Source organism: Haliotis rubra, unplaced genomic scaffold (assembly GCF_003918875.1).
Source record: "Haliotis rubra isolate DU_JTF1 unplaced genomic scaffold, ASM391887v1 Scf480, whole genome shotgun sequence".
NCBI lineage: Eukaryota > Metazoa > Mollusca > Gastropoda > Lepetellida > Haliotidae > Haliotis > Haliotis rubra.
The window spans coordinates 628,390-772,568 of record NW_025767169.1 but is presented as its reverse complement, the minus strand read 5'-3'; the positions used below and the strand labels follow the sequence as shown (position 1 = coordinate 772,568).

General features: G+C 40.8%; 3 protein-coding genes and 1 long non-coding RNA gene across 5 annotated transcripts in view; 2 read left to right on the top strand and 2 right to left on the bottom strand.

Annotated features, from left to right (window-relative positions):
• LOC124291074 (sodium-dependent glucose transporter 1-like) overlaps positions 1 to 2,377 on the bottom strand; it is a 13,465-nt gene extending 11,088 nt beyond the window's left edge. Inside the window, exon 1 of the mRNA XM_046727981.1 lies at positions 2,365 to 2,377. The gene's annotated coding sequence lies outside the window, so the exon portion shown is untranslated. The remainder of the gene's footprint in view (positions 1 to 2,364) is intronic.
• A 32,151-nt stretch (positions 2,378 to 34,528) lies between these two features.
• Positions 34,529 to 37,541, top strand: LOC124291075 (sodium-dependent glucose transporter 1-like). Its single transcript, XM_046727983.1, has 3 exons — positions 34,529 to 34,809; positions 35,995 to 36,280; positions 36,845 to 37,541. The coding sequence occupies exons 1-3, from the start codon at positions 34,747 to 34,749 to the stop codon at positions 37,444 to 37,446; spliced, it is 951 nt and encodes a 316-aa protein (XP_046583939.1). The 5' UTR covers positions 34,529 to 34,746; the 3' UTR covers positions 37,447 to 37,541.
• Positions 37,542 to 50,596: 13,055 nt separating this feature from the next.
• Positions 50,597 to 129,366, bottom strand: LOC124291079. Of its 2 annotated transcripts, none has more exons than XR_006902134.1 (3): positions 128,946 to 129,366; positions 74,386 to 74,441; positions 50,597 to 50,786 (listed from the first exon to the last, which is right to left on the bottom strand). It is a non-coding gene; the product is annotated as an uncharacterized LOC124291079 (long non-coding RNA). The 2 variants fall into 2 exon arrangements; XR_006902135.1 differs by lacking the exon at positions 128,946 to 129,366 and adding an exon at positions 74,668 to 74,762.
• Positions 129,367 to 134,970: 5,604 nt separating this feature from the next.
• Positions 134,971 to 137,105, top strand: LOC124291067 (protein psiR-like). Its single transcript, XM_046727968.1, has 2 exons — positions 134,971 to 135,758; positions 136,046 to 137,105. The coding sequence occupies exons 1-2, from the start codon at positions 134,971 to 134,973 to the stop codon at positions 137,103 to 137,105; spliced, it is 1,848 nt and encodes a 615-aa protein (XP_046583924.1).
• The last annotated feature ends 7,074 nt before the right edge of the window (positions 137,106 to 144,179 follow it).

Here is a 144,179-nt window from a genome sequence, read left to right as displayed (position 1 = left end):
ACAAACTTCTCGAATCCCGACTACCTCTGGTTTTAAGTACACAATATGTAGAGTTATTGTAATTAAAAACGAATAGCATAAAATACCCATTGGCCCTCATTTTGCCACATCAGCAATGTACTGTATTCGCTCTTCAATGCACCAGCAGTTACTTTGTCATCATTCATTCATTCATTAATCATCCCTTGTTTAAATGACTGAGCTGAAAACATACATCATACATATTTGTTATGTATTGCTTTTAAATCATGAAAATAGCCTACAACAGTCACTTCTATATTTAATGTAAGATTAATTAATTGAAACGAGTTTTGAATGTGAATTTTGGAAATATTTAAATAGATATGGTTGTAAGTTGCTAGTTCTTCTTCTATATATATTCTGTGATTAACCTTGTGGTCTCGCGCGGCTTGAAACAGAGTGTGTAGTCTGTAATCTACATTTGTATTAACGTGTCCTATTTGTAGTATACAACTCATGACACTAAACTATATATCACGTTCTCTGTACTCCAGCAATCTCACGACGGTCCATCGCTCTAGGCTACCCTAGCATTATTGTGACGAACCTTCATCTATTTGGGAGTAATTACCCGGGGCTCGAACCAAAGACTTTTTGGTCTCCGGTGAGTGAGTGAGTTTGGGTTTACGCTGCTTTTAGCAATATTCCAGCAATATCACGGCGGGGACACCAGAAATGGGCTTCACACATTGTGTCCATGTGAGGAATCGAACCCGGGTCTTCGGCGTGGCGAGCGAACGCTATAACCACTAGGCTACCCCACCGCCCCTATATTTTCTCTGGGCTGACATTCTATTCACTAGACCAGGACGCTGTGGATTAGAGCGGGGTTGGACTGTCTCACTTCCTCACTGTTACCTTCCTGATTGTTTGGCGGCGTTGATAAAATAGAGACGCAACTCAGGGTTACATCCCTTAGTCGTGTCAGGATCTGTAGATCGCCGCTTACAAATCACCGGCCTTCTACCAAATGTGGCATCTATAGCGAGCTTTACCACGCCATGTGTCTATAGCCAGCATAAGTTTGCTATCGTTAGCCTAGTGGTTAAAGTGTTCATAGTTACTCAGAAAAGTAATTTCTGAACGCATATGTTGAGGACCAGGGTAATAAAAAATCATTCGCTCAATCATGCAACACGTCAAACTAATATTGGAGGCAATACGGTAAACCATTATAAAAGCCTTCTCACCTTCCGTGTACACCATGTGCACATCTCCCTGTAGCATTGATCAAGGTGTCAACATTGACCGTTTTATCATTGATCTAAAACTCGAAAGCCACAAGCCGTGACATCCTTTATCGACACCACATTCAGTCAAAGCGACAAACATTAAGCGTAGAACGCCAAGATCCGGTGTCTGGTTGCTGGAATGGTTAGTTAACGTACGTATTGCGGATTTTAAGTAACCACTTCCGGCTACTCTATGACGTCATTCATAGAATCTAGGCATCAAATATGGTTAATCAACATTGTTGTAATTAGTGTTGATCGCGTAATTTAAAACCTGCATGTTTATCTAGGAAAGCCTTACCCACCCACATAGACCCATCACACCACGTGACGCACAAGTTGCACGTGAAATGTCAACTCTGCGCACCTCGGTCTTTGGTGACTCGGGTTTTTAAACCACGGGTAACTATACAATTTCCCGGATCTGGTAACTTATCTACCTACATAAATATTACTTGTCCATGTTGAGGGGCCAGTAAGGACCAAACATAGCCCCGGTGAAGTGTGAGTGAACAGTATTTCACATGTTAGCTGAATGTGGGCGGAAAGTGCTGGACCTCTTCGTTCTAACCGAACTTGGCCCCTTGCCCGCAACAGGTTCACTTTATGCCATGTTTCTAATAAAACTACGCCGGTGTTCCTCGTAAACAAATAGCAAACATCTGCGACAGACTCACAACCTCAAGTGGACGATCATGTATCCCTATAATCCTTGGTCAAACACAGCACGGTCAATATCTAACACATATTGCCGTACTATGAATTACAGATAATATACATTTCTTTAGAATTTTCGATATGTGCAAACTTACATAACAGGACATATTTCACACTACAAATACCTTCAATTAATTAACAAGCAGCCGTACATTTCTGGTATTTCTAAGTGAAATAAGACATCGAGTTGACAGATTGCCGAGCACGGACTACAGAAAACCAGGAAGACAATAACAAACGTATCACCTCGCCCAAAACAACGATCCGTGTAACACAACTACCAGAGATATCAACGAATATAATTTTAAATTGACATAATATTTGGCAAAAGATAAATTTTATATATCCACAGGGACATAATTTTAAATATTCGTGAATAGTTTAACAAACTGACCCGCAGCTGTCCCTCCCTGTTACGTCAGTCTCCAGATTTACAATAGAGAGGCATGTGCCTATGAGTAATACAAGCCGTCAAGATAAGAGTGTATCCCCTCGTGATGCGTGATCAAGTTCGGGGACATTAAACATTGATAAGAAGTAAATGTGAACTTACTTAAATCAAATGAAATATTTTATCGAAAAATAAGAGCGGGGATGTGTGATAGGCTAGCGATTAAAACGTCACAGAAAAGTGAGCGAGTGGGTTGGGTTTTTTTGTAAACCACGGCGTGTTAGGTTAATGTGAGAGGTTGACCAGAAGTGAGTGAGTGAGTGACTTTAGTTTTTACGCCGCTTTTAGAAATATCCTAGCAATATCACGGCGGGGGACACCAAAAATCGGCCTCACTCATTGTACCCATGTGGGGAATCGAACCCGGATCTTCGGCGTGACGATCGAACGCTTTAACCACAAGGCTACCCCACCGCCCCTGACCCGAAGTGATGCAGGTCTCGGGCTTTTGAGTTTGGTGGACCCACGGGTCTGGTGCTGGTAAACGGGGTCATGCATGTAAATCCCTGGCACGTCTTGTGGGGCGGAACTCAGCACAGACCGGCGATGCCAGCATTACAGGCATGAGTGAATGAGTGAGTTAATATTTAACGTCACATCGGCAATAGTTCAACCATATCGTGACGAGAACATATTTGACGATGACATGGAATACGTGTAGAATATAAAACCTGTCGTCAAAGGACAGTAAAACAACTGGACTATCACTGTTAGAATTAAAACTAACATGTATAATAATAGCACTATTTGAACAATACAATATGAAAACAGGCTATGGATCGTCAACAACTGAAGGTAGATCACCATACTAGGGTATGGTACTGACTGTACTAGTACTTACAGTACTTGTGTTAATGAATGGGTACAATATGTGAAGCCCATTTCTGGTGTCCCCCGCCGTGTTATTGCTGGAATATTGCTAATAGCGGCGTAAAACTAAACTCACTCACTCACTTTTGTTAATGAATTGACAATAGTTAGCTCATCATGGAATGGGCTCACGCGAATCACTATTTACAACGTCAGTCCTTAAATATTCACAGACCTCACCCAGATGAACACAACCAAGTTGACTGTAGTCAACTACATTGTTCCAACAGACATTATGAAGCCACCAGCTGTGATCATCAGAGCGTGTTTTAAATGAAGAAAACCTTCTGATTGCCAAGATCTGTATATTTTTTCCTAGGAGATGTTCTTAGCAAAAAATGCGTTTCCCTCCTTTTAAGAACCACATTCGCTCTGTATTGCCTTGACCTTAGACATGCCAGTAGTCTGTATCATACTCCAAGCATTCCGTCAGACCCTTTCTGCGATGCAATAGTCAACAATGAAGCCTGTCCAGACTCCCACTGGTTCGGAATCTTCGAGCTGACTGGGGCTAATTCAGTATAAACGGAGTTATCTATTTCTATCAAAATTTCCTATAATCAGAGACTTACGCTTTGTATAACGTCCAGTAATTATGGATCCAAACATGCCCCGGATATGCTTATTGGTTTTTCAAGACCATACATATGTTTCTGAATTTCTCCCACATTAGACAACTTTTGGTACATTTGATAATAACACACTAGGTAGCCTTTTTATGTCAAATGTTTGGATTTTGTGCGTGTGTTTGTTTGTTTCTTGTTGCATTGGTATGGGCTGGGGGTTTTCAAGATGAAATCCATCTACGCAGGATAGTGGCGGTAGCCTAGTGGTTAAAGCGTTGGCTCGTCACGCCGAAGACCCGGGTTCGAATCCCCACATGGGTACAATGTGTGAGGCCCATTTCTGGTGTCCCCCGCCGTGATGTTGCTGGAATATTGCTAAAATCGGCGTAAAACCAAACTCAATCAGTCAGTCTACGCAGGATAAATTGATTTTTTCTCACTAACACTGAGTATCGAGTGAAGTGACCTATTTTATTGTTGTACCATAAGCTCCCAGGTTTTTCTGGTGACTTGCCTTTGCGTGTGTTTGTAACGGGTACTAAAGGTAGGGCAAAATGTGCTAACCTTTTCCGCAAACACACTTCAAATGAAGATGGGTGTCTTCTTGATATCTTCTTCTCCTTATTGGTGAAATGCCACACAACTACATCCTAATCACTATATTTGATCATGGTTTAATGTTTGCACTATAAACTGATCAACATGTATTTATGATACTGAATATCTGCTTGATTTTATGGAATATGGAAAGGCTAATCCATGTACATTGTATGTACGATGTGCTTGTGCGATCTTTTAATTAGCATGATTATATTCTCCAATTGTCTTTGGGGTAGTGGAAATAGATAACAAATGGGAGGTATCTGTTCAAAGCGTTAATGCGCTGATATATCTCCAGACCTCCAGATAACCTGCAGCGTTGCTTACAATACTAAATCAATACATTTGAAAACAAGCTTACCTCAAAGAACTTTGAAAAGTAGCTTTACGCAGGTTATCGATCACAAGTATTTTTGCAGACATTTTGTTATTGATTGAATGCAGGAATCATGAATCAAGAACTGCATTGTATAATGCACGGATGCTAAACATGTCGCAAATTGTAATGCTGTCGTCAGTTAACACCCAATAAACCAGAAGAGAGCTATAACATATTGCATAACCTAAACAAATATCAAACCCCAATGTGAATGACAACATTTAAGCCTGTAACATCTGTAACCCTTTTCTCCCACTCATCTTTGTCAAAAGAACTGACAATGGGTTGAAGCGAAGTGATTAAGTGACCTCATGGAAACCTGTCCGCTGGCATAACAGTGTTTCGCTTAACTTCTTTGAGTGGCATTTTAGAAGTTGGGAAGTACAATATAGAACAAACTTTATGGATAACAACTTCGTTTTATTCGTCAGTGCGACGTTTCGATACAGATTCTTGTACCGTTGTCAAGCATAAATGGAACATGAAGAAGGGGGAAGTATATATACTAGGCACATAAAGAAACTGTGCATACAAAATATAAAAACTAAATTTATCAAACCTGTGTAGACACATAAGGATTTAAACTCAGATATATTAGTGACATGTATCCAACATGCATGCACGTGCCACGTTCCGTGACGTCAGTGGGTTTGTCCTTGAGACGTGCAATACGTTGTTGCACGTGCATTCCGGGAAAGAGAAACAGAGCAAATGAATGCCACACAATACTGTCACTTTGGAAAGCTCAACGACAAGTGGCTGCACATTTCCACTGCCACCGGAACACCATTTCTGCACTGGTGAGACCCTACCAGAACACAAATGACGTCATTGATCGGCCACGTTCTGGACGTCTACGTGTAACAACGCCAAGACAGGACAGATGGATAAGGGTGACCCATCTTCGCCACACGTTTCAGACTGCAGTGATGACTGCCCGAACCATCCCAGGACTTCGCCGTATCCACCCCAACACAGTTCGACAACGTTTACGTCATCACGGGATCAGACCACGACGTCCCGCCATTATCCTGACACAACGTCATCGACAAGCTCGCCGAATGTGGTGCCGAAATCATGTCCGCAGACCCTTGTTTCGGTGGAGAAATGTTGTTTTTACAGATGAGTTTAACATTTCCCATAGTGATGGACGTCAACGTGCCTATAGACGCGTGGGAGAACGTTATACACAGGCCTGTGTCTTGGAGAGGAATCGCTTTGGTGGTGTTTCCGTGATGATTTGGGTGGAATAACAGCACGTCAAAGAACTCCTTTGGTGATTGTTCAGGGCAACTTAACTGGTGTGGGCTACAGGGATCAGATTCTTCGACCTGTGGCAATTCCTTTTCTGCAACGTCATGGCCCTGGGTTAACATTCCAACAGGACAATGCCCGCCCTCATACGGCAAGGGTTGCTATGGATTTCTTGCAACACCACAACGTTGACTTACTGCCTTGGCCTGCAAATTCACCGGATCTCTCCCCGATAGAGCATGTTTGGGACGAGATGGATCGACGTCTACGCCGTCTTCCTCATCCGCCAGATAACGTCCTTGACCTTGCAACAGAACTTGAGAGAATCTGGCATGACATCCCACAAGCCTTCCTTGCACGTTTGATAGGCTCTATGCGTCGTCGATGCACTGTTGTTCTCAATGCCGATGGTGGACATACCCGTTATTGAGCTGGTGACATGGTCGTTTGACCCCTGTCCCGCTTGTGGACTCGTGACGTCATTGTGATTGACTTTTCAATTGAAATTCTCCCGACTTGTTATGGTCTCATGATCCCTCCATTAAAGTTTATATGTACCTTTGATATTGTTATCGTACTTATCAACTGGGATAATAATTTGACAATGTACAGTTTCTTTATGTGGCTAGTATATATACTGAATGTAACAATGTAACAAAGAAAACAACATAAACAACATAATTAACATAATTGGCTAGGCAGTAAGCTGTATCGAAACGTCGCACTCACGAATAAAAAGAAGTTGTTATCCATAAAGTTTGTTCTATATTATAATGTTTCGCTTTGCTAGAAAACACAATTTTCATTTCCCGCGCAATAATCTCACACGTGGAATGTGACCAATGAGAGCCGTCTTCCAAGTCACTAAAATATCTACGGAAACTGTCGATGTTTACCGAAAAGAGGCCAGATATTTGTTCAAAGGAGAAGGTAGTGCTAATGCGAGGGTCAGTGGTCAAATATGAAATACAGTTAGACAAATTGAATACGATTAGCAGAAAGGTAAGATAATGACCTAAGAGCTCAACAAAATGTTTTTGTGAAAAACGAAAGGTTTAATTGAACCACACGTTAAAATAGTCGGGCTGTCCGGTTTTCAATCAGGTTTTTAGCATCGGGAGTGTCACCCTTGCGTATTTTATGTAATTGAGTGAAGCAGTAGAATTTTTTAAAATCTTTATTTCTTCACCGATTTCGTTGAACATGTGTTAATCATAACATAAAAAAAACAATATATGATTGCAAAAGTCTATTTTCAAAAATTCTTGTCCAAACAGTGATTCGATCCCCAGTGGCCTAAGATTACCTAATATTGTGCTGATCTAAATACAAAGTACCACCTTTTGTTTCCTTCACATTATGGTGTTTCATGCATACAGTGCTAACCAAACGTATATATGACATAGATGCATTAGAAATACACAATATTAGTACAATTACGTTTACTTTATAAAGTCTCATCAAATGCACTTTCTATTAAGATTGACCTTTGATCTTACCAAAATATATTTTGCGATAAGCAGATGTATAATAGCATTGTCCACAATTGTAAATCATGATAAGAGCGTTCCAAAACTACTATTTTACTGAAAATCGGTCAGTCCAAACCAAGTTAAATTAAACCATCCAGTTATCGGTTAAAAGATTACCATAACTTAAAGTGCCCCTGCACGGCAGTCACGCACAGTAGCTGATGACAACCGGCTTTAAATCAAAGCTAAATCATTCCTGATTGTGAAAAATCACATCCAATTAGGTTGCCAGAGTTGCACCACATTATTACTTGGGGGGTGGGGAGAAATCAACAATTGTAGACACGAAAAATGGGTTTCACACATTGTACCCATGGGGGGAATCGAAGAAGCGCCGTGACGAGTGTCTGTGAATCTCTATGCGACTATAGGAGAATTCCGTTCACTTTATCAATAATCACTTTTGCAAATCATTTAACATTATCAAGTCATTTACCTTAATCTTTCAATCTTGATTTGTATGTGTGCAGACTCTCTACCCGTTGTAAACAGCCAGATGTTTTAGCATCCTCCCTGAGACCCGGGTGCTGACGTTTTGAATCAAGGGCATTTCTTAGTCATACCTGCCCGTGTACTATCTTATAACGTCTCTTGTGTGCACAGACATTTGGCATATTTTATCAGCATTTTGTTATCTTATATAAGTATGCAAATGAAAGTTTTTGTGTTTTGTAAACTTCAGAGATATGATCTTTCCAAAACAAAAAAAACAAACAAATAGAGCAATGTTCATGTCGCTTTTCATGTTGAACCGTAATGAATAGGATAGCCACAATAGTCAAATATATAATCTTGTCTCTACTGTACGTCGAGGTCCAATAGTTCTTTATGTTACACGGTTTGTTGGACATGGAGGTCATTAAATACAATGTGCCTATCTATCATGTTCAGCAAATGACAAAGCGAAAACAAGCTTTCCTATGATAATATTATAAATACTAAATACCTGTACGGGTCGACCCTACCTCAGGAACCAACAACTATACAAACTGTGATGAAACAGGGTGCTCGAGAAAAAGCTTATTCACCGAGGCTCACCACCGGCGGAACGCTCAAAAAACTCATACAATGGCAAGCCAGTTGATTACGAAAGATGTTTACTGTGGCATTTAATTGGTGCAAGTCAAAAAGGAGAACTGCATAGGACATCATGTTTGTAATTGTGAATTGTTAATGTGGAAATGCATTCGCCATGCTCTAAGCGAAACCTTTTGAAATCTTCAACCAGATCCTGAATGATCACAACCCAACCCATCAATACCTGAGCAAGGGTCGCAACATCCTTGCCGAAATCATAAGTCATGATGATTACAAACATTTTACCCCAACCAAACCTTGTATGTATGGGCTATGCTATGTATTCAATACATATCCAACTTCACAGCTTAGTTTAGTTGTTGAAAGCGGCGGCGGCGGTGGGGTAGCATAGTGGTTAAAGCGTCCGTTCGTCACGCCGAAGACCTGGGTTCGATTCCCCACATGGGTACAATGTGTGAAGCCCATTTCTGGTGTTCTCCGACGTGATGTTGCTGGAATATTGCTAAAAGCGGCGTAAAACTAAACTCACTCACTCACACATAATGGATCAAGGATTATGCTATTATTTTTCTTCCCATAAGGTTAGTCTTGATCAAAAAGGTTCGGATAAGACAGCTGAGGAGAAAGTATCCACTCACGCATGCTCCGCCCACTCATGTTTACTTATGATTTCTGTGCACTTAAGACCATTGTGCGTTTAAGGGCACAACACACGCATGTTAACGTCACTTTCTTGAGCACTGTTGCAAAACTGAAAAAAAAAATGTGGTTGAAATATGTGTAGGTGAAATAAGATAACGTACGTTGTATCTTGGACAAAGCAACACGTTGTTGTTTTAGAGATACTCCACTGATTCCATATCTTAAACAACCGGAGCCGCCATTCCGATTAGGGGAGGTACCGCCAAGCCGACCATCGGGTTAATTTGCTCATTTTAGCCCTTTCTAGCATGTCGGCTTGGCGCAACATTTTACCCTTGCCAATTTAAACAGGATTAGCGAAACAATGGAAGTGGGGGATTAAACCCGGGGAACATGTCAAAAAAATAGTTTGGGAAAAGTTATTTACGCCTGGCAAGATGATTCGTTTATTTCCAGTCTATATATTCATTACTTCGTAACACAGACATGTACAATTTTATACATTTGTTCGTTCACTTACTCATACAATTTATTCACAAGCACCTTTCATACATTTCATTCACATGTCACACTTTTATATCAATGTCTACACGTTGATGGTTACGACCTGTTCCTTGCTTGGTCAAGATGTCGTTTACTGTTGATAGTCTTGCAGAACAGGTCTTGCAGAATTGCTCTTGAACATATATCCTTGATGAACTAATATTCTTCCTCCACGATGGGACGGAATGAATTTAAGATGTACCTGTGCGTGAGCCATGATTGCGAATGGTTTGGTAAATATATCATGATTCCTTTGTTTATACTCTCTGTGAAAAGTGTTCACAAATAAGCAGTCCTTTTGCAAAGTAAATTCAGTAAGTGGTGAACTCTTTATTTAACCATGAGCTAGAACTCACTCTTGCATAAGTGGTGAACTCGTCATGAGCTGACGCCCCCCCGTACTGTCAAATAATGATAATTGGCGTTAATTACATCAAAATACACCGGCAGGTCGGCCTGGCGGACCCAGCTGCATGTCCATTTGGTTCAAATGTCGGTCTGGAGGGACGCCACCCCACCCACCCCCCAATCGTTGAATGAACGTGTTATATTCATAAGCACAGGGGTTCGAATCACTGTTTGGACAATCATTTAAAAAAAATATAAATCTAGACATTTGCAATCGTTTATTGTTTTCATATGTTATTATTAACATATATTTGAAATTTGAGCGAAATCGGTGAAGAAATGAATATTTTAGAAAATTATACCGCTACACTCGTTACATAAAATACACAAGGGGTGACACTCGCGATGCAAAAAACCTGATCGAAAACCGGACATCCCGATATTTTAAAGTGCGGATCAATGTAAACCTAAAGTTTTTCACAAAAGATTGTGTTGAGCTTGTAGGTCATTATTTTAGACAGACAGTTTCCGTAGATTTTTTAGCGACTTGGAAGCAGAAAACGGCTCAGCCTGGTTCGTAACTACTCGTGTCATTCCGGCAAGCCGGATGCCGTCTCATATCCCTCTCGTGGCCATGTTTACGACTGGGCCCTGTCTAAACGCAAACGGGCATGAAGATGAAAATAGCCTAGTACTATAACCAAGGAAAGATACCTCTGAATATCCAAACATGGTTCCTAGAAGATCCTATATCCCGTTCAGCAAAACAGCAATACAGTCATTCCGTTTGTAAGTATGTTTCAGTGTTTTAAGTTGCTGATCCTTTAGCTCAAAGTTTATGTTTAAATTGTGCATTGCATAGTTTAGCAAAGTTTCAAAGTTCAACGGTGCCGCAATTTTCATGCTTGGAAATGAGTTTTACCACGCGCGATTTGATTGGTTTGCCACGATTCTTGGCAATAATGGCGTACGATAGGGGTACGAGTCTTCTTGTAGGCCACAGAAAGAGGCGAGTAGTTATGAAGAATGGATCTGAAACGACCTCACTGATTGAATAAAGTTCGCATCTTTATTTAAGCAAATTTGATGACGAAAATATCGCCGTTTATGTCCCGTATCTTTCATCGTTACAGGGTAGGTTTAGCGGATATTTACTCAGCAGCAAAAAACGTCAGTACGAATTCAAAATTAGAGAGGCACTGTAATCAAATCATTACAGAAATGGACATAATAAGCGGATCAAAACCATGTGTACACTATCTTGACACATCAATAAATTACTCAGCACAATTTCAAGACATTACGTGAACGTTGGCAGTCGATTCAGACTCTTAACTTCAGTATCTAGTGTGACCACCACGAGCAACAATAACTGCAACTCAGCGTCTATGCATGGAGTGCACCAATCGATTGATGAAGGCCACTGGCACCTGGAAGCACACTCTGAGAAAGGCCTGGCGCAATAAATCGGCTGTGTTCGGTCTTGGTATGACATTATTCAATTCCTCTAAATTTCATCCCAAAGATGTTCAATTGGGTTTAAATCAGAACTAAGGGCTGGCCACTGACACCGTTCTGCTGCTGTAGTCCCGTGTAGCTCTGGCAGTATGGGCCCGGGCCTTATCATGCTGGAAAATGTTGTTCCGGTGACGTGCGAAATGTGGTATGACGTGGGGTCTGAGAGCTTGGTCGATGTAGCGAACCGCTGTGATGCCGCCTCCGCTTCCTGGATCAAGGTTCTGGAACACCACAGGACCCACTCTCTGGTTCAGGCCTATTCCACACCATACCATATGCATGATGCTTGCACCCTCCCCATGAGTTTCTTTCCATAACACATTGGTCTGAGTAACGCTGGTCACGTCGTCGCCATATTCTTGTTCTGTCATCTGCAGTTGATACGCAGTACCGACTCTCATCTATGTACAGAACAGTTCTCCATTGCCTGTATCGCCAGTTTTGGTGTTGTAGGGCAAACTGTAAACGTTCATGCCGATGACGAGGGGTGAGGATAGGTCCACGGTAAGGTCTACGGCAATGGAGGCTTCCGCTGTTAAGACGTACTGTATCAGTACCGACTGGTCTTCCGTGTGTTCCCACTCTCTGGCGTGCTGTTTCAGATGCCTGCATGAAGGGATTCTGTACATGCTGTCGCACAACATGGCGGTTTTGTCGTCTTGTGGCCACCCTTGGTCTGCCAGTACAGGGTTGATCATTTGTGGTGTTGGTGGCCCGGAAACGTTGCTGAAGCCTGTAGATGGTCCGAACGTTGACCTGGAAGTGATCGGCAACGGCTTGTGCAGTGTGGTCAGCTTCAAGTTTTCCTAGGGCCTGGTTTCTCTGAGCTGTCGTGAGTCGTGGCATCCTACTGACGTTGTAATGTGAATGTTTCAACCAGGTTTTGGGGTGCATTTTATAGGGCCGGTCCTGGATTCAATTCTGAGTTTGGGAAGGAATGTCTTTGCTCGGGTAAAGTTTGAGATGTTGTCAAAAATATACAATCAAAACATTAATTGAGTTTACAGTTATACGTTTCTGCGAAGGAAAATTCCAAACTGAAGTTTCTTTTGCTGCTTAGTACATGTATATGTTTCGATCTCCTAGTGAAATAGCTAGGGAACGCGTTTAGATCCATATGAATGATGTTAATAATATTTGGCCTCTGTATTTTTGTTATTAATATGAAAAGCCATGTCTTATTTATTTTTTTCTAATGCATAATGATATAGTTTAATCCATTGTTTTTTTACTTTGGGTGTGCTTGTAAACATGTGAACTCTTAGTGACATAATACAGCAAAATATATTCCTAATCTTGAGTTACTTTTGCACATATCTTTGTAAAACAAATTAAACAGATCCAACCATGAACATACTTTTTTCACATAATGTTGTCACATTAAGTGTCTGAAACGGTTTGCAAAACAACCTGAAAACGTTATACCAATAGTATTCATAAAGGTTTGGGCAAAAAGGCTATTAGGACATTGTACAGGTATTAAAAGAAAGTTGGAAATATACCAGGTCAAGATTTATTTAAGATATTTGATGCTATGATTTTTCCTATAGTGTGTTATGGTGCAGAGGTATATGGGGCCTCATAGTGTATAATTATGGAAGATGTACAGCATAAAATGTGTAAATACGTTCTTCAAAATGTGTAAAACAAGAAACAATGCTATGGTTTGGGGAGAATGTGTCAGAGCCCCTCTCCAATTTGTCAACACCGCGAGGGCTTTTTAACTATTTGTGCAGGCTACTGTATTTGGATGAACACTGACTGCCAATGCTATCTACTGGACTACTCTGGCTGTACAACACGGGCTACTCATATATAAATATTCTGTTTAGACTTGGATTTGGATATGTGTGGTTTACACAAGATGTGGGAAATGTGAAGATATTTATTCACCTTTTTAAACCACGATTATCTGATACCCTACAACAATCATGGTGTAGTTCTGTCAACAGTTTATCTGATTCTTTCTATTGATATTTCATAACATGTCCGTCTTCCTATTACACAAAAAACTGTAGCTGTTTCTGGGGTTGGAGTGGGGTGGGGAATGGAGTACATTCAGTTTTATACAAACAAGTGATTTTTCATAACAGGTGTATGGGCGACAAGCTTGTTGCCAATACACCTGTTTTTAAAATTCACTGTCCTTTTTCACAATGGTGGTTTGTCGTTTTGTAATATCAGTGATTTCAACTTGTTATATAACGTTTCTTTTGTCATATGATTTTCCATATCCAGTAGCTAACACGCAGATGGTCCGATGTGTAATCAACTTCTCGGTAGCATCAGGCAGATGTTGCCATACCATGACTATTTTTATAGTTTTTCAGATGAATGCTTATATTGCATCGTGATCAACCCCATGCAAAATGGAAGAATAGATATGGATGTGAAAATGATATATGCCAAATAAATATAAATAATAAATATATTCATCTTATCATTATTACATTTTTAAAGCACATACATTATTAAAAGTCCATGGTTGAATTCATCAGTCATGGTTTCAAACAGAAACGGTGATTCGAACTCCTGTGTTCATAAGCGTAAATTTGATAGGGTATTGACAGGGATCAATATTACTTAAATGCTTTTAAGGACATGAATTACCACAAAAATTTTCTTTGGTGCTTTACAACCTGGTGTCTCATTAACTGAAAATCAATGTTTTCAAATACGCATATGCCTATATCTCTCAAACAAAACGGTTTCTCAGTTCTGGCTGTTCTATCAATAAACACAATTAAACCTCTCAGTGACAAACCTGTTTTATATTCGATAGTAATTGATAGTAAAAACAATTTTGAGAAGAGAAATCATTTAATCATTTATCATTTAATCACCACAATGTTTTATTTACAGACAATCAAACTTCTCTGTAACCTGTTTCAGACTCACCCTACTCTCCTCAATATACAGTGGACTGTTCCATTATACCCGTAGGTGTTACCCCAATTAACATTCTAGTTCAGTGTCTGTCAAGTGGGTGTCTGTCAAATGGGAGATAAACGGCTGCAAGGATGTACACAATGCTCTATCTATTTACTTGACTTGTGTAAATCATAACATAGCAGACGACACGACAGGGAGAGTAGGCCATGAAACAGACTCGAGAAACCGATTTATTAAACTTTACTTTTACAAAAGACCAAACTCTGTTAAATTCTGTCAATTGTTCCAATAAAAGTTATTTTATTATGTCAAATGGGAGATAACCGGTTGCAAGGATCCCAGGTCAGTTGATGACCAGATTTGCGTTACAACACACCATTAAAGAGTGAGAGAGAGAGTGAGTGAGTGAGTGTGCCAGGCTGAAATATGTCAGAGTATTCGTTGTGAAAACATAAAGAGTACACCTAATTAGAGAGATTTGTAACAGTGGACCCCGCTCCAAGAAATGAGTGAGTGACCATGTTTCATGCTGCTTCAAGTGAGTGAGTGAGTGAGTGAGTAAGTGAGTGGCTGAGTATGGTTTTACGCCGCTTTTAGCAATATTTGAAACCGGGTCTTCGGCGTGACGAGCGAGCGCTTTAACCACTAGGCTACCCACCGCCCCGTGTACCGTTAAAGAGGATTACACCATCAATTCATTAATAATCACCTGTCATATGAGATAAGTAACTTCCTGTTGAAACAGGTCTCCGAGCCTGAAGCTCCAATTTTGTAATTTTGCATTTTCTAAATCTAAAAATCTTCACAAAAGCGTCACCATGGTGATTATCTCTACTTCTTCACATGCAGAATAAAGTAACACGTAGGAGGCTCTAGCTGTTAATTCCCACAACTTACCTTTGAATTTCATCAGCCACGAATCAATGGGCGTCCAATGTCTAATATTTAAACATGACGGAGAAACTATTATGCTTGAAAGAAAGGGAAATCAAAGAAAACATCATGTGTTTCACCGGTATACGCAGTAGGAATATAATACCCCTTGGTAAATATATGTATTGATCTCTGGTGATATCATCCACGGCAACTGTAACCATATCCATACAACTTGACACATGTTCTACCCAAAATCTTTATCTGATAATAGATCCGAAACATATGCCAAGATCCAATTATAAACACTCACCAAATCAATTGCGAAAATACGTTATTTTCGGCCCCTGGTAAGATAAATGCAATTCAGGGTAAAGTTTTAAACGTCCATCCTAACGGTTGTAGGTTCTTTAGGCAACACCGAGCGGGAGAGTTCGAGAAAAGGCTTCAGACAGATCTCGAGCCTTTAAGCGTTTGTTCACATGTCATTATTCACAGTGTGCTTTTATAGCTTTTGGGGTGATATTCAATATATCATTGCTATGTTCTAGTCTAGTGGTTTTTAAACCGACGACTAATAGACTATAAGCGAGACGTTTTGCATCCGTGCATTATTCAGAGCAATAGAATACATGATTCCTGCATTAAGAACAAAAATATGAAACTATTTGTGTTCGGACGCTTAAAATCTACACCAGGTTTCCCTTTTCGGTTATGTAGTTTCTTCTTGCGTGTTTGTTCGGGAGTAACTCGAATTTAAATGAGAATATATTTACAAATGTAATTTATTATTTAAGCAAGTACTCAATTTGTCTGGGTGTCTGGACACGTATCAATACATTAGCATATTGGACAGATATCTCCCTTCCTTTCCCTTCAATTTGTTGATCAGTTTACAATGCAAACACTAAAACAATTAATAAAAAATAACCTTGATTAATGTAGTGATCATAATTTATGTGTGTGATAAAGAGAACAATTATCAAGGTATAACTTCATTTTTCTCACTAAGATATGGAACCATTATATCTAGAAAAAAACAGCCACATACATATTTAGGAGTCAAACAATACTCACTCAGTCACTCCTCCAAAATGCGTATGTTGAATTCAAACAATAGAAAATGAAACATGACCTATAATTCCATGAAATGGTTTTTGCAGTGTACCTTTGGTACAGCATATGCTTTATAGATCACGGTGCGTTATACACAACCATAAACATCTTCCATGATCATAAATAACCCCAGCTAACAGCATATTGTCTATTATGATTGCATATAAATTAATATGAAATAGACATGGTAACAGGTGTTTGCAAAAAGATGAGTCTAATTTCCTTGTAATATTCAAATAAATGAAAAGAAGCCAAGCTGAGACCGGGAAATATCTATAACACCAGGTAAATGCAATCATTCTGAGACACAATTACGAGCCAGATTTGAGTCATCCGGCCTTCCTTATGAAAAAGTGGATCTATTTTACCATTCTATAATATTTCTACAAAAGAACGTTACATCGATTGTCCTAAAGATAAATGTAATAGACGTCATATGCTTCAATGTTTGATTAGGGGTAACGATTTAATATAAATTCTATAACAGCTCAGTACTATTCATGTAATATTTTTACCATTCAAATATGTGTATATGTTCTCAGTGTGTGTGACAAGGATACATATATAGATAAAACAAATCTATTACGATCAGGCTTCACAAAGAGGAAGAAATATCAAGAAGCGCCGAAAATGCATTCATGTATATTTGTTAAGGATCCCCACGCCACATATTACCATATCATAATGTCAGTGGCATGGTTGCTGCACGCTAAAAATCCAATGCTGGCAATATAATGCAGTTATATACAGTATATAACCAAACCATTGCAATAAATGCTAATTTCTGCCAATATGGGAATGATCCATTTACCTATGAGTGAGCATCTAGGAGAGTGTCAAATATAGGATAAAACTAACTCCTGTCATACACAATTTCAAAGGTATATGAACTTGAGTCGTCAATGAACATTTACACTTATACAACTGCTTAGTGTATATACTCAACAACAAAAAAGTTAAGGATCACCCCATTTTCAATATTAAAGTATTTAATAGTTCATATTATGATCCATATAATATTTAATTGTTGAATATTGGGATGGTCCTTAACTTTTTTGGATAAGTAAATTTGAAAATGATGGTCACATGTACACGTCTTACATAAAATACACGTGTATTTTATGTGATGAGTGTAGCGGGAGAATTTTCTCAAAAATCCATTTCTTCACCGATTTCGTTCAAATTCGAAATATACGTTACTCATAACATATAAAAACAATATACGGTTGCAAAAATCTAGATTTATATTTTTTAAAATTATTGTCCAAACAGTTATTCGAACCCCTGTGGCAAATACTGTAACAACAGAACAGTTCCTTCGCGTCGTGATTGTTGCTTGACCACTGCCCCGCATTTTACTCGTATCGTCAATGTCGTGTACATTAAACATGCCGATCTGCCGTCTCCTTATGATCTCAATATCCAGCTATTAACGCTTACTTGAAACCTTTTCACTGTTGTTGTATTTTCAAATTTTGAAAGAATTTTACAAATGCGCAGTTTCTTTTTGTGGTCAGTATACAAACTACTATTGACTACTGTTCTGCTCAATGTTTATATAGTGTGTGGTGTCAATTTAATCTTGATTTCAAAATGACCACTGTTACGACGTAAATTGTAATAAACGGTAATTGTAATCATTTTCATTACAGGTTACGTTTTTATTACAATTTACGTCACGGGTTATTATAATTTGCTGCATATGTTACAATGGTTTTACTAATTTACGTCGTTACAACCACCTTACAAACATTTTGTGGTATTTTAATGCCCGAGGTAAGTTTGTTCTCTAATTTGGAACTTTGATGCTTAATTTTGCCTATTAGAAAATGTGCATTGAACATACTTGTGAAATTTGCTACAACGAGAAGTAGTAAGTTACCCGTCAAGGAAATATGTTCTGTACATATTAAACATCTATTAGATATAGATTGTAGGATTTACAATATAAGAGGAATTAACCTATTATATACCTTTACTGATCAGCAGACGAAATCTAGAAGACCTTTCGGTTTAAGTTTTTGTTCAAGGGCATGTTGCGGCTTGTGCTCCACACAATGCATGTAGTGTGAATGATCTGTCCGTCGTGGGTACAATCAGAACTACAAGTACTACTGCATGCACGGCCTGTACTATGTTACGGTACTTGAGAGGCATGTAGCAGTTGGTATTCAAGTATAAGTCCAAATATTATGGATGTCAACTTCTTTTTTATTGTATACACGACACCTGACGAAGGGGCAAGGAAACGCCTAGAAACGATTATGTATACAATAAAGAAGAAGTTGACACACATAATATTTTGTCTTATATATGTACTATGTTTAATACGTGTGACGTGCACAAACTGTACTCCTTGGACTGCATGCACTGTATTTACTTTTGTGTAATCATGTGTGTAACGTGGACAAACTGTACTCTTAATGGTGTAATCATGTGTGTAACGTACTCCTAATACGGCATGCAACATATGTACATGTACTGTGTTTATGTGCTGTGCAATATTAGCGGTAAACCGGTACAGTATACCGGTACAGTATCTCGCGATACGAATATCGCGATATGGTTCAGATTCAGCAATATATTGGGTCATCCAGAGTTACCTCCCATTGAATTATCTGCCCTTGATTTCCATAGCAACAAATTGTACTCTAAAAGGGCAAAGGGCCAAATATACTTTTCTGTTGGTTACAAGTGGAATTATCTTTATAAGAGGCTCCAAAAGTGCCAGACATGGGTTTGAATGGTCTCGTATGTGACATTTTGGAGGAATTAAGTAGCATCAAACGGACCGTTTTTTTATTGGACTCTGGCTCTGAGTGACCATTTCAAAATTCACCTTATTTTGTTATTTTTGTTTGTTTCATAATGGGACATATGTTATCGATTTATCACTAGGCCTAAATTTTGTAGGACTGTATAATGACATTCTATTCAAGAATCTTAGTTATTGGAAGTCACATGGGACCTCTTAAACTCAAGTAGTTCACCTAAATATGTATTTGTTTCATTTTGCAACAGTTCATGTTCAGTAACAATAATTACATACTGCATTGAAGTGCATTCTGTTGAAGCAAATAATACTGACCATGAAAAGCATGTTATACAATTACCTTTATCATTATGTTCGAAAAACTTTGTTGCAATACTTTATTTATCTGTAAACCATTGGCATACAGCCATACACAATGGGGACGGGGAGCCTGAAAGTATGGTGTAACAGCAACTTAGAAGATCGCACACAGCTATTGTCAACGCGTAGATATGGTCGACTGGGGAATTAGCTCATAATTCAGACGAACAATACGTTGACGAAGACGAAGGATGGGTTCAGTTTAAACTTCTTTAGTTGACTATACAGTACATGATGGTGAGGTGAAATTGGGTTTAACGTCGTACTTGAGAATATTTCGCTCATATGACGACGTGCATGCGCGTGTATGTGTATGTGCGGCTGCTTGTACTAGCCCAGACTTAAGCTGTTTTTTATAGTGCTAGCCCACTGAGATACCATGCCGCAGTGAAGCATGAATACCCCACTCAGAGACATTATACTGACTCCGAGCCGACCAGTCCTTGTTGTACCCATTAATGCCGAGCGCCAGACCGGGACCAACAAGTACCATATTTTTACGTCTTTTGGTATGACGCGGTCGGGGATCGAACCCGCGACCTTCCGCTCTCCGGGCGGACGCTCTAACCACTACACCACGGAGGCGGTTTACAGTACATGATAAACAAGCATACATGAATGAGGTGAGCGGAGTTCCAGCACAACCCCAGAGCGTTTCCTACGAGCGGCATTATCCTGATCGCGGTCGTCCCTGCACAGACAGTCGGAATACCGGACTGGTGACAATATAGATATGAACATATATTAATATAATCATAGACAACAATGGAGAGACGAAGAGTTAACAGTGGACAGGTAAAGATGATGTGATAGCAGGCACGGTCCACTGCGGTAGTGATAAAGATTAAGAAGGCAGGTTAGCGTCATATAAATGATACAATTAAGTCTCACTTGGCTTGGTTACAAATACAAGTCTTTGGTCTTTAGAAATATTTGGGCGATGCCTGACCTGAAGTAGTCGCTGTGACACTGTTATGAATTTTATAAGTTTACGCACTTGGACAGAAACTTTTCAGTCAATATATCACAATATGTATTGCAATATCTCTTAAATTATTGCAATATATGGCAACGTGAGAATCAGGGCTATATCCAGCCCTGGTTTTCAGTGTGTGTAATCCTGGCCTGTGTGTAACTATGTTTTATGTGTGTAAGGTACACAAACTGTACTAATGCTGCATACACTGTATGTACTGCGTTTACTGTTTGTAATCCTGTGTGTAACGTACACAAACTGTACTAATACTGCATGCACTGTATGTACTGCGTTTACTACGCTTAATCCTGTGATACGTACACAAACTGTACTAATACTGTATGTACTGCGTTTACTGTGTGTAACCTGTGTGTAACGTACACAAACTGTACTAATACTGCATGCACTGTATGTAATGCGTTTACTACGTGTAATCCTGTGTTACGTACACAAACTGTACTAATACTGTATGTACTGCGTTTACTGTGTGTAACCATGTGTAACGTACACAAACTGTACTAATACTGCATGGACTGTATGTACTGCGTTTACTGTGACACTATGTAATCCTGTGTTACGTACACAAACTGTACTAATACTGTATGTACTGCGTTTACTGTGAGTAACCATGTGTGTAACGTACACAAACTGTACTAATACTGCATGGACTGTATGTACTGCGTTTACTGTGACACTATGTAATCCTGCGTTACGTACACAAACTGTACTAATACTGCATGCACTATATGTTCTGCGTTTACTACGTGTAATCCTGTGTGTAACGTACAGACTGTACTATACTGCATGCACTGTATCTACTGCGTTTACTACGTGTAATCCTTTGTGTAACGTACAGAAACTGTACTAATACTGCATGCACTGTATGTACTGCGTTTACTACGTGTAATCCTGTGTAACGTACACAAACTGTCCTAATACCTGTACTGTTTACTGTAATGTAATCATGTGTGTAACGTACACAAACTGTACTAATACTGCATGCACTGTATGCACTGCGTTTACTGTGACACTGTGTAATCCTGCGTTACGTACACAAACTGTACTAATACTGCATGCACTATATGTTCTGCGTTTACTACGTGTAATCCTGTGTGTAACGTATAGACTGTACTAATACTGCATGCACTGTATGTACTGTGTTTACTACGTGTAATCCTGTGTGTAACGTACACAAACTGTACTAATACTGCATGCACTGTATGTACTGCGTTTACTACGTGTAATCCTGTGTTACGTACACAAACTGTTCTAATACTGTATGTACTGCGTTTACTGTGTGTAACCATGTGTATAACGTACACAAACTGTACTAATACTGCATGGACTGTATGTACTGCGGTTACTGTGACGCTATGTAATACTGTATTACGTACACAAACTGTACTAATACTGTATGCACTGCGTTTACTGTGACACTATGTAATCCTGTGTTACGTACACAAACTGTACTAATACTGTATGCACTGCGTTTACTGCGACACTGTGTAATCCTGCGTTACGTACACAAACTGTACTAATACTGCATGCACTATATGTTCTGCGTTTACTACGTGTAATCCAGTGTGTAACGTATAGACTGTACTAATACTGCATGCACTGTATGTACTGTGTTTACTACGTGTAATCCTGTGTGTAACGTACACAAACTGTACTAATACTGCATGCACTGTATGTACTGCGTTTACTACGCGTAATCCTGTGTTACGTACTCAAACTGTTCTCATACTGTATGTACTGCATTTACTGTGTGTAACTATGTGTGTAACGTACACAAACTGTACTAATACTGCATTGCCAGTATGTACTGCGGTTACTACGTGTAATCCTGTGTGTAACGTACACAAACTGTACTAATACTGCATGCACTGTTTATGCACTGTGTAATCGTTTACTGTACTAATACTGCACACTGTGTAACTCCCTGTGTGTAACGTACACAAACTGTACTAATACTGCATGCACTGTATGTACTGCGTTTACTACGTGTAATCCTGTGTGTAACGTACACAAACTGTACTAATACTGCATGCACTGTATGTACTGCGTTTACTACGTGTAATCCTGTGTTTAACGTACACAAACTGTACTAATACTGCATGGACTGTATGTACTGCGGTTACTACGTGTAATCCTGTGTGTAACGTACACAAACTGTACTAATACTACATGGACTGTATGTACTGCGTTTACTACGTGTAATCCTGTGTGTAACGTACACAAACTGTATTAATGCTGCATGCACTGTATGTACTGCGTTTACTACGTGTAATCCTGTGTGTAACGTACACAAACTGTACTAATACTGCATGTACTGTATGCACTGCGTGTACTGCTTTTGAACAGGTGAAGCATATAATCTGCTACTGTAAAACATGTCTGTTCAGTGTTTACTTGTTACAGGCACAGTGTTTGTTATCCATCAATATGCATGATTCATAATCACGGTCGTTGCATGCGTTTCGAGTCAGAATACTTGTAATCATTATCCGGAAACAAAGCCGCCCCACAGCTTTAACCAGTTTGTCACTAAGTACAAAGTTTCATGCTATTTTACTCTCGGGTGAGAACACGTTACTCAGATCTTCCGTATTTTTGCAGTTGTTTTCACTGCAGATAAATGTAAAGGAACGCGATGACAGGCTAGAATGTATGGCTGGCATAACACTTTCCAATCCCACAGTATCGTCAAACAACGCAAAACAAACAGGACATAATTAAATGTTGGGCCCCATTACTTAATACACATATGCGAAATATCGATACCTTTTGAGGGCCGTGTAATATTTATATTTCAGAAATAAAGTTCGGTATATCACCATGTGTAGAACAGTGAAATATTATTACCCTGCGCTTAAAGTATTCATTTATAGCTCGAGGGGGGAATCTATATTCCTTGTTACAAAACACACAAGGGTAGTCCAAACTTAGTGTTTTTAAGATGCCAAGGTAAATACTAACTTTGTGTTTTGTTAAGCGGGTTTTAATTAAAATATGTAATGCTCTATCATGTAATTTAAAAATCTCTGAACAGCGGTTACCGACGAGCTGTTCCACTCACTTGGCACATGACCGTGTTTGCAGCTACCCCGAACTCTCGCTCGTTATTGTATTAAAGTAGTTATACATTCATGTTTAAAATAATAATAATGAATAATGTTATAATTTGTATAGCGCCTGAATCCAAGGTTTGCTCTAAGGCGCTTGGTCGAATGCTCTAGTGATAAGAACTTTTTTTAGTTTTTTTGAATGGAATGATGTCTGACAAGTTTTTCAAGTTTTCAGGTGGTTGGTTCCATAACAGAGGACCTGCTTTGGCGAAAGCTCTATTGCCATAACTCGCTCTGCGGGTAGAGGGCACTACTGCTTGTTTTGCAGAGGCTGATCTCAGAGTTCGTGATGGCTGATACCATGACACTACTACACTAGTTCAGTCAGGTATTCTGGAGCTTGGTTGTGAAGGTCCTTGTGCACAAACACCAACACCTTGAAGACACTTCTTTGTCTGATCGGCAGCCAATGCAGTGTACGTAATGTTGGCTTGATGTGTTCATATTTGCGTGCACCAGTGATGAGTCTTGCTGCTGCATTTTGTACTCTGGTAAGTTTGTTGATACTTTGCTGCGATATGCCAAACATCAGAGAGTTGCAATAGTCCAATTGTGAGATAACCAGTGCTTGGACTAATGACTGGATAGCTGATCTGTCAATGAAATGCTTGATTTGGCTGATGTTTCTCAGATGAAAAAAAGGCGGATTTACAAACAGTGTCTGCATACCGATCCATACTCAGGGAAGAGTCAAAGATAACTCCGAGGTTTCGAGCTTGATCACTTGGTGATATTGTGCTGTCTCCTATCTTTAAGGTTGACAAATCCATTTTCCATGATAGAGACCTTGGCCTTCAGGATCAAAATCTGATAGGGATATGGCAGCAACTTATATAGACACCGTAGCTGGAGCGAAACGTCAGTGACATTTGTTGCTGGTGCGGTTTTACACAGAAACGTTATCTTGAAAGTCATGATAAAGAAACATTGTTTTTCGCCAATAATGATCGTTGACTCTCTGTTAAAGCCCTAGGGTAGGTTTCCCCTATGTGACGTTAAATATTATTGTCACAGTGTAAAACGGTGGATTATAAACAGCTACATTAGTGATTGAGTGTGTTCAGTTTAACGCCAGAATGGTGCACATTTATCCATCAAAACATAATTAGTGAGTTAGATTTAATAGCATTCCTATTGTATCAGAGCATGTTTTGGTAATGTTAAAGGAAAGCTCGATGTGATACAGCTTTGGCACGCTTACCATTTTGGTGAAACCTTCGAGCAAACCGTCAAACTTACAAACACAATCGAGCCGAGCCAAGCTAGTAGATTAAACTGACATGCGTAATCCATAATAAACACTGACTTAGTTAATGGAGCGTTGTTTGAGAGAGATTGGAATGAAACGAGAGAGGACTGCAAATCAGGGGAAGAGCCCCTTTAAATTTAATGTTCATGACCCGATACAGTATTTGCAGATACTGAACACACATCAAACAGACAACACTCTGAAAAACATATAGATGACATCTAGCTGGCAGATGTGAATGAAATCTCGCTCTATATACCCGGAAGCGAAGCATCTTAAAAACAACGCACTTACCTTGTTATGAAAACTCAAATCACACACGACTTTTAAAAGCCAAACGCAGAGCACAGCTGTGGGGCGAGACGCCCGTCACTTTAGTTTTAAACTTCCAAAGTCTGCCAATGTAGGCGTGATCTTCCGTTGAAGCATGCACGTGATGTGACGTCACACGCTATTACCATGGAAACGTTTCGTGTGCCGTTATAGCATTTCCATAGCAATCAAACACGGCTGTATGCGCAACAGCAGTTATGTCCCTTCGTCGAAGCTCTATTGCACCATTGCGCGGTCAGGCATATTCAGGCTGCTAGAAAATCAGGCTCGTGGGTATTACATTAATTCAAGAGCGCACCGCCTTCGTGGTGACTGAAAGAAGCTCTGATTGTTGAGGGAGAGGATTTGTATTTCGGAAATTTAGAAGAAAGTCAGTAATTGAATCTTGACTATATTTGACTGTGGTTATTGTTATGGACGCTTCTAACGATAATCGATTTTGTTTGATGGTATTATGCCGCTCCCTGATTGTCAGGACACCTGGTTCTCTGTGAGTGCAGCGTGTAGGGAACACACGCGCCATTTTGGCATTGATAGAGAATGGAAATGGAAATAACTACTCGTCTTTTAGAACCGAAACCTTCAAGGAAGCCGTGTCTAGGTTGTGGTGTGTGGTCGTGTGCATAAAACCGTGTTCGGCAGCTTGGCTCCGGAGAGTTTCTGAGACATCTGTCCTGCAGAACAACATAGCACACGTGACACATGTGGTCTCACCTTAGGCAAGTGGGTTTGTTCAAAATTGCCTCTGTTCACCCAGCAGAAAATGGGTACCTGGTGGGATAAGTCATATGACTGTTATGATTATAGCGCCACACAGGCAGCTTGGATTATCGGGGGTAATAATATCCTTCACGTTGTATGCGCTTAGAGTTCAGTGCTATATAAGTGGCCTGATTATTACGTGCGGATATACAACGTTTATTGTATTCGTGGAGTAAGTGAGTATGGTTTTACGCCTCTTATAGAAATATTCCAGCAATATCACGGTGGAGGACACCAGAAATGGGCTTCACACATTGTACCCATGTGGGGAATCGAACAAGCGCCGTGACGAGCGCTTTAACCACAAGACTACCCCACCGCCACGTATTCTTGGAGAAAATGCAGCATAACTGAATAAAATATGGCTGTGACAGAAGACCTATGGACCAATAGAAGGTTAACGTTAAAACGAACGTTGTGTGGTTAACTGTTATGAATGATTAAAGATTTAATGACCTGGGTGAATGAAACACAAGTATATCATCATGAAATATTATGCCAGACTTCGTTTTAACTCTTAGTTTCTGCACACGTCAGATATTTATATGTCCACGGATTACAAAGCTTGAATCGTTTGACGTGTTATAAAACAAGTAACAATCTGTCACAACCTGCATTATGCATGAAATAGTACTTGTGTATGCATCATATATTCTGGATAGGTTTATGAGTACATTCAAATTTTATTCAGTACAAATACGTCAAAATAGACCTGTAAGAAATGGTACATTTTGAGATTGTCATCACATTTAAAGAATTCTATTTAAAATATGTTAAGGTAAACCTAATGGTTAGGCAACAATCTGTTCTATTTTACAGATGTCTTCTTTCGTTTTGTATTGAAACTACACAACTTACATCACTCTATAATCTATTCTAAACCAAAGGTCACCTCTGATATTTGTGGCTGTTATGCAGGTTTGAGCACAGTTTCCTGCCTTTCCTGCTTGTATTATGGAGTTACGCATCGAACTTTAACTAAATGCATTCCGTTGTAACAACGTCAGAATTGGTTTTGGACACATGCGATTTAGTAAGAGGCTACCAGTTGAATCGGATTGTCAGCTTGTTGACTTCTGACTAGGTTGCTAACAGCGATGCTCATGATGTCAATCACTGGACGCCGATTATAGCTGGAGAGAAAATAAGAGGTAGTAGCTCACTGTAAACACACCAACAAATACGGTTTATTTGTCAAATATGTGGTATGAATGTTTTGTTTTCTGTATTTCATCAGAGGGGCGGTGGGATAGCCTAATGGTTAAAGCGTTCGCTCGTGGCACCGAAGACCCGGGTTCGATTCCTCACATGGGTACAATGTGTGAAGCCCATTTCTGGTGTTCCCCACCGTGATATTGCTGGAATATTGCTAAAGGCGGCGTAAAACAAAACTCACTCACTGTATTTCAACTGGGAATGTCTGTGCTTTCCACTCTTTGAAAACGAAACACGGATCCTATGAACCTCTCTTCTATTGTTTTTTAAGAATGGAGAGTACCTTTTCCATTCCCCCATGCACATATCATTATACATGCACGTTCGTGGACTGTAGGAGAGTACCTGTCAACTGAATGTTGGAAGCATCCTTAAAAGAAAGTGGATGCCATATACTAAACGAATACATACAAAGACCAAACGTAACGCTTGAGACATCTGTGAAATAACATGGAGGTCGTGTTTTCATACACCAGGGGCGGTGGGGAGCCTAGCTGTTAAGGCGTTTGCTTGTTACGCCGAAGACCTGGGTTCGATTTCTTACATGAGTATAATGTGTGAAGCCCATTTCTGGTGTCCCCCACCGTGATATTGCTGGGATATTGCTAAAAGCGGCGTAAAACTAAACTCAATCAATCAATCACACATGCATCATCTTATGATGACGCATGCAACTGCAAAATCGACTCATTTTAAGAAACAGTCCATTGACAGCAGGGCCGATCGTTTCAGCTGAGTTGCGGTTTACAGTGAAGAGGGCAGCAGCCATGATTAGAAGACAAGTTTGGTGTATATAAACCATTTTATAATCAACACAGTAATTAAAATCGTTTTCATTAATTATGATCTATATTTATATCATGTGATTGCTAAAAAGGTTAACATATAATTTGAAATCTAGTCATTAATTTGGTTGCAGAACTGTAGAGATGGTGAGGCTCCCGACGCGATCCCATCTCATTGCAACGCAAGGCTACACAGATGCAGTTGACAGTCGAATGTGCTCAGAAACAGTAACATTACGGTACAGATGTCGAAAACGCTTGGTTGTAACTTCACATTCCAAGTTCTTTCAATCCTATAATACGCGTTAACTCTGACACGAAACGTCCGCATGCTCTGAAAGGACGTATTACATAGTGTTATTGACCAGTCAGCGTTAAGACTTCTAGATTCTTGGCGAAAGTGAATTTAGACCAGCTAACTGATTTCTGATCTTAACGTATCGCATCGAACTAAAATATCTGCTTTAAATGAGGTAACGTCCACACAGTTTGGGAAGGAAACTGAGAAGTGTGATTTGGCTGTTTATTTTGGTCAATTTGTAAAGCCATATGTGGTCCATATGAATAAACCATTGGTATTTTCTGTTTGCAACAAACATTAATATCTCAGTCATGTTTACCTTTAAATGTTTCAACCCGGTAAGGGGCCGTAATTCAATGTGTTATGCTGTCACACAGACGTCCGAGAACCTATGAGTGTGGGTTCGAATCCCAGATGGACGGTAAGGTAGCCTAGTGGTTAAAGTGTTCGCTTGTCATGCCGAAGGAAGGAGTTCGATTCCCCACTTGGGTACAATGTGTGACGCCCATTTCTGGTGTCGCCCGCCGTGATATTGCTGGAATAATGCTAAAAGCTCACTCACTCACTCACTTATCTACTGAACATTCTACTGAAATAAACAGCAAGTAGCCAGGATCGACAACATTGTTCGTCATATCCCAGGTATTGTTCACTTAATCACCCACAACTTTATATGCAACTGACGCCAGAAGCGTGACGACCATTGAGCTGTAACTCCTAAACTATCGCAAGTCATACATGCTATACATGCATAAGTTGCTTTTTGTTTGATCTCCGTCTTTTTCTACATACATGCTAACACGTAAAATGAAGTCGCGACAGGTCACGGCTTGCATTTGTATTCTATTTCACCAGCCTAATTAGGTGATATAAATTTGAGGCGGTATATAACATTAATTTTTATTGTTGTTATGAGATGTGTACGGGCACGAACTTGGGAGTGTGGGGTTGCGTGGTGCTTGCCGTTCCCTGTATTATAGCTTAGTTCCCTCTCACACACGTTACTCCAAAGTGTCCTGTCGTAGTTTCAACCCCTTTGGCAGGCAAGGAAACAACAAGTACACATTTTAGCGTCTTTTGTATAACGACCCGAATAACGACCTTTGAGGTGTAAATTGTTCTAATTTCACTGTAATGATGTAAGGTTATTGGTTGGTTTGTTGTTTTACGCCGCACTAAGCAATATTCCAGCTTTATAGCGGCAGTCTGTAAGCGACCGTGTCTAGACCAGACAATCCAGTGATCAACATCATGAGCATCGATCTACGCAATTGTGACACGATAAGTGTCAACCAAGTCAGCGAGCCTGACCACCCGATCCCGTTAGTCGCCTTTGAAGACAAGCAGCGGTAACTAAAGATCAATGATGTAAGTAAACCACGCATTTAACCGACAGTGTTCGCCTTTGTGAGCCATAGTGCCAGAGTACAAATTCTAGTACTTTTGTTGGGTAGAGTCCCATCAGGAATTCGAACCAACACCCTCTGAGTCAGGCACCTAATCGCCAGCACACAAAGTCTGACGCCTACCTGCTCAGCCACCGCGGCTTCCACAAGTTTTGTGATTGTTGATTGATTGTTGTTAAAGTAGCAGCCAACAATATTCCAGCCATATGACGGTATAAAACAGAATTATATTTACTTTGATAAATACATTTCCCGTTTTTGTATGATTGTGTTTTTCAGAAGAGCGGGGATTGTGGATCGCCGATTCGTCTAAGACGCCCATATGCGCTGTGCAGAGTTACGCCCCTCAGACGTGCCAGAAACCTATGATCGAGGGTTCTAATCCCAGATTCGCCTGAATATGTTTCTACGTTTTTCAGCTCATGCAGTACGTGTGCACATGGTCAGATCTATTAGACATGCATCACGTTTCGCCTTCTTTCCAAGTCAGGCTGACACAACGTGATCCAACCGAAATACTGACAGTGTTTAAAGTGACGTGGGACAAACCCACTCTGTACCACATGTTTTCGCAAACGAATGGAGTATGCTTAAACTATTATAGAGCGGCTTGACCCCACAGCCAGACAGACGACTGTAAATGACAGGACATCATGACCTAGTCAAGAGTTCAGTAAGTATACACTGTCTTTCTATATATACACCAAATAGGTCGAGACACGTCATCACAGGCTCCTCGTCGTCTCTCATCACACAGGGGACCCGCCTCAATGTCACAGAGACCTGCCGATACTGGGGGACACTCGGGACCTTGAATGTGTTCTCACAAATGGGGCTTGTGTGCAAGTGCATCTTCATGTGCATCACGAATTCAGTTTTCTACATTTTGATTTATTACCTGATCCGATTTTTTAGCAAACATTATGTTTGTTTGTTTGTTTGTTGCTTATCGCCGCAATATTCCAGCTATATGTCGGCGGTCTGTACATAATCGAGTCTGGACCAGACAATACAGTGATCAAGGTCATGAGCATAGATCTATGCTATTGGGATATTAACCATGTAAGCGAGCCCGTTAGTTGCGTCTTACGACAAGTATGGGTTGCTGAAGACCAACTCTAACCCCGGTGTTCTCGGGTCACAAACAATATGAGTGACACATTCAGGAAGTGTATGTCCGTCATCGCCCTCGGCGAATTTGCTCGTGATATAACGAGGTAAAAGCGACAACATAAATTCATAAAAGTAGCCTTTCGGCCCACTATTTAAGTACTGAGCACACGAACCACCCTTGTAAACCTTATAGACCCGTGAAGGTCCGGGTTAGAATATTGCTCTTCAGTAACCAATGCTAGTCGTAAGTGGCGACTAACGGGATCGGGTAGTCAGGCTCGCTGACTTGGTAACACTTGGCATCGGTTCTCAATTGCGCAGATCGATGCTCATGGTGTTGATCACTGGATTGCCTGGTGCAAACTCATTTATTTACAGACTGCCGCCACATAGCTGGAATATTGCTGAGTGCGGCGTAAAACTCAACTCACTCACTCACAGTAAATCTTATATTTCAGCATGCCTCGGGTAACGGATTTGGCGCATTGTAATAATTATGTATATTATCATTTTGTAAATATTATCTGAAATGTTCATATGAATGAAAATTAACATTTGTTATACCGCTTAGGAAAAACGAACGTTCAGGGTTACGGCTAAAACGATTATGTGAAAAGATAAAGCATTAACTACATGTATATCTGAAAAAACTATTATCAGAAATCTAATTAAATGTAGATATTGACAGTACAAAAATATGGTTATCAATTCCACTAGAGTCGCATATATGCAATCACTATCACGTGTTTACTTCGAAGTTTAGTCTATTACGTACTGTAGCCTTTACTTCTGTTTGACTATGTCAAAAGTCCTCAACTTGCAAATGAGAGCTTACTTCCTAGTCATATAAACATGTTAATTTCATATTTCAAAATGACAATGCAGACATTTCTTAGTGGGTCGAAAGGTCATGTTCTCAGTCAATGAAAGCAAATAACGGCATTGACAATGTATACTGTATAAGTATGAATACTTACAGTGTGCGCCATCTGTAACAGGAAAGAGGACGTGGTTGAGGGGGTATAGGATGAAGGGCAACAGAGGGGAGGTACACAGTTGGCATGACGTGGCAGACATTTCACAGACAATGATTGACAAGTCGGCAGACAATGATTGTTCGATTTCCCCAACGGGTGCAGTGTGTGAAGCCCGTGATATTGCTGGAGGATCGCTAAAAGCGGCATAAACTAAACTCACTCACTCATTAATGTCTGAGAGTAAACCTAAAGAACAAGTCCAAGAGTACTATTCAGCATCTGCATAGGATCATTCCTCTGAGACCAGTAAAGATCCGAGTAAGAATTCAGCAACCCACGCTTGTTGTAAGAGGCGACTAACGGGATCGGGTGGTCAGGCTCGCTGACTTAGTTGACACATCGTATCCCAATTGCGTAGATCGATGCTCATGTTGTTGATCACTGGATTGTCTGGTCCAAACTCGATTATTTACAGACCGCCGTCATATGGCTGGAATATTGCTGAGTGCGGCGTAAAACAATCACCAAACCAAATCACTCCTTTGACCGAAGAAGACTACCTTGCAGTAGTATAGTATGTATATAACATGTATGATTGTATTTCAGTTCAGACGAACATTCACAGTGTAGTTTTGTGGCAGGTGCACCCTTCATTAACCAGGGAATTATATGGTTATTCTAGTATTATGGCCATCCTACCACAGAGGTAAAGTAAACAACAACAACAATATAGTATGAGATATAATGGTCACAGTGTGGGTGATGCAGGCAGGGGCAGTAAGCCGCGGTATTACCTCGGACCCCATACACATTACATACCCTGCTTCTTACATCCGATTTGAATGACCCAGCACTGAAAATAGCCGGTAAAGGATAACGTACAATATACACGGAATCAGTTTTCATATCGGGGATGTAACCTTTGCATTATTCCATAATTCTATTCAAATACTGAAACCTACCTCAGAAGAATCGTTTTGAAAACGTGGTCGCTGCTATGGTTACAGCCTGTCGAATATGCGCTGAAATTATTCCAAAAATTAAGCTGAAGCAAATATTTTTTTAAGTGGTTTAAACTTTTCAGCCAGATGATATCTGTTGCTGAGAGGTGAATGTTACCATCATTGTCTTTTTGCTTTAATCACTGCTGTTGTTGTATACTACCTCTCAGGGGCGGTGGGGTAGCCTAATGGTTAAAGCGTTGGCTCGTCACGCCGAAGACCCGGGTTCGAATCCCGACATGGGCACAATGTGTGAAGCCCATTTCTGGTGTCCCCCGCCGTGATGTTGCTGGAATATTGCTGAAAGCGGCGTAAAACCAAACTCAATCAGTCAGTCAGTACTGCCTCTCAATTAGCACTGCCACACTGCTACCATTGCATTGACTTGTGCACATAGTTCATTTTTGAATACAATTGTTAATGACAGCACATTTCTTTGTCGTTTGTAAGTTTCACATAATAGTTCTCTTACAGACTGATTCCTGGTTAAGTATTTAGCTTAGTTACACGTAACAGAAACTGAGGCTCGTCAGGAATCGAAATTTAATATATCACAAGAATAATTGTGAAATACACAATGCCATTTTTAGAATGTGGTCAAATGTAGCATATGTTATATTTGGGATTACACTTTCTCAGTAAAGTACACGCGGTGGCTGAGCGGTATAGGCGTCTGACTTTGTGTGCTGGCGATTAGGTGCCTGACTCTGAGGGTGTGGGTTCGAATCACGGATGGGACTCAACCCAAAAGAAAGTACTAGAATCTGTACTTTTACTAAGAAAGTGTAATCCCAAATATAACACATGTTACACAAGAATAATTGTCAAAGTTTTTCGATTAGAATGTTACTGTTGAACTGGTTGAATTGGCCAAATATTACAAACTTGACACCAGATCTGAAACTTTTTTTACAAGTCCGTTTTAGAGGACTTATACGGAAGCTCCTATGAAGATGATAGTAGGCCATGTTGAACAATTTGGAATAGATCGGAACTGCCAATGGATTGAGTGCACTTGCACAGTTACACTTTAGACGGCAGTATCCACACTAGGATGGCTAAGACGAAGACATAATATGGTCACATACAGGCCGAATTGTCTCCTCTGCATCTTCTGGGATAAAGGTAGTTGATTGTAAACCCTCATTCCTGTATAAAATCTACATGCAGGGTCAAGATGCCACAGGCTATAAAACCCTCACAATTTATATGAACTCATCTTGCTGTAACATGTTATACTATATCCCATTGTGTTGACATCAGCAACAACAAATGGCAGGTGTTTCATTTACGCAATATAGATACGCAGTTTCAAGCCTCACTGGACATTAATTGCGAACACAATCAGATGAATTACAACAACCATATCCCTGAGAGTCGGCAATCCTTGTACACAGTACCACAAAATCCTTGTACACAGTACCACAAATCATTGTACACAGTACCACAAAATCATTGTACACAGTACCACAAAATCCTTGTACACAGTACCACAAAATCCCTGTACACAGTACCACAAAATCCTTGTACACAGTACCACAAAATCCCTGTACAGTACCACAAAATCCTTGTACACAATCCTGCTGCAAAAGCAGCTTCACTTAGTGGGGCTCGGTGAAGTCTACAAGAAGTTGAATATTGTAATATTGACTGGTCGTAGCATATCAGTAAAATCAATATCCTGAATGAGAGCGGGAGTGTTACAGTGTTGATATTCATATGGTATGGTGTATCAGCAGATGCCGTTGTTTAGCGGTTTCTCTTAAAACATAGCGATGGAAGACAGGGCTACCCGGGTTGTTGAAACTGTATGGCTATTCTGGGCCTTCCATTTTGTAGTGAGTACATTTGCGATTTGTGAAAGTTTATGCAAGACTTAGTTAGATACGATTGTATGTTTCATGTTCATTTAGAATATTTTGATATATATCGTGAGTTTTGTTCCATTTACCTTTCAACCCTCTGCCCTATTGACTAGACTAAATCTCCTTTCAGCAAGTAATTTTGAAGCCAGGATGCATTAACCATGTGATTCAATTGATATATGACCAATGGAAAACTAAACTATATCCTCTCTACTTTAAATACAGTCAGGAAAATTCGAGTTATATATGTCTCGACGTTAGCTGGGTGTGTGGTATATTCTATAAATACTAGCCTTTCAAACGATAAGGAATATAGTTTACATTAAAGACATAAGTTGTAAAGCTGTATCAAGAAGTATTCATCTTGATATCGATTAACATCATAGCGCTTCGATCAAACGGTTATGATCCCGAGAAGGGTCGGCAGTCAGGTGACTTGAGAGCGGTTATGTTTAGCAGGACGTGCATCTCTAACCACGTCAATAACGCTTTAAAATACTACACCTGCAGGGAATTGTTTCTTTCAGTTCCTGCTCATTTAAATAAAAAAGGGAATTGCATGATACATAATTTTTTCACTGAAGCGTCCAATTTTGGAATTTTCTTTACATGTCTTCCATAAACAGCTGTTTCAAAGCGTAACTGAGGCTTTCAACGTTCAACAACAATGTTCAAGGAATCGTACAACACAATTTGAAATCTTCGCAGAAGGAACATGCTTGATTGTATCTCAAAAGTTGTGAAATGTGGTCACCAAGGGCTGGAGCTGCTTGGATATTAGTGAGAGTTAGCCTCTTGTCATACGGACATTTTAAAGGACAGGTGGAGAGCCCAGGGACGTGCTTGACGTTGGGATCGTTGTTCCCAATGCTAGTCAAATATTTCACTTTTAACTGGCCGCCGTAACACACCTGAAATTGTTGAATCTCGCATTAAACAATGCACAAACATCAGAATAAATCAGCTTAGTCTAGATCTTATGACATGTAACATATAATGTAGGTACGCGGAAGTCAAGAAACACAATCGTGATTGGACTTGTTTCTGATGTGAGAATCAGATTCATAAGTTATAGATTTACTTTAAGGCCATAATGCATTGAATCACAAATTGAATAACCTGTAATACTATGATTCTTCTTATCTTGTCATATTTCAGGGGTTTGTGAATGGCATCCTGGGACCGACCCTGCTAGATCTCAAGGAAATTGTCCGTTCGAGCATGGAGGAGATGAGTTACATCTTCTTTGTTCGTGGAGCAGGCTTTGTTGTGGGAGTAGTCCTATCCTATGTCCTTGAACAATGCATGAGTACGAGGCTCATTCTGACGTGTTCTCTCCTCATTGGCTGCACAGTACAGTTCGCACTTCCGTATGGAACCGTCTTTTACTGTCTGGCCGTGGCGTTCTTTATCATGGGTGTTACTGCGGGAATAATTAACAATGGTGAGTATTCTGGGGTTCGAAGATTGTATACATTCACTTAAAACATTCATTGATTTCTTCAGGACAGGACAAATCTGCCTTACATTGTTGAGGAAGATTTTTGCCAATGCTAAAACGAGTGTACAGTGTTTTCAAAGACATGATCGCAATGCACTTTGAACCTGACATAATTAGGACGTTATATTTTGATTGTTTAACACATTACTGAAAGACTTTATCGGAAATGTTTGATGGCTCACAATTTAAGTAGCGTAGTTGTCCAAAAAGAAATTAATTGCACAAGGTTAGAAAAAACCTTGTGACATAAAAAGAACAATGTTCACGAACCTATAATTACCAGACAGCCATTATTGTCCCAACTTTGAACAATCCATGAATACCTTCAATAATTAACCTGCGACTTGTAATGTCACTAGAATATTTCTGCTCTGAACATTTATTAACACATCTTCAAGAATGAAATATACTAGTATCTACAAAACTATATCGTCGCTCTACGCTTCTAATGGTTACTTTATACCAGGATAAGCATGACCCGGGCTTAAGTTATTTTCTTTATTTCAGTGACAATATCAATATGCAACAAGTTGTGGCCAGAGAAGAAAGGAGTCCCTTTTCAGTTCGTTGTAGTTGGCAGTGGAATTGGCTCCTTCCTTGCTCCCTTCTTGGCCACACCCTTCCTCGCCAACACCGACTCCTCGGACGACGACCTCTGGATAACGAATACCACCATCGCTGATCATCTCCGATCTTATGTTAATGGAACACAGTCACACACTCCCCTTGACCAGTCACGTGTTCAGTATGTGTACATGATCGCCGGTCTTATCTGCGTTCCACCCGTGTTTGCGTTTACGTACTATCACTGGAAAAGGAAATCTAATCCACTTATAAACTATGAAAATATTCAACAAACAGATAAACAATTATATTCTTTGAGAACAGTTATATTTATCGCTCTTCTTTGTTTTTATCACATAACAGTACGTGGCGTTGTGCTTGCTTACGGTGACCTATTGACCCCTTATGGTGTTGACGTTGGCCTTCACCTTTCCAAGTTTCGGATGGCAATGATGACGTCGATCTTTTGGGGATGTTTTCTCCTCGGGAAAATACTCAATCTCCTCTTGTCGGACTTTTTTCAAATTTCGTCCTCATTAGTTTAAATATCAGTTGTATGTTTATTGCATGTGTTATTCTCTCAGCGGCGGGACACAGTCATGAAGTGGTATTGTGGATGGGAACAGCTGTGATGGGAGTGTCCAGCTCCTCTTCCTTTCCAATGGTTCTGGCCTGGAGCGCTGAGTATGTACATCTCACAGCGGGGATAATTACTCTGACTATAATGGCAAACAGCATAGGATGTATTGTAATCCCTTTTTCAGCGGGACAGTTATTCACACGTTATGCTCCAAATATTCTCATGTACTTTATAACTGTGATTGTGACGTATAAGGTTCTTCTGTTCCTGTTCTTGGTGATATGTTCCAATGGCATGAGCACGAGTTATCATTGAATGGGTTGGAATGAAGGGCATTCAATACACTGGATCATATTTGGATGCATTAATTGAATAGGCCCCAGTAAATAAAACATGACAACCCATTCTATCAAAGAAAACGTTTATAGCATCCATGGACGATTCCATTTATAAGCATGTATCAAATAGTGACGTTACTAGGTTTGTGTCTTGCCCCGGTATCCGCCATAAACACATTCAGAGGCAAATCAATTGTTTATCTAAACAAATAGCACCATGTTACGAGTCAGATGACATATTTGCGGCATAAAGCTTTTTGAAGACTTTCCTAACGCCTCGAATATTGCAACACCGATTGCACAAGTTAAGATAGTATACATAAGAGTGAGTGAGTGAGTGAGTTTAGTTTTACGCCACACTCAGCAATATTCCAGCTATATGGCAGCGGTCTGTAAATAATCGAGTCTGGACCAGACAATCCAGTGATCAACAGCATGAACATCGATTTGCGCAATTGGGAACCGATGACATGTGTCAACCAAGTCAGAGAGCCTGACCACCCGATCCTGTTAGTCGCCTCTTACGACAAGCATGGGTAACTGAAGATCAATATTCTAACCCGACGGACGTTCACGGGTAGTATACATAAGACGCTGTGAAGGGAATACAATTAAGTATGGATATTCTGATAGATTATCAGTATAAATGGCAAGTTATAGTCATGCACACAAACAGGTGCAGATACAAATGTTTCACTTAGCTTTCACTGGGTAAATCTGCGGAAAGGTATGGGGTATGAGTGTGCCATATTGAACGATATCAGATTACTGATACACCTGAAACTGAAGTTAAAATATTTGGCCTATTAATATTGTTTTGATTTTAAGGAAAAAGCAAAATTCAGATGACAATAGCCTTCATCACATTTTTCACAGAAGGTATACTTGTCAAGAGTGGCGAGCAAATGACTCGGTTCATCAGGCTCGGTGATTTGGCCGATCGTTTTATCATGACAACATTGTACGACTGAGGCAGCTCGAAAGCTCTCACATATCATGTTTTTCATGGCATGTCTTAATTAAAAACGATTTAAAATAATCTGTAACTTGTCATTTAAGTTTTTTTGTCTTGCGCCTTGTATATAGATGATGACACCAGTAAGTCGGTTCACAACAAACAAAAGGTGACACTGGACTGGGTTCTGTATAAATACAGAATTAATCATGGATCTCATAAACAGATTTCAGTGATTAATCAAAATAATTTTGACTTCACGTCGAATTGAATTTTGTGTAAGTAATTATGATGCAAAATCACAGCACACGTCACACATATCTGTAACATGTTGTGTAATGTATATTGCACCGATTCGGCTCTGATTTGTTTGTTTGCGTCTTTGTTGTCTAACGCCGCTCTCATGCTATATGACGGTGGTCCGTGAGTGAATAATATGCACAAGACACCCCGTGATTGATATCATGAGCATTGTTCTACGACATGCGTGGGTTTTACCCCGGATCTTTACATGTAAGTGCAGCTATGAGGACAAACAACTGAGATGGATATACTTGGATGTAGAGGAAAAAATGCGTCATCATACACATGAAAGGATCAGCATCATGTGTACTATAGGTGTGAAAGTGAAGTGTTATATATCTAGACCTGAAGACGCTAATGTGGATTTTACTGAATTATTTCAACGTTTCAAGACATTGTCATGACAGTGGTTAAAATAGGAAGTTATAATTTGTTAAATGAGGCTAATTATGTTGTGCGATGTCGTGTCCAAACGGTTACCGCGTTCGTTATCCTTGACGAACCAGGTTATTGATTTTCAGCATTTCATACCTGTCGTATAAGGTGACTAACTGTGCTCGGAGCTGAAGGCCGTCTGACTTGGTTGATGAATATCATCGCATCCCAATTGTGGAGTTTGATGATGATGATGAATATGATGATGGTGAAGACAATCCGGGCCACTTGATTTGCTACTCCAGTGTTGATTATTTGTATGCCGGTGTCATACGGCTGAAATATATTTGATTGGAGAGTTAAACAGAACCATGCAGTTTGATTTGATAGCACATGATCAGACACACGATTGTCACAAGTTAAAAGACTGCGGGCATATGACAATTGACGGGAGCCTGAGCAGCAAGATATCGGCAGTCATTATTTTACGAGCGTTTCAACCAGTCTGTTATTTCGTGAAGCTAAGGAGTAACCTGTACTGAACATTGGGGATAGGATATGGATAGGATAGGGTTCTCGTTTTCCCGTTTATGTCTGCTCGAATATTAAGTAATAACAAATAGCATTTTCATTTACACTATTCATGGAGAAGTATTATCATGAACTTTCATTCCCTTAAAACTATGTCAAAAAAATTCCCCACCCCCCACCCTCCTCCTCCTACCAATACCAACCCTCACCAAGCCTTCCTCCGTGCTTCAGTATAGAGTGAGGGGCGGTGGGGTAGCCTAGTGGTTAAAGCGTTCGCTCGTCATGCCGAAGACCCGGGTTCGGTTCCCCACATGGGTACAATGTGTGAAGCCGATTTCTGGTGTCCCCGCCGTGATATTGCTGGAATATTGCTAAAAGCGGCGTAAATCCAAACTCACTCACTCACTCAGTATAGAGTGCAGGGTGGAAAGTGTCTGCATGTATAAAAGGGTCACTATGTGAGTGGAACTCACGTGTCTTGTATATTTATGTTATTATGAGATAACATTTGGAAATAATCTTTTTCATGTATATCTACTGTTCCTCTGTATGTTTTCTTTGATTTCTTCGAAAAGGGTGCACAAGTGAACTCTCATGGAATATATTACAATACAGACATGGCAATACCTACCAAAGCTGTACGTTTTAGAAATATATTTAGCAATATACTTATATCGTAAACCGTTCACTCTACATCTTGTTTCTAATTTTTTTACAAATTTTGTGCGTTCGTCATTGCAGGACCGAATTATATGTGATGCATATTGCTGAATGACTGAAAGTTTGATCGGCCATGGGAGAGTACGTGACAACGTCACCACTGAAGGCGAAGGCTGATGCTCATACTGTCAACCACTTATTTACAACCCGTGTCATCAGAGAGATAGTGCTGACCAGGTCTGTCGTAAAACAAGACTATTTCTAGAAACACCTTTGTGTGATATATACATTTGGATATCGTACAGTCACGCCTATCTGTAATCCGTCAGCTACCTCAACCTTAAAACTGAATCTTTTCAGTTGTTCTCGTAAGACTTTCAAGTCCTCACATACCTTCTGTGCATTGGGTTTTTTTTCAATCTGATTAAGATTATAGCCATATTGCCACAAAATATTCAGATAAAGGATAAGAAGAGATTATATGCAGTGAAGAGTGACTCCCGCATACATAATAGTTTGTATATATTTACTAAAAAGCATTCAGCTTTCATGCATTTGTATGCCTAAAGTACAGCTCTCGCTTAAAACAATGCGATTGGTGGGCACTAGTCCATGCGTGTTAACAATCACGTGCACTGTCACGTGTAAACGATGTTTAATCTTTACGGTGTGCAACTTTTACTCAGTAACCGATAAAATGCGTTAGGAGGAGATACGAAAAACAAATTTCGAAGAAGATAGAAGTTTTAGAGTACATGGTGGCATTTGTTTGGCTTCAGAGAAGTTTGTTGTTTAACGTTGCACTCACTAATATTCATGGCATTCCAGGTCTGTGGCAGCGGTCTTTAACACTACTCGAATCTGGACCAGACAATCCAGTGATTGATAGTATGAGCGTTGCTTGTCACACTTGGGATGATATGACATATGACAATGTCAGGCCACTCGCTCCATATAGCAAGCATGGGTTAGCTGAAAACAAATTCTAAACCGGATCATCACGGGATTGGTACACTGAGTTGGAGCGCGAGATCAACCCGCGAATATAGGCGGATGCTTTGAACTTACTGATACCAGTGACAAACTTGGTACATATGTGCCACCACGATTATGTGTTCATGTTTCATTCCGTGTATATACAGTGTTTTTTGTTTTCATCCGTACAGCATTGTGTAGTACATCTTGAACAAGGAGACAATATTTGCCTGCAGCACTGGAACCTATGCAAGATCTTCCTATCCTGGTAACAAACAATCAAGAACAGCAAACGTGATTTTCAATAATAAGGATGTATCAAACAGCATCAACCCAAAAGTATTTACACGACAACTATCACATATGATAGATTCGTGAGGTCAGTTATATGAGGTTGCCATGAGCCGTCGTGGAGATGTCAGGTTAGAATTCCCCTACAACACATTCTGATCGAGGCGTCGCGTAGATGTCAGGTTAGAATTCCCCAACAATACATTCTGGTCCGTGAAACGTCGCGTTGATGTCAGGTTAGAATTCCCCAACAACACATTCTGATCGAGGCGTCGCGTTGATGTCAGGTTAGAATTCCCCAACAATACATTCTGGTCCGTGAGACGTCGCGTTGATGTCAGGTTAGAATTCCCCTACAACACATTCTGGTCCGTGAGACGTCGCGTTGATGTCAGGTTAGAATTCCCCAACAACACATTCTGGTCCGTGAGACGTCGCGTTGATGTCAGGTTAGAATTCCCCAACAACACATTCTGGTCCGTGAGACGTCGCGTTGATGTCAGGTTAGAATTCCCCTACAACACATTCTGATTGAGGCGTTGCGTTGATGTCAGGTTAGAATTCTCTCAACAACACATTCTGGCCCGTGAGAAAATATGAAACAAGTGACTTAAGAGTGAACACTAGTGAATAGTTCCGTCAATTCCATGTGTACGTTGATTCATGTGTGGTTCAAAATAACGTAGGTGTATGTTATTGATAATATGCTCCTTTTACTTGAATACAATGAGCCGTTTAAACAACAGACTGACACATGGTGTTAGCACTGGCATGTTGCTCATTCCGGTGTCAAACAATCAAGTGAACAGGCATTATCTAAATATTTTAGCCGCGCTTCATTCAATAAGACAATATTAATGATGCGTCAGTAAAATAAGCTGCCAACTCCGTCCACATTGTGTAGATGATGAAATATGGTCCTGATTAGAAATGTAAAAGATCGCTTTCTTGTATCTGGAATAGCACAGTGTGGAGTTATACGAATCACCTCTTCTATCGGCAAAGCAACAATATAACAACCATAAGATGTGAAACTATGACAAATCTTGCTGGGTATATTGATCTGTGACTGTTTCAGTACTGGTAGGAAATTGCTCATGTTCTCCAGCTTTACAAATCTTGTGTTTATTAAATCAACAAAAAGGGTGTTTTACTTTAATTTACTTGGTTTACAGATGCACCGATCGAAAATTTAATAAGGAATTAATTGATTTAACAAAATTGTCATTTTCAGAGGTCTACTTTATTCTCACCTTGTCTGTTAACATTTCCCGGTTATGCAGACATCTAAAAGTAGGGGGCGAACGTAGGACGCAAAATGATTATACCCTCTCCTCATTCACATTTGATAGAACAGGTACACTATAATTACACTATGTATGAATGATTGCGAGAGATATAAAAAATATATTTATGTTTAGGGATTTTTCAATATTTTCCTTCAAGGGAATATGTTCTCAGGGAAGTACCAACATTTTACGTTGCGTGAGCGTAAGTGAGTGAGTGATAGAGGATTTAGTTTAGTCGGTGAGGGGTAAGTTTTACGCCGCTCTCAGCAATATTCCAGCAATATCACGGCGGGGGGACACCAGAAATGGGTTTCACACATTGTATCCCTGTGGGGAACCGAACTCGGGTCTACAGCTTGTCCATACAGGTGAAGGGCATGTAGTACTCGAACTATACATAACACACAACATTCATTCACATCCTCCACAGTGTCTTCTGCATCTTGGGGCGGTGGGGCAGCCTAGTGGTTAAAAACGTTGGCTAGTCACGTCGAAGAGCCAGGTTCGATTCACCCATATGGGTGAAATGTGTTAAGCCAATTTCTGGACTACCAAGCTGTGATGTTGCTGGAATAATATCGCTAAAAGGGGCTTAAAAGCATACTCACTCACTTGTGTATCTCGATGACAGTTTAGTGGTTGAAACCTTCGCCCGTCACGGGTACAAAGTGTAAAATAATGTAAAATATTAATGCAAAAGAATAACCAGTCTTGACTTTCCTCAAGATTCTATTTTGAGTGAAGGTCTAAATTGCTAACAACATATCTTTTAGTTCATTCCCGGGGCTCGTTGGGGTAGCCTAGTGGTAAAAGCGTTCGCTCGTCACACCGAAGACCCGGTTTCAAATATTGCTAAAAGCGGCGTAGAACCATACTCAGCCACTCACTCACTCACTCACTTGAAGCAGCATGAAACATGGTCACTCACTCATTTCTTGGAGCTGGGTGCACAGTTACAAATCTCTCAAATTAGGTGTACTCTTCCCCAGATGGGTACAATGTGTGAAGCCCATTTCTGGTGTCCCCCGACGTGATATTGCTGATATATTGCTAAAAGCGGTGTACAACTAAACTCACTCGCTGTATTTCAGCTGGGAATGTCTGTGCTTTCCACTCTTTGAAAACGAAACACGGATCCTATGAACCTCTCTTCTATTGTTTCTTTAAGAATGGAGAGTACCTTTTCTCTTCCCACATGCACATACCATTATACATGCACGTTCGTGGACTGTAGGAGAGTACCTGTCAACTGAATGCTGGAAGCATCCTTAAGCGAAAGTGAATGCCATATACTAAACGAATACATACAAAGACCAAACGTAACGCTTGAGACATCTGTGAAATAACATGGTGGTCGTGCTTTCATACATCAGGGACGGTGGGGGTAGCCTAGTGGTAAAGGCGTTCGCTTGTCACGCTGAAGACCTGGGTTCGATTTCCCACATGAGTATAATGTGTGAAGGCCATTTCTGGTGTCCCCCACCGTGATATACCTGGGATATTGCTAAAAGCGGCGTAAAACTAAACCCAATCAATCAATCACACCCCTCACACATGCACCGGTGTCCCTGTGGAGACAGTGTTTGGAGAATTCTACTCTCCATACTCACTTACTGCACGTCCAGGTAACGAAGAGTCGAGAACTAAAATTCAGTAATAAGGATTTATTTCCTCAGCATCAATACAAAAATAATTCTATGAAAATCATCAGATATAATAAATTCACAAACAGATATTGTGTATATATTTTCTTAAATTCAGTTTCCCGAAGCCATTGTATTGATACAAGAACACGCTATGTTATGCTTGTCAAACAATCAACCATAAATAATCAAACCAAATTTGAAGACGAAGAAGTATGTTAAGTACATATGTACACTTGTTACCATAGACAATCATTTAACAAACTTTATGGAAATATCAACAAAGTCAAAAGGATGAATATCATCACCACAATTGATCACCAATTTATCGATATACCGGAATAAGTTGAGATTCGTAGATTTCTTCAACGATCACATGATTTTACTCTTGTACAAGGAACAATTACAAGAACAACAGCATTGTTTCAATAGTTCTTTTAACAACATGTTGCTTCCGCAAGAAGTTGGACAATTAAGATATTTAACGTAATTTCAAAATTTTGAAAGAAATCGTGATTTCCAGTATCACAGTTCACAATTCATATTATGCAATTGTTAGTCAATATGATTTTTAATATAATTGTCCCTCCAACAAGGGCTAGAGATGGGATAGTATTTAGAAATGGCAATACAGTGCATGTTACAAAGCAACTGATTGGACACTGTATGTTATAGTGTTTCATATTGTGAACTCGTTGAATGTGGTGGCAAAAAGCTTTCAACACCTTGACCCACATGTACAATGCAATGCATTGAAAATAAACAATGAGCCATATTGCGACCCACATTGAAAACAAAAAGCAATGATTCACATTTTGACTCATATTATATTGAAAACAAAGAAATGACTCGCATCTTGACTCGGATTGTATTGAAATGTGTCATCTACATGATCTTTCAATAGAATGTCAGATTTGATGGAAACAAAACGATTTTATGTCATTCACTACAACCAATGTTTAACATTGGTATTGAACAAACGTTCAATAGAATGTCAGATTTCTTGATCGAACAATTCGCTTTGTAATGTCATTCGTTACAACCAATGTTTAACATTGCTACTGAACAAACGTTGAACAGAATGTCAGATTCCTTGGTGGAGCAAGATCTATAATGTCATTCGTTACAACCAATCTTGAACATGGTTACATATTATAACATAAGACCACCTTATCTGGCGAATAGGTGTATATATTAGTACACAATATATTTGATATACATCGCTCTGTTTACATTTCACACCAATGTTCATTCTCATGTGTGTAATGATGCAAGGAATGTAAGTTTCATGAAAAATGATTGTACTTCGTAATGACTCTTAACTTACATACTACCCGTGGAGTTCTCTTAGAATCTGTGTCTAGGTATTGTCGGCAGTATATATTAATTCAATGTCAATGCAAAAGAATATCAGACACATTCTATTTGACGTTAGTGGTGAAAAGGCTGTGAAAATTATGTTAATGTTCTGTCCTGTGAATATTTTAGCAAAATGTATTTTTCAGTCAATGTTTTGTCAATAAATCTTTTCATATCTGACCCTAACACGAACTTGATACAATCTGTGAAGAAAATATTACTACGGATAAATATAATATTGAGTTAATACATTGACTATATATTGTGTCAAGACGTTTGCTGATATTCATTAAAATGTTTCTAATCAGTTTGTTATTGAAGACGATTAGTTTTACAATATTTAACATCTAAGGAGTATTCATTTATGATGCCCTGGTTCAAAACGAATGAACGAAAGTTGTAAACAAACACATATGAGTGAGTGAGTGAGTTTAGTTTTACGCCGCACTCAGCAAACAAACACATATAACACTCGCGGTTATTGGCTACTATGAGAGTCATGTGGCATAGCTGTTGTAAAGGTATATGGTGCAGCAAGCAATAAGAAGGCAGGAGACTCCAGAAATGGGCTCTTTACGTCAAACCCATGTGGAGAATCGAACTCGTTCCTTCGACGTGAACAGCAAACGCTTTTTCCACTGCGCTACCCAATCAACCCTTTTGGCAGACACATGATTTTGATTGTAAATATCCTCGTTTACAAAATACCATAATCATGATGTTCAAATTCTGCAAGACGGTTGTGTTTATGGAGGTTTTCTATCAACAATACTCTGTATGACGATGTGCAGACACGTTAGGATCTATAGCGGTATACGGTGTTTCTGCACACAACGTCGTTACTGTAACAATACATGGATGTAGGACAGATGAGGTGAAATGATCGAATACACACTTGAGACAATAAATATTTCAAACTTAACAAACATAATACAGAAATAACAATTACAATTGATATTACATGTTGGGCTGGCCGATGGCAGAAGGAGCGGCACAACTTGAAAACAGTACTTCACCCAAAACAAACAGAAAAAGTAAATAAACAAACGTAATATAACTTAAAGAGAAAAAAAGTTAATAAGAAAGAAAAGCCAAGAGGACCAAAGGTCAGTAGCAATATATACGTAGCAATATATACGTAGTTATTACCCATTATCTTTCTGACCACAAAATGACCGTTATTGCTATTCTTCGAAAGGAAGCGGTTGTGAAAATAGCTTCGTTATTTTTGCTTTCTCTTGTGGTAATCAATATATCAAAATATTTATTACACAAGAATTTATTATTTATTATCAAATATATTTCATTGAGACATCTTTAACCAGCAACAGAAATCAAGAAATATGATAGCCATCAGCTGACTGGACTCATGAACATTGCCAGCTGAAACGTGTGGAATGTGTTTCACATGCACCAGAGTAAAACGATGTCATACAAAAGTCTTCCTTTGGCAGGGTTGAGCGAATGGGTGAAAGGTGATAATGCCACATGCAACTGACATGGCATATAGATGACGGCGGCCGGTGTTAATCGATTCTGGACAAGGCAAACCGTGGCTGACGCATGATCAACGAGCCACATCATTGTTTACCGAAGACACACAATAAGTCTCAAGGCCCGACCACATCGCCTCTTCCCTTTTGAATATATTGATCATCACGCATGTGAATTGAAAATAACCGGACATTTTACCATAACCTGTGTACAGACGTTCCGAGGTGGTCGGATATACATTTAATGTTGGTCAATTTTGATTAACCTGGGCCCAAAAAGCAAGACCAAAGAACCGAAAAACTTAAATCTGGAATGCAAGATGAGAGACTTGGGGACAAGTGCCTCTGAATTGTATGTGACACACTCACACACGATTTTATAAATTTCCCCCGCAAGTAATAACGTCGACATGGAAATCTTGCAAAATAGTCCGGGATTCCGATTCAATACAAGATGAGACAAAGCCAGGAATCTAAGTTAAACACTCTTTTCCCAGCCAAAATTCTCCAACAAAGCTATATAATTGCAAATATCACAGAAAACACAAACAGTATGCAGCTATTTTACATAAGGCACTCTGATTCGTGTTGGAATGGATTACGTCATCGATAATCGGACAAAACTCAGAAGTATAAAAGAAGACTGTCAACACACAATCGTAATGTCAACGATAGATAGGATTTACGGACAATGACATACACAAACCATTCATTTGGCAAAGAAATAAGAATGTACATCCAAAATATACGAACATTTCGAAAAGTTTCAAAACAATGATTCTTGATAGTTACTACGAAGTAAAACAGAGGTGACGTCTTGAAGAATGGCGCGAGCATGTGCTACAGAACAGCTGACTCCATAATGAAACATGGTGACAGTCAGCGATACACCTACAGAGCGCCACCATGCATATGCGAATCATATAACACACTCTACTCCTTATGCTGACAAAACAGCTTTGATATGAATAAGTGCACTTGAATCAGATGAAAAGAATCACTGAAATCACGAATATATACACGTATCTATTTTTGATTGTAAATGCTTTCACTGAGATCGTTCCCCTATGTGGCATTCGTGGCAATGTGTGGATATGAAACATCACTGGAATATCTACACCAAATCAATCCCATTTCCACAGTATTTAAATCCGAGGTTTATTTCTCGCACGTGTTTTTACCGACTACGCTAGAACCTGGAAGTTCACCTTTCTTTGCGCGACTGTAAAGATTTATGACATGCATTCAGATTAACATCGAGATTGCCTCCAGTGTTGGGGAAAGGAAGTTGTGACTCTCATTAAAACCATATATAAAACCGAACAGAAAAAGATATTGTCTAAAACACTTTGTTTAGAAGTGTTGTTTGTTTAGGAAACCTGTATTTAGACCCATAGCTTTAACTGAACAAAATTCATTGGTTTTGAAGCTCTAGCTGTACAAATATCTAGCTCATAAATAGGCAAAGTCTGACCCCCAAAAAATGATCGGTCCTTACAAAAAACGTGAATTGTTTTCGGAAACCACTACAACTAACTACTTGCTTGTGAAGTTGCATCTGCGCAACATATTGTAGAACATTTCTTGCACATTCACAGACAAGTTCAATCTATGTCATGACTCATTATTTCAAAAACCAAAGGAATGAAATTAAGGAACAGATAACACTACAGAAGATGATTTTATAAAGGTCTGAGATAAAACAAACCCTGCGTTTTACGTCTTTTCCTATTAGACATCACATACATAATATATATTATATGAAAGAAATTTTCCATTCTTTTGTGTTCACATCAGCATTATAAGCAATCGTTAATTCAGCCCTAACGCATTGATCCAAAAAGAATACAAGTTTTTTACAACAATGTAAACTAACTTTAAGACTAATATATCATTGATGTGAGCATGAATATTGTGTCGTCCACTCTCATAGGCACTTTTTTTCCATAAAAATCCAAAAGATCCCAGCAAGATTAGAGCTTTTTATGTACAAGTATAGAAACGGATGTCGTGAAGATTCAACATTCTCTGCAATATGATACTACGTTCATATTGTGTAGCATGGAATTCTTTGGCTTTTGAATTATTGTCCCTTCTCATATTGCCCAACTTTTAACTCACCCTTTGTTGGTTAGAAACCTAATTGGCTTTAATTACGATCGTATGGTAAATGTTTGAATAGAAAACACCATACTTTTGACAATCATATACCTGACAAGTTCGATAAATGGATATAAAATATTATTTATAAGGAAAGATGACACGTTGCCTGATCTGAAGGACTTCCTATTATTTGCATTTGGAAGTTAACTGGCGTCCGTGCGAGACGAAGACGTCTGATTGGTTGGAGATATCAACTGCTCACAAAGCACTAGCCGGCGACATATCCCTGGTGATTTTGACCGATGAGACACGAGCTTGGGTAAGTATCACAGTTTTCTGATGTCGGGGTTCAAACCCGGACCTTGATTACGTGTTCCTGTTTCCCCTAATGGAGGCACTTCTTGTAGGGAGACACAACAGCGCAGGCGCACGAGGTTCAGTCATTTCGTAGTACATCCTCCTTTGCGCAGGGGGTCATCTCAGAAGTATCACTGCCGTATTTTATCAACTTTTTCACTGCCAGAGTATGTTTGGCGTTCATTGCATAGTATACAGGGGTATGATTGCTCCCATCTCTTTTGTTCACAATTGCGCCATGTTGTAAGAATCTGTATAATGCTGATTTCACCACGGTGCGCTGCCAGATGCAACGGCGTGCACCTGCTCGGTAACCCCTCGGGAGCACCCATTTCTAAATAGGCACACACACCAGATTTAAGGGCGAGTTTGACCAGCTTTTTCGCGCCACGCATCACAAAGGCGTGGAACGGTGTCCATCCTTCAACTTGCGTTGAAAAGACGCGCTTGCAGTAGTCCTTGTCCTTCTTGAGAAGAAATTTGCCTCTTTCAATAAGCTTCTCTTCATTGTTACGCAACTGCCCAATGAAGGCGACAGCGTCTTTGTAGGCATCTGAAGCATGTTCCGACGTCGTCATCGGGGATAAGGCTTTCCCAACCATCGATATGGACAGCATGGAGTTCTTCTAGTTCCTGAAACAATTATAACAATAACTCATTATTTAGTCCCAGTGTCGTTACTCGTGGAACGTGCTGAAATGACAAGCAATATGCACAATGCTTCACTAATGATAAGCTGTAAAAATAGTTTACCCATCAGACAAATCTCATCTTGGAGTATGTATTTGAAAACTCACTCACTCATTGCTTAAATGTTGTTAAGAGCTACATAAAGTCATACTCACTCACTCACTCCACATACACAATGCCAGTTTGTGCTTCCCCTTGTTGTGAAAACACTGTACATATAACACCAGCGAGAAGAATGTACAGTCAATATTTAGTGTGGGAACTCTACTAACCCAGGTTCAATATCCTTCCCTCAACATCCATGCTTATAACATATGCTTGCTGAGATGTATAATTAGATTCACTATAAAGAGCCTTTCTGTCTGTCATGACTTGCGTAATGAGCTTTCATCTGATCCACGTGATGGGACCCTGTACTTCCCGAGGACCATGTGACTGAAATGACAGCCTGGTGTTACTGTTGTCATGATAGAATTACTATAGTGCCATCACCGGGGATTACAGCTCACGTTACCAGACAGTGTTGTATTTCCGTGTCAGTGTTGTACACAGAGGCAGATGGGAGGAAACATGTGAACTGGAGGAGGTGGGGAGTTGTTACTTCCGTAGTTAGCAATACAACAGCTGACAGTCATGTTGTCCTGCTGTTGATAGTCATGTCTGTAGAGATGTAGAGATGACTGCATGGTACTATGTGTGTACTGAGACACATAACATGTTGGTGGTACTGTGTTCCAGTAATTCAAGATATGCTATGCGTATGCTATGTGATCATTGCCAACACTATGTGATCATTGGCAACACTATGTGATCATTGCTAACACTATGTGATCATTGCCAACACTATGTGATCATTGCCAACACTATGTGATCATTGCTAACACTATGTGATCATTGTCAACACTGTGTGATCATTGCCAACACTAAGTGATCATTGCCAACATTGTGTGATCATTACCAATACTGTGTGATTATTGCTAACACTAAGTGATCATTGCCAGTACTATGTGACCATTGCCAACACTGTGTGATAATTGCCAACATTGCGTGACCATTGCCAACACTGTGTGATTATGTCTAACACTAAGTGATCATTGCCAACACTATGTGATCATTGCTAACACTATGTGATCATTGCCAACACTATGTGATCATTGTCAACACTGTGTGATCATTGCTAACACTATGTGATCATTGCCAACACTATGTGATCATTGTCAACACTGTGTGATCATTGCTAACACTAAGTGATCATTGCCAACACTGTCTCATCATTGTCAACACTGTGTGATTATTGCTAACACTAAGTGATCATTGCCAGTACTATGTGACCATTGCCAACACTATGTCGTCATTGCCAACACTGTGTGATTATTGCTAACACTATATGATCATTGTCAACACTGTGTGACTATTGCTAACACTAAGTGATCATTGCCAGTACTATGTGACCATTGCCAACACTATGTCGTCATTGCCAACATGACGTATTCATTGCCAACATGATATCATTGTCAACAATATCTATCCATTGCTAACATTACATGGCCATCGCCAACATTACGTGTTCATTGCTAACACGAAGCGTCTAATGCCATCATCATGTCTACAATGCCGATGTTCCCGAGATCCACTCCGAAATGACTTTGTCAAATTAACGCTTCTCCCCATTCCTCACACGAACAAAATCCCAGCTCAGCCTCTCTTATTGAAACATACTGGAATACAGTAACAGAAATAGGTCTGACCCATTGTCAAACACGAATAATATAGGGCTAAGTGACACCAGCTAGATACGCATTGTTTGCATCGCCCTCCTTACGTAATGATGACACCCACTGCACATTAAAAGCATATTGTTTGACATTTTGATGTATCATCTGATACTTTCGACATTTATGAAACATTAATATCCTTGTGGCAGTTCATTTATTGAAGATCAATTACGTCAAAACCTATGTATTTTTCAACAACTACCCAGTGCGGCGCGACAAAATTGTTACTGACAGATCACTCATGTGCGGCGTTTTTTGCTTCAGTTAGCTGGAAATCGAACCCACGATAAGCGGATCCTGGGACGGTAAAGGGAGTTAATACTAGTAACAAATGCACATATCAGAAAGTGTTCAAAATTATAATGTTATGAATATAGACTTGACATGATCTTCATGTATGTATCAGGAAATGAAACTGATAAATGATGTCATGAAACGCAGATGAAGATGACATTAAATCTACATTCAACTTTAAGTAGAGAACCATGGAACACACGATCACATCACAAAGGTGACAGTGGGAGCAATAACAAGAAAACATTGTGTCCAGGGACACGGATGCCCCCGCTGCTGTAGGAAGAGTTCACACATTCAGGGTCCCACTGAAGTACTTGAGAACACTAATAAACAATGTGTTGAGGGGGTAGATTACACAACCTATTATCATATAAAGATCAATAATTGAACAAAAATCACGAACAAGTTCAATAAACATCTATGCAACTGTGAGATGCGCACCTTTCGAGTCCCAATGAAACACACGTTAAGCTTAATCAATTCTGTTAAGCAGTTTTTGTGGAGAAGTAGATAGACCTAATCCCCTATTTCACTACCATCAGAGAGAAATTCAACAAAATATATCTTAGTTCAAATTCTCTAAACATACAAAAAAAACTTAAAATACAAAAACAAAATATGAGATGCACACCATTAGAGTCCCAAGAAAGCCCATGTATAAGTTCATTGAATTCCACAGAGCGTTTTTTGTGGAGAAGTGGATGGAGTACATTCCCTGTTTCGTACGGACGGACGGACACGGAGGGTAACCCTATATGCCCCCAGCCATATATGGCGGGGGCATAAAAACACGAAGCACTCACCAGTATGTATTTTAAGGCAAGACAATACGTGGATCGGAAAAGGCACAAGTGGTATGAAAAGACGACACTGGTTCAGCGTATCCGTCTACATCACATGGTAAGATCAGGGAACGAATAAACTATATATGACTGGGAGTGCTTTTATATAGACGCGTCCTTTAAGGAAGTTTAAATCTGATAGCTACCGACATCTCACTATCACCTAACATTACCTTCGGTTAAACATTGCGAAATGTCGCCGCTAGGGGGCGTGGCCAAATCTCGGGTGATCACAGCGTGAGTCAGCCACGTGTGTTCCTTGACATTGGTCAATCTGCATTAATAGTCATGTGCGCATGCAGGTGTGGATATGCGTCCATGGCGATTTCTTTGAGACCGGACACTTATTATATGGTTGTCAGATGCAACCGGGGTCAAGAAACATAATAATTATATACATATAACGGAGGCCATGTAAAACTTGACATCTCGTACCACAGTGGTTTTCAGGTTGTCTTTGTAGGACACGGAGTTAAAAATATGAGAAGCATTATTAGTGGTTAATTTGTTTTCAAGGCATCTGTGTATCAAACGTCTCACATCCCTGACAATGCTTCGGCGAAATTAATGTTTTGAAACAAAATGGGTCATGTCCCACATTGATGAACTTGATGTAAGTTTCGGTTTCTCACACAGTGTGGCGACTGAAATACTTCCGTGTTTCGGTTAGACAAGCAAGCATAAATAGGTCATTTGCTGGTACACAGTATCATTTCTCGCCATGAATACCCCTCGCTAAATGCTGCTTGTAGTCGGACCAAGACTAACGCTTAGTCTCTGAATATAATTTTGATTGTAACAGATAAACCCATTTAAATTGAAAAGGAGAAACTCACTGGGGAAATCTAGACTTGCTTCATTTAGGGCTTTAGCATTGCAGGGAGGACTAGGCTGTAGGGAAAATAATATGGTTCAGGGACTGTGAGATAGACTAAGTCAGACCTTGTCGTCGGTCCGGTTCTGCTGAACTACTATTGTGAATAACATTGGTGATAGAATTGATCATTGACACAGTCCGGGGATTGGGCAATGTTGTATACAAGCCAAGAGGACTATCAGTGTGTAAACAGGTATAGAAAAGAAATATTTAGCCATCAGTGGCAAAGTACACTTACACAAGCAGCAACAACATACGTCATCATATACACAGTTTACAATGAATGATCTTATGACGCTGTTCCAAGTTGAACATTGACCCACGTCACTGCAGCGTGGAGGATACGGTGATATACCTCTCAGTGTGTTTACTATCAGACTAACGGGATCGGGTGGTCAGGCTCGCTGACTTGGTTGACACATGCCATCGGTTATATTTTGCGCAGATCGATGCTCATGCTGTTGATCACTGGATTGTCTGGTCCAGTAGTTACAGTTTTCCCTTCAAAATTTCATCAATCGGTTGTGCATAGTAAAACCTCGTTAATCAATACCCCCATTAATCCGGACATGTTCTTATCAAGGCGATGGCTGATCGGAACACTCACGGGCATACAAAGTTCAACGTGAATAATAATTATATATAAAGTATAGCAACATCATTCTCATGATGATCACATCGACAGTGTGAATTGAATAAATTATATCTGTACAAAGGATCTTCAGACTTTTGTCTTTTATATATTTATGTTAATCAGGAAGATTCTTGGGGAAAAGCTACGTCCATATTTATTGGTTTCACAGGAAACAGAAGAACCATCCTGGCATAAAACATACGCATATATCAAAGTCGTTGGCACGTATACATACAAACAAATCAACGGCAACCACCCCAATAAATATACAAGTACTAGTAGCTTCAACGGGATTTCAAAACTTACCAATGTATTTCGTATCCCAGACCTTGGCCACAAAAGACGGGGTTGTGGAGTTTGTCTTTGTTAACCTGCATATGCATGTAGCCTGAATAGCTTGACTCTGCTGGTGTGAGTGTCAGTTACAGTCATATATAGTTGGTTGGCATGGGTAATATCTCCCGTCACCATGCTACGATCAAAACTGTCCTTATGTTACAATATTTACACATGCAATCACAGTTGTAGTCAGCTCAAGAATGTGGACATTCCGTCACAAACGGGGATCAGAGTGGAAAGGAGATATTCGTCTATGTATTGTGGTGTCTTAATCATTAAATATCGTCTTTGTGAACCACAACGTGATTTTTTTTTAAATCATGAAAACGATAGATATTAGACCCAGTCCTGAGCTCAATGTAAGTTGGGACATTTATAAAAAATAATTTTTGATATTTTCCACATTTCATTACATTTTCTGTCTAAATGGCATAACAATAGCCACGAATATAAATTGTATCCTGGTAAGTTTTTTTTCATCAATGACAGCAGAAGACGTCTACAGTGTCAAAGATTCATTTTGGGAGAATCTAGGAGCATGGTCAAAACATAGTGAAAATTCAAAATTTTGCAACACAACGGAAGATCACAATTACATGACCAAATACCAAATTCATAAATAAATAATAACATATTTTGCAGAAATGGCCAAACACGGCTGAAACGACAACTTTGAGGCACCGGGGAGTTCGTTTCGACCGGAATCCTACTTTGTCATTCAAGACAATAGACACATAATAAAATAATTATACCCGACATGTCTGGACATTGAAGGCAACATTTCAGTCACTGCAGCTGGCATTCCTGTGTAATGGATGCACAGAACCCAGCACAGGGTCCAAATAGTTTGGATTTACTTACTGAACATACCGTTAATGTCCGGTAATGTAAATGACGATGTGGATTATCTAAGATATATCTACAGGAGTTCTATGTTTGGGGGGCGGTGGGGTAGCCTAGTGGTTAAAGCGTTCGCTCGTCACGCCGAAGGCCGGGTTCGATTCCCCACATGGGTACAATTTGTGAAGCCCATTTCTGGTGTCCCCCGCCGTGATATTGCTGGAATATTGCTAAAAACGGCGTAAAACCATACTCAGTCAGTCAGTCAGTCTATGTTTGGACGGCAAACATACAGCTCTGTAACCTTGATGCATTGATTGCGGCTGTAATTCATGTATACGAGACAGCGATGTGGTTATCGTTGGAGATATTTGTACCATATACAGTCATACATTGAGTGAGTGAGTTTAGTTTTACGCATTACTTTTTAGCATTAATCCTGTAATATCATGGCGGGGGACACCGATATAGGCTTCACACATTGTACCCATGTGGGGATCGAACCCGGGTCTTCTGTGTGACGAGCGAACGCTTTAACCACTAGGCTACCCCCACCGCCCAAGTTATAAATTGAAAAGGCGTTTTGCACGGTCTTATGATGGATGGGTGAAGTATGCCATGCATATATATTACCATAATTGTTGTGGTGTATTACACACATGTATTATATATACGTTTCAAGGCATTAACTTCTCAATGCATAATGCATCTGTCTGCGCTTTCAGTGGTGTAGGGAGTGCATCAATGTGCACTTGATGCTTTAATGTCAAGTGAAGCTGCAGCTCATGAAAATAGCAAACACCAACATTTACTCAAGAAGACACGTGTGTGCATTGTGTAACGTGACCCTGTGTGCTTGACGTGTAACGATATCAATAATCGCGGCGTTATGCTAACAGAAGCCTTCGCGTGGTTTATCTGCAATGAGCATTTATCACGCTTTCATGAAGTTCGTGTGACTCCCACATTAAACTGATTAAACTGATCATGAATGCTGGAAGTAAATGTGTCAATTAAACACCTCCACAGATGTCGCAGCGTCAATCACATGTATGCCACGCTTCTTTTTCATCATCATCGTCGTCGTCGTCGTCGTCATTATCATCATCATCGTCGTCATCACCACCACAACCACCATCAACATCGTCGTCGTCATCGTCGTTATCGTCACCATCATCGTCATCATCATTATCATCATCATTGCCATCGTCATCATCACCATCACATCATCACCACCGTGATCATCATCCTACTCATACTCACATCGGCAACAATGACACCGCAAGAGCATAATAAGTACTTGACAAAGTATATCAAGACACATGAGGTAATCCTATATAGGGATTGAAAACACTGACCCAGCCAAAGGGATAATGGGGTCCTCCCCGAGTACTGAAGTGCCAGAAAGATGCAGCTGCCCACCATCATTGCCCGGCTACAACCAGATGATGATTAAATAGACCATGCTAAGCACAGCTATTATTCCAATCACTCGTGTATAATTATACGAACTAACGAAGCCTTTCAAATTGATTACTAGTATATCTGCCACCAGGACAGAGTCCAGGTAAGCAGCAGGTGCCGGTGATGTACACTACTAGGTCTGAAGGAGAACCTTGCACCGCATACACTGGTCACCTGGAGGAATAGCTAGCAACCCCAAACCATCTTCCCAAAATTCTTATAATAAAGATTATTCTCTCGAAACACAGAGCCTCAAAGAGCAACAGGGAGCCTCAAAGAGCAACACAGTCCTCACACAATCCATTCCCGTGGTTCCCGCGGTCTCAAATTATTCGTCCTTTATTTTCATTGGCCAATTTGATTTGCAAGGCTGTTCAGCCTAATAGACCAGTCCAAATGAGCGACAGAAACACACGTCTCCATATCCTCCGCCCTTACCCATTTCCATTTAGCCCAACTAGACGTTCCTGTGGTCGGTAAAATGTTGATGAGAGTCAAGTGTGGGGAATTTGAGATCACGAAAACCAGGAAACTGGATCCTGGGCTCAGTGTAGGTTTACCGAAATGCCAGTGCCGGGATACATAGGGTGAAATAGAAGCTACAAAACCCTTTCCACATTCGTAAGAAATCTCTGTTAAAAGCAGAGTCGATTGTACAATTATGACTATCACGAGCAGATATTTGTTTGAGCAGTATTTCAGCTGCACGATGTTATTTGTAAACAAATTGATTCTGGACCAGACAATCCATTGATTGTCACCATGCGATACGACGACAGAGCAAAACAACCCTATAAATTGGTTCTTAACCCATGGGATTTATAGGAACTTTGAAGTAACTGCCAAATCAAATCTTGATTTTGTCTTTATATTGGTCCACATGACATATGGTGATGTTTTATGATTTTACCTGTCCCATTATAGTGTTTACTGTCAGTGACCTTTCTGATTGTGATCTTGACTATACGCCCATCTCCACTCAGGCTCGATATCCGCCACCTCAGGTTATACAACATGGTTGTCTGGTGCAGTCAAAATGTCAAACGTTCCTTGCTCAGGGGACAAGAAACATTTAAAAAGAGAACATTACACAATCTATTGTTCCCTAAATGTCAAGGTTCGTGAAGGATTAAAGAAACGTTTCCAGTTTCAGTGTCACGTTATCAGCCGAAGTGATATGACATGACATTTGCATCTTACCTTACCAACATTGGTAAGTGTTTTCACAAAATATTTGAATGTGAGACACACCTTTGATAACTGCATCTGGGCGGTGGGGGTACCCTAGTGGTTAAAACGTTCGCTTGTCACGCTGAAGACCCTGGTTCGATTCCCCACATGGGTACAATGTGTGAAGCCCATTTCTGGTGTCCCCCGCCGTGATATTGCTGGAATGTTGCTAAAAGGGGCGTAGAACCCACTCACTCATTCACTGATAACAACACCACATACAGCAGCCAGATCCTGAGTAGGTGAGTGAGTTAGCGAATTATAAAATTGGCAATATATAATTCCAGCAATATCAATGCAGAGAAGCTAGAAATGGACTTCACACACTAAACCACACTAACCAACCATTGCTCATGAAGTGATAGACATTCTTTAAAAAGGGCTTATAGCTACAGCAACCCCAAGTTCAGATGACAGACAATGCGCTACGACAAATAATTAATGGGACATGGATCGAGTTATGTTTACTTAAGAGGAGTTCGAAAACTAGTAACTGTTATTTGGTTATCACGCGTACACTGGTTCGACTTTCAAGCCTCGTCAGCGTGTCAGTGTTGGACAGGGTGCAAGGTGGCGTAAAACCAAGCTCGCTCACTCACTGTTTAGCAAGATAAACAAGTTTAATTATTCTTAATTATAGGTCGATTTGTAAATATTTCTACCTGAATTTTGTCCCTATATTCTACGGCGCAGCCATCTAGTCCTGGTTAATGAATATGCAGGAATTCCAGGTAAGAAACAAAAACAATAAAAAAAATAAGCACAGTATGAAAAGGCTGCATCGATACAAAAATTTAATATAATACTACGGTTTGTAACAGCTGGTAGACATGAATGTATGTCAGTAGTTCTTGCATACCATGAACTCATCAATTCACGTAATGGACACATGTCTATCAACAAAGGCTTGTCTCACGTTTCGTTGCTGAACAGTCATACAGTGCGGTGATATCGAGTAGTGTTATTGTATATACATTAAAGTCTTTAGATTCGGTCTCAAAGATATTATCCCAGCTGTAGAACAGTATAGGTTTTTTGCTTATGTTTTACAGATTAAAGTCAACTGTAGTTGTGAGAGGTTGAGTGGTTCTGGCTGTGTGAGTGAGTGAGTGAGTGAGTGAGTGATTTTAGTTTTACGCCGCTTTTAGCAATATTCCAGCAATATCACGGGGGGGAACACAAGAAATGGGCTTCGCACGTTGTACCCATGTGGGGAATCGAACCCGGGATTTCGGCGTTACTAGCGAACGCTTTAACCACTAGGGTACCCCACCGCCCCTCCTGGCAGTGATGTTGGTTAAACACATTAGCTCAGGGCCAATGCACACTTTACACGAAGTCCAGACAGCGAATGGGACTTCGAACCACCAATAGCTATTCGCAGAATGTGTAGACTCAAGTCAAGGGATAGGGAGGTCAAAACCTAAATGAGTGACATTTAGTTAGCGAGGTCCGCATATTTGCCATATTTTTCCTGATTCTTGTCAATCACATTGGAGTCATGAAACACACTGTATACTCTACACTGGTGTGCTGGATAAGCACATTCAAGTTCTTGTAGATAAATATGTTCTTTATTACAACATGGCGTCAGTTCGGTGTTATTTGGTAGATATTACCAGTACTTAGAATGGTGCTAGTAATTGCCCGGACTAATATCAAAGTGCTTTGATATATCTAGAGATTTCATAAATTCGAACAATCATGGAAATTAATATATCGTCACATAGCCTAGTGAAATTGTTGTGATGTATTTCATAAGCATAAACGTTAGAGTACAATAGCAGCTGTCGCTGTTCTCTTCCGTGTTACACGATAGTGTAGTCGTTTAATCTGGTTACAACCAGCAGCCCTTTACCAATTCTACAGAGAACTTCAATCCAAACTAAATCAATTGTAATCGATCTGTAAACTCACTTTGGGTTCTTTTCGTAATTAAGTTAAACCAGTACATTAAGTTCAAGAACGTGTGATATTAATCTTCTATTCTACTAATCCAATTTTTGCGACAATTACCGTATAAATAATGTACGCCATTTTAGATTAGCTTGTTCTAGCATTTCAACCATTATCCATATGACCTAATAGTGTCATCTATTGATAATGAAGTGCTAGACTAATCTCTAACCAATGAGCTGCGAAATGGTTTTACAGTGATTTTCACGAAATTATAAAGGAAAAAGACATTCAAAAGAAAAACAGGGGGCAGGAATTTACTTCTGGCCAATTTGTAGCCATTTTACCGCGATTAAGGCTCAGAACAGACTGCATGAGTGTCCGTCCCTTCTGCAATGATGGTTTTGAAGACGAATATCATATCCTACTAGTTTGTCCTCTGTACCAAGACATTAGAGAGAAGTATATACCACCTTGTTATTATACATACCACTCTAAACTTAAATTTACACAACTGATGTCCAGCCAAGATCAACCTGTATTGTTTAATACTGCTATATCTATCTGACATTATGATTTCCAATGTAAATCACAGCATTGTACTATAGGCCTCAACGGCCATCATCTACGAAAATAAAGAGTCAGAATCAGAGTCGGTGTGACAAATAGCGTCAGACTGCATGAGTGCTGTGACATATGGAACTGCCATTTTCATGTCACAAATTAACGTTCCCTGCCAACGTCCACAAGAGGTCGTTTGATTTTTGCGAGCTGTTGTGTGTGAAACACCATTACAAGCATCTACCCCTCTAAAATAAGCACAACAAAATCAACAAAACATAAGATAAATCAAGCAAAACAACAATCATCACTCTCAAGCCCACTTCCACGCCCAAACAAACATAAGTGAGTGAGTTTAGTTTTAACCCACACTCAGCAAAATTCCAGCTATATGGCGGCGGTCTGTAAATAATCGAGTCTGGACCAGACCATTCAGTGATCAGCAGCATGAGCATCGATCTAATCAATTGGGATACGATGACATGTGTCAACCAAGTCAGCGATCCCTTTTGACGTCACTTACGACAAACATGGGTTACTGAAGATCAATTCTAACCCGGATCTTCTCGGGTCCCCAAAGCAACAAGCTTAAGCATACCTCGATCACTCTGCAGGACACAGAATGGTGTAGTAACTACTGATACAGACACTGACATTATTTACACCGTCAGTGTAGTAATGAGAACAAACATACTTTGAAAACGACGTGAATCAGTATAATAGTATGTCTGCAGTGTGCACTACATGACGTCATTGTCAGAGACGAACCTGTATCGAATATTCCCATATTCCACTGGGTGTAAAAGGCCAAATAGATGTGAAACGTATATGAAATGACTCTGAAAATCAGTGATGGCATCAGGCGTTCGCCAATAGGACAAGTATGCCAGTCACAAGGTTTGTTGGAGAAAGTGTATACATGTACTTTGTGCCTTACACCGCACAAAAAACAATGAACAGTTTCTTCCCTACACACAGAAACGCACATACCGTTTCCCCTACCACTGTTTCTATGACATGTCGTCAATAATGTTTCGATCCTAGGCCTCAATTTTATATCAGGCATTCAACAATTAAGAAAAACGTTTAGTTTCATTTTTAAAATCTGATGACTTTCCTCACCCAGTATAGATAACAAGTATACATTTCCACATTCCAGTGTGAAGACATCGGTTTGACAAACTCATTGCAACATCATCTGCTTTTGAAACTATTTCATCTAGACCTTATGCAGAAATAATTAAGCAGAGGGCTAAATAAACACACCTAAAGTACAAATTTCCTGTTTTGTTCGTCTGTATGTGAATAAATATTGACGGTGGTCGATACGGTAGCGCTACTGTTTAATTTACTTCAAATCAATCCGTGAAAAGTGCTGACTCAGGGTGTTCCTTATTCCAGCTAATGGCCAATTTTCACCGTGTGACATATATTATTCATTCTAGAATCTCTTTTCACTGAAGAGTGCATGGGGTTTTGTAATGCAGTCAGAATAGAAGGTAAAGATAAATAAAACATTTCGTTTCGAAATACCGTTATATAGCGGTACAATACGCCAATACTTGTAGGTGGACAGGCGTGCTGAGTCGCCTAATTATATTAGATATATCATGGCGCGTCAGCCTCAGGGCCGAGGAAAAAAGTGATGTTGGTCCTTTTGATGACGTGTATGGAGTTTGCAAACCAAGAATCTTGAGAAACTGAACCTACGATGAGCAGATCCGGGTGTCACAAGGGGAGGCAAGTCTGCGCTATATTAGCATTATAGATTTCAGATTGTGTAAGGTATTACAGTCACCATCGTGAGTATTGCATTTGGAATGGTATCACGGCTAGATCAGCAACAAATTGGTATCACGGCTAGATCAGCAACAAATTGCTGCGCCAACCATGCTTGAACTATGAGGGGAATGGAGAACCTGAGGCATTTGGCTAAAATCTCATAAATAGGGAAAAGTTCCGTTGTTGTTGATGATGATGAGATCCAACGTCGCTTTAGGTACGATTCGTGCTATATGACGTAGGTATGTAGATAGTAGACAAGAGTAGAGTTTAGACAAGACAATCCAGTGATTGCTGTCATGAGCATCTATCTACGCAACTGGGATACGATGACAGGTATCAACCACTCGTATGACCACTCGATTCTGTTAGTCACCTACTAAGATAAACATGGGTTGCTGAAGACCAACTTTAACTCGGATCTTCACAGGGTAGTACGACAAACTAGATACGATATACACATACTCAACACTAACCATACGCTGTTGACAACTGATCACCATTGTGTCCGAGTTTTACCTCGGCAGAATATTTAACACGTGGTGTAACTGAAAAAATAATCAGAGAGTCAGATTCTGAAGATATTTAAAAAAACATATTGTGACCTCACACTCGTCCAAAATGAGGACATCCAGTTACTGTTGTATCCGTATTTACGACCATCAGTCTAATCGGTCCTGAAGGGGGACGTATGTACTTTGTCGGATGATGTAAACTGGACTCCGATCTCAAATACCCTTATTTATGGCACATCGCGACAATAAGACCAATACATCCAAAAAAGGGGCACATATGCCACATTGTCGGATGATGTAAACTGGACTCTCACACACCCGTATTATGGCGCATCGTTACCTCTCTGTCCACTCAGCGTAAAGGAGACCAACGGTAGGTCACATGTCTGCCAGCGAGCAGTAACCATGGCACAAAGTGTTGAACGTGTATAAGATTTACTACTTGATTTCAGTGTGGATTTTGGTATCTTAGATATTGCGGAATAAACAAATATCCTATTACAGCTTCTGTTTGCACGCCACCACGTCGCCAAGCGTGCAGGACGTCTCCTGTAATGCCCGTTAAAGGGTGTTTGTTTAGCAAGAACAATAATGCATTTGCACGATTCGTCTTTCGCTCTGTTGCTTGGGGGCTTTGCGCTGGAAATGTCCACAAGTGGGTTATCATAGTACAAATGCATTGAATATCTCAGGTTAATTTTTTATATTCGTACATGTCTGCCTGCGCGCGTGCGAGCGAGTATGTTTCACATCTGGAAAATCATTTTTTTCAAATATATTAAAACAAAATAGGGTTGTTGTTTCTTACATGTGTGTGTGTGTGTGTGTGTGTGTGTGTGTGAATGAGAGAGAGAGAGAGAGAGAGAGAGAGAGAGAGAGAGAGAGAGAGAGAGAGAGAGAGGGAGGACATGTCTTGTTTGTGCGTTAACCAGACAACTACCTTGAATTCAGCGATGACTACAGACTGACAAAGCAAGCAATGCAGACGCTGGCCTTGCAACGTGACCAAATGTACACGACTTCCCTGTTGGACCTTCCGTTCTATTCGCCATCACATCGACATTACATAAGGAACCATGTAATCACATTACACAGCTTGTAATTTGTCTATACATTCCACTTAGCATTGCATCCGCCAATCTCGACTACCATCCTCATCTACCCCTCCATTTCCCAGCCAACCATTTACAATCCCACACAATGGTATACCTAAACCAACATAACCATTCTTCGTATCTGAAAGAATATCCGAGATATGTAATTTGGAGTCTAACGAAATCTTAACGAGTGTGTTACAGAATGCTATCCTATATTCACTGATCAAGACGTGAGTGAAATAAAGATGATTATAATGCTCTTAGTTCTATGTCTGAAGTAAAGGTTTACAAACTACAAACGTATCTTATCAATGAATACTCTACCATTCAGTGTAGTTGGAAGAAAACGAGGGAAGGTATTCATACCTCTCTTTCAGTTCCCCAATTACACAGAGCAATGGTAGTCTAAATTACCGCAATTAAACCCCATAACACTGACGAGGACGTAAACCATGCGTGCGTGTACAGACAGAACTACCCTACAAACACTTAACTAGCCTATATATGGTCTTTACGATGCCTGCTTCCTATAATCAAATGTCTTGTTTTCTCCTTTATCTACTAATTACTTTTAACTCCACCGACCTTCAACGTCCTCTACAAACACTCGGATGATCATATACGATAACATCGTGTATTGAAAAACAAAATTATAAGGAAAGAAATATCTGCGGTTCGGGTTGTTAATTACACCTGGTGTTTTCTTGGGACATTTTGGGACACGTGCACTCATTTATCCTTCCATCAATACACATATATATGGCACATGCATTTATTCATCCATCAATCTATCAACACATACACTGACCAATTTAATGCACTCACTCATCCATCTAATCATATAGCGACACATGCACTAATCCATCCATTTAAACATATAGGGACACATGCACTGATCCATCCATTTAAACATACAGGACACATGCACTCACTCATCGTTCTAATCATATAGCGACACATGCACTAATCCATCCATATAAACATATAGGCACACATGCACTGATCCGTCCATCTAAACATATAGGCACACATGCACTAATCCATCCATATAAACATATAGGGACACACGCACTAATCCACCCATTTAAACATATAGGAACACATGCACTCACTCATCGTTCTAATCATATAGCGACACATGCACTAATCCATCCATATAAACATATAGGGACACATGTACTTATCCATCCATTTAAACATATAGGAACACATGCACTCACCCATCCATCAATACATACAGACACACGTGCACTCATCAATTTATCAACACATACAGAGACACATGCACTCATCCATCTAATCATATAGGGACACATGCACTCATCCATCTAATCATATAGGGACACATGCACTCATCAATTTATTAACACATACAGGGACACATGCACTCATCAATTTATCAATACATACAGAGACACATGCACTCATCCATCTAATCATATAGGGACACTTGCACTCATCCATTTATCAACACATACAGAGACACATGCACTCATCCATCCCTCAATACGTACAGGAAAACATGCATTCATCCAAGCAACCCATCCATCCTTATATAGAAAAATCTGAAGTAAAATCTGGATTATTATAAACAAACATAAGTGTGCCATATTTGTGCTCCCAGCTCATGTCCAGCTAGGAAGATGACAATAACCGATTCGCGAGTAAGTAACAGTTACTGTAAATCAGACAGACATGTGCATGCACAACCGAAATGGCAGCGGTTTAGCGTGAGAACATTTATTGATTACATCGCCAGAAATCAGCCATTTCAATTCAACACACAAGGTATTCATTACGATAATTATCTAAGTTACACAAATCTGATCACTGAATACAATAGCCACTGGATTTCAGATCACACCTGTCAAGTATAGATAATTCATAAACAAAGTGTAGAGTGTTTTTGTAAACTATTTTACAGATTGTACAATATCACAATCATATTTGAAATATTTATGAAAGAGTACGTGGGAACGGATAGATATATCTCAGCTATATCATGGGAATTGCACATGTACTTAGGCTTGAGAGGCCAACGCAAACATGTCACAGTTCTTGATTTATTGCACGGGGTACATGATACGTCCTTGAACGGGGATAAACTAAAGACAACTAAGGCGAGGCATATTATCCCATCTCCTCCAAAAGGTTGTTTAAAGGTTTACTGTCGATGAGAGTATTACGCAAGGCAATTGCAACATCCCAGGAAACCCAACCCTCCTTTCACAAGTATAACAAACAGTAGACTGACTGCATTTATAGAAGAATGTGATGTGATTTCTCTTATATAGTATGTATGTCGAAGTAGGATTCTCTATAGCAGACACCCCTTTTTATCGGCAAATGCTATTCCAACCTCAAAAAGTCAAAGAAACAAGTATATTTTGCGTTCACTGACAGTGGAAAAATATGGAGAGTGGGGCTCTGGACCAATATACTTAGACATAGTGTTAAATACGAAATATATTACCTGATTAGAGATATGCATAGTAACATTATATCATATGTGATACAGTCTACTAATCTTTCTGATTTGTTCCCTTGCATTTGCTCACCCGGCGTCAGACAAGGGGGACATCTGTCAACACTCTTATTTGTTAGATGAACAACGTCTTTATTGCAGTGAGAGCTTTCATTGTAATAAAGAAGTTGTTCATCCATATATTGTTATCTTCCCTTACTTCTAAATGCTTCTCAAAGAAGTTAATTCTTATTTGTTATATAAATGCAAACGGCATGATTTAGAACACGATCTTAATATCAACAATTGTGAAAAATTCATATAGACCACTGTAATGTGAATAGAGCCTTTGTTTCTAACAAGCTTCGTTAACATTTACACACTGATGATAATGAGTGTACTTTTCAGAGAAAGTTGACAACTACAGAATATTCTCAAAACGTTTTATAAATGCTGAAATAAATGACCAGAACCCAGATGTAAATGCAGAATTAAATTAACCTTGGACCAGGGCCAGCTAAGAGGAACATTATTGTTCCCATTTTACTTTATGGTTCAAGAATCTGTATCGAAACGTCGCACTCCCGTAATAAAGAAGTTGTTATCCATAAAGTTTGTCACTTTTGTAATTTCCGTAACATAACATTATTTAATAAAGTGACAATACACGTTGGAAACAATAACAAGAAGTTTATATGCAGAAATTATAATTTAAACCATCTCTTGGTTGAACATGAAGTACAGTAACGTTTGGTGCTGTCCTGACCACTACCAGTTTTGTAGCTGATCTTACAATCAATCAATTAACTTTTTTTACCATAAATTTGCAAATACATGCATAACATTATGGGTATTTATTCTGAAGTATATCACATTTGAGACTATGGTCTGAAACAAATCCAACAATTACGTATGGATAAACTTATAATGTCATGTTGACAGACATTATGATTGAAAAGAAATTTACATAGGTTTGGTAATTGTTTTACATTAGGAGTTTCTAATAGGGATGTCATTTTATAATAGCTAGAATTATTTACAAAATCATTCTTTAAATACATATTTCTTGAGGCAGTAAATTTATTAAATTGAAATAAATAATGAAATTCATCTCCGATTTGGGAGTGACATGGTGGACAAAATCGTTTGGTTTTTAGGGTATACTTTTCCAGCGTTCTGTTTCAATAGGTAATTTATGGCGGTTTTAAATTTAATTAAAATATTACAGTGCTTTGTTCCCTAATTTACGTTCCAGTAAAGAAATATTATGATGAGATTTCATACATTCATAGATAACAGCTTTAGAAGAAGATGATATGGGATTGTTAAGCAATTGAAGCTATTGGTCTGATCTTACAGATGGGACAGAATCAGCGTACACTCGACAAAACATTGTGCTTGGAAGGTTTTACAGGTTACAGCATGTACTAATCAACGTAAATGTGACTTGATCGTACACATCACTATCTCAGCATAGGAGCATGGATTGAGCAATCAAAAGGATTATGCAGATTAGGTGTTTGCCCAAAGCTGTAGGATGAACTCTACTCATAGCTTATTGACGGGACTTGGAATAGGATAACACTTCATTACCCCAAGGCAAATTGTTGATTGGGTGAAATATGAAAGGGGAGAATATTGGCATTATAGTATAAACATAAGAAATCGGACATTTACTCTTATAACCACATATATAAAATGAAGTCCAGATATTTATGCTGGTGAAAAGCCCTTTATGTACATCTGGACATAAGAGGGGTGATGAGATATCCTAGTGGTCTAAGCGTTCGCTCGCCACGCTCAAGACCCGGGTTCGATTCCCAACATGGGTACATTGTGTGAAGACCATTTCTGGTGTCCCCCGCCGTGATATTGCTGGAATATTGCTAAAAGCGGCGTAAAACCATACTCACTCACTCACTCACTCACTGTACATGCGATGTTTCACCTCTCAACTGCTCGTCGGGTGTAATGAAATCTCACATTAATTAACTCATGAGGGTTTCATTAAACACGAAGAGCCGTTGTGTTTGTATATTTAATGATTATGCATCTGAAGGAATCACGTTAACACTGGTGTGTGAATTAAGTACGTCAACACTGGTGTCGAAATTACGTCAACGATGACGTTGGGGTCTGAAATGATTTATGCACATATGCTCTGTATATCTTATATCCCTTCTTACTTCAACCGAGTTGTCTTCAAACTACGTCAGATCCTAAGAAACAGCTACCTACATAAGTAAACTATCTACTACACTTCACAGATGAAACAACATAGGGCATCTCTCACGACAAACCATATCGAATATTGAACGCTTTCGGCTCATCCCGCATTAATCTTGATTACATCCCAACTCACCCATGCTAACAAATCCAATTAATCCGTAATCAGCTTAAGTATTAATCCTGCATAAAGAATGTGTAGAAACGTGGCGCCAAATCCCAGGATCAAGTTATTGGTATGATGCTATTATTGGCCGGTTCCAAACAATACGAAGCTCAATAAGCTTACAAGACCCAGATACGAAGAAGCAGTTCTTGGGCGAGGAAAAATGTCTCTCAAATATGTCAAGTAGATTTATGTCTCCCCGACTACCCATTATGCTACTGTACATGTGAATAAAACCGATAAGCACATATTATATAATTCTAATTTAAATATCATAATATGAAGTATTGTTAAAACACATTACAGTTTTATGAATGGTTAAATGTTAACGTTTTAAATTCTCATCTTTCAACATTAATGTCTCCAAGATATCTCAACTGTAAGTGTAATACACTAATGTGATGTTCACGTAAACCATGACGAATTGACTATACAGGAACTAGCTAGAGCAGAATAAGGAAATTTGAAACTGAGCAGGATGCGTCTTGTCTGAACCATCTCTTATTGTCGCTTCATCATTGGAGAGAGTCAGTGAGTTGTAATTTTGCATGGGACGGAAATCTGAAGGTCAAGGACGTTGACCACTTTGACGTCCCACAAAGACATCACCTTGGGTTTTCCCTTAACAGGAAGCTTACACAGCAAGAAATATCTGATATCACGTAGAAATATAAAATATACAAAAAAACATTTCATTAGAGACCACAAGAAATCGATACTAAAAGCACAGTCAATTGGACGAATCTCACGATATCATGAGCAAGTGTTTATGAATCACTATCAAATAGTGATTCACTATCAAACAGGTGCTCAATATAAGGTAAGCATTTGTTACAAATACATGCAGAATCAAGTAAAGTATGCTTCAAGTAAAAATAAGGAAGGGTATTTGACATCTTTTTCGTCATTCTTGCGTCACGTATGAACGATTCCTCCTCATACTACAGACCCGTGAAGGTCCGGGTTAGAATGAGCCTTCAGTAACGCATGCTTGTCGCAAGAGGCGACAAACGGGATCGGGTGGTCAGGCTCGCTGGCTTGGTTGACACATGTCATCGGTTCCCAATTGCGCAGATCGATGCTCATGCTTTTTGATCACTGGATTGTCTGGACCAGACTCGATTATTTACAGACGCCGCCATATAGCTGGAATATTGCTGAGTGTGGCGTAAAACTAAACTCACTCACTCACTCCTTACACTACAATACAGCGTATTGGAAGCTTTACTGAGACATTAAATGTTGTAATCTAGACGAATGAACATTTGTGCAGTTGTATGAGGCTCTTTGAAATCCTTTTCGCTAAAAAATACCCGTTTGCACCCGAATGGTGTGAAGGTGAGGCTTGGAGGCCTTGAGAGATAATTGACATGAAAAGGGAACGTTGACACAAATCTAGTTGAAGTCTTACAGTCATACAGTATTGCGTCAAAAAGATAAACTCATTCACTCCTTAATGTGTCATCAACATCCAGTTGTCAGTTCAACAACAACATGACACACAGCGCGTTTATCACACTGGACTGATAGCGTGCATTTCGTTCTAGGTACGCTAAGTCTGTGACGAATTGGGTTTGAAAAAGGTTATCATCCATTGATAGTTCTCAAGTATCTCAGCAGCTCAATATCTACCCCTCCCCTTAACGACCTGAGAAGATCCGGGTTAGAATTGGGTTCGGGTAGTCAGGGCTGACTTGGTTGACACATGTCGTCGTATCCCAATTGCGTGGATATATGTTCATGATGTTTGATCTCTGGATTGTCGGGTCCAGACGCGATTATTTACAGACCGCCACAATATAGTTGGAATATTGCTGGGTGCGGCGTAAAACTAAACTCACACACTTACCCTCCCCTTAATCTACACTTGGAAGAACGGATGACCTATTCAGCACACACATTCCTTCTGGCAAGCCGATATAAATTTCCTTACTGGCAGTTTTATCACAGCCTTGACTACAGCGTCTAGTTGTGTTTATTCTGCAATAATATATCATGAAAGAGGTGAATATGTGGGACCAGAAAGTAGGGGGTGTGTCTTCTGGCTTATAAAACCTGGCACAGATAACACATGTGAGGGGTGGTAACAAACATTTATCATTATCATCGAAACAAAACTGAAATGAAAGTGTGTTCCGCCGGGTTTTGATTTACATAATATAGCCATGTGGAGGATCGAACCTGGGACTCCGTTGGAAGGGCGAACGTTTTAACCACTCCGCTTCTCAACAACTCTCGTTATCCTAAGGCCATTGTCTTTTCGGAATGGAGTGAGTGAGTGATTTTTGTTTTACGCTGCACTCAGCAATTTTCCAGCTATGTGGCAGCGGTCTATAAATAATCGAGCCTGGACCAGATAATCCAGTGATCCTTTTCGGAATAGGCGACCAGAACGCTGAATATTTCATCTTACAGTACTGTAAAGTTTGACATACATATCTTTTTTCTTTACGTCGCTTCAATAGTCAATGCTAATAACATTTTACACCCTAGGAAGCGAGGGACACCGGAAATGAGCTTCACGCACATAGGAAAGTGAGCATGGACCTTTCGGGCGAAACTTTAACTACTCGATTACTAACGACTCATTCTGCTCCAACTCGATAGACTATGTAAAATGCAATTAAAATTACCGGTTATGAATAAAATTATAAATTACTTTCGGCTTGACACCTGATTGGATAAAAAGTCAATCAAGGGAGGTAATAAAATCTTCGGCTCGAGCCGTAGATGCATCCAGGGTATAGTGGAGATTTATCGGAACTATAGCCTTGAGATTATCGAGGATGGTACCTTATATGTTGTCTGGTAAACAAATCTTTTTTGAACTTTCTGTTCCATTATATTGAAATATATATAAAATATATTGATGAGCTGGTGCCTCAGGCAGGTCAAGGTAATATGGAAACGGGCCACAATGAACACGCGACAGTAACATTTATTAAGGGTATTGTGTCACAACACCAGGAATTTATTGTCATAACAACCCATCAATGTTTGTAGAAATGGATCTTATCTATGGACAAAATGATTCAATTCCAGCCAGAAAACTCCTTCCAAATCCACGAGACGGTATCATATTCAACTAGGGTCTATGATTTAATCAAGTGATAACACTAGACAAACCATAGTATCGGCCTAATACAGGACAATCGGTAATAAGGCGTGTGTGAAGATTAGCTAATGTCGACAGATTGTGGCGCTGTGGAGGAGTTCACACCTGCACAGCTCCTGACACTACTGGGGTCAAAGAGTCCAGCACTTAAAACATGACAATCACAATAACAAAACTAATTAAAAATCATTAGAAATCTCAGTCTGCTAACATTAGAGTACTTTTGTACGATTCCGGCTGAACCAAAAGTTTGTGTTTATGAAACGATGTCATCTGTTATCAGTTAAAGAATCACTCCGTGATGAGTAACAGATTTACGTGACAATTACTGACCAAGCTGATGGCATATACTACTCACACTTTGCTTAGGATCAAGAAAATTCACAACTTTACTTAAACGTAGATTTATAATTTGAAATTGTATCTATTTAAAACTGGATGAATAATAATGTGGTAACCCCTCTTTAGGCAAACAGCCACTTTAATCTAACCTTATGCACTTGGTACATGAATATCCATACAAATGGTTTTCATGGCACCAATCAACCATTTTGCAAATCAAGGAACGTGTCATTGACAAATAAACAACATATCTCAATAGCAGGTATGGGAACCATAAGATGCAATGACATACTGAAAACTAGGATGCATGCTTACAATAAGCTAAGGTATTTAAACCAATTTGGACCCCAGATAATAGTTTTCTGTTGAATCCATGATTTGATCCTTAGCAAAGTGTGAATAGTATATTTCAGTGAATGGGTTTGCATAGGTATAAAGAATCAGAAAGACTTACAGCATGGAAGTTGTTTAACGCCACGTTCAGCAATATTCCAGCTATATAGCGGCGCTCTGTAAATAATTGAGTCTGGACCAGAAAATCCAGTGATTGTTATCATGAGCATCGATATTGTTGAGTGTAGTTAGAGTAATAACTGACAGTGATTGATTGATATGACAGCAAACACAAAAAACTATTTAGTTTCTCTTTACTGGGACTCAGGAACGTCGTCATACACAATAAAGAATAAAAAAACCTGATATCGCTACAAACAATACAAAAACTGATATCGGCATAAACAATAAAGAATAAAAAACTGATATCGTCACAAACAATACAAAAACTGATATCGGCATAAACAATAAAGAATAAAAAACTGATATCGTCACAAACAAAAAAGAATAACAAATTGATATCGTCACAAACAATACAAAGACTGATATCGTCACAAACAATAAGAAACTGATATCGTCACAAACAATAAAGAATATAAAACTGATACCCATAAAATGATCATGTTTTCATATTTTCAATGGTATTTCTAGCATGTTATCTTCTGCCCTTTGGCTTCAAGAGATAGCCCAGTTCTGTCGCAAGGAGTATGTCTGCATGTCTAAAATCAACACGTAAACTGCACCCACCTGATAATGACGCTATCTGTCCGGCTGGTCGCTACGAGACCTGGTTCATGAGTTCCCTGAAACAAAAACGTAAACCTACTATTGCATCAACAAAAACATAAACCTACTATTGCATCAACAAAAACATAAACCTACTATTGCATCAACAAAAACATAAACCTACTATTGCATCAACAAAAACATAAACCTACTATTGCATCCACAAAAACATAAACCTACTATTGCATCCACAAAAACATAAACCTACTATTGCATCCACAAAAACAAAAAACATAAACCTACTATTGCATCAACAAAAACAATTCGCGAACAGAACGCTACGTCCTGTAATGCACCAACAGGCTGCAGCATCTGATCGGCGGGCGTCATTTGATATATTTTCAACTGTCCCACCCAATTGAAAACAACACCTCCACCAGGAAGCTATTTGCATTATACGAAAGTTACCATGCATGTCGTTAATTTCAAAACTGTTCTGCACTGCACTAGAAACCAACACAGTTAAACGCATATTACATATTTCCCCAATGAGTGCACGAATAAAATGGATTCGTTCATAAACAGCTATATCAAACACCTGGAATATCAGAAGGTGCAACAGAACAAAGAAGCAAGGCCTGACTGACTCGTACGTGACATGCGTGCAGGATGGGGTTGTGAATAAAACGTAAAACGCCTAAAATTAATGTACATAGATGCAGTCATGAGAGCATACCCTGCCTCGGTCTGACTTGGCTTCCTGGTCCTGCTTGTGTGCAAGGACAGCGTGTCGTAACGTTATCTGAAACGACCCCGGCAATCTGACAAGAAGTGTCTTGCCTGACACGCGTCCTTGACGTACTGGGTCACTGTCAACCTTGTGGTGTGGCGCGGTTATCACAGTGAGTGAGTCACTTTATGTGACGCCGCTTTGAGTGAGTGAGTGTGGTTTTACGCCGCTTTCAGCACTATTTCAGCGATATCACGGCGGGGGACACCAGAAATGGGCTTCACACATTGTACCCATGTGGGGAATCGAACCCGGTCTTCGGCGTGACGAGCGAACGCTTTAACCACAAGGCTACTCCACCGCCCTCACCGCTTTGAACAGTATTCCAGCTGTATCATGGCGTGTCTGCTTACTGTGGGAGGAAGGCCCGAAGTAAAGCAGCTCTCGGGCGTCGTTATCAGAATATAAGTTTTTCATCCTCGATTCTGTTTGTATAACTTTACAGAGACCCTGATATAAGCTTACAACATATGCTAATTCATGGTGATGTCATATCACAACCAGAACATCAACTATTAATACAATGGAATTGGACAGACAGGCGACCTTTCGTCATATTCGATTTTGTCCTGAATGACTACTTTCCTCATTGTCAAATATTGATACATTAGTCATGATCCGGTCGAACTAACGTACCTGTGTCGAAATGGGAAGGTTTGGGGTGTTAATGACTGTTTTTTTGGTTCTATCGTGTTTTCATTATCATCTTCAAGTTTGGTGATCCGAAGTGATATATATTTGTGAATTCGATGCTAAAATGGTACGGTTTTAGTGTGTGAAAGAGACAAATCAATGCACTTGCTTGTTTCGAAAAGTATCTTACAGGCTTTAAGATTAAGATTTTGGTTAACCAGCTATGTTCACTGTAAAAAGTACACTTTGTTTGAACACCCGGTGTCATTACTGGCTTTCTTTGATCTTTAAAAAAAATATTCACTGCAACTTTCCCTTTTACGCCCAAGGGAATCAGTAAAACAGATAATCGAGACATTTTCGTCGGAGGGTTTAGACGCTTTACACTCAATACACGACAAGGATATATACATGTATGTAGAACATTCTGTAATGTTGACAAAGTGTCATATGTCTGTCGTCTTTGATTGGCATTTAGAAGCAGGAGTTACATTCACATGAAACCTTCACAGATAACAACGTCTTTGTTTGTAAAGCTGTAAAGATGTAAAGGCAAGAAGTACAGGTAGCCATGCAACGGCCTTACAAACACTAGAGAAGCGGTTATCACTGAAGGGGCGTATGTTCTGTGTGGAGATATCGCGTTTAGGTTCAGGAGCATAGCCTCAATGTCATGTTCATACTGCGCAAATTCTACTAAAAGTGTTGAACAAACATATACGTTGAGAAGGCTCGACGGATGAATACACACTCTTCACTGTATATGGCAGGTAAACTATACAGGCTCTTTAACGTTTTATATATGTATGTTTACCGTTATATGTCACGCAGGTGAAAACAGAAACCTAAAGTGGGCGAGGGGTATCTGATTCTGTGCCGCACCTGTAGGTATATGTACACTAAACACCCATTAATCCGGACCTTCTCAGTGCGGACACAACTCTTCTGAACAGTTGGGAACATCGAGGTCAAATATCAACTTAGTGCCTATGATTCGTTTATGCGGACATTTTAACCAGTTTCAGTATGTGTTACTTCCTGAATGCATAGCCACTTAAAAGAACAAGTTCACAAAATCCCAACGATTGCTTAAAAGACGTCAATGACAAAAAATCTACCCTGTCCATGACAAAACCAAAATGTGTCTATGAGATACAGTGACTGAATGGAGTTCATGTCAAAACCACTTCTCTTGAGAATCTAGGGGAATTAGTATGTTTCCAGTGTATAGTAAGAAGGAAGTTGAAAGTACTTTAACACCCCAAATCCTGACTCATTTGATAGGGAGATCAATTGATAGTGTATAATCAATTGTTAACCTGAAACATGGGAACATCTGATACAAATCACTTTGGGAGATTAAATCGGGCATAAAGTGTGTCACTGAGCCAGGGTTGGATCATGCTCTTTGAAATCTTGTTTGGAGCATGTTCAAATTGTACCTATGCGCATGGACAAAAGTTTCGCAACATTTGATATTTTCACACCTCATACAGTAATTTATATTCATGTGATAATAATGTTTGCATGGTTATTTTGACCCGTCAGGTGCACCATGCATTGATTTTAAATATGCCTGTGTTACGGTCAATGGCGAACATCACGTGCAATACGTGTACCCGCCATGGAGCACATATCAAGTTTAAGTAAAATCTTCTTACAGCTGGATAACTTGCAAAATCAAATTAATTTCGTTGTTGGTCAGCAATTATGGGCCCTCCTCAACTGACAGCTGCTCAAAACAGCAAATTATTGGTATGCGGCGTGCTGGCATGCTGGGGCTATTGCAAGAGATGTTGTTGTGACCCATCGACCATCTGCCGATTGGCCAGAAAACGTCAGCAAACTAATGACGTTAAAGAACGTGGGAAGATACAACCCTTCTCAGAATCACAAGACTTCATCCAATCATACCAAGACCCGTGTTAAAAACAGAATGGCTTTCAAGTCGTAGTTTGTCCAACTACAGTCCGAAATTGCCTAAATTCGGTCGGGTATAGGGCCAGAGGACCTATTAGGGAACAGTTGTCCCCAGACAACAATACAGCATGACTAGCTTAGTGTCAAGGTCAACGTCACAAGAGTTTGAGGTCATGGGGAAGGGTCCACTGGTCGGGCGAATGTAGATTTCTTTTGTTTAGGACTGAGGTCGAGCTCGTGTTTGGCGCCACAAAAACACTGCATAAGCACTACGGAATATCTTGTAGCAGGTACCGCAGATACGAGAAGCTTAAACTAAATTTCTATTAAGGCAGAAATTGTAATAACAAAAGAAGCTGATCAGCAAGAAAGACATCACAATGGGGGTGTCCACTTCCCGCCTCAACATCATGCACTACCAATGCAAACAAGATGTTATCTATGAGGAAGTCCAGTACTTCATTTATCGTTTTCTCAGCATGCTTCAGATGGCATTTGCTTTCCTTCTTGACAAATTGTCCTGAACCTCTGAAGACGGATATGTAACTGTACCCATGGTCGCCACGTTTTGTAATAAAAGCCCCAGTTTTTCCTTAAAACACGAATAGCTAAAGTGATGTTCAAATAGCGGAAAACAAATTAGGAAGAATATTGTTTTAATTTCAACTTCCGTGTCGTGCAAGAACCAGGCCTAATCGGGAAACGTGGAGATGATGTATTTAAAATCGTATCAATACTTCATACAGGAAGAAGACGGATGTAGCTTCAGACATGACGGAATTATACATCCCGTGTCAACACATTTTATCTTTCTTGTATCGATGAATAATTCGAGTCTTGTAACATGTTATATTTCAGGTTACCCTTAAACTTTCCTGTACCGATGAATAATTCGAGTCTTGTAACATGCTATATTTCGGATTACCCTTTCTTAGTAAAGTACAAATTATGATGTCAACGATCTAACCACTCAAGGTCCGCGGCTTCCACATCACAATTGAAGTCCGACAACTGGTCGTCTTGACCACGTACTTTGTGTACCCCTGTTACAAGTGTAAATTAGCCCGGGTCTCAGGGCCGAATGTACAGAGACTTTATAAAAGTAAATGACTAACAACTAGTCTCTGAAATGAACACATTTGACAGAAAAAGTTCACAAAAAGTATATTATAATGAAAAGGAGACCTGAGATTTAGACTTGTGACATTTTCTAGACTTGCGTGGGCTTTCTTGGATATATTTGCTTCAGGGTCTGTATGGCAGACTATAAAAGTGGTCAAATGTGACATATTTGGGATTACACTTTTTGTGTACATATTGTAGTACTTTTAGGTTAGAGTCCCATCCGGAATTCGAATACATACTCCCAGAGTGAGTCACCTATTTGTCAACACATAGAGTCAAGAAAATGCGAGATATCGGAAGAGATTGTTCAGTTGCTCACCTACTAAACATCCTGTAACCACGGTGATGGGAGTTTGAAACTAACATGTTCACGTCTCCAGTAAAACTTTATGAACTCCAAGTCCAAGGTTTTCCGATAGTATGTCAACTTGTCAGTAGTTCGTGACAAGGCGGGTGTCAGTATTAGACCATGTATGACAAAGGTAATGCTGATCTCAACATCTCGTCATAAACGATATATCGGCTTAGCAGGGGATTAGAAAACAAACGTTTCACGGTGTCAAATGATAAAACGATTCACGATTGTTCTTACCTTTCGAAACCTCCAATTAATAGAAGGAAATACGGATATGTTCTCAAACCAGCCCCACTGTTATCGTCACCTAGAAACCTCTATTTGTATTAGAGATAGTATTCCAAAACAATACTATATATGTCGGTCACTGCTCACGACGTGGACAGTCGTCTTTAGCACGCCTCACACGTGCAGTTTCACACACTGATTACCGTACAGCCCACTCCCAACTTGACCATTCATTAAAGACATCGGACTTTGTCGTCAAGGTACAGAGGGGTACTTATGACAACACATATCTTTTGGCTATCAACTTATATCTATGATAAATACAAATGATCGTTTCTGGGTAAAAAGTCGGGAAACAGAAACACGGCAAATAATCTAATCCTCGAAACCATAAACACTCTAGACAGAACAAAATAAAGTATAGTACTCAACAGTCTATAGGACTTCAGAACTAGTGATTGCGTTTACATATGCATATAAGTAATGAGGTTGGTACATGGAGTAATAGTAATATCAATATTAAAAGTTGTAAAGATTTGTAAATTTAACCCCTTTTATGGTTTTCTTATCGTTACGTACTTAAGTTCCCGGTATAAAATACGTTACTTAAATGCAGTTGAAGCTGGTATTAGATCAAATCCATTCCCTTAACATAGTAAGACAGTAATGATTATGGATCAGAATCTTGTCATTATCTTAAGCACAACATTGATAAAGAGCCGTTAAACTCTTAAACAAACCCACCCACAATGTAGGAAGCCCATTTCTGGTGTCCCTCTACGTGTTATTGCTGAAATATTGCTAAAAGCGGCGTAAAACTAAACTCACTCTCACTCACTCACACATTCATCACGCCGACACACCGTGATATAATTGTAAAACAACGTAAAACCCAACTCACCTAACGCTGCGTCGTAAATCAAAGAGTGAACAGACACAGTTCTGTAGCATGCATTGAAAACCTCAATAACTTAAGGTATATGAAGTAGGCAGGTGCTGTGGCAATGTTACCTCCTTCAAACACTGAATTTCAAACCAATCTAGATCAGGGCAATAATCGATATTTGGACTTCGTATCTCTTGACGATAACAGTAAGTATGCAAAACATTTCCGCGGACTTTGACATTCAGAGTAGACACATATAATATCTCGGAATCAGAAGGGAATCCAAAAGCATATGTTTAGATTTGATCAAGTGCACCTGGACGCATAAATAGTGATTAGATTTTTAAAAATATAATCCAGTCGTTGTAGGCCTACATTTCTGGAGCACTCACCCGATGGTCTGATCAATAGCATTAATGTCACAGTGAGTGAGTTTCTAGCAATATTTCAGCAATATCACAACGGGGGACACCAGAAATATGCTTCACATATTGTAACCAAATCGGGAATCGAACCCGGGTCTTCAGCATGATGAGCGAACGCTTTAACCACTAGGCCACCTCACCGCTCCTTCTTATGTCCCAGACACAACTGTCGACCCACTTTGTCGGTTTTCCAAAACGTCCTCATTTGCTTCAATAAATAATTGCAACTACAACAGTTCAACTAGCGGTGCAACCATGACATATTGGTATTTCCATATTTTTCTTCGTTGTTGTGGGACAGCCTAGTGGTTAAAGCTTGTCACGCCAAAGGTCGGGTTCGATTCCAAACATGCGTGAAATGTGAGATACCCATTTTTGGCGTACCCAACCGTGATGTGTAAAACCAAAACTCACTTATTTTGCGCGGTTGTAAGAGATACGGCTCGTCAAACCACCGAATACCCCAGCTGTTCTCTGCGCTCCGTTGTAGGTCTTTTACGGATATAAATAATTTAGGAACGAGACGAAATTACAAAATATACGTGAAATTGTACCTCACCACAGGCCAGGTCAACGGAGTTTCTATCACGGCTGTATATCTGGACTTTGCAACTAGAGGCGAAGGGGCTCAAAACTCGTCATAAACATTTCATGGACTTTGGGCAAACAGAAGATACAAGTCGGCAATCCAGCGTTAGTAAGTAATCAATGGCAATACACTGAGGCCATACACCAAGGCGACCTTCTGACCTCAGGATACAGTTTCCAGGACGTGACGAAATGCAGTTGCAATGAACCGCAGCTTCCACAAAATGTGTACAGTTTATAAAATATACTAGTATGTGTGTGCGCTATGTAAATAGAAGACAATTTTAATCTATTTTTAAATTAACGTTTAATTTAATTGAACTTCAAGAAGATCTCTTAATTTATCATTATATATATGGATAATTACATTCGGGGTGTTACATACAGGGCATTACTTTTGCAGCCTTTGCCAAACATACACACATCTGCATAACGGACGTATGCACACATAGTCAGGCGCAGTCATAGCACATTGATTTCTGACACCACATTAATCCGGACCGTCGGTCTCAAATGAAACCGTCCGGATTTACAGATGTCCGGATAAAAGAATCCCATGTCTGGCATATCCATTTTATACACATATACATCATTTTCACGAGGGTCCAGATGGTAGAGTTTCCGTTGTAACGAGGTTTCGATTTAAAACGAGTTTTTTGTATTGAGACAAAAGGCACTGGTAATTTTCGTACATATATTCGAAACTTTCTATATTTCACATATATGTTCGTTTAATTTGTTTCGTTTGTTTTGTTTTCGGTACAGCCTTCCAGCTATGACCCCGCGGCGTCTAAACAGTCTTTACACAGTGGACGATATGATGAGCAAAATTCCACGATGTATACTACCTTTCTGACCACCCGATCCATCCGAGTCGCCTTTCATGACAAATACAGATTACCACAGATGTTTTTTCCTTGAGCATATTGCACATGTGAATTGGACATTATGTCAGAGCTTAGGAAACGAATTAAATTTTTTAAAAACTCAAATGCAATAGTGAGTCAGTGAGCTTGGTTTATGCCGTTTTGTGTAGCAGTTCTATTGTGGCCTGTCAGCGAGACGTGGGAGGAAAAGACGAAATGGTTGGATTGAGTGGGTCACATTTAACGCCATATGGGCATTTTTCAGAACTGCAACGACGAGCCGAAAAGATACAGATCATGGGGGTTCACGGCTTTGTTGAAAACCAACCAACGACCACGGCTCTGTCGAAGGAAGCAACATAATCTGAGACAACATGGCACCGCGATCATATGTTTGTGTCTTGCGTGAAGGGCCCGGCTCTGACTGAAACCCGTTGAGATCCGGGTTAGAATTGGTCTTCAGTAGCCCATGCTTGTCGTAAGAGGCGAATAACGGGATCGGGTGGTCAGGATCGCTGGCTTGGTTGACACATGTCATCGGTTCTCAATTGAGTAGATCGATGCTCATACTGTTCATCACTGGATTGTCTGGTCCAGACTTGATTATTTACAGACGGCCATCATATAGTTGGAATATTGCTGAGTGCGGCGTAAAACTAAACTGACTCACTCACTAAGGGACCCGCGACACAAAAGACGACTTACCCACCATTCATTGACTCCACAAAGCAATAAACCTAATCACACCCACCGAGGGCTACTTCAAGCAATCACCACAGCACACGTGTCTATATCTGCACCTACTACAGCACCATGGTAATATTGCGTAACATGCTCTCAATGTGGCCTTAATGAATTGGTCGTTATAGCACTAGTGAGTACATTGGTCTGCAGTTAAGCTCGCTTAGCCATTTCGGGGCTTCAAGTCCAGTGGTGTGAGATATCTCTGGGCTGAGACGTTTCCAACTACTGTCCACGCCTTGTTGATACTGCCTAGTGCATTGATAATATTCAGTCGTTTTTATCAGAATGTATGGATAGAGCTAAATGTATTTATCAGCAAGTTTGGCAGGCATCTTTGTCATAAGGTTCTAAAACATATAATTAAACTATGTACAAGTCAAACTTATATCCAGAGCATTATATTAAGCATACAACTATTCGGAAATTTCGTGTCGCTTTAGCTAAGTTTAGATGTAGTTCTCACCAACTGAAAATTGGGATGGGTAGATATTCAAATGTCCCAAGAAATAAAAGATTTTGTGATGTTTGTAAAATGAACTATGTCAAAGATGAGTACCATGAGTACGTGAACAGTATATTCCTAGGAAATACTACGTATTTCCAACATTAGCAAAATTTAATCTATTAATGTCCAGTGATAACAGTGATCTTATAAGAAGGTAGGCTATGTATGTTGAGAATTCTATGTAATTGAGAACAAATCTGTTGATGTAGGCAATATGTATTGTGGCTGCTGTACAAATGCTGTGTCATGGGCCGATGGCCTACGTCTCTTGTTGAATAAACAACTTAAGATACGCATATAGTGAAACCTTGTTAGGCAGGACCCGTTAATCTGTAATCCCTGAATTTCGGAACCTTATTGTTAAGGACGTCTATTTACATTAAGTGAGTGAGTGAGTGGGGTTTTACGCTGCTTGTATCAATATCAGGGCGGGGGACACCAGAAATGGGTTTCACACATTGTACCCTTGTGGGGAATCGAACCCGTGCCTTCGGCGTGACGAGCGAATACTATAGTCACTAGGCCACCCTACCGCCTTCTACATACATTGACATTGCGTTTTAAACGATTTTCTATTCTAATCCCTTTTTAACATTTCGCTATACGAATTTCTATCCTGCCTTTACTTTTTTTAAACTGTATTATAGCTATGATACATGTTATAATAAGCATACATTTATATGCTTTAACCATTCTTGGTGTCACTGTGATGACGTCATATTTCCTCGATATCTTGTTGTGTCTTATGTCTTCGACCCTACATTGTGCCAAATTTCAGAAAGTCCGGAATTTTAAATATTCCGGATTCCATGTACACGGAGAGGGCGTGACTGGTCAGTGCTTCCCATCTATAATATTAACACAACCATGTAGACAGCTTAAATTCAACGTTTGTTCTGACCGAGTTATGCATACACACATACATGTATACACTGATTGAACGATGTTTATAACTTCAACCATCGGTTTGCTACACAGCCTCGACTATTGTCAGGCCGTCGTGCTATAATTGGAATGCTGCTAAATGCAGCGGTAAACAAAATCCGTTTACCTACTGGGAATTTAGTAAGGCCCGGGTTTCCAATAGGGCTAATTAATAAGGCAGTTGGTGATTAGACGGTGGCAAGACCGCGCGTGTAGCACGCAAACAACCTCAACTGGTTACTGTAACCTCGCCTTCCGTTATTGTTGCATCAATACAGTAACCATTTATGGAGCGTTTAACACAAGGATTGATTTTATTACACGGTATACATAGTATTGCGCGGAAGAAACCTGTTCCAAAGGTCGTGTTATATTTCATTGAAATCCCATACCTTACACTGAGTAATGGGTATCAGAAATGCCAAGCAATGGAAAAAGATCAATGACGAAACCCGTGTACATGGCATGCAATGACGTGTGCAGCCTAATGCAATCTAAAACAGCATTGGTAACATTGGCGGATCCAGGGTGGGGTGGGGTGGGGTGGGGTGGAAGGCCCATCCCCACCCCTTTGATAATTCCTGGATCCGCCTATTGGTAATATCCATTGTTGGTGGAGATGAGCAGTGTTTCATGTAGGACATAGGCTGATCCAGGAATGCAAAACATTAAATTCCGTATGGTCTTAAGTCATTTTCAAAAGTCATGTCCCCTCCTTTGGATCCGCCAGTGTAGGTCAATACCTGTATATCATATCAACGCAAAATGTTTATCAGTTAATACTGACATGCACACCAATCAGACATTTGAAATATGTTCATTTTCAGTTTGCTGTTAGACATGGCGATAGAGATAAAATAAGGAAACATGATTTAATGTGACTCACAGTTTCCAACAACGGACAGCTGATTGTCGCTGAGCGGGGGAATCGAACAGGAATGCGCATGATTCGGACTTCTTGGAAATGCTACCACGCGCGTTTTCCCTGAACAGCGAGAGTTTCCATACTTTCGTAATCTGACCTTGAAAGGTGATCAATTGTCACTTTGTGTAAAGGGGCGTCAATAGATGACTGAAATCACGCATGTGCCCGTGGTTATCCTCCACAGTCGGGGCATGTTGCATTTTAGTATGCATGTGCACATAAAAGAAACTTCGGTGTGAAAGTAATTACTGTTTGCACATGGGTTTTGATAAATCAGCTTAACATAAAAACCACACAACCAATCACATAAACGTGAAAAAAGACCTGACGAAACACATGTACATGTATGCACAGATATGGAACGGCTCGTTTAGAATGATAAATGGGATTTTCTTTTTGACAGCATGTCAGACAGGAAGGGAGATAGAGCATTACCCCGGAATCTCCATGGTGAGAAAAACATGGGTAGGTGAGGGCATATCATACCCCAGAATTTACACAGGAAATAGTGCATATGTTGCCACGACTTTACATGGGGAATATGCAGGGGTTACTCAGGACATATCATACTATGACGTTACACGAGAAATATGCAGGGGTTACTCAGGACATATCATACCATGACGTTACACGAGAAATATGCAGGGGTTACTCAGGACATACCATACCATGACGATACACGAGAAATATGCAGGGGTTACTCAGGACATATCATACCATGACGTGACACGAAAAATATGCAGGGGTTACTCAGGACATACCATACCATGACGATACACGAGAAATATGCAGGGGTTACTCAGGACATATCATACCATGACGTTACACGAGAAATATGCAGGGGTTACTCAGGACATATCATACAATGACGTTACACGAGAAATATGCAGGTGTTACTCAGGACACACCATACCATGACGTTACACGAGAAATATGCAGGGGTTACTCAGGACATATCATACCATGACGTTACACGAGAAATATGCAGGGGTTACTCAGGACACACCATACTATGACGTTACACGAGAAATATGCAGGGGTACTCAGGACACATCATACTATGACGTTACACGAGAAATATGCAGGGGTTACTCAGGACACACCATACAATGACGTTACACGAGAAATATGCAGGGGTTACTCAGGACACATCATACTATGACGTTACACGAGAAATATGCAGGGGTTACTCAGGACACACCATACAATGACGTTACACGAGAAATATGCAGGGGTTACTCAGGACACATCATACCATGACGTTACACGAGAAATATGCAGGGGTTACTCAGGACATATCATACCATGACGTTACACGAGAAATATGCAGGGGTTACTCAGGACATATCATACCATGACGTTACACGAGAAATATGCAGGGGTTACTCAGGACACACCATACCATGACGTTACACGAGAAATATGCAGGGGTTACTCAGGACATATCATACCATGACGTTACACGAGAAATATGCAGGGGTTACTCAGGACATATCATACCATGACGTTACATGAGAAATATGCAGGGGTTACTCAGGACATACCATACCATGACGTTACACGAGAAATGTAGGGGTTACTCAGGACATATCATACCATGACGTTACACGAGAAATGCAGGGGTTACTCAGGACATATCATACCATGACGTTACACGAGAAATGCAGGGGTTACTCAGGACACATCATACCATGACGTTACACGAGAAATATGCAGGGGTTACTCAGGACATATCATACCATGACGTTACATGGGAGAAATGCAGGGGTTACTCAGGACATATCATACCATGACGTTACATGGGAGAAATGTAGGGGTTACTCAGGACACATACCATGACGTTACATAGAAATGAGGGGTTACGGACATATCATACCATGAAATTACATGCAGGGTAGTTACTCAGGACATATCATACCATGACGTTACATGAGAAATGTAGGGTTACTCAGGACATATCATACCATGACGTTACACGGGAAAATGCAGGGTTACTCAGGACATATCATACCATGACGTTACACGAGAAATATGCAGGGGTTACTCAGGACATACCATACCATGACGTTACACGAGAAATATGCAGGGGTTACTCAGGACACATCATACCATGACGTTACATGGGAGAAATGTAGGGGTTACTCAGGACATATCATACCATGACGTTACATGGGAGAAATGTAGGGGTTACTCAGGACATATCATACCATGACGTTACATGGGAGAAATGTAGGGGTTACTCAGGACATATCATACCATGACGTTACATGGGAGAAATGTAGGGGTTACTCAGGACATATCATACCATGACGTTACATGGGAGAAATGTAGGAGTTACTCAGGACATATCATACCATGACGTATCATGACAGAAATGTAGGGGTTACTCAGGACATATCATACTATGACGTTAAATGGGAGAAATGTAGGGGTTACTCGGGACATATCACATAAAGACCTTACACGAGAAGATATGCATTCGGTACTGGTTACATATGACAATGATTTGATTCACCAACATGTACAGCTCTTTTAATCTGGTAACTCTCTTCAAAATCACACAATACAGCACGTAGAAACCAGACAATGCAAGTCCGGCCAGGCGAAGGATGTCTATTGATCAGCCAAGGTAATTATAAGCAGAATGCCGGTGAAGAAACAACACTTGTTTACAAAAATAACTTGTAATGCAAGAACAAAGGACCTGTACGAACATAACGGATACTTACCCCAAGTATACTCCACGACTCAAGGAGTCTGTACGCCATAACATCACTGAATATGGTCTTATTAACGTTCTACCCATATATGTAAAATTACTAGCGTGTATCAGCATTTTGTAAAACTGCTGACAGACCAGTAACTGTGCGTTTATGTTTTCCCGATCTCCATAATCTGACGTTAGGAGATAAATATTGTTCCCCGTTGATAGACAAAGACAAGAAAACTCGATACCTTGAACCTACTCCAAGGACCTACATATCTCAACAAACCATTAAGAAAGTAAACAATGGTTTGTTTACATAGTGCAGAATGCATCGATTCATCATGTCCAAGAGAGATAACAAAAGACAAACAATTCTGCACCACCAAGGAAACGGAACTAACGGGACCCAGCCGATATTTGCTGATCTGATTTTGACTCAAAATATCAAAGTTTACTTCCGTGGATAACACTAACTAGTTCTTGTGTTATGCCCCACAGACACGTGTGCTCTTTAGTTAACACTTGATTCGCAGGCAGCAAGATGAAACCTAGGACTATCTTTGAATGACAGTAACGACGAAGGGTGACAGTCGGATAAATATTGGAAACTGGTAGTGATATATAATTTTATGATAGTGATATATATGATAGTGATATATATGATAGTGATATAAAACAACAACGATAGTGATATAAAACAACATCGTACAAAGTACAATAATGAGCCAAGTCCAAACGGAAATGGTGTTACATCCAATCTTAATCTTGGTTCACCTACAGAATACCGAAAACCTACCAACAATAACCATTAAAACCAACGATTTTGAAAATGAAAGGTAAGTAATCACAAATAAAAAATATATACGTCTTTGATAAACCGGAGCTACGGAATTCTGGGAGTTGGAGCGAATGAACTAGGGAAAGTTACCTTACCCTAACGATAAACCAAGTCCTAACCCTAACCCTAACCCTAACCCTAACCCAAGTCCTAACCCCAACACTGACCATATTCGTTAAACTAACCCTAAAGAAGATAGTAACGGTAATCCAAGGGCTAAAACGTAAGTATACTAAGATAACGAAGTACTAAAAACTAGAATCAAGTTCCGCACATTTTTGGCGTAGTTCTCAAGTTCTCAAAGATAGCGGAATGTATGCCGTATTCTGTAGTCTTTCCCTCAATCGTAAACAACTACACAAACCAGATATGCAACCCATATGGAAGAGGCATATTGAAAGCTTACACTCACGAATCAGTTCCCACTGACGTCTGGTATTCGAGCAACGGTTTGCCAGCACAACACCCGTGTTCCTGGGTTTCATGAAAGAGGTAAACGTCTGAAGCTTACTTTGGGATTCCCTCCAACATGGAACTAATACGACGTGATACTACTGGAATACCATTAAGTCCAGTCACAACTCACACAATCACTCTTGGTCATCGCGACCACGTAATTTCAACATAAACCATAGCTAACACCTCGAGCATTGAACGAACTTTGTACAAATTACACAATCAACACATGCTTTTACCTTGTACAAATCTTTGTCCACTTAAACATGCTTCTTTCATTAAAGTCGGTGGTGGTGGAGTAGCCCAGTGATTAAATCGTTCGCTCGTCAAGCCCAAAACCCGGGTTCGATTCCCCACGTGGATACAATGTGTGAGGCGCATTTCTGGTGTCCCCCGCCGTGATATTGCTGGAATATTGCTAAAAGCGGCGTAAAACTAAACTCGTGTATTGTATTGTGTTTTTGTGTATTTTGTAATGCGTTCATGTAACCAAAATCCCCCACAGGAAAAAAACCCTATTGTCTTTATTGAATCAAATCGACTCTATCTGCAAAGCAGGAAAGCAGTCTAGTTCGTAGTCCAACAGAAACCTTAACATTAGACAACAGATTGAAAGGTTAAATGTACAGACACTGGCGTGAATGGTCACTTTATTACCATCGAGGGTTCTATCTTAAGAATGACTTTAAGCATTCAAGTTGTAAGAATCGAATCACAAAAGAACCTTCAAACACTGCTACGGTGTTTGGTTTCTTGGTTGTTGGGTAGCCTTGACCTCAAAATACTAAGGACAGGACTACGGTTAGTTGCCTCGACGTAGATTGAGAGTCGGTTTAGCTAGCATTGTATTCGGACACTGGTCAGGGGAGATAAGTAACTTGAAGAAAGGAGAGCATAGTCTTTTGGTACGGTTCTATGACAATTAACCTTAACCAGCCAACTGTCCCCTTATCTTCGTTAGATGGATGACTAAATTTAGCATAAAGTGATCTTTCCAATCAGCCTCATTTTACGCTTTGACGCATGTGTATGGCTGATTGGTCGCCAAGTATTGTTGGTTAATCGATCACGGGCCTCACACATCACATTCACTAGCAAAGTAACCTCACAGACTGACTGCCATTGATCTGCCGCGCTCTATTTCATCAACACTATTTTTCAGCCTTACGAATTGATCTTGAAGCGTGTATTGTCTTGCCCCCACTCTGTTGTTTACTTCATCAATAACCTCCTCATCGTGGTCAACCAAACCACCATAAGTTCTGGTACTTTTATAAATATGTAGATGGAAAACGATGCAATGCACGTTTGTTTGGACAGCTTTAAAACTGGATGAAGTAAATGTGACGTTCTGCTGTACCAGTGAGTGAGTGTGTTTAGTTTTACGCCGCTTTTAGCAAAATTCCAGCAATATCACGGCGGGGGACACCAGAAATGGGCGTCACACATTGTGCCCATGTGGAGAATCTTACCCGGGTCTTGAGCGTGACGAGCGGACGCTTTAACCACTAGGCTACCCCACCGCCCCTCTGCTGTACGAAAAACATTACAAAAACGTTAATTTTTATGAAAGTTTTGAAATAGTTAAACAATTTAAATTGTTTTGTGTAACCGAAAGTGTGAAGTGGGGTAATAACAAATGTAGACGTGATGAAGAGATATTTCTAAAACGCGACATCACCTTCCTGGAAAGGAACAGTTCCAAATTTTTAAGGACAGATTCATGAATAAGATTAAACAGCCACCAAATGTCAACGATGAACTTACTTTTTTATCTCACAAGAGCTAATGTTTTTTGCAAACTTTTTGACATTCCTCTGATCTTGATATTCATGTAAAAAAAAGGTTAAACAAACTGTTTTTGTCGGTGACATAAACTTTACCATTGATTGTCAAAATAACATTATAAAGTTTTTCCCAAAATCTTATATATGCCACAAAATTTACATTTCGACAAGAATGATTGAATTCAAATATCATACATATCCACGACCAACTGTAAGTAAGGACAATTAAGTTAGAGTACATGATCTAGAACGCGAAAGAAAATCGACAAAAAAGTGCGGTTGAATGGGTTCAAATTCCATCCCTATTGTACATATGCAGCCATATCGAGAGAACAAGTTAATCATTATTGAAGATAATTACAGTCAAAACGAAAAATATCTGTACCATCAATAATGATCACAAGTACTCAATCTGTAACCAATGACAACAGGCTAACACAGATATATGGGACACTTTGACTGGTTTCGACCGAAATATCTCGACACCACGAGAGACTCGGAGCGTGAACTGCATTGGCCATTACTACGGCTTTTTGTCAGTGACTGATACATTCAGAGACCAGAGTGCTCCTTAACAATCGCCGTTACTTTGGTTGACCGTTGGTATTACTAATTAATGACGCCCGTTAACTATGGAGCAAATCAGTTGTCAATACCAAGGGGAGTTAAACTCATACTCAGCATGAGTGATCGATCAGAGTTACTTAAATGACAGCGTATCCTTGGTAATGTAACAAAACGACTTCAGTTCTTGTAGCTGGCCATGAATATTTGATTCCGAATTCGTCATTTAAGCCCGGAAAGGTATCTTGTCCATCACTATTTAATGCTGCGTTTTTCTTTTATTTCGTTGCACTGATGTCAAAACTGGGTTTCGCACAATTTACTGTTCGATCTGTAAATATATTGATTCTATCATAATCTGTTAATGTAGTGATAAGAGCACGTTCACTGCTGTGGAGATTTAGCGGGTTCTGGTTTCCAGTCCCGGGTTATGGTCGTTGTGGTATGTCCTATCATTGTGGTATGTCATATAATGGTATGATCATTGTGGTATGTCTTATTTTTTCGAGGCATGTGGGATCACTTGATTGCACCTTGGTTTCCAAAGTGGTTGAACGTCGACCGGCCGCGGCTCATGTGCCTATTCTCCACATCAAGGCAACACACTGTGACAAGCCGTACCGGTCAGACATACTAACCGGCAACCAAAACACATGGCACAAGTTACCCCCTCAGGCACAAGTATGCCAAGAAGTGAGGGGTTTGTTTGATACAACATTATTTTTCAGTCAATCTTAGTAAAAAATTTCTCTGAATGGCCAGACAAAACACAATCTTAATATACACTTTTCACAGCACGTCTAGCATATGTAAGATTTGTTTTGGGTTAAAATTTGGTTTCTATATATATATATTTTTTAAACAGATCAGTTTTACATATTTAAGACAAAACCACCCTATGGTACATGTATATCAAACTACATGACCGTACCAGCATAGCTCATGATCAGTTGGACACATCGCCGCATTCGTAACTACTCGCCTCTTTCCGTGACCTACAAAGAAGACTCGGATAGTACGCCATTATTGCCAAGAATCGTGTCAAACCAATCAAACCACGCGTAGTAAAACGCATTTCGAAGCATGAAAACGGCGGCACCGTTGAAATTTGAAACTTCGCTAAACTATGCAAAGCACAATTTAAACATAAACTTTGAGCTAAAGGATCAGCAACTTTAAACACTGAAACATATTTTCAAAGGGAACGACTCTGTTGCTGTTTTACCCACGGGATATAGGATATTCTAGGAGCCCATCCCCATGCCCGTTTGCGCTTAGACAGTCCCCAGTAGTAAACATGGCCACGAGAGGGGTACGAGACGCCATCCGGCTTGCCGGAATGACACGAGTAGTTACGAATGACACCGCCGCTGTATAAAAGAGGAGTTTGGTCATGTATCCTTTTTAACACACGGCCCTATTGTTCTCTCAAGTTTCACTGTCGTGGTGTCTAGTTCAGGTGAACGTAGGATTAATGAGATCTATCTCTAACTGTAACAAAGCAATACAGAATAACAGTCCCCACAAGCTGGATATATATTCTTCGAAACAGCTTCCAAACGTGAGGATACAGAAGATTAGAACACCAACACACCATTTAAAAGAGTTTAAGTTTATATGTTTCCCTTGGCGGATGGTTACATCTTATTACGTTCTATAGAGTACACTATCATGGTTGCATCATAATGTGGTGGGGGATATGTTGCCGAGTCGTCTTACGCGCCTCAACTCGCTGTGGAGATGTGCGCCCCTGGACATGCCTGAAACATATGACCGTGGGTTCGAATCCTGATTATTGCCCTGATTATTTTTCTTTCTTGGTCAGCAGTGTCTGTGCTCGCAGGTTTCAGCAACAGGGTAAACGTGTGAACCATGCATCAATAAAGGCTTGCCTCCCACATTTTGCTGTCGCGCCGTGATGTAAGTGAGTGAGTGAGTTTAGTTTTACGCCGAACTCAGCAATATTCCAGCTATATGGCGGCGGTCTGTAAATAATCGAGTCTGGGCCAGACAATCCAGTGATCAACAGCATCAGCATCAATCTGCGCAATTGGGAACCGATGACATGTGTCAACCAAGCCAGCGAGCCTGACCACCCGATCCCGTTAGTCGCCTCTTACGACAAGCATGGGTTACTGAAGGTGATGTAAGTGGGATGCTGTTCGAAGCGGAAAATCACGACACTGGGCGAAACAGAATGAAGATAAGTGAAAAGAAATCATGCAAATCTGTTGTGGCCCAGTGGTTTAGAAAATCATGTGAAGACTCTTCGAGATACGGAAAGTCCTTGTAAACAACATTCAAACTGTTTACCTGAGGAAACGAAATAACCAACCACTGGTCAACAGCGAATGGATTATGGGAGGCTAGAAGGGCAATATTTAATAGACAAAACAGCAACAACGCGTGACACAGGTCGGAGGAAAGGAATTCAAATCACAGCACGAAGACGTCACAGCCATAACAATATGGGCATGGCATATCACGTTAATCTTTACTCAAAATAACATAATGGCGGGAACTCGCGTCTAATCACGTTGGCGCAACATAGCAATCAAACTGTTTACTGGGGCTCTGCTGCGTGCGTCAGTTTGAAAGTTCAGTCGACCAATAGACTGATTGACAAATCACAAATATGGCAATAATGCCGCCAAGACAAGTGGTGATACGAGTACCACTGACGGGCTCAAGCATGTTGGAGACAGACACTTTATGCTTAAGGCTATGTAGACCAGTAGTATATCATAACCCTTAGTACAGCTGTACGGCAGTCATAATTACGTGAACTCGGTCAAGGAAGATATTTCTTGAAGGTGCCTCCAATGGGACAGAACACGCGAACACCTTTCCGCGAACATTCTGTATCATTACTAATTAATTGTGATTCTTCATGTTCATAATATAGACGGAATCGAACAAAACGTTTGCCAATTGCTTCTGCAATGTTCCCACACGCGTAATCTTATGTATTAAACATAAGTGAGTGAGTAGGTGAGTTTAGTTTTACGCCGCACTCAGCAATATTCCAGCTATATGGCGGCGGTCTGTAAATAATCGAGTCTGGACCAGACAATCCAGTGATCAACAGCATGAGCATCGATCTGCACAATTGGGAACCGATGACATGTGTCAACCAAGTCGGCGAGCCTGACCTCCCGATCCCGTTAGTCGCCTCTTACAAATTAAACATAACTTGTGTCAAGATGCTTTTTAAAGAACCTGTTTGCCGGACTGTAGTTTGTCATAATATAGATCAGTGTGTCTTTTCACTACTGCGTCAAACAAAATACGCTCATTGAGTCGGTTATAGGTTTTCTGACCACATTTTCTGAACAGGCGTTCATCAAAAATAGAAACTGAAACAGAGGGTTCACCATTTATTATTATTATTAGATAAATATAGACAATCATTGATCGTCGCTGCAAGCATAGGTAACTGAAGCGCAAAAAGGGCCTCGCATATAGGAAGACTGGTCATTTTCTCTATGTTGCGCAACCCTATATGCGCTTCAGTTTGCTGTGCTTCAAGGCAACCATTGATGCATTATGTTACAACCTCAACTTGGATGTTGTTTGTAATTAGAGATTGATAAAGATATTTCTTAATTATTTTCTTCGTGGTGTGGAATTATAAATAATTTGGACGTGTTTACATGTAAAACCGTTGAGGATTGCAATGTAGATCATTATTCTGGGGCCCTAATCATGTGTTTCAAATTGTATTGTTGGTAATAACGTCGACGCTTCTAGATAAACATTTTTTCTTTTCATCTCTTTGATTGCAAATTATCAAAGCGTGTGGATACACACAAAGAGGACAATTTCAGAGCTGATTTTCGAATTTAAAAGTATTGTGTTCATAGCCATCAACACACAAGTCATACGTTTGACGTTCAGACATGCATTTGAACCACCTTAATGATTTTGAATAAACATAAAATATTAAATTCGCCTTAGTTGAATTCTAGAGTATGATTATCTCCCTTATACCCTGGATATTGTTATGTGACGTCATTGTTCTGTTGGGGTTCTGACGTCACTCACGGCAAAACACAGACCTGAAGACTGACTGAGTTTGGTTTTACGCCGCTTTTAGCAATATTCCAGCAACATCACGGCGGGGGACACCAGAAATCGGGTTCACACATTGTGCCCATGGGGGATTCGAACCCGGGTCTTCGGCGTGACGAGCCAACGCTCTAACCATTAGGCTACCCCACCACCCCCAGACCTGAAGAAGATAGTTTGAGCTGTAAGCCTATAAAAGGATTACTTTGCTCTAAAGAGACTTCCTCAAACTTTAATTTATATTAACTTTGTGAGCTTGTGTCTGCTGTGATATAATGAATCAGATATTGAATTATTTACTCAAGACAAAGGTCTAGTCTGATTGTATGACTAAAAATCGTTTTGCACTCGAACCATGTCACCTACAAGCGAGGAGTAATTAACTCATTCAAACTGTCAAGGCGCAACACATATATGTCTTATTTGGTATTTTGACAGGCAGTTCTATATCTGGTCTATTGTATTGTGGTAGAGTGCTGACATCTGATACACCGATGGAGGTACGGGGGTAGGTAACACTGAACTGGTTTAGGGATAATCTGGAAATGTCATGATGTTATGGGGTGTGTCACCTGTCTGTCACTGGTGGTGGAGGGCATGGTGGTGTTCCTGTCTGTCACTGGTGGTGGAGGGCATGGTGGTGTTCCTGTCTGTCACTGGTGGTAGAGGGCATGGTGGTGTTCCTGTCTGTCACTGGTGGTAGAGGGCATGGTGGTGTTCCTGTCTGTCACTGGTGGTAGAGGGCATGGTGATGTTCCTGTCTGTCACTGGTGGTAGAAGGCATGGTGATGTTCCTGTCTGTCACTGGTGGTGGTGGCGTTCCTGTCTGTCTCTAGCATGGTGATGTTCCTGTCTGTCACTGGCGGTAGAGGGCATGGTGATGTTCCTGTCTGTCACTGGTGGTAGAAGGCATGGTGTGTTCCTGGTCATGGTGGTTGAGGGCAAGGTGGTGTTCCTGTCTGTCACTGGTGGTAGAGGGCATGGTGATGTTCCTGTCTGTCACTGGTGGTAGAGGGCATGGTGGTGTTCCTGTCTGTCACTGGTGGTAGAGGGCATGGTGATGTTCCTGTCTGTCACTGGTGGTAGAAGGCATGGTGGTGTTCCTGTCTGTCACTGGTGGTAGAGGGCATGGTGGTGTTCCTGTCTGTCACTGTCTGTCACTGGTGGTAGAGGCATGGTGGTGTTGGTGTTCCCCTGTCTGTCACTGGTGGTAGAGGGCATGGTGGTGTTCCTGTCTGTCACTGGTGGTAGAGGGCATGGTGGTGTTCCTGTCTGTCACTGGTGGTAGAGGGCATGGTGGTGTTCCTGTGTGTCACTGTCTGTCACTGGTGGTGGTGTTCCTGTCTGTCACTGTGGTAGAGGGGTGGTAGAAGGCATGGTGCTGTTCCTGTCTGTCACTGGTGGTAGAGGGCATGGTGATGTTCCTGTCTGTCACTGGTGGTAGAGGGCATGGTGGTGTTCCTGTCTGTCACTGGTGGTAGAGGGCATGGTGTCTGTCACTGGTGGTAGAGGGCATGGTGCTGTTCCTGTCTGTCACTGGTGGTAGAAGGCATGGTGCTGTTCCTGTCTGTCACTGGTGGTAGAGGGCACGGTGGTGTTCCTGTCTGTCACTGGTGGTAGAGGGCATGGTGATGTTCCTGTCTGTCACTGGTGGTAGAGGGCATGGTGCTGTTCCTGTCTGTCACTGGTGGTAGAGGGCATGGTGCTGTTCCTGTCTGTCACTGGTGGTAGAGGGCATGGTGATGTTCCAGTCTGTCACTGGTGGTAGAGGGCACGGTGGTCCTTTCTGTAACTGGTGGCAGGGGGCAAAGTGCTATAGAGGCTGGCACTTGTGGTATGGGGTATGTTACCAGTAAGTTTGAGGAAGAGACATGATGCTTACTCAGATCTGAAGAGTTCTGTCCCTTAAAAACAGTTCTTAGACACCGTCAGACCTAATGTTAAACACATTTCAATACAGTTCTTGACGAAAGCCCTGTCGAACTCTTTTCATTTCTATCTTTCATTTGGTTCACCTTCAGTTCTACAAGACCCTTAGGGCCCCGTATGTAACTTTGACCCGCTACGCAAAGGTAAATCTGTAAACATACATAAACCCGTCTCTGTTATAGCAGTTGTTACCATTCGATTACCAAAGTCTAAAGGTCAGGGTCGCCACATGGAACCTGTTAAAAGCTTATGTAAAACAAACGTGCTACTGCCTTCCTTAAAGGATGTATTTTTAGATAATAGGCTTCATTAAGGGTTATTCGCCCTGTCATATTCCAATCTGATTCTTTCAATAAGGATGCTGTGAGTACTTAACGTTAATAGGACCGCCGAACAGAGATCGATATTTCAGCACCACAGAGATACTGCGTCAGAGATAATTAAGTTTTATCTGTCTAGATATTTCATTAGCAGAGCCAAGGAAGACTACGTTACCTTGAAAGTATACGAACACTAAGAAACCGACATTCCGGATAAAAATATAATCCTTATATATTGTTACTGGCGTTCTTGAATGTGCTGACTAGTGTAGGCATGTAATGCTTGATTCTAACCTGATGACATATTTATCAAAATCTGACACTGTGTTTCTGTTTGACAAGCATGTTTATGATTGACGGTTGATATGTTTGTTGTTTAACGCCGCAGTAAAGCTATATGACGCCGGGACAGTAGATAATTGAGTCAGAAAATCCAGTGATTGACAACATAAGTATCGACCTACGCAGTAGGGCCTGTAGATCTCGCGAGGCCCTACTTCTGGTACTAAGCTGGTTCGCGGCTCCCCTTGCGCCCGCCAACTTGTGATATGCGAGACGGGGCCCAGCTTACTTCCGGTACCAGATTTCCGGTGACTAGTGTATATTCAAGAACCAGTTCTGGTTCCAAATTGCACGACCGCCAAACATGACCTTACTAGACTGGACCAAGTGAACAACCATGCTTGGCTGTCACAGCTGTTGACAGTCGTAATAGCTGACTAAATTGGGGATGGTTAGATCGGAAATCTGTTATTCCTGCAAGGATTATTGCTTCCTTACTGTCAACTGACAATCATGAGACTATTCCAAAGGGTACGAAACGTTGTCACCGGAATACTAAGGTCTCGCTAATTACCGTGGCCTACTTACGGCCCTATTGGGGCACAATGACATACATGAACTAAGTCAGCCACCCAATCCCGTTAGTCGCTTTTTCGAAAAGCAAACGCTGCCGAAGACGAATTTTCACACGGATTTCACGAGTAGCATGTTCAAGTACAGATGCTTCGTTATAATGGTAGATGGGACTGAGTGGCTGCTGCTCTGTGATGGATGGGGTAAGTGGAGGTATTGGAGGACATTCAAACTTTCCAGAATATATATATTTTTCAACAAAAATACAATATTTCTGAAAGTGCAGAACACACTCAGATGTGAAGCTATTACTCGGGAGACTCGGTACAAAGTGTGAACCCCAATTATGGTGTCCCCAACCGTGATGATGCTGGAATATTGCTAAAAGCGGCGTAAACCATACTCATTTACTATTTGGGAGACTGTTTCCATGGTTTATGCGTTCATCTCATCTCATCTCCTCTAAATTTCTAAATTCCAATCAATTGCGTATTTGTACAGACGTTCCTGACAATCCATAACGATAACCCATTAGTAAGCCGGTATTAGATTAACGGGTACGACAAGCTGTCCAACAGCCAAAGAAAACGGATCTCTGTTTTCCTTACCGCATGGCCGTCCTGTACACGGTGTTCAATATGTACATTTCGAGATAAGCACATTTACGCAACGGGCAGGATGTGAAAAGTCGATAACAACCTCAAGACCAGTGTTTTCTGTTTCCCTTGGTTACGCAGTCGACTTCCGTTCGAAATTCGAAGTCGTAAGGTTTACTTTTTAATCGTTTTAGATGTAATGACAACGAACAAAACTACATCGTATTTACACTCTCAGTTAGGGCTCGATATACAACAAAGCGGAGCAGAACATGGACACGTATATTCGGTGCATGAAAATATAAAGTGTTTGGCATCAAAATAGAAACGATGGATTGGATTAGACATGCGCCCATATTCATCATCGTAGGACAGGTTTTGTGGTTTTGACTAGCCTCAGATATGAGTCGCTGTGAGTCGTCTCAACTGCAATGTGGTAAGATTAATTGTACATGTTATCTCATTCGTTAGCGTTCTGGTTTTTGCCACCAGTCACGTACCTCCCACTGGGGACTCCAATGTCACCTCTCTCACCCATACAATACCACCGCTATGTTACGAACAGTCAGCAAATATAAACTTCTCTATTTATTTTATGTGACTTTTTAACCCGGAGATAATATATTGATTTCCCAAATAATATCCAATATAAGTACAACTGTAAGATTATTTGGGCCGTTTAATGGCGGTGGACAGTAAGTAGGGGCGTATTGGTCGTGGTAAGAGACCGCATATAACATTTTTTGTAGTAAAAACGGCAAACTCTTTTCCTGTTTGATTTCTCGAACATGATATTTTTTTATAGTTTATTTTTTAAAACACATATTAAAAATATCCCAGCCCCAACCGACCTTCATGAATATCAAATGGCCGAACCCAAAGATGACAGCCGCGTTAATACAAGATGCATCTCACATAGAGTGTCTTCCTACAAGTTACAATGGTGGGAAAATCAAATTCCACTTAATACGAATCAGCAGATAGTTGGTACACTACAAATTGAATCTACTCCTGCCACTATTAGTCGGGTTTACAACTAGGTCAATATCCTGTCTTGTTCTGTAAGTCCTTCCAATTTAGTCGGCTTTTTCAACCGGGGAGAAACCTGTCGTATCCTGTAAGTCGATCCCCACTAAGAAGGCCTATTCTGTATCTCCTTGGGAATTACACGGTGCTACACTGAAGTCGGGTGGTCTGGTTCCATGGAAATAAATCCGATTAATATAGTTGATAAAAGATCAGTTCTGAGAGCAATAAATACAAGTATACGTAATGCAGGGAACATTTGAAAATATTTTGATAAATTCGCAGAAATAAATATTTCAATATGCATGTATTAAAAAAAGATATTGACATGTATTTACTAAGAAAGCATTATGGTCAACATCGGTTTTGGTTTGTTCAAACCAGTTTGCATATTAATAACCTCGGAATCTGAGAGAACGAGCCCTTGGGGACATTTTGATGATACTTATTGAAATACAAGCGACAAAACACTCCATGACAATAAGAAAGATCAATTAAATGCAGAGTTCATAGTTCTTTCGACATGAGGGGCGGTGGGATAGCCTAAATCATTCGCTCGTCACGCCGAAGACCCGGGTTCGATTCCGACATGGCTACACTGTGTGGAGCCCATTTCTGGTGTCCCTCGCCGTGATATTGCTGGAATATTACTAACAGCGGCGTAAAACTAAACTCACCCACTTTCGACACAAGTATGTGTTCATACTTCACTATCATATAGTTAGTATACCACGTGTTCAAGTGACTAAAAGACGGTACTTGATCAAGGCATTAAACATGGGACCATGGTGTTGTGGATAGAGCGTCTGCAATGGGAACGAAAGATAGGTTGTTCGATGCTCTGATAGTGGTACTTGTTGTAAACTGGCTTACGTTCGGCATGAAATGGATACCTTGTACGTATATATATGACATTTATATAGAAAACTACGCACATGACGAACACCAAATGAAGAACCGACGGATACAACGAAGTGGGTTACTTTGATCCCGGCCATTTACAGTACATTTCGGTCGAAATGCGCATAACGAGCTACGGGTATATCGAACTATAATTAGTTGTCCGCTTGACTTCGGTATAACCGTAATGTGTCTAAGTGGGATGACCGTGTTTAACTGCAGCGTGGTATGTAAGTGGCCAGTATTATAAAGCTGCAGTAAGTCATAGAACAAATGGTAACATACAACCACTCTCATGCACGTTCAATAATCTTGAACGTAAGCTTAAATCCCTTTTCGCCTTCACTGTATTTGCGTAGTATTGGACACATACCACTGGCGTATATCTATGTGGGGCTATTGGTATTTGCAGTACATAGACAACCTTCTTCCTGGGAGTAAGGCACACCTAATGACTAGGACTACATCGGTGTTGGTATTCACACATTGTACATACATGTATATGGGGAATTGAACCAGGGCAAGCGGACGCTTTACCCACTAGACTACCCCGATGTTCCTTGAATGTGAAGACTTTACGACATAATCATGACATATTCACTACCAAGTGAGTGAGTATGGTTTTACGCCGCTTTTAGCAATATTCCAGCAATATCACGGCGGGGTACACCAGAAATGGGCTTCACGCATTGTGCCCATGTGGGGAATCGAACCGGGGTCTTCAGCGTGACGAGCCAACGCTTTAACAATCAGGCTACCCCACCGCCCCTTCACTACCAAGTAACCGATGACAACAATTTAGTGTATTCATTGTTTCGCGAGTGCAAGTGAGAGAGAGTGAGTAGTGTATTACGCCGCCTTACCAAGTATTCCAGCAATATCTCAACGGTGGGCACAAGAAAGGCTTCTCCTTTCGAGACACTGCTAACCAAAATAATGTCCTTACAACCAAAAGAGTGACGTTTCTTTACTACTTTCAGCCCTATTCAAACCACCGAATTGATACCGCCTGCAAATAGCTATAGGGGAACAAGATGTTCACATGAACAGCCGTCCACGTTGTACAATCTGTCGCAACGACGAAGGCTACACGTTTTTTTTAAGATCAGCATTGGCCTCTGGGTACATACAGACCAAGAAACACATGTGTTCTTGGAAGAGAAGTTTTGATCCATAAACATATCAATTATTCATATGAGGCTGCGAAGAGCAAAGTCCTAACGACAACACGTACAATTAACAAATAAATATCGCGTAATCTTGTGGGAATTACTATTTCGGGCGAAATTAATTTAACTATTAAGGAGAATGCGAACAGCAATGAATCTAATAAGCCTAGAGAAGAAGAAGACAGGAAATCTAGTGATATTAATCTCAGATTATTGATACAATTTATCAGTTGCCAGGCTTATCACTGCCTTAGGGAACTCCGTCTTGCCCCCATTGTGCTGTTGATAACGGTTTCCTATTTGCGGCACTTTTCACTAGCATCGTACACTGTATGTCATTCCGAGGTCGATAGCATATGTAGGTCAGTCTCAATGACATTTCGAAAGTAGGTCAAACACGATCTTTTTCATGTTGCCATGTTATAATTGCTGCTACAGAACAAATTAGATATTGACATAAGTTAAGGAATAATATTAACTGGACGGTTTATATCTTTAATAGCTAAAGTTATCGGGGGAAATTGGGGAAAAACATTCACAGCGGTAGTTATGTGTTATGACGTGGAAAAATAAATAATATATTCACTACCGCTGTTAAGATAAACCCGCTCACGGAGCGTATCTCCAACTAGAATTAATCTATTTGTATATTTCAGTCGACATGCCCGTCAAGTCCTATGAGTAAATAGATTACCGTAGACGTCGGTAACTGAAGACACAGCTGTGGTAGTGGTGGTCGACGCTCGTCTCGGTCGAGGCAAGCCTGTGGTTTACAAGCATACCCATGGATGCGCTAGATCATACACGTCCCCACAGGCTGGGGCTTTTGACTTATGCCGATACTTATGGTGTTGGGCTTCTCACTAATCATGACCTTAGGAATGCATAATTTCATTGGACAGAACAAAAATGGATATAATTTAGAACGATCATGTCCTTAACGTCCTTTGTTGCCAATGGGAAGCACGTGTCATGTAAGAATATTAAAACATTAACACTTATGGATGTAAAGCTGGTATCAGTGTTACGGGGCATGCAATATCACGTGTACCCACTGGCCCCTTTCCGTAACCTGAAAGAATGCTCGCCCTCCTATGGGAGAATATTAATCTTATTTGCGGAAATACGACAAACCCGTCAGAATGCATGTACAACTGTATGTTATTTCGGTCAAAGAATCATTCGGGAATAAGTTTGGTTTTACATATGTCTTGTAACTATATTAGCCAAGATACAGTAATTGTAGCAGCAGTCCCACAAGTGGGCTATTCTTTTAACTATGCTCGTTTGCCCAAGAACTGAATTCAGTGGAGAAAATGGCAACCAGAGTGGCACAAGTCTCCATTCGGTTTGTCCAGCTTGTCTAGCTTCTCCAGCTTGTCCAGCGATAACGGAAGTTGGTCACGAACCAGGGCTAGATGTTGAGAAAGTTCGTTACAAAATGAAAGAGTTGTTATCAATATACGTTTCCTACCTTCATAATACTGCTTTTTTAGCAAGAAGTTTCACCTAAACTGTTGGCAAGATATTCATACAGGATTCTAGTACAGCTGCGGTTGGTTGGTTGGGTGGGTGAGGGAGGTGAGGCAGGGAGCGAGCGAGGATGAGTATGGCTTTACGCCCCTGTTTGCAATATTCCAGCAACATCCAGACATGGCCCATCAGGAGTTGCCCTCACACACTACCTGGGGAATGGAACCCATTCGGCGCGATGGGACAAAGCTTTAACCACTAGCTATATGGGCAACCCCACTACCGCCATTTGCAGTGAAGTCAAAACAGCCTTTTAAATGGCTTTTTCGGTTGAGCTTGGAATAATTGATTTGTTTTTGTCAAGGTAGGCCTTAGGGTGTAATTCAACAGAACATTTAAATAGTTTATCACACCTCGAGAAAGCCGCCATCTCGCTTCACACTGGAGGCTACCATCACCTGGCTTGACGAAGGTCAGCGCGAGACAGTGTGACTGAAGTCACCTGGCATGAAGGGTCGAGAGAAAAGTGCACAACGACCTTGACCTTCATACACGACGGGTTTCACACAAGGCCACACAAAGGAGCAGTTATTTGTTACTATTTTGACAGTCAAACAGTCACAATAGTCATGTAGCGGTCACGTGGCTCCTTGGTACAGTTATGACCTCTTAGTAACAGGCAAACATAACAGTAGGCTATGTACAAGGCTATTAATGGTTCTCGGGAGCAGTTTTCTCAAAAGTCATGGCGAATGAAATTTTAATAAATGTATTCAGGGAAAAAAAAGTCCCCGAGACATGAGAGAGAGGAACATATTAAAATAAGTAAATATGCAAAGTCTCTGATTCCGCTTAGCGTCAGAAACTGATACACAAGACTCAAGTAAGAAATTAACCGTATTATAGCGACCTGTTTTGAATGTTTAAATACAACATTTGAATTTATGGTGTTACGGTAAATTTAGTTTTACTTCATGTACAAAGTCAGCAGTCAAAAATGGATCGTCTGCTTCGACGCGGGAAATGAACAAAACATAATTTGTTTGGCAAAAGTAGTTGCCCGTGAAACACATTTTTCTTGTCTGGTCTTACACATTTTCAACCATGATGTCCCCCGTTCAGGGATACGAGGTCTTCTACGGTAATCAGACTTTTTGACGTGGCTGATGACGTGCCGTCGTGCCCCGCGGGCAGAGCAGATCAATGCGCATAACTCCAGTCACTCGTGTGCATGGCCTATACTCGAGTACACGTCGTCATGACGCAGCTGGGATATTGCAGCTTGCTGTGTAAATAACTTTTCACTCTCTAAGTAGTTTGACTTCGTTCTTGTAACATACATACGAGGGGAAACACCCGCACACTCTCATTATTAATATTTGTACACGTGTCAAGTGAGTCTGTTCAGTTTTACGCCACTTTTAGCTTTAGTCCTGCAATTTCACTCGGGGCACCAACATTCGGCTGCACACGCTCGTCACGCTGTAAACAAGACGTAAAATGGGATATATGACGTAGTAGATGAGACTATTGTACTCAATGAGACCTTCACTGCAAGGAGTCCCTGGTTGGACGTTTGGATTCCAGATTTGGCCTATCAAGAACCGAGGTTTGTTTGCACCATACCGATGCTGTAGCGTTTCGAATAGATGATAACAGCCATGACCAGCCTTTTTAAAAGCTGACATGGGGTCATGTGACTAAAGTACTGTTACAAGCGGCAAAACCCCCACAAACTCACTCACAATCATGCGTCCTTTGGGCACGGTAGATACCTATGATCGTGAGTTCGAATTCCGGTTCGTCCCGGTTATGTTTCCAGGTTTGAAAGCACCATACCTTTGCTCTTTGGTTTTGGCAGCGGTGTAGTATAGCCTTGTGGTTAAAGCGTTCGCTCGTCACGCTGATGACCCGAACTCGATTCCCCACATAGGTACAATGTGTGAAGCCCATTTCTTGTGTCCCCCGCAGTGATATTGCTGCAATATTGCTAAAAGCGGCGTAAAACCAAACTCACTCACTCACTCTTTGGTTTTGCGAAAACAGCAAGCGTCTATGTCCTGCATCAATTTGGTCTTTCAGTCCACATTTAGTTGACAGGCTGAAATGTGACTGGGATACTGTTCAAAGCACCGCTAAACCCAGTTTACTCACACACTAATTTATAAATGTATATATATTACAGAAAGTCCATATATAATGTGCGTCCCTGAAAGAACTTCACATGATATTGTCAATTACGCGCAATGCAACACCTGCGTTTCAAAGGTCAATAGATATTTGGCATGAACATTTTCTATCACGTGAAACTAACTACCGCTGTGAGAACTGTTCATCACGACATCATTCGGCTTTGATGCTTTAACTCTAAAGCAAAGGGATCATAGGACGGCATAAGTTATGGTCCTACACACGAGCCAAATTGTTTCTTACAACACTGCAGCCATGAGGTCGGGGCAACACGTTGTCATTATACGTAACAATCGTCAGATAGAAAGGCTCCTAGAAGTCATTACAAGCAGTTTGCTCACGCGGAACATGGTGCATATATTCAAGGATATATAGCTAGGCTCTGTGCAATGTGTTTTGGGTAACTTAACACCTTGTACACAAATCACGATGTCTTAATGGGCACTAATGTAGTGGTAATGTATTAGAAAGGTTGGCCTAGAAACGTCTTGTCTATTCCTACTTTTACATTGTCTGAACACGCCGGTTCTTGTGCGGTAAATGTGCACCGTCATAGCGGTAAATGTGTACAGTTATTTCGGTAGGATGTGCTCACATGATATCATCACTTTTATACACGGATTCATAAACATACTACATATGGTATACACGGAATCGTACAAGAGACTACGCGTTGAGCAGAGATATTTTAAAAATTTATGGAAATGGTTTTGTTGCTTTTATTCAACGTCTTTACAATTGGAATTTACTATACAATGCTAAGTAACCCATAACGGCATATGCAGAAGCATTTAATATGAGTGGATGAGGGGTGTCAGGTAGCTTTTAACAGCACTTCATGTACAGACTTTTTACGTATATTCACTTGTGTAGTTTCAGATCAAAAGCTGGTTTTACAGTGCAAGCCCACTGAAATACCATCCCACAGTTAAATATAGATACCTCGCTCATACACAGGATACTGTCTCCGAGCGAATATTGTTTTATCTGTCAGGCAGGGCATCAACAAGTACCATCTTTGAACATATTTTGGCATGATGCGACCGGGGATCGAACCATCGAAGTTTTGTTCTCCGGGCAGATGACTTCAAAATAAATGTTTCATAAAGATACATTGATGGTATGACTTTCCCCAAGGAGTATTGTACATGTCGTGCAGTGTCGTGTGGTGTGGTGGTGTGGTGTGGTGTGGTGTGGTGTGGTGTGGTGTGGTGTCGTGGTGTCGTGTCAACAGGCTGTAGACAAGCCCACAGAGATACGGGTCCGAGACGCTCGGTGAAACCAACGAGCTTTGGTACTGTGCCAACACACTAAGAAGTGTAATCAGGGGAATATGTGATTCGAACCTACGATTATTGATTCTGTCCCCCTGGAGAGACCAATCGCGGCGCCATGCATGTCATGATTCCCAGGCCCTAAAGTACACACGGACGGGAAACATCTACACAAATGCCTCCTTCCTTGAGCAGCGTGTACATGGCAGAACATGAGTCCGGCTGGGGTCAGTCTGGTACAAGGAGGAGCTTACACACACATAAACAGTCCACTGCCGTAAGCTCCACTGCGTTAAATGGCCACACTGACTTTCAGACAAAACCACAGAAGTCAAGGATAAACTACACATTATGGCAGTAACTATATTACTAGAAATAACAACCTCACATGGCCATTTTCCCTTTGGGCGTTCCACGCTTTGTACGTTCTTCCCACTCGATGCTCCCATGCCTGTGTTGTACATCGTAGGCTCTAAGAGTACAGGACATCGTCTTGATTCCATCCTCATGAAAGGTCAACCCCTCGAAGATGTCATTAGCCATGATATATATGGAAGTATATACAGGTCTGGTACGGAAACACTGCCTTGAGTCGCCTAGAGCAATTGTCCTTTACACCGTGCTCCGATGTTATACAATGTAGTGTGTGTTTCATTGCCTTGGGTCTGGGTTCACTTGGTTTCCTTACGCTCAGCAGTAGATGTTTGGAAAGGAGATAAACAATGTACACGTGTGATTACGAAACACCAAGATAAAAGATTTATATATCCGTGTGTAATCGAGACGTGCATTATGGAAATAGTAATTGTACCATTGTTTTTTAATGGAAATTAACTCAGGAAAAGTGTATTAGAAGTTACGGGAAGAGAATTTGAAATAAAACATTTTTTTTAATTGTAGCATCTGGTATTCACTTAGAGCAAGTCACGCCCTATAATTCAAAATGTTCTTTAAAAAAGGAGTTCTTCCAAATACTATAATCAAAATTAAGAATGATTTTTTAACTTATTGAGACTTTCGCGATTATTTCAGTTTAAAATGGAATTCGCTCTAGGCGGCGGAACCTGTTGTACAATTATGTCCCTTTCCCATGCCAGGATCCTGTGTACATGTTTATGTAGTGGGATTTGTCAGCGCTATGCTCCTGGATTCCACCAGTGGTAAACGTATCAGGTGTCCATCACTTCTGTCTTCCACACCACATAGGGTACGCCTTGGTGTAACTGAAGTATTGTCCAAAGTGGTGTGAAACTCAACTCACTCACCGACACTGATGATGTGAATCTTGATGAGTTTAAACAACCCAAAGGTGTAAAAACTAAAAACTAAAAATATCCTCTCAACCTGCAGAAGACCGTATTTGTAATCGTAATCCACTCGGGCTCCTCTACTGGGACGCCACAGTGGGTGTGATTGCTGGAGCGCGACGACCCGACTGCGATAAAGGAATATTAAATTTAAAGTTTTGTGAAGTTTAAATGTTGGCTCACGAGAAAAAACAAACAGTCGCATTCGCGCAACGCTGCAATTTCTCTTCTCAACACAAAACATTAAATTCTGATCTGGGTCACCTGTAAGGCGTTCCAGTCATGTTATATCCTTTCATACAAAGATCGCGTGTCTCTTCTGGGTGGAGTCGACACAAAACATGCACTTCCTCGTTAGGGCCTTTTCGGGTTGGGCTTTGAAATGGATTGAATATTTGGTTCAACAACATTAATCTACATAAAATATCGACTTTATTTACTGAGCAAAGTGTTACCGGCTCCTTGGTACGAGTATTTAAGTGCACGCATCAGTTGCTGTGAACCAGAGTGAGTGAGGGAGGTTAGTTTTACGCCGCACTCAGCAATATTCCAGCTATATGGCGGCGGTCTGTAAATAATCGAGTCTGGACCAGACAATCCAGTGATCAACAGCATGAGCATCGATCGGCGCAATTGGGAACCGATGACATGTGTCAACCAAGTCAGCGAAACTGACCACCCGATCCCGATAGTCGCCTTTTTTATGGCAAGCACATGGGGTGCTGAAGACCTATTCTACCCCGGATCTTCACGGGTCCTGTGAACCAGAGGACTTATAAATTACGTTCAAGCATCGTCCATTTCCCAAAACGTTGATTGTAGCGTTAAAGGCACAATATTAAACCACGCGTCTCCAGAAATATATAAATGCATTTCTCGCAATAAAACTCTCAGCCCTCAGAGAAGCTACCATATACTTTATTCCAAACACAATTACGTATTTAGATTACAATATTAAATCAAGAAGTTCGAACATTTAATGGAACGTTGCATAAAATCGACTCTCGCGCCCTCTACCGACCGAACATTATTTCAAGCGAACCCCACAGAGTTATGTCCCTTGGGGCGCTCTTTACGAATATCCTACCCGCGCAACTTGTGATTGAAACCAGTTCAGTAAACACCGACAACACTGCGTGCGACAGTTTTCGATGTACGGAGCAGTTGTTTACATTCGAACATTTTATCAGAATACGCTGTTGAAAGGATTGCATCTAATTCATGAGAAAGAGCAGAACCCTTTGATTACAAGTCATTTCCGAACTCAAGGTATCTACGTGAACCGTGCTGAGATTGTATTGTACACAGATGTTCTTACTTCAACAACAGACTTGGGATCGTTCTGCCCGCAGGGTGGCTCTACATGTCATATCCGGGAATCGGGGTCCAATATGGCTGCATAATTGCCTCCAGTATAAAAGAGCTGATTACTTCCAAAGACTGGTTTCTAGCCAGGATCACACGGGCGATGTTAACGGTGAATTGAAACTATTTCTCAGTGAAATCTTTCCATGTCTTTTGTGATGTCCTACATTATAACTTTTGGCAGTGTCTCAAAGAGGCTAACGCCAGACTGTTATTACAACGTGGTTTACAAAACTGCCGTCTGCTAAAAATTGATATTTTAATAAAATGTTCGCCCATATGGGACTCTATTGGGGCCAACCATTCACGGCGCATTCGCCATTCCACATTAACCTTAAGCAGAGCCAATGTAAATACTGCCGGACCCGTGAAGACCCGGGTTGGGATTGGACTTCAGTAACCCATGCTTGTTGTTAGAGGCGACTAACGGGATCGACTGTCATCGTATCCCAGTCGCGTAGATCGAAGCTCAAGATGTTGATCACTGGAATATCTGGTCCATACACGATTATTTACAGACAGCAGCCATATAGCTCGAAAGTTGTTGAATGCGGCGTTTAACAACAAACAAACCATTGAAATTTCCCTTCTGAGCTGAATGAATATTGTCTTTTACACCAGATGTGCTTTTTATAACACGTGCCCTTCTGATTTGAACCTGTTACAGTAGCAGATAAGTAATATATGTGCACAGTAAACGCTGAAAGTATTATTTACCAAAAATAATGCCGTTTATGACATCATCACGGTTTGTTATTGAAAGCTGTTGCCACTGACATGCAATATTTACCAAAATAAACACAACGTTCAATATTTCTCAATACAGCAGTATGGTAGTGACAGATTTCAACCAATGAAAACCTCGCAGTGTTTTTGTTATTCAAAGATGGATCATTAGTGCCACTGCATAAAATCACACGCTTCCCTGACTCAATTGAATATCAAAATGTCGACAAACTAAACTCAATCTAAATTGTTTTAATAAATATTGATCACATTTAACATTTAATTAACGTTTGATCCATTTCGTAAATAGAACAGCGCGTTTCAAATACATTATTCAGAAACAGTATTTTTCTGTAGACAATTATTAATCCACACAGAAATGCCCTGAAGATCTCTATGCTTCGAATCCCATTTAACCATATCTTTCAGCCAATCCTAAGGCAGTAAGCACTCTCATATCGTTTTACTGTGTGGTACTATAATGGAATTATTTACAGCGAGGAATAGGAACCTCTGCCTTTCCCATAACACCTGCTTTAACGTCGGTCGTGACCTTGCGTGTTAATAGGGATTAGCGATATTATTCCGTCGGACAATGAGCATCCGTTTATGTTGCAGTTATATTTCATATCTTTACACCGAGAAATTGTTACTTCCCCTTCCAAGAATACCCGGTATAATGTCATTCGTGACCCCAGCATTGTGTGTTTAGTGGAGGTAAGCGGATTTATTCCGTTGTAAATATAACAGTAAAATCAATGGTAGGTACATGAGCTTATGGGATCAACAGCCTTGACTTAAGTGAGCATACAATAGACTTGGCAGCGGGCTACCACAAACAATTAGGCTGATTGCAACGCCGCACCCTTGTTGGTACACAAGCACTACCATAAACAATTACATATCATAATGATATTGGAAATGATTGTAAACAAGAGGGGAGGCTTTCATAACAAAGGCATATTCCCATGCATGTAGTTCTAAAGTTATGGATACGATATTGTTTGTTTGTTGTTTACACTCAGCAATATTCCAGCTGCATGGCGACAGGCTGTGACCAAATAAGCAATTTAGTCGGGAAGTCCCGCCACCGTGCTCCTTCCATTAGGTCGACTCTGATGTACGACAGCTAAGTTCCCAATATAAAGGCGCATCAGTGATACTAGGTGAAAAACTAGTAATTATTAAGGAAGGATGACAATATATGGATGAGCAACTTCTTTATTACACCGAGAGCGACGTTTAGGTGTAGGTTCCAACACCGTTATCGAGCAAGTGATGATAACGGAATAAGAACCTACACACCGTTATCGAGCAAGTGATGATAACGGAATAAGAACCTACACACCGTTATCGAGCAAGTGATGATAACGGAATAAGAACCTACACACCGTTATCGAGCAAGTGATGATAACGGAATAAGAACCTACACACCGTTATCGAGCAAGTGATGATAACGGAATAAGAACCTACACACCGTTATCGAGCAAGTGATGATAACGGAGTAAGAACCTACACACCGTTATCGAGCAAGTGATGATAACGGAGTAAGAACCTACACACCGTTATCGAGCAAGTGATGATAACGGAATAAGAACCTACACCGAAACGTCGCTCTCACTGCAATAAAGAAGTTGCTCATCCAATATTGTCATCCTTCCTTATTGATCCAACTTCCAAATGACTCTCAAAGAAGTTAGTAATTATCAGTCTTGTATTTCAAGCTTAAATCATTAAGTAAGAACATAAAGGTTTATCAGGATCGAACAATTATTAGAAACTGCTATTTCGTGGTATAATGTTACACATTTCAGTCATTGTATATTAGGTACCATTGCACTTATGAATACTTATCGGTCTTATGTGAGGTGGTTTGAAAGGGCATTAGCGTGGTGTTTAGGATTATTGGACTTATATATCGACATGTGGCTGATTGTACTTATCTGAACTATTGCAGGAGTTATAGTGAAAGCTCACTAAGATACAATGTTCAACATGGATACCTCTCAGACACAATATACTGACCACGATCTGACCAGCCGAAACAAATGTCCCATGCTACGTTTTCAAGCACCGATTCCATTCGACGAGAACCTTGTTTACAGCAGCAGTCTTAAATACAAAATAGACCCGTGGTTTCTTCAACTTTCTGGCCCGTGAAGGTCCGGGTTAGAATGAACCTTCAGTAAACCATGCTTGTCGTAAGAGGTGACTAACGGGATCGGGTGGTCAGGCTCGCTGACCTGGTTGCCACATGTCATCGGTTCCCAGTTGCGCAGATCGATGCTCATGCTGTTGATCACTGGATTGTCTGGTCTAGACTCGATTATTTACAGACCGTCGCCATATAGCTGGAATATTGCTGAGTGCGGCGTAATACTAAACTCACTCACTCACTCACTTAAACTTTCTGCATTAAGGTGACAGGTGTTACAACTTACTCTTCTTAAGGTGCACAGTATTATATTTCATGCACTTCGACGGGCAGTAATTAAAAAAACGTGTTAGCAATATCCATTATGTTTAACACATTCCCGCAGAAATCACAGAGAAAAACACCAGACTAAAGATAAAAATGGTTCAGAAATCACATGTGTTCATGACTTGGTATAAGAGGTGGAACTTCTATTCCAGGGCCCCGATCCACAAAGCGTTAGTAGCTCTACGCCATTCGTAATCATGTGATAAACTATATAGTTACGACAGCTCGTAACGCTACGGACGCATTGTCGACTTCTATGGTGCACTTTTGACTGTCCACCTATGGTCGAATATATATATATATATATATATATATATATATATATATATATATACGCACAAAATGTCCAAAGTAGTACAAGTGTTCAGTCATAAATATTGCATAGATAAATAAAAACAGAATGCCTTTTTCTCCAACATGTTTCGTTCTTTACTCCGACAATCTCCCTGAAGAGTAAAGAACGAAACATGTTGGAGAAAAAGGCATTCTGTTTTTATTTATCTATGCAATATATATATGGACTCGGTCCAGTTATTTCTTATTAATCTCAGTGACATCTTTATGGATGCGTTCCCGGAATATGACCTTTGCGTAAATGCCCTAGTATATTCATATGGTCTTAAGAACGCCAAAACCTTAATGCTTCTGCATAAAGTGGCTGATTTATGAGGGTTCACCGTTTGATGAAATGATTTACAGTAACTTCACCCTGCGGTTGGCGCTGTAGATTAGAATATATCAGTCAACTTTCACATGTCCACTTGGTTCCTTTGTGGAATTTCATTTCTCACTTTTACCAATTTACAGAAAATATTTCAATCATAAAGACTACAGGGCCTAGCTCTCTTAGCGCTATGATAGTCGTAAGTTAATGTTAATCAAGGCACTTACGACTATCTTAGCGCTAAGAGAACCTCGAAAATCTAGGCCCTGATCTTTATACTTTCTAGACTAGATTTATTGCTGAAGGGATTGGAGAATCAGATTCAGCAACTACTGAATTCCTCATCCGATTAGGTATATTCCTACGGTCCGTCAAGCTAAACACTGACTGACTGAGTTTGTTTTTTACGCCGCTTTTAGCAATATTCCAGCAACATCACGGCGGGCGACACCAGAAATGGGCTTCACACATTGTGCCCATGTGGGGATTCGAACCCGGGTCTTCGGCGTGACGAGCCAACGCTTTAACCACTAGGCTACCCCACCGCCCCTCAAGCTAAAGAAGATACACCCTGAAGTGGTATCAGTTTGCTACGTTCGCAAGTTGGAGCAGTTGAGTAGCCTAGTGGTTAAAGCTGAAGACGCGGTTCGATTCACAACACTGGTATAATCTGATAAGATGGTTGTAATATTGCTGGAATGTTGTTAATAGATAGGATAACATATTATGAATAAATCGGTTTAGGGTGGATTTGAGCTTTAGTAAAACACTATCAAAGGGTAAGATTGGGTAATATATCCAAATCGGGTAAATATGTTCGTGTTTGTTGAGTGGTTTATACTTGATGACTTCCTGGTATACTTGTGTTTGCTACAATACAAGTTTCTCACAGACATACCTACGCTGTATGTTAACAAGAGCATTAAGAGCCATGCATTATGTAGAGATTGAAGTCGTGCCATTAGAAATGGTATCCCGCTGTGAAATGTCCATTATGTACGGGGACAGGGCATTCATCATCGATTCCGGAGGTATTTCTACTGGTATCAGATGAAAAGATAGAGTGTCCTTACAAAATGTATACAGACACGCATTGTCATCATTACCCAAACCTGTAACATCGAACATCTCACGCCTAGATTAGTAATATTGATAATCACAATAATAATCAATCCAACTACTACTAAAATTAGCAACAACCATCTTCCTCGTTATCATCAGCAATTATATATTACCATGAGAAAATATATAGAGGTTTTCACGGTTAGTACGCATACAGAATACAGAAAATGTTAACGCTAGCCCTGTTCTTGACAGAATAATAATAATTATGATGACACTATCGACTACGTCACTCCATCACACATTATGACAGAGGGGCGGTGGGGTAGCCTAGTGGTCAAAGCGTTGGCTCGTCACGCCGAAGACCCGGGTTCGAATCCCCACATGGGTACAATGTGTGAAGCCCATTTCTGGTGTCCCCCGCCGTGATGTCGCTGGAATATTGCTAAAAGCGGCGTAAAACCAAACTCAGTCAGTCAGTCAGTCAGTCAGTCAGTCATTCATTATGACAGAAATACAGAGAGAAATAGAACACACACACACGCACACAAGGTGAGATGAGGTGAAATTGGGTTTTACGTCGTGCTTGAGAATATTTCGCTCATATGACGACGTGCATGCGTGTGTATGTGTATGTGCGGCTGCTTGTACTAGCCCAGACTTAAGCTGGTTTTATAGGGCTAGCTCACTGAGATACCATGCCGCAGTGAAGCATGAATACCCCACTCAGACACATTATACTGACTCCGAGCCGACCAGTCCTTGTTGTACCCATTAATGCCGAGCGCCAGGCAGGGACCAACAAGTACCATATTTTAACGTCTTTTTGGTCCCTGCCGCGGTCGGGGATCGAACCCGCGACCTTCCGCTCTCCGGGCGGACGCTCTAACCACTACACCACGGAGGCGGTCCGCACACAATATCACACACACACACACACACACACACACATGAGTATATATAGAGAGAAACAGATAGATAGATAGATAGACACACATATGTATCTCAGTTTGTGTTAGTGTGCTCACATAATACACTGTATGCAGGTAAAGTACATCCATGCATGCAGTATGTGTTGCTCTATATATCAGTAAGGTTCCTCACTGTACGTTCAGAAACACAGACATATGCCTTTTAATGCGTCACCCCGACAAAGGTGTTCAGCTGCTCAGGTGTGGTGTCCTATTCATCAAAAACGGGTAAATACAGTACGGCCGAATTACAACAGCCAATCATCTGTAATTTTCGGAAACAATATATCATACTTTTAGTGAACAGCTGGGGAATAATGGCTTTTGTCATGCATCGACAGACTTGTTTCAAGAGACTGCACATCATATTACACTGACTTCAGGAACATATGTATGCACACATTTATGTGCTGATGAACTTATATATACTGATGGAAACAAATAAGGGAACACGTGAAAACACCTTGGACCAGTGTTCCTGTATGTATTTCCAGATTTTCACACACGGTGTAATACAAACCACGCGAATAACAATGAAAACATAAATGAACACTTGTACTTTCATTGATCTCTTGTTCGTCTCCATTAGTAAATTTTCTTTCTTTGTTCGCTGTCTTACGACACAGTCATGAATAATCAAGTCTAATCGCGGCGGCTGCCGAGTAAACGAGCCTGGACTAGCAAACCAATGGACAAATTCAAAGTCATTTGATTCTGAAATTACATGTGTGTAAAAGAATGTTCTTATGGCATAAGTCGGCAATATTCCATCTATATGCATGTCTGGGTGTAACAGGCAAACCAGTGTTCGATATTCTGAGCAACGGTCTGTGCTGTCGGGGAACTATGACACGATATCAACCAAGATGCAGAGAATGACAGCCCGATCCAATCAGGTCGCGAGTTTAGTTTTACGCCGCTTTTAGAAATATTCCAGCAATATCACAGAGGGGGACACCAGTAAAGGGCTTCACGCATTGTACCCTTGTTGGGAATCGAACCCGGGCCTTCCGCGTGACGGGCGAACGCTTCTACCACTTCACTACAACGCCGCCCCTGATGGATAGCTATCCGGGGTCTCACTCGTCACAGTTGCTTTTCAGTTGCTATACAGCCCATGCTGTACAGTACACGTCACGAATAAAGTAAGCATGTAAGCTTAAGATGATATACCTATGCCTATGCGTAAAGTATTTGTCAATACATGTTCATCAGGGCAATCAGCTTATCAAACGGAACATATATATAATCCTAAACAATACTGATCGCTAATTTCCACACACGGACCCTCTTCAATGAACAAAACTTCAATACAACGCTAAACCTCAATACAACGCCAACGACAATATGTTCAGATCAATACTTTGATGAAAAGAACATTTTGTTTGGAACACATTTGCAACGCAATGTTTGCCCCAATGAATGGTATCGAGATCAATTATTTAATACTAAAGTATAAAAAAAATAAAAGAAACTGCATGAGGTTGAAGACATTACAAGTTTCTTTACAACTTAATTATATATCCTATGAAGGTCGTGCTGCGGGCGTATTGGTACGCCGATCCTGATCTCGCCATCCTCTCGTAAATGTCTGATGTCATACCCCGGTTATAAATTATTGATACACACAATACAGATGCAGACCGGTCCTTGCATCCTATGGACTAATCCTCATCTGCCTTCAATACACCAGCTGAACAATGGAGTCTAGAGATGACGCACTATTTCAGTCTTAATTCGTTGGTCATGACGTTGACATTATTGTCACTGAGAGCATCCTGCCAGCATCACAGATGCATTTCGTTCATTACGATATTATGAGAGAAAAAGGACTTTGAGATGTAATTCAGTGATTACGTGAAACACGTCTTTTTGTGTACAATTGATGTTGAGAGATGTCTTCAAATTCAAACGGTGCTAACTACTGTAAGGATTGTAATATTCTACACGATGCAAGCATAAAGTTAAGTACCCACAACCAAGCATCAAAATTATTTAATGCTTGGTTCGAATTCTTGAAGTAACTATGGTCTATCTTGGAATCACGACGGGGTTTTAACACAAACAGTTACAAAACAGAGGCGGCGAGGTAGTCTAGTGGTAAAAGCGTCCGCTCGTCACGCTGAAGACCCTGGTTCGATTCGCCACATGGTTACAATGTGTGAAGCCCAAATTTGGTGTCCCCCGCCGTGATATTCTGGAATATTGCTACAAGCGGCGGAAACTACACTCTCTAAATCTCATTTACAACCAATACTATTTGCTTCGACGATGAACCTAGATTAGTCCTGTTCGTGCAACGGTAGGTGGTTACAGTGACACCTACAGCTACGTATGTGTCAAGAGTGAATGAGTGTAGTTTTGCGCCGCTTTTAGGAATATTCCAGCGTGACGAGCCAACGCTTTACCCACTAGGCTACCCTTGTGAAATGTCTAGTGGTTAAGGCGTTCGCTCGTCACGCCGAAGACCCGGGTTCGATTCCCCACATGGACACAATGTGTGAAGCCCATTTCGGGTGTTCCCCGCCGTAATGTTGCTGGAAATTTGCTAAAGGCGGCGTAAAACTAAACTCACTCACTCACTCTAATTATACTATCCCGAGTCAGCGAAATATGGTGAGTGAGTGAGTTAAGTTTTACGCCGCACCCAGCAATATTCCAGCTATATGGCGGCGGTCTGTAAATAATCGAGTCTGGACCAGATAATCCAGTGATCAACAACATGAGCACGATCTACGTAGTTGGGATACGATGACATGTGTCAACCAAGTCAGCGAGTCTGACAACCCGATCCCGTTAGTCGCCTAATCAATTCTTACCTGGATCTTCACGGGTTAGCTATGGAAGGAACGCCCCATTTTGAACAGGTATCGACTGTCCAACACCCTGGTCAAACCCCAAACCATCCTGGAAAGATAATCCGGGGCGAACCGAGGTTCGAAACCACGTGTACGATCACAGGTCCTTGGCGTACCCGAGAGAAGCTATTCTGTACAGCGATTTCTGGCGCCTACGAAGACTGGGCCAGCCGTGACCCTTCCCCTCAAATGGATTTAAAAGCACTGAAAGAACTATTTCATCAATCCCTGGTTTAACTATGGAAATATATTCACTTGTCAAATAAGATATAACGTAGTCCTGATTCAGGAAGTGAAATGCAAACACGAGACTGTTATCGTCACATTTGTATTCTGCCTGGCCCAACAAACGGGTAGCTCACCATCGATTCATAATAAACTGTTGATGCCAAAAGAAGTAGTTATTTTCCACAGGTTATATGAAAATTCATGGGCTGAAAAAACGAACAGTATAATTTGTACATGTCTTAATGAATATGCTGAGCTCGCATAGCTCACTTGATGGTCGACATCACGCCAAATTCCTAGTTCTTGGTCTAATATTCTGGCGCATTTCATACTACTAATGCCATTTGACCTTGGGAATCACACTTTAAGATACAGAACTCACAGCGCGGTCATTACTATTGTCTAAGACATGGCCTTTTACGCTCCAGTGCATATCGTCCCAAGTGAACGCATTATGGTATTGGTGAACTACAGACCAGAACGATTCAGACGCCGCTCGGCGAGGATGAAGATGAGTGCTGGTAAAACTACACCTCATAGAGTAGGTGGATGAATAAGGATTTCAGTCAGCCTTTTGAAATAATCTGGCAACATCACATGGGAGGAGACGGAATTGTCTGCACAAATTGTACCCAAGTGGGTAATGAAACTGGCGCCTTCGCGTGACAAGACAACACTTTCCACACTTGGCTATGGCTATCTATAATGAGTTAGTGAGTTTAGTTTTACGCCGCTTTCAGCAATATTCCAGCTATATAACGGCGGTCTGTAAATAATCGAGTCTGGACCAGACAATCCAGTGAGCAACAGCATGAGCATCGATCTGCGCAATTGGGGACCGATCACATGTGTCATCCAAATCAACAAGCCTGACCACCCGATCCCGTTAGTCGCCTCTTACGACAAGCATGGGTTACTGAAGGCTCATTCTAACCTGGACCTTCACGGGTGCTATCTATAGTGTATACGGTAACATAATATGAGTGAGTGAGTGAGTGAGTGAGTGAGTGAGTGAGTGAGAGTTTCGGTTTACGCCACACTCAGCAATATCCCAGCTGTATGACGGCTGTCTGTAAACAATCGAGTCTGGACCAGACAACCCAGTGATGAACATCACGAGCATCGTTCTACGCAATTGGGATACGATGACACGTGTTAACATAATATGAAATGGTAAGACGAAAGTTAAGGAGCGGACTGATTTTCCGAATGCTCATACAAAAGTCTTATTTGACCCTCTCCAAATGAAATTGCTAAGACATTTTGCTTTTCTTGTACAAGAACGACCCAGACGTCAGTCTAAACAGCAACCCAGTCTGATCAACACCTTTGTTTCTTTTACCTTCCACGATAATAAATCCGCCAAATAATATGTTGGAAGTAATAGCTTTGGCAATCAAGGTCCAATGGAAATTAGATGGGATCCAATATACCATATCCTCGGAGGATCAACTGAGTAAAGATAATTAGATCCCGGCTTCAGTAGCAGCAGTCGCGACTCCAACGCGGATATGAACGATGTGGATACACTGGTGATAACAAGAGTTCACTTGGGATCCCGAGGTTTAGACAGATGTCTTCAGAGACACTTGATGCTGTCACAATGTCGGATAGACTGGAATCGATTTCCACAACATTTGTCTTGATTTGAAGACGCCAGGACACTTAAACAGGAGAGTGGGATGAACTATTCAGGGTTTGTTTGTTTAGAAACTCTCTAATATTGATACGGTTACGATTGCTGTTGTTTACGGTTTAACCACTGGTATTAATAACTAACAAACTGGGAATGACGGAGTTGTCCAACAGCAGCTTAGCTGTGATGAATGAGCAACGTTGTTCTGTAGCAACTCCACGACTGTAGACAACAGCTGGCCCATGGGACATGAACGAATCTTCATATATCAGAAGGGTACGCTAGTCAATGCTTCAGGAATCGACAAAAATCAATATGATATAGCTGGAGTGAATACTTAAGTGACAACAGCCTTGACATCTGAATTAAAAAAGCATACAACGAAAATCAATAGAATCACACACACAACATGCACAAAAGCAACACAGCACTGACATGGAGGCTTCATGTTAAAGGTAGTATCGGTAAACTCAATACAAGTACAGTCCCGGTGTACAAAAGGCTCTAATGAAGTGAAGTGAAGAACACGAAAGTGTGAAGAGAGTTTTGACCTATATACGATAGCCCATGACCTTTCCGCTGCGTGAGTTGACCACGATCTGCAATTCCGGAATACTAGATTGCTCAGTGCAATGTTCGGGCGTTGTCTGTCGGCTATAGGATTAATGATTGCGATTGTGTGTGCGTTAGTTTTATGATGCATTGCTCAAAGTTCACATCTGATCAGGGAGAAAATATTCTTCCCTGCTTCACGTTACTTCTACGAATGACTAAAGTTCAATGAATGAGTGATCTGTTCACCCAGCAGAAAATGGGTACCCGGTGGGATAAGTCATGTGACTATCAACCTTCTAGCACCTCACAGGCAGATTGGGTTATCCGGGGTAATAATAATCAGGTTGTGTGTTAGCGTTTTGACCATGGAAAGGCGCTTTGAAAAAGGAAAAACATATAATAAGTATAGTTTTACGAATCATTAAATAAATTCGGTTGCTATCACGGTGACACCTCAAATGAGTACCAATGTGAATCGAACCCGCCCCTCGGCGTTACGAGCGAACACTTGGATCACGTGGCTACCCCGCCGTCCCACGTGTACAATGTGGGACTTATGATATACAAACACAATGTCTGCAAATATATGTTCCTCGATGATAATCTGGTAAATAATTAAGACGTGTTCTATTATTCGTAAAACTGCTTCGATCCTGTTGGCGAATTTGGTTCGAATGTGCTTCATTGTTGCAAGGATCGATTCGGATCGAAGGCATACGGATCCAGCCAGGTGATAAACCTTTGTTTGTTTATCGATACAGTCACATGGTATGAATGTGTGTTAAAGGTGACGTTCTGTCCGCTAAGACCCAGCACTATAACACCCCAAGAGATAAATATATGTGACACCAACTTTGACACAATTGACGTTATACAATTATACATACAATGGATGTATACAATTGATGGGTTTGGCAGATGTTGCGGGTGATGTAGACCTCTTGAGTAGGATTTGGAGTGGGAACAAGGTACAATAGACTATAAACATGAGAATAACGCATTGTGTATGTACATAATTATGCATGGCTTCATCTGTAACAGGGCGGTAGGTTAGCCTAGTGGTTAAAGCGTTGGCTCGTCACGCCGAAGACCCGGGTTCGAATCCCCCCACATGGGTACAATGTGTGAAGCCCATTTCTGGTGTCCCCCGCCGTGATGTTGCTGGAATATTGCTAAAAGCGGCGTAAACCCAAACTCAGTCAGTCAGTCACATCAGTCATCTGCACGCACGCACGCACGCACGCACGCACGCACACACAACACCGTTTGGTCAAACTTGTAAGTACCTACCTAAATACGTCGAGCTATCTCAGTAAACCTGTAGTGCTATACAAACCGAATTGCAAAAGAATCATTAATATATAATAATTAATGAATAAAAAATAACTTTTCGAGTTATGCATGGCCGCCACACACACATGACCTACCTAAAGACGTCGTTAATCCAAATGTCAATCACATAACTTGAATATACAAAAACGACGTTTTTCAAAGATGATGGTCCCATATAATGAATTAGTTTGTAACAAATGTAATTTAAACTTGCTTGAAGATGAAGATCACATATTGCTAACATGTCCATTTTATAACCTATGCAGATCTGAATGTATTCCAGCCTATTTCTACAGCCCAATTGTCAAATTTCCAGCCCTTATTGAACATACAAAATATCAATGTTCTCAAAGGGATAAGTACATTCCTGAAGCAAAACCTACGTTCACATGATTGTTTTATCATATATTATATTTCAACGCTACACGCCACGACAATGTTGTATTACCTGTTGTAGTCATGGCAACATGGCCTCCAATTCTCAATAAAGTGATCTGATCGATCTGGTATACAAAATGCATTGCAATAGCAATTATTAATACATACGACACTGCAAAATATATATGTTAGAGACATGTAATGTACTCCACATTTACATTTACCAAAAGATGTTTCTTGCAAACCGTATACTGGAGACAAAGCCAACACTAATTACAACATACAATTTACTGCTTGTATGAAGACCTAATCAAGCAAGTCTAATCAGGCTGTACTGTTACAAATTGAATTGTGTCAATATGTCATTACTTGGTAGCGAACGTTTCAGACAATGCAATTATGAACATGTCATCCATACCATTGGCCCAGCCACTTTGACTGGACCGGGCACTCTTCATTATCAGGAACCCCAGTATCAAATACAACGTCATATGGACGGAGTTTTCCGATTGTAAAGGGTACCGTTGGTTGTCACTATTCTTTATATTTATATTTGGTTGGTGGGTTGGTGTTTTAACGCTACACTCAGCAGTATTCCAGCAATCAGCAATATGGCGACAGTCTGTAAATAATAGAGTCTGGACCAGACAACCCAGTGATTAACATCATGAGAATCGCTCTACAGAATTGGGATACGATGACATGTGTCAACCAAGTCAGTGAGTTTGACAACCCGATCCCGTTAGTCGCCTCTTACAACAAGCGTGGGTTACTGAATTCTTACCCGGATCTCAACGGATCTTATATATATATTCATCATTTCGTTAACGCCGCATTCATTACTATGATGGCGCTCCGGGCATAATCGAGTCTGAACCAGACAATCCTGTGACTGAAATTATGAGCAGCCTTTGGGGTATGTCAGTGAGTGAGTTGCGTTTTACGCCACTTTTAGCAATATTCCAGCAATATCACGGCGGCTGACACCAGAAATGGACTTCACACCTTGTACCCATGTGGGAAATCGAACCCGGGTCTTCGGCGTGACAAGCCAGCGCTTTAACCTCTAGGCCAAACCGCTGCCCCCATCCTTCGGGTTACGATGACACGCAGTTAATCAAGCCGATCACAACAAACCCGATCGTTTTGGACGATTCTAAAGGCAAGCATGGGTTATTGAGGACAATGTCTTACCGCGAATCCCCACAGGAGCCCTTAGCTCATGAATATACGCTACGCAACTCTATCAATAATCATAGCAATCTACTGTTAAAAGGACAGTTCCTCTGCAGTTCCGTCCTACTTAAATGCATCACTTTATGAATTACTATCACTTTGATAAGAGGCGTCCGCAAAACGTTGAGCGTATTTTGCTCACACATCCAGTTTAAAGATTATTTAAGCCATCACTAGAGACGTATGGGAATGTGCATATAAGCAATGGTGACCCTGTGATCTAAGACGCCATAATTCGCTGAGCAGAGTTTTTAGGTAAGAGGGGACCCAATGTTCCTCCTGATAATGGTTCAAAGTCTTGGGTTTCACGGTGGAATAGAAATCTAAGATCTGTGACAAAGCTAAATCAGTTTAACACTCTAAACAGAATGCAATACACACCCCAAACCTGTTTTTAAATTCTACAACGCAGGAAAAATATTCTATCTAATATGACTAGGCATATATGTACAATCTTTCTTGACGTTTACGTCTCTCGTAGCTCAGTGAGAGTTGCTCTATAGACTGTATATATTATGTATATTATGTATAACAGTCTTGTTTTGTTTTTAAGGAATGTATGGCGATATGTATCACTTAAGGCTTTCCCCCAATATCAGGGGCGGTGGGGTAGCCTGGTGGTTTAAGCGTTCGCCCGGGTTCGATTCCCCACATGGGTGCAATGTGTGAAGCCCATTTCTGGTGTCCCGCGCCGTGATATTGCTGGAATATTGCTAAAAGCGGCGTAAAACTAAACTCACTCACTCCTCCACTACCAAGCTGACACTTTGTTGTATAACCTAAAAACTTGTAAAAACTTGATTATGAATAGAACTTTATTTATTTGTTACAAAAAAAACAACAAATTTGTCCAGTTCAATTCATTTTAAAAAAAATTAATGTAAATGAACCGCTCTCTTTCGGCGAACGATATGGCGACATTTTTATTTACGATCTGACGATGACGATGGGTTCTTTCATATTTCCAGGTTTTCCAACCATGACCAAATATAGGGTGATTACTGGTAGAAATGCTCCATTGGTTTCCCGTAATAATAATGAGACATGGCAGATTTCAGACAAAAAATGTAAAAGCTTTCATGGAGGCTGAAATACTTCCGGTTGTAGTCTTTTCGTACGGAGAGAGACAGTAGCTCCCGAATGACAACGACTGCTATCGTTATATCACAGAAGGCAAATTCAGCAATGTGTCACAATGAATTTGCCAGCTCAGCGAAATTCGGATCGCCGCAAGGCAAAACGTCGACACGAGGATTATCCAAGCTATAAAGTGACATCTAGACAGTTTGGGTCATGGCGGGTGCACCAGAATATGCGCATGTGTGACTGAATGACCTAGGAGGTTAGCTTTTGTGCAAAACATCTGATGGCCGCTATGAAATATAGCCACACAGTATACACAACTATAGATCAAACGGTTTAGTGAGACGAGTTAGCCATTAACTGAAAAGTGTCTAATTAACGCCAAAAATATGTATTAAATATATTGTTAATTACTCATGCACAAAATTTAATTGTTGACTATAAAATAGTACTTTCAAAATGTTACAACGTAAAAAATGTCCTGGCATTGTGTATTCGAATTTGTATTTGTTTCAGAATTTTTATAATATTGTAACATTTTTGTGGAAGGCCAAATTGTCTAACTCTTGCCTAGAGTTATTTCTGGTGAATGGAAATACTTCTTAAATGAATAGTTTGTTCAGAAATAATCCCAACCTGAATATTTTGGGCCAATGGTAAAAACACAGAATAGTATGTTTTGTTGAATACAGCTTTGTTGAATACAGCTTGAAAAGAAATAAATAGTCTCCAATATGCACACCCCCATACCAAAATGCTGATGCCCCTTCCACTTCTCTCAGTACATAGCTATGCAAGTCTTGACCTTCATACATACGTGTCCTACACTTACTTAATCATCAGTGTCTACAAACTGGAAACATTGAGGTGTATACTACTAATATCGAAGAAAGATCGACTCATAAATAATAAAAAAAACGAGAGAGCGCCAGACACAGATAGTTTGTCGACTGATCGCCTACTTGTGCCTCCGCCCTCCGGTACTGATGAAGCTTTCTTTAACCGGCATTTATTCATAACCACAAAACACCCAGTGACATCATTCATTGGACCCGTATGGGTAGTCAAGAAGCTGTAGTGATCTGACGTAGGTAATTGTGAGATCGGGCTAGCGTTGGGTTTACTTTTGTGGGTCAAATTGGTTTGGATTCTATATATTTCAACCTATTTCAGCTGAACGTTTCTCTCTGAGAATTGTCTTTTAGCTTAGCTTTAGAAATATGCCAGTCGGACAAGAACAAAATTAGATGACGAACAAAATGAGGTGATCTGATTGATACGACTGAGAATGGAGTTCTCCGATACGAACACTCCGAAATAGACCTGTACAACTGAGTCCATAGAACACGGATGGACTGTGACACAATCAGACATTGGCGTTCCGAGCCACAACGGTCACGTTAATAGCCATCAGAGACAATAACGTTACTTTTATCCTTAATGCCGAAATGATACCATTGAAAGCTCTTCAAACAACGTACGTTTAAACTTACTGTTGCAATGATGCCATTGAAAGCTCTGCAAACAACGTACGTTTACACACTGTTGCAAGGATGCTATTGAACGTTCTTCAAACAACGTACGTTTAAACTTACTGATGCAATGATGCCATTGAACGCTCTTCAAACAACGTACGTTTAAATGCACTTACTGTTGCAATGATGCCATTGAAAGCTCTTCAAACAACGTACGTTTACACTTACTGTTGCAATGATGCCATTGAAAGCTCTTCAAACAACGTACGTTTACACTTACTGTTGCAAGGATGCCATTTAAAGCTCTTCAAACAACGTACGTTTACACTTACTGTTGCAATGAAGCCATTGAAGGCTCTTCAAACAACGTACGTTTACACTTACTGTTGCAATACTGCCATTGAACGCTCTTCAAACAACGTACGTTTACACTTACTGTTTCAATGAAGTAATTGAAGGCTCTTCAAACAACGTACGTTTACACCTACTGTTGCAATGATGCCATTGAAAGCTCTTCAAACAACGTACGTTTACACTTACTGTTTTAATGAAGCCATTGAAGGCTCTTCAAACAACGTACGTTTACACCTACTTTTGCAATAATGCCATTGAAAGCTCTTCAAACAACCTACGTTTAAATGCACTTACTGTTGCAATGATGCCATTGAAAGCTCTTCAAACAACGTACGTTTAAATTTATTGTTGCAATGAAGCCATTGAAAGCTCTTCAAACAACGTACGTTTACACTTACTGTTGCAATAATGTTATTGAACGCTCTTCAAAAAACGTACGTTAAAATTTATTGTTGCAATGAAGCCATTGAAAGCTCTTCAAACAACGTACGTTTACACTTACTGTTGCAATAATGCAATAATGTCATTTAAACTTACTCTTCAAACAACAACGTACGTTTAAACTTACTGTTGCAATGAAGCCATTGTTTACACCTTCTGTTGCAAACAACGTACGTTTTACACTTACTGTTGCAATAATGTCATTGAACTCTCTTCAAACAACGTACGTTTACACTTACTGTTGCAATGAAGCCATTGGAGGCTCTTCAAACAACGTACGTTTACACTTACTGTTGCAATTAAGCCAGTGAACGCTCATCACACAACGTACGTTACACATTCAATAATGATGATATCGAAGCTCTTCAAAGAAACTGACGTTAATTAGTACTACAAAATTTCGCAATGACATCGTCGAAAGTGCTTCCTTAAACGTACGCTAGTATTCAATATTGCTTTGACTGACTGACTGACTGAGTTTGGTTTTACGCCGCTTTTAGCAATATTCCAGCAACATCACGGCGGGGGACACCAGAAATGGGCTTCACACATTGTGCCCATGTGGGGACTCGAACCCGGGTCTTCGGCTTGACGAGCGGACGCTTTAACCATTAGGCTACCCCACCGCCCCTATTGCTTTGACATATAGTCGTAATGATATGGTTGGTTCTCGAGACACACGGTCAGACAAACTGCGGTGATGCTTGCCCTGGTTCGGGAGCTGCAGGTTCTCGTACAACACATCAGTAATCTTTGACAAGACATGCACGGATGATCTTCCCATTACAATATGACATTTGAACATCATAGTGCATATCATATTACATCCAATAAATTGATACGTTAACACAATTTTTGTGTTGCTGTGTAATGTCCGCTTGATAATGAGAAAAAAGTACAATTTGCAAGAAAAAAAATCATTCGACAGAAAATGAGGCATTATTCAGGAACAAAGTAATATATCGCCTAGCTCAACCACTGATATTGTTCAGACCAAGCCGGCGTATTATTAGCACGCGTGTTGTTTCCACGAATCAATCAGCTAAATGGCCCATGAGAATATATGAGTAATGTTCAATAACCATATCCATACGCATGGGCGATGTTGATAGTGACTTAAAAACATGGTCACGAAACGGGAATGCACACATGTACATATATCGCTATGTGATTTCACACGCGTGCTTCGTAAGAAATATAGCTGAGTATAATGGAGGTCTTAACGTCAGGCAACAGCGTGCCCTGTTAAGAATGGGACATATTGTCTACATCTGTGTACGTATATGTACCGCCTATTACATAAACTGAAACATCAGTATACATACATATAATATGAGTAATGATACAATGGTGTTTACATACCTGTATGGGTTCATTCAGATTTCGAACGAAACAGAGCACAAAATACCGGTAACTTGTTCCAGTGAAGTCTTTGCCTGAGATCCAGGTTGTGACCTGTTAAATTTATCACTCAGTTGATCATGAGACGGGGCGTTTGGTAACCTGAGTTATAAATTTCACTGTTTGCACATGTCCTTCTTCCAGCGTATATGGGCCGCGTCCTCAATTCTGACTGCGGATACAGGTCCGATCGACCCCTTGTACACACCCGACACACCTTTTCCTGCCCCGAGAAGCTAAGGGGAATCACGCGATGATATATATAGCTGGGTACCCCTCGCGGGTTGTAACGTATCTTTGAAACGTATTCATGCATCAACCACTATTCTGGACATATATACACTACATAGCATAGCCGAAACCACGGTGCAATGTTTACATGGGTTCCGATACCACATCAGTTATCTCCCTTAGGTACTAATGACATCTATCGCTTGGCTCCTGTTTTACTTAGGCTCTGTATCGGCTTCAGTCACCTGATATGACGTCATGAGATTTTACGTTGTCAAGAGCGCGGGTTGTATGTGGGTCATTGTTGCGCTTCAGGTGACCACCACGGACAAAACGAAATGTTTGAAAACGGCCGGCGTTGCCTGACAGGGGAGTGTGGCGTGACCATCGCTACTTGTCACGCGAGCAGACGACACTTGAGAGTAGCATGAATAGCGGTAGTCAACAGATCGTTAGGTAGATTGCAATTGGTATAGAATTTGTTCAAAATTGAGATTGCTAACCGAGATCGTGTATTTAGGAACTTCAATTACTAGCGTGTTTTGTTTAGCTAGCACAATTTTCTCTGTATATACGATAGGCTACTCGAGAAATCAAAAATACATTGAGGCAGAAATAAAGAAATATGTTTGAAATCGCTTGTTTGTGTAAGGAAATTGAGGGTAATTTGAGTCTTAATCTCAGAATAGACAAATAGAACTAGTTATGGGACGTCCATTCAATCCGATAATATGGATAATTAATATTTCTCATAATGTTATCTCTAATCTCACCCAGTGGTTGATAACACGAGCAGTGATACGTGTGAGGTACGGTGACGGGAGAAAACAGACACATGTAATCACCCGATCCCTTCAGATCTGAAATTTTCAGAGAGTCTATCATATTTTTAATTTCCTTTTCCCTACTTTGCCAAAGGAGATCCATGAAACACACATGGTTTATACGTTTTGGAATATTACATTCTGATGGAGTATGGGATGCTAGAGTGGAGCCGTGGATGAGAATGGGGTGCTAGAGCGGGGACGTGGATGAGAATGGGGTGCTAGAGCGGGGACATGGATGAGGATGGGGTGCTAGAGCGGGGACATGGATCAGAATGGGGTGCTAGAGCGGGGACATGGATGAGGATGAGACTCTAGAGAGGGGACATGGATGAGAATGGGGTGCTAGAGCGGGGACATGGGAAGAGGATGAGAGGACAGTGATAACAATGTCATATTAGAATTAATATGAGACATTGACGAAAATGGGTTGCTGGGGCTGAGAATGAGAACTGGATGAGTGTAAACGGGAGTCTATGTGGGAAGTTGTGTTCCCCAATTGTCATAATTCTTACAAATTCTCCTACGCTTCCTCGTCCTCTCAATACCCAACATAATTATTATGACATGCCGTGGTATAACTGAAGTACTCATTCACTACTACTACTACTACTACTACTACTACTACTGCTGCTGCTGCTGCTGCTGCTGCTGCTGCTGCTGCTACTGCTACTACTACTACTACTACTACTACTACTACTACTACTAACTCTGAGGTCCCATGGGGACTTGCAAACAGAATGTATACATGAGGCTATTAGCACATATCTCCCTTTTCAAGGTATCCATATGCTACCCACGTAGCTGTTTTGAGTGAAAGCGGTTGGAATAACACATTGGTACATATAAACCCTTCGCTCGTCATGTCAAAGACCCGGTTAAATTCGAAAATCTGAACAATATTGAGACTATTTTCTTTCTGTCTTCCCCCGTAAAACTCCAGGACTATTGCTAAATGCGACGTAAAATCACTCGCTTGCATAAGTAAGTGATACGGCTGAGAAGGCTCCGTGAATGGGCATGTTCGTGGGCTGATCAGAAGAGGGGTATTACGTCCGTTGTTGTGACAGGTCCCATTTCAATACCAAATCACCTCAATAGCAATGAATATCGATACATGGTCTCTAACCAAAGAACTATAACATAGCCCTGATATTGCTTTGTGGAGTTCGGCTCAAACGTGCTTCAGCATGACCGCACTACATAACTCAATGGAACAGTACTAGTGTACTTCCTGGTCCAAAACCGACTGCAAGGGCATCGTACCGTAAGGTGATTGGTCCATGCTCTAGATCTGTCTACGTAGGGCAGGACTTGAAGCAGTTACTGTACTTATTCCAAACACATTTTGGAAAGCAATATCAAGCACCCACATAGTTTTCTTGTTTTTTTGGGGGGCGGTGGGGTAACCTAATGGTTAAAGGGTTGGCTCGTCACGTCGAAGACCCGGGTTCGAATCCCCACATGGGTACATTGTGTGAAGCCTATTTCTGGTGTCCCCCACCGTGATGTTGCTGGAATATTGCTAAAAGCGGCGTAAAACCAAACTCAGTCAGTCAGTCTTGGGTTTTTTCTTTTGTTTTGTCTATATGCCTTGTCTTATTTTTTTTTATTTTCCTTTTCATTTATAGTACATGGGTCGGTATGTGTTAGGGTAAAGGTGCTGGGGATAGGGCTAACATGGCTTTCTCACCACAAACATTTTTGCATGCTGAGCCTATTCTTTTTCTGAAAGTAAAACGGAGTTTTTGACAGCGATGCATGCACGTTAGGCACATTTGTAAAGACTCCCCACCTACCTCAACATGTGCCACTTGCACAAACATCGAACAAGAAACCTTCGAGCCATCAGCACTCGTCGTGTCTTCGTAAATATGGCAAATATCAGCAATGTATAATAAAACAATTTATAAAACAATATTAATGAGACCCGTGAAGATCCGGCAGGCGCGAAGCAAGCCATGTTTTTCTTGTAAGCCCGATAGGTTGCAAAACCTTTTATTTAGATAGTATTGAGGACTTGCCCAACATATTTAGCAACAATCATGTGCAAGCCCGGGCTTTTTTTATGATGTTAGCTACGCCCATGTCCGGGTTACAATTGATATTTATTAACCCATGCTTGTCTTAAGAGGCGACTAACAGGATCGAGTGGTCAGGCTCGCTGACTGGGTTGACACATGAGATCGAATCCCAATGGCGTAGATCGATGTTCATGCTGTTGATCCCTGGATTGTCTGATCGCCATATAGGTGGAATATTTCAGCGTGCGGCGTAAAACTAAACTCACTCACTCATTATGAAACAATGTTTAATGAACATGGACATGTCTACAACAACTGATTTCAAATCCTTCCATGTTTATTTGGTTTTACCGCTATGCGATTACATCCTTTACATAGTGAGTTGGATAAACATGATTTCCCCATAGCAGTGTCCTATTCAGGCGAATTCTCATGTAACGAACTGTCACCTTATCTAGGCACCTCCCATGGCTGCAGTAAACGTTTTAAACAACACGCATTTCAGTGTTTAAAAAACTAAAACTGAACAACTAACATCTTATGGGGACTTTTGAGATAAAGTGGACCCAATATGACATGTTACAAACCCTTGTCTAAAGCCCCCAGATATGCATGAATTAGCTGTGGATATTTTTACACATAAGTCCTTTTTAGATCACTATCACAAATACACCACTAAATGACATTTTGACACTTCAAAGTTTGAAAAAATAACGACAAAAAGATTATTGAGAATGTTACGTCATTATTGACACATTCAGAAGCCGAAAATGTTTTGCTGGCTGAAGAGAGCTCTCTGGCAGTATAAAACAACACTGGCATTTATTTATCTCAATGTAAACAAAAACATGTATGTCTGCATTCTGCAGTGGTTACAAACAGACTTTTGAATTCAACGTGAAAACATTTTTAAAAAACCTTCTTGTTCTGATGGCACTTCACTGGACTATCTATTCAGCAACCCGTCTTCTAAGAACTGTGTACTGCCAATGTACCTCTCCAGCCTGTTGTCGATCACTGGATTGTCTGGTCCAGGCTCGATGTATTGAAGGAACGCCGTCATATAGCTGTAATACTACTGTGTGTGACGTCAACCAACAAACAAACCTCTCCAGCCTGTTGTCGATCACTGGATTGTCTGGTCCAGACTCGATGTATTGAAGGAACGCCGTCATATAGCTGTAATACTACTGTGTGTGACGTCAACCAACAAACAAACCTCTCCAGCCTGTTGTCGATCACTGGATTGTCTGGTCCAGGCTCGATGTATTGAAGGAACCCCGTCATATAGCTGTAACACTACTTTGTGTGACGTCAACCAACCAACAAACAAACAAACCTCTCCAGCCGCTGAAATGAAGCACTGGCAGAATTTAGTACAGGTCTGAACTGCAGCACGACTACCTATTCCACCAATACCTCCCAGAGTCTGGTTGCTCACTGCCCCTTGGACACTCGCCCATGACAGTGGAGAATCGTGTTTGGAGGACGTTATGCTGGACACATGAAGCCAAGATACCTTTTTTACTCTCTAGTCGTTCAGACTGTTATATTTCTATGGTAGATTCTCCCACAGGGGCGTGTCGCGCTTAGAAACAGCGTTAGAAAGACATATAGGTGAATAGACCCTACCCTAGTACTATATCCTTTGATATAGTACTAGGGTAGGGTCTATGTACCTATGTACCTATATGTCTTTCTAACGCTGTTTCTAAGCGCGACACGCCCCTGTGGATTTTCCATCTGATAGTCAGAATACCAGAATGCCAGAATCATTCTCAACCACCTCGCAACTACGTGAAAGTTCAGATCATTATATTTCTATGGTAGATTCTCCATCTGATAGCCAGAATACCAGAATGCCAGAATCATTCTCAACCACCTCGCGTCTACTTGGCAGTTGATGGTGGAACACGCGTTTCGCTTCAGATAACTCTCGGGTGGGATAGGGTCTAATATTGCTGCTCTTCAGTGGGAAGGCTTCATCAGCTACGATCACACTTGGGGACCAGATTGTTTGGGAGGTGCTGATTATCCATTGCTTATACCTAGCGCAGAATGAGAAACTGTGCCACCATCCCTATTTCATCCACAGGAGCCAACATCAACAATCGGAAATCTATACCCAGAAACCACTGAAAATGTGCCCTTGTAAATACATATTATTTATTCTTCTTTAAAATAGCAGGATCACGAATTTACAGTAGCTTGTATGTTTTCTATCCTTTACTCCCCAAAATGTTCAGTTTACATTCCAGTCCTTTTGTCATTGGTGCAGCTAGATATTTCAGGACACTTTTATCCCAGACCGCTTCTCAGACTGCAGTATAATATCACGAAAAGCTCAATCTTTGATGCGACAGTAAAGCAATGGAATCCCCTGTTGCGAGATACCCTTAAAGCAAAATTAGCAATTGAAACAAAAGTAGTTGACCTTTTCAGAAAGCAATATACATGTACGTATTATGAAACATTTACTATTGATTGCAAAGCACGGTGGAAAGGCCTCTGTGATAGTGTTGTTGCAAGGGCAACTGAAAACTAGAAGTGGTTAAAGATCCAGAAACCTTGAAACTATGCATCAATGATTTCTGTTCTGGACATATACACCCCGGTGGAGTATTCGGCAATGTTAATACAAATGCACTTATATATACTCATATGTAAGATTGGTTTTAACAACAGGACAGTGAGTAACCTGTGAGTTCCTAGTCACGAGGAACACGTTCATTCTCCATCTACTTACGTTAATAGACAACATGTACATGGGACTCAGAATCAGAAACAGATGTATTCACATTGCCGAATACTCCACCGGAGTGTATATGTCCAGAACAGAAACCGTGCTTTGCAATCAATAGTAAATGTGGGCAGATGTCGTAGCTGCAGCTGCTGATGGTTGGGTAGATGTTGAAGCTACGTACAGCAACTGCGGTCGTATTCCTCAATATATGTACCATCAGCAGCTGTAGCTTCAACATCTACCCAACCATCAACAGCTGTAGCTACGACATCTGCCCAACCATCAGCAGCTGTAGCTACGACATCTGCCCAACCATCAGCAGCTGCAGCTTCGACATCTGCCCAACCATCAGCAGCTGCAGCGTCGACATCTGCCCAACCATCAGCAGCTGCAGCTTCGACATCTGCCCAACCATCAGCAGCTGCAGCTTCGACATCTGCCCAACCATTAGCAGCTGTAACTTCGACATCCCCCAAACCATCAGCAGCTGTAACTTCGACATCCCCCAAACCATCAGGAGCTGTAACTTCGACATCCCCCAAACCATCAGCAGCTGCAGCTTCGACATCTGCCCAACCATCAGCAGCTGCAGCTTCGACATCTGCCCAACCATCAGCAGCTGCAGCTTCGACATCTGCCCAACCACCAGCAGCTGCAGCTTCGACATCTGCCCAACCATCAGCAGCTGCAGCTTCGACATCTGCCCAACCATTAGCAGCTGTAACTTCGACATCCCCCAAACCATCAGCAGCTGTAACTTCGACATCCCCCAAATCATTTGCAGCTGCAGCGTCGACATCTGCCCAACCATCAGCAGCTGCAGCTTCGACATCTGCCCAACCATCAGCAGCTGCAGCTTCGACATCTGCCCAACCAACAGCAGCTGTAGCTTCGACATCCCCAAAACCATCAGCAGTTGTAACTTAGAAATCCCCCCCAACATTCAGCAGCTGTAGCTAGGACATCCCCCAAACCATCAGCAACTTTGGCTACGACATCTGTCCAACCATCAGCAGCTGTAGCTACGACATCTCCCCAACCATCAGCAACTGTAGCTACATCTGCCCAACCATCAGCAGCTGCAGCTTCGACATCTGCCCAAGCATTGAAACTGTAACTACGACATCTGCCCAACCACCAGCAACTGTAGCTACGACATCTGCCCAACCATGAGCAGCTGTAGCTACGACATCTGCCCAAGCATTGAAACTGTAACTACGACATCTGCCCAACCACCAGCAACTGTAGCTACGACATCTGCCCAACCATCAGCAGCTGTAGCTTCGACATCTGCCCAACCATCAGCAGCTGTAGCTTCGACATCTGCCCAACCATCAGCAGCTGTAGCTACGACATCTGCCCAGCCAGCAGCAGCGGTAGCTACGACATCTTCCCGACCATCAGCAGCCGCAGCTACGACATCTACCCAACCATCATCAGCTGTAGCTTCGACATCTGTCCAACCATCAGCAGCTGTAGCTACATCTGCCCAGCCATGAGCAGCTGTAGCTACAACATCTTCCAGACCATCAGCAGCTGTAGCTACGACATCTGCCCAACCATCAGCAGCTGTAGCTTCGACATCTGCCCAACCATGAGCAGCTGGAGCTACGACATCTGCCCAGCCATCAGCAGCTGGAGCTACGACATCTTCACGACCATCAACAGCTGTAGCTACGACATCTTCCCAACCATCAGCATCTGTAGCTACGACATCTGCCCAACCATGAGCAGCTGTAGCTTCGACATCTTCCCGACCATCAGCAGCTGTAGCTACGACATCTTCCCAACCATCAGCAGCTGTAGCTTCGACATCCCCCCAACCATCAGCAGCTGTAGCTTCGACATCTGCCCAACCATCAGCAGCTGGAGCTGCGACATCTGCCCTGCAATCAGCAGCTGGAGCTACGACATCTTCCCGACCATCAACAGTTGTAGCTACGACATCTGCCCAACCATAAGCAGCTGTAGCTTCGACATCTGCCCAACCATCAGCAGCTGTAGTTACGACATCTGCCCAACCATCAGCAGCTGTAGCTTCGACAATAGCCCAACCATCAGCAGCTGCAGCGTCGACATCTGCCCAACCAGCAGCAGCGGTAGCTACGACATCTGCCCAATCAGCAGCAGCTGTAGCTACGACATCTGCCCGACCATCAACAGCTGTACCTACGAATCTGCCCAATCATCAGCAATTGTAACTTCGGCATCTACCCGACCATCAGCAATTGTAGCTTCGACATCTGCCCGACTATCAACAACTGTAGCTTCGACATCCACCGACCATCAGCAGCTGTAGCGTTGACACCAGCAGCTCACCTCAGGTTGAGATGGAGTAGTTACAGGTATTGACATGTCTGTCACTAAAGACTGTATTCCATCTGAACACTCCAGATATACAAAACGAAAAGAAACAAAAAGAAGAAACGTATTAAACGTATTTAAATGTACATAAGTCGATTATAAGCTTGAACTTAGATGAAGGAAATTCGACACACGAATGAACATGTGTATTGTTGTCATTGTCAGCATTAATTCAGTTCACTCACTGCACATGTGTGAACACTAGGGGGCTTTCAGGCGTACGTGGTGACACCACACCTTGCAGACGTCACTGCTCGACATCGCCTTCGAGAGGACTGCACAAGTCGTCGAATTTTTGCTTGGGGAATTCTGCGCCATTCCTCCTGCAACGCGTTGCCAATTTCTGCTAGTGTCTGAGGACGATGGTGAGGTTTCGGACGTGTCGATACGCTCTGATCTACCCGTGTTGGACACATCCCCCCACACCATGACGCTTCTCCACCACATCTGCCCACCTGCCGAACGCAGTTCACCACAAAACGTTCGTGTTGACGTCCATAGACACGTTTCTCCCATCCCGTTGTTGCAGAAGGAAACGCGATTCATCGCTTAACCAAAGCAATTTTGTACATAAGAATATTATGTAAAAATCATCAGTACCTCCCTCCCTAGCCATTCATTATGAACGGTCCCTTACAATACTGCCCCAAACAAACTCACCCACTAACTCTGTGTCAGTAATGATGCGTTGGTCATGTACTGTTCTCAGTATCGCTTCGCACAATTGGTGACAAAAATGCGTATGTTAGGTATTTATTTCTAAATGTCTTCCATAAACGGATCCAGAGGGTGTGTGTGGGGGTGGGTGGGTGCGTTTAGGCTACCAACGTTTAGGCTACCCACACACATCATTCCACTGTGGTAATGTATGAATTCACGGACAAATAAATGTCCCCAGTAACCAGTTCCTCGTTGTACGAACAAGTCTGGTAGCCTAATGGTAAGTGAGTGAATGTGGTTTTACGCCGCAATATTTAGCGATATCTCAGCAAAATCACGGGACATCAGAGATTGGCATCACACGTTGTACCCACCTGGGGGTTTCACTCTCCAATAACATGCTGTGCATTTTGGTCACCAAACATACATTTCCTTCACCGCCCTCGTGGCAGGACTGCCAACCATGGACAGTGAGCAGATCAAAGACCCCACCCTACAGCACGTCAGCGAGGTAATGACCATAATCAAGTGATACAGTCAGGCCCAGATTAGATCTACAGTTTGAAAGTTTAATGCAAAATTATCTACAGCATGACCTTTCGGAGACCCACGAGAAAACGAAAGATCGATAATCAGCCTGAGGTCAGAATCATTTCTCTGACATTTTCTGTGATGAGATGGGACTACCCCCTGTCACTCCGAAGGTGTACCGTACATGGGGAGGTGAATAGTGTGGAAGATGAAAATGTCAGCGGTTCCTGATAATGATCTGCTCTTAATCTAATACCATGTTTCAACGTGGGACTGGCTTCGTAGTTGAATGGCCGGTAGGGTAGTTAAGTGGTTAAAGCGTTCGCTCGTAACGCCGAAGACCCGGATTCGATAACCCGCATGAGTATAATGTGCCAAGCCCATTTCTTGGCGTTCCCTGTCGCGATATTGCGAGAATGTTGCTAAAAGCGGCGTAAAATCATACTCACTCACTCTAATTGAATTATGGTCATTCTCTTCTTCTTCTTTTTCATGGTGGACATTATCACCCTTGCTATAACCAGAAAAGGCGCTAACGAAACATTTCATTATTTCTCTGTGATTGAAGATTCTGAGGAATATCTCTAGCTCAGTATGAGTGTGTTATTATAACATATGTTGATAAAAGTTCGATTGGTATAAGGGTTTTAAACCTTGCATTAAATTATCAAAATATTACTGTCTTGCACATTAAATTTAACTTTCAGTCAGTGAAATCATAATGTCATTTCTTTTTTTGGCACAGTATGTGTGACAAATACATGTATATGACAGGTATCGCCCAAGAGCTATATTTTATGAACGTTTCTCTAAATCTTGTCTCACGTCAACAGACACTACAGTAGTCTCTAATTCTTATTAAAAAAATGTCGTATTACGTCTCTAAATGTTACCCTACGTCCAGAGTTACAACAGGCGCCTCTAAATGTAACCCTACGTCTAGAGACACCACAGGCATCTTTAAATGTTGCATGACGTCTACAGACACCACAGGCTTCTCTAAATGTTACCCTACGTCTAGAGACACCACAGGCGCCTCTAAATGTTGTATGACGTCTACAGACACCACAGGCATCTCTAAATGTTGTATGACGTCTACAGACACCACAGGCATCTCTAAATGTTACCTTACGCCAAGAGACACCACAGGCATCTCTAAATGTTGTATGACGTCTACACACACCACAGGCATCTCTAAATGTTGTATTACGTCTACAGACACCACAGGTGCCTCTAAATGTTGTATGACGTCTACACACACCACAGGCGTCTCTAAATGTTGTATGACGTCTACACACACCGCAGGTGCCTCTAAATGTTGTATGACGTCTACACACACCACAGGCGTCTCTAAATGTTACCCTACGTCCAGAGACACCGCAGGTGCTTCTAAATGTTGTATGACGCCTACAGACACCACAGGCATCTCTAAATGTTGTATTACGTCTACACACACCACAGGCGTCTCTAAATGTTGTATTACGTCTACACACACCACAGGCATCTCTAAATGTTGTAGGCGTCTACTACCACATGCATCTCTGTATGACGTCTACACACACCACACACGACAACACCACAGGCATCTCTAAATGTTGTATTACGTCTACACACACGCTCTCTAAATGTTGTATGACGTCTACAGACACCACAGGCATCTCTAAATGTTGTATTACGTCTACAGACACCACAGGCATCTCTAAATGTTGTATGACGTCTACAGACACCACAGGCATCTCTAAATGTTGTATTACGTCTACAGACACCACAGGCATCTCTAAATGTTGTATTACGTCTACACACACCACAGGCGTCTCTAAATGTTGTATGACGTCTACACACACCACAGGTGCCTCTAAATGTTGTATTACGTCTAGAGACACCACAGGCGTCTCTAAATGTTGTATTACGTCTAGAGACATCACAGGCGTTTCTAAATGTTGTATTACGCCAAGAGACACCACAGGCAAAGTTGAATGAATGTTGGTGCAATCTATACTTTGCCTGTATGGCCAGTCAATAATCATGCATGGTTAGGGCAAGCAAGCCAGTGAGTGTAAGTATGAGCAACTATCCACACACTGTGTGACGCTGTCAGACAGGCCCATTTACCGTGATGCAATCGGGATCCATGGTATTATGACTCCGGTATCTACGGACCGGTCGACATAGTTTCTGATAATCTATAATTTCGGTTATCTCTGTTGTATAAATGTTACATCTTACATTTGGAAGCAAGAAAGCGGGATCTTTTATTTTGACAATGATATCATCATTAGATAATAGTATCACTATATAAGATTGATAGAAGAACTTGAGACTCCAAGCAATAAACCCTCTATCAGCATGAACTGTTCCTTATCATCTCGCATCTCCGAGTGAATTGTTCACCACGTGCACTACGTTTTCTTCTCACGGCATCTCCACGTGTTGCTTCGTGAACGTTGATGAAAGAAAGAAATCAATGCACTCAAACCGGTCCGATGTGGATCTGATGCGGGTCCGATGTCGGCCATTTGTGCCCAGATGGCTCCAAAGTGGCGGGTCAATCGCTATTCGACGATAATAATTAATAGTAATACAGAATTGTGAGGTGTCGTGTATTGGAATCGATGGAATAATCGCCCAAGAGAAGCCACAAGGTAGATATCATGTTTCTGTTCATGATTTACGATTTCACATTAAAACAGCGATACAATGCCAACAGTACAATACTGAGTGTCTGATTATGTTTAAATTTATATAGAATAGTTCATTTTAGACATCAATAATATGAAATTGATTTTGAAATGGTTAAGCGACCACACAAGGGCCACATGTGTTATATTTGGCATTGTGTATTCCCACGCAAGGGTCCGTGAGTCAGGCTTGCTAAGTCATGTCAGTTTCGTTGATCGGTGCTCATGTTGTCAATCACTGGATAGTATGGTCCAGACTAGATTAGTTGGAGACGGAAGCCATACAATATTGAGCGTTGCGTAAATCAAACAAACGGACAAAAGCCTCACGACCGACTGATGCATGCGTAAAAGTTCTACGACTTGTGGCTCTTTGCTTGTCAAGATTTTCTACTCCCGGGGGCTTCGTTTGTGACCATACAGTATAAAGTCTTTGCATGATAGGTAATCAGACCAGAGGAGCATCGGTCTAGTCAACTGAGATAAAATGACATGTGTCAACCAATTGCAAGCCAGCGAGCCTGACCACCCGATCCCGTTAGTCGCCTCTTACGACAAGCATGGGTTGCTGAAGATGGATTATAACCCAGATCTCTTGGTTTTGAAGTATGATGGAGTATACATGCAATGTAATATTGCAGCGGGCAGCTAAATTGTGTAATTATGCAATTTTTATAATCATCAGTACATATATTGTCTGTATTGATCTTATCTTGTTTAGCATGGTTAGCTTAAGATGTTTCATGTTTGATATCATATCTCGTTCACATCATACGATCTGTGTTCTGGGCTCGCATTTCGCTAAACATATATACACTCATCCACCCCTCGTTTTATTCTCGTAGTTTCGCGGCCTCAATATATCTCCCATGACCGTCCTGTCCGTATCTTACAGAATTTACATTATAATCATTCTATTGCCGAATTGCAGACGAATGTATACTAACGGAAAAGAGTAACGTTGCATACATAAAATTGCATAAAATATAAGTTATTTGAAAATTAAAGAAAAATAACCCTAAATAAACACGTATCAAAACACTTTGCATGAAATGTGATAACACGTTTGGCACGTCACTGTGCACAATGAACTTACTCAGTTTTTGCTTGTTTTTTTGACACCTGCAGTTCAAACATCTGATATTGAAAAATGAAAAACGGTTGATTATTCTCCAGGCTCTGAATTGTGTGGAAATCGCGATAATCTAAACTGGGCGTACTTCGTGCCACGGCTTACAGGAAATGAGCGCCGTGAGTATGCTGGAGGCTGGAATGGTCCAAAATAAAGTGGTTAGACATCTTGTCGTCTATACGTAAGTTCATCGTTACTTTTTTCCGTAAGTATATTTCCAAATATATACTTCTAAATACGGTTTAAGAATCTCCAATTGAATTTTTTTTGGGTGTAAATAAGCAATTAACATTTAATTCAATTGACAATTTTGAGCTGTAATAAGTTCCAAAATGAATGTATAACATACTTTAAAGTGAGTGAGTGAGTTATTATTTAACGTCACATCGGCAATATTTCAGCCATATCGTGACGAGAACATTTGACATTGTAATAGAATATAGATAGTTATTATAAAAACCTGCCGACGAAGGACAGTAAAAATACTAGATAATCACAGATATCAATATTAAACTAGCGAACAAAGCTAAAATATTCCAATTAAAGAAGACAATACAATGTAAAAATGGGCTATAGATCGCCAACAACTGAAGGTAGATCACCATACTAAGGCCCATGGGGGCTTACATTACTTTGCTACCTGCATGGACCCTAGCTGGATTTACACCATCCCTTCAGCCATTGGCGGTTATACTGAGATTTAGCCATACATTAAAATGACAAATATACTACGATTAAAAACCTGGTAGACTGAAATGTACTTGAAATGTTTTGGGACTGACGTACCCTCTCAGGAGGACAATAATGTTACGCTACGTCAACCCCCTTTGAGGGCACAGCCACTAACAATCTAAGTTAACAATCTAAACTACCAATCATTAAAATACATCTACTTACAGAGCATATTAATCAAAAATCAGTGATCAAATCAATTTATTTTAAAAAATCAAGAATTAAGTGAACATGAACAGTGTTAAAAAGATCCTTAACAGTTTTAACATTAAAATATTTATCCTTTATGATGGAGAATTCGACACAGTCAAGCAGGAGATGCTTGACTGTGACTTTCTCATCAGAAGGGATACAAAACGGAGGATCTTCACCTTTCAACAAGTAGTTGTGAGTATACCTTGTATGGCCAATGCGACATCGTCGCATAATGACCTCTTCAAATCTGGACTGACAACCCAAGTGAGTGTAACCAATATAAGGTTTTATTTCATGTAGTTTATTAATACCTACTTGGGTGTCCCACTTCTTCTGCATCAGATCACGGATGTAAGTTCTAATGCAAGCTTTGTAATCAGAGTAAGGAATAAGAAGTGGTGTCAAAGATTTGTTGAGTGCTGCCTTAGCAACAAGATCAGCCATTGTGTTCCCAGAAATGCCAACGTGGCTGGGTAACCAACAAAAGACGATGTCGCATTGGCCAGTAGCAAGTTCATTATACAATTCAATAATTTCTAATAAAAGTGGATGCTTACAAGAAAGATTTTTAATAGCCTGAAGACAAGAAAGAGAGTCAGAAAAGATGATATATTGTTTATGTTTGGGATGTCGTTGAATATATTTAAGAGCCGTTAATATGGCGTTTGCCTCTGCTGTAAAATGGAGCTGTTATCTGGTATTCTAGAAGATATTGTTCTGGATCCAATGACCGTGGCACATGACACCGCGCCACCGTCCTTGGACCCATCTGTAAATAAGGATTTGTGTGTATTATATTTAGTTTTTAGTTGATTATATTCTTGTTTATATTGTAATTCATTAGTTTCAGATTTCTTAAACTGTGTCAAAGTAAGGTCAACTTCAGGCCTAACCAGTTGCCAAGGAGGAGAAGAAAGAAGACGGGAAGGAGCTATATTTCCCAGCTCAATGCCGGCAGCGGACAGGAATGGCTTAATTCTGTGCCCAAGAGGCGGAACAAGAGAAGTTTTTATTGTAAAAAATCCTCATAGACGGGATGAAAGACACAGTTAAATGCAGGGTTAGACTCGCTAGAATATAG

Bases quoted from the DNA above. Each gene is read 5' to 3' on its own strand.
- LOC124291075 (XM_046727983.1), top strand. From the start codon at position 34,747: ATGGAAGACAGGGCTACCCGGGTTGTTGAAACTGTATGGCTATTCTGG. The intron at 34,810-35,994 runs GTGAGTACATTT...GTCATATTTCAG, and splicing joins TCTGGGCCTTCCATTTTGTA to GGGTTTGTGAATGGCATCCT. The intron at 36,281-36,844 runs GTGAGTATTCTG...TCTTTATTTCAG, and splicing joins TGCGGGAATAATTAACAATG to TGACAATATCAATATGCAAC.
- LOC124291067 (XM_046727968.1), top strand. From the start codon at position 134,971: ATGTTGAAGCTACGTACAGCAACTGCGGTCGTATTCCTCAATATATGT. The intron at 135,759-136,045 runs GTAGCTAGGACA...CCCAACCACCAG, and splicing joins CCCCCCAACATTCAGCAGCT to CAACTGTAGCTACGACATCT.